General features: G+C 38.6%; 6 protein-coding genes and 2 long non-coding RNA genes across 20 annotated transcripts; 4 read left to right on the top strand and 4 right to left on the bottom strand.

Moving 5' to 3' along the window:
* Window positions 1-10,975: 10,975 nt before the first annotated feature.
* ZSCAN26 (zinc finger and SCAN domain containing 26) lies at window positions 10,976-19,516 on the top strand. The gene is made up of 2 exons (XM_079148010.1): window positions 10,976-13,922; window positions 17,239-19,516. Exons 1-2 carry the CDS (start codon window positions 13,832-13,834, stop codon window positions 18,141-18,143), a joined length of 996 nt encoding a protein of 331 aa, XP_079004136.1. The 5' UTR covers window positions 10,976-13,831; the 3' UTR covers window positions 18,144-19,516.
* Window positions 19,517-19,616: 100 nt separating this feature from the next.
* Window positions 19,617-29,041, bottom strand: LOC306666129. Its single transcript, XR_013765199.1, has 4 exons — window positions 28,902-29,041; window positions 24,422-24,495; window positions 22,392-22,438; window positions 19,617-20,109 (listed from the first exon to the last, which is right to left on the bottom strand). It is a non-coding gene; the product is annotated as an uncharacterized lncRNA (long non-coding RNA).
* Window positions 29,042-29,443: 402 nt separating this feature from the next.
* On the top strand, window positions 29,444-44,149 carry PGBD1 (piggyBac transposable element derived 1). Of its 3 annotated transcripts, none has more exons than XM_079147998.1 (7): window positions 29,444-29,583; window positions 32,356-32,825; window positions 34,087-34,222; window positions 35,190-35,278; window positions 38,140-38,247; window positions 39,251-39,308; window positions 40,639-44,149. In XM_079147998.1, the coding sequence occupies exons 2-7, from the start codon at window positions 32,430-32,432 to the stop codon at window positions 42,192-42,194; spliced, it is 2,343 nt and encodes a 780-aa protein (XP_079004124.1). In that variant the 5' UTR covers window positions 29,444-29,583; window positions 32,356-32,429; the 3' UTR covers window positions 42,195-44,149. The 3 variants fall into 3 exon arrangements, with proteins under 3 accessions (XP_079004124.1, XP_079004125.1, XP_079004123.1); XM_079147999.1 differs by having other exon boundaries at window positions 38,140-38,263; window positions 40,664-44,142; XM_079147997.1 differs by having other exon boundaries at window positions 38,140-38,263; window positions 40,637-44,138.
* Window positions 43,036-64,276, bottom strand: ZSCAN31 (zinc finger and SCAN domain containing 31). Of its 6 annotated transcripts, none has more exons than XR_013765195.1 (7): window positions 64,138-64,264; window positions 62,703-62,895; window positions 59,439-59,914; window positions 58,595-58,745; window positions 56,969-58,076; window positions 49,706-50,169; window positions 43,036-44,364 (listed from the first exon to the last, which is right to left on the bottom strand). XR_013765195.1 is itself a non-coding variant. In XM_079148001.1 (6 exons), the coding sequence occupies exons 3-5, from the start codon at window positions 59,817-59,819 to the stop codon at window positions 57,301-57,303; spliced, it is 1,308 nt and encodes a 435-aa protein (XP_079004127.1). In that variant the 5' UTR covers window positions 59,820-59,914; window positions 62,703-62,895; window positions 64,138-64,276; the 3' UTR covers window positions 43,036-44,364; window positions 57,259-57,300. The 6 variants fall into 6 exon arrangements, 2 of the variants coding, with proteins under 2 accessions (XP_079004127.1, XP_079004126.1); XR_013765196.1 differs by having other exon boundaries at window positions 49,710-50,169; XR_013765197.1 differs by lacking the exon at window positions 43,036-44,364 and adding an exon at window positions 45,993-46,043.
* Window positions 64,277-71,127: 6,851 nt separating this feature from the next.
* ZKSCAN3 (zinc finger with KRAB and SCAN domains 3) lies at window positions 71,128-81,165 on the top strand. Of its 2 annotated transcripts, XM_079146689.1 has the most exons (6): window positions 71,128-71,195; window positions 75,159-75,637; window positions 77,021-77,168; window positions 78,355-78,419; window positions 78,717-78,840; window positions 79,902-81,165. In XM_079146689.1, exons 2-6 carry the CDS (start codon window positions 75,215-75,217, stop codon window positions 80,753-80,755), a joined length of 1,614 nt encoding a protein of 537 aa, XP_079002815.1. In that variant the 5' UTR covers window positions 71,128-71,195; window positions 75,159-75,214; the 3' UTR covers window positions 80,756-81,165. The 2 variants fall into 2 exon arrangements, with proteins under 2 accessions (XP_079002815.1, XP_079002816.1); XM_079146690.1 differs by lacking the exon at window positions 71,128-71,195 and having other exon boundaries at window positions 73,196-75,637.
* A 14,985-nt stretch (window positions 81,166-96,150) lies between these two features.
* On the bottom strand, window positions 96,151-106,720 carry ZSCAN12 (zinc finger and SCAN domain containing 12; the record flags this gene model as incomplete). Its single annotated transcript, XM_079147398.1, has 5 exons — window positions 96,151-98,343; window positions 100,017-100,155; window positions 104,914-105,390; window positions 106,268-106,484; window positions 106,617-106,720. The coding sequence occupies 5 exons, from the start codon at window positions 106,718-106,720 to the stop codon at window positions 97,064-97,066; spliced, it is 2,217 nt and encodes a 738-aa protein (XP_079003524.1). The 3' UTR covers window positions 96,151-97,063.
* Window positions 106,721-111,490: 4,770 nt separating this feature from the next.
* LOC306666726 lies at window positions 111,491-130,834 on the top strand. Of its 4 annotated transcripts, none has more exons than XR_013765377.1 (5): window positions 111,491-111,731; window positions 124,547-124,622; window positions 125,732-125,793; window positions 128,822-128,967; window positions 129,850-130,834. It is a non-coding gene; the product is annotated as an uncharacterized lncRNA (long non-coding RNA). The 4 variants fall into 4 exon arrangements; XR_013765378.1 differs by having other exon boundaries at window positions 125,732-125,875; XR_013765379.1 differs by having other exon boundaries at window positions 125,732-126,073.
* Window positions 116,460-122,051, bottom strand: ZSCAN23 (zinc finger and SCAN domain containing 23). Of its 2 annotated transcripts, none has more exons than XM_079148869.1 (4): window positions 121,947-122,051; window positions 118,584-119,071; window positions 118,181-118,328; window positions 116,460-117,809 (listed from the first exon to the last, which is right to left on the bottom strand). In XM_079148869.1, exons 2-4 carry the CDS (start codon window positions 118,989-118,991, stop codon window positions 117,196-117,198), a joined length of 1,170 nt encoding a protein of 389 aa, XP_079004995.1. In that variant the 5' UTR covers window positions 118,992-119,071; window positions 121,947-122,051; the 3' UTR covers window positions 116,460-117,195. The 2 variants fall into 2 exon arrangements, with proteins under 2 accessions (XP_079004995.1, XP_079004996.1); XM_079148870.1 differs by having other exon boundaries at window positions 118,671-119,071.
* Window positions 130,835-144,179: the final 13,345 nt, after the last annotated feature.

Raw genomic sequence — 144,179 nt, 5'->3', positions numbered from 1 at the left:
TGTTGGGCAGGAAAAATAGACAACCAACAAATGCCTACTACAGTTTTTTATTTAAAAAAATCAAATAGTACATATGCGGAAAGTTCTTGAAGAAAGTCTTGGCTTTGGGTATTAGAAGCCAAGTTCTGATTGAAAAGGGCATAGGGTTTATTCATAAATAAGATATAAGTGAAAAGATGAAGATTGGGAGTGCTCGAATTTTCCAAAGAGTAGATTGGGGTCACCTATGCTATCAAAATAGAGAAAAAAATGAGAAGATACAAAGGAGGAGCAGAGCTCATGAAGAGAAGACCAGATCAGGAAGTACTACATGGACAGGGGAGTTAGCATTGAGAGACTGGTGTACAAATCTATAGGGAAGATTAGAATTAACTCCATTTGCAGTCTGTTATAAGGCCTTTGTTGTCATTTAGTCATTTCTGCCTGATATGGATGTTGACAATTAAGTTCAAAAGTGGCTAAACTATCTCATTTGGATAGCACCCTTTTCAGGGTTCAAGACACTGGTACCACCCCCATAGAGCTGAAGGTTCAAAGGTGGGCTTCTAGAATCTAGCAGGGCAGTGTAATGTGGAAGGTCACCTTCACCCTAATATTTGGTACAGTTGAAACTGGAACTTGCCAGCTCGAGGTTTTCCCCAATAGATTGGGGAACACTGGTGAAAGACATACCATCTCCATTGCTCCAGTTTTTTAGAAATAAATAATTTATTCCACACTAAATGCAGGAATTGACAATTTGCTTTTCTCACTTAATGGTAGATCTTGGAGGTGCTTTGTATCTGTATATATGTCATTATCCTAAATGACTAGAGCATTCCATTGTATGAAGGACTATATTTTACTGAATGTTTAAGGCATTTTTTATATTTTGCTATTACACAGTACTGTACTGAAAAATCTCTGTGGATGTGTGATAATATATCTAGCATATTTATCTAAAATAGAATTATTGGGTCACAAAGAATCCTTTGAAAGTCAGGCACAGTGGTGCACACTTGTAATCCCTGCAGCTCGGGAGGCTGAGGCAGGAAGATTGAGAGTTCAAAGCCAGCCTCAGCAACTTAGTGAGACCTTAAACAACACCATGAGACCCTGTCTCTAAATAAAATACAAAAAAAAAAAAAAAAAAAAAAAGCTGGGGATGTGGCTCAGTAGTTAAGTACCCTGGGTTTAATCCCAGTACCAAAAAAAAAAAAAAAAAAAAAAAAAGAATCCTTTAGTCATACAGAAATGTTCACCTCCACGTGGGATAAACCCAGGATCACGTTAGTCTTGATCACTGCCATCATAGAATTTTACCTTCTACTTAAGAAAATAGACTTAAGAATTAACAGTTACAAAGTGCAGTAGGCTATAGAGCAAATATGGGTCTAGAGATTTCACAGGAGGACCTTTTTGATATGGTTGTCAGGAAAGATCTAAGAATGTCACAGTTAAGCTCTCTGTGCTTTTAACAGATACTGAAACAGTACCTTCTAATAAAATAAGATGCACCAGCTTACAAACCAAAATCAACACCAATATTGTACTTTCAAAAAGCTTTTTATCTCTGCTAATCTGATAGGTGAAAATGGCAGTTCATTTTCTTTTCATTTCTTTAAAAGTGAGGGAGAACATCTTTTAATTATGAGTGTTTTGCAATTTGTATGTGTAAGCACACTATAACTTGTCCATTCTTCTATAGGATTTTTGTTTTATTAATCAAAAAGTTTTGGGGTTGGGGAGATAGCTCAGTTGATAGAGTGCTTGCCTCACATGCAGAAGGCCCTGGTTCAATCCCCAGCACCACAAAAAAAAGGAAAAAAGAAAAAATTTTCAAATAATAAAAATATCTTATCATGAATCTTGAGAATATTTCTCCCTGTTTTTTGCCTTTTGAGTTGTTTTTCTGGGAGACACTTGACCATATTGCCCTTTAATACCTAACAAGATTGTTTAACATTAGCCAAACAAATATCTTTGTCTTTCTCACTTGGGGAAAGGATGCAGTTGAGAAACTATGACGTCTAAGAAAATCAAGGTAAGATCGGTGGAGTTCTGTCCAAAAAGAAAAAATACACACAATGCAACAAATACTACATGTAATACTTATAGAAGAATATTCATAACAGCTTTTTTACTGTAGTTATGTGTAACTTGTCATTTAACATTGCTATTAATGAGGGAACTAGCCAATAAATCTACCTTAAAAAGATTTTGAGAATTATAATTTGATTATGTATCACCTTTGTCTCAGTCGAGTTAATAAAAACAGAACAACTTTTCCTTTGAAGTACTTTTGCCCAGATATGTGGTTACAATTGTAGAAGAGAAGAAAAACAGACAACAAAAATTTTGTGTTATGTTTATTTCAGAAAATTAATAGCATTACTTTATCATTAAACTCTGCTCAGGCTGGAAGTTGAGCAGATCAAATAACTTGTCTTAACCATCAGAATTACAGTTTTATTCAGTGCTGATAAACACAAGAAATCAAACTTGAGTCACTACTGCTGGTTAAGTAATTTAGATTAATTTAATTTGTGACCTTTATGAACACTCATGAATTTTCTTATAGACCTTTATTTTATAACTTCATGAACTTATCTAAAATAGTGTTTCACAAAACATAAAAATCCCCAATTGGTCCATCTCTACAATGGATAGTTCGTGGTAATTTTTTAAGTTCTATAATATCATAGAACTTAAATATAAAGGTATTTCTTAGCTATCAGCAGTTTAGTAAGAAATTGTAGATATGACAAAAGCTCTTTTTATTCTTAACCTGTGTTAGTGGGCTTTTGGTCACTGACAAATACCTGAGGGTCACTGACAAATACCTGAGGTAAACTACTTAAAAGGAGGAAAGGCAGGTGTGGTGGTGCACACCTGTAATCCCAGCAATTTGAAAGGCTGAGGCAGGAGCATAGCAAGTTCAAGGTCAGTCTGGGAAACTCAGGGAGAGCCTATCTCAAATTTACAAAGGGCTGGGGGTGGGACTCAATGGCAGAGGACATCTGAGTTCAAAACAAAAGGAAGAAAGATTTATTTTGGTTCATAGTTTTAGAGATTTCAATTCATTTTTTATTGGCCCTGTTGCTTTAGGCCTGTGGGAGGGTAGAAGGTCATGGTGAACAGCCCATGGCAGAAAGGGTCAATTCAGCTTATAGTAGCCAGGAAGCACAGAGAGCAAGAGTGAGTGAGTAGAGTGAGTGAGTGAGTGAGTAAGTAAAGAAGGAAGAGGAGGAGGAGGAGAAGGGGGAGAAGGAGGAGGACAGGAGGAGGAGGGGGGAGGGGGAGGGGGAGAGGAGGGGCGGAGGGGGGAGGGGGAGGGGGAGAGGAGGGGCAGAGAGGGAGAGGTGAGAGGAGAGAGAGAGGCTGGTGTTCAAATATCCCCTTCAAGGAAATGCTCCCAATGACCTAACTTCCATTAGGTCACATCTGCTAAAACTCTCAACATATCCCAATAGCATCACAGGCTGACAGATTTAATACAAATGCCTTTGGGGGAACATTTTAAGTTTCAAATCATAATATAGTCCAACAAGTTCAGTGGACCTTGTTAAAGTCAGTTTTTTTTGCTGCTATAACTAAAAAAGACCTGACCAGAACAATTTTAGAGGAGGAAAAGTTTATTTGGGGGCTCAAGGTTTCAGAGGTCTCAATCCATAGACAGCAGACTCCATTCCTCAGGGTTCACTCAAGGTGAGTCTGAACAACATGGAGAAGAGTGTGGTGGAAGGAAGCAGCTCACATTATGATCAAGAAGCAGAGATAGAGACTCTACTTGCCAGATACAAAATATGTACTGCAAAGCCGCTACCCCAGTGGCCCACCTTCTCCAGCCATACCCTAAGTACCTTTAGTTACCACTCAGTTAATCCCTATCAGGGGATTAATTCACTTCTTGGTTTAAGGCTCCCAAAACCTAATGGTTTCTGCTCTGAACCTTGCATTGTCTCACACGTGAGCTTTTGGGGTATACTTCACATCCAAACCATTACAGACCTGATGGAAACATAAAGATCATTGTAGTTTACAAAAATGAGGATAATTCTGTAAAATGAAAATCTGAAATTAGAATGATTAGCAATAGCTATTCTTTCCTGGTCAAATGGTACTTTATCTACACTTGCCCCTCCCAAAAAATGCAAACAGATTAATTAAAAAGGTAAATTAATTACACTTAAGTAATTACAAAAAAGTGTAAATTAATTACACTTTGCCAAATTTGGTGACTTGCCCCTGTAGTTCTAGCTACTTGAAAGGCAGAAGCCTCATTTGCATCCAGAAATTCAAGACCAGCCTGGAAAACATAAGATTTGGTCTCAAAAATAAATCAATTAATTAAAATAAATTTGTGTGCTGGGGATGTAGCTCAGGGGTAGAGCCCTTGCCTAGCATGTGCAGGACCCTGGATTCAATCCCTAACACTGAAAAAAAAACTATTGTACACCTTGAATTTTAAAAACTCTGTTTAAGGATTTTGATTTGCATAGGATATTCAACTCAATGTCAATGATCTCAGCATTGAGATCAAGTTATCTGTGGTAGGGTATTTGAGAGGGAAAGTAAGATATACTTATTTCCTTTTGAAATGTAAAATTTTGTTATGTTTATTCCTTAAATAGTTGAGGGGGGATCCCTTCTTTAGAGATAAAAAAATTAAGTCAGTGAATAAGTTTTCCCTTAAAGAAGGAATTCATTTCTAATTGGTAACTAATTACATAAAATAGTTACTGGGTTTGTTAGCCTAACCAAAAAAAAAAAGTAATTTAAATATATTTAACTTTGAAAAGATACTTTCAAGTATCTGGTGCCCAAGGATAAAAACATAACTATCTTCATGATAATGAAACTTTTTTTTCTTGTTATGGAAATATGTCATTATATAATGTTTCCTTTGATTTTTTATGATGTTTCAAAATTTCTATTAAGTGATCAATTAAATAGAAAATTTGTTCAGATTTTTTAAAGGATTAATTTTATTCAGACTATAAAAACACAATCGTATCAAGGTGGGAAAGAGGAACTGTTTCTCTTCTCTGCTATAGAATCTGTTTGGGTAAAATGATACATAAACTTTTTTTCCTCCCTGAAACCTACATTCAAGGGAAAACAAAAATTTTTTATTAGTCTTTCCTAAAGTAATAGACACTTTTTTTTAATCTCCTCGAACCTTTCAATCCAAATATGTTCATTGTTCAGTTTTATTTTCAAACTACTTTGGCGAAGTGTGAGCTTGTCTTATTTATGTAAGTGAACAAAGTGGAAATGTCGGCTATTTGCGCTAACATTCAACTGAGCTGGCCTGTTTGGAAACTAAAATAAGGTTTGGCTTTTAAATGAAAATAGGTACAGCAAGAACAAGAAGATCAACAAAGCTCACATTCCACTCTCGGGTGGGCGGGGATGCCTTCTAGCCGGGAAGACGCAGGGTACCATAGAGTCGAGGTCCTCCGGAGTTCCTAGAGTGGAGACGAAAGCGCGCGGGAGAGAGAGAGCGCTGACCCTGTGAAAAGCCTAATGACGTGTTCCAGAGATTTTGGCTGCCCCTGCGTGTCCTCGGCCTGTGAGTGGTGATTGGGCCCAGGTTAGGGCGGAACTGTGGCCTGGGGATCTTGGGAATGGCCAGTTCTAGATGGGTGCAGAGCTTTCCCTGATCGAGTTGCGGAGAATTGGAAGCGGAGTACGTGGCGGCAGGTATCAGTCCTGGGGCCTATGAGAGGACCTAGTAAAGGGTCATAACCTTCTGCTGCATATTTTTCTTCCATTGAGCGCAGTTTTAGATAAATATTAAAGGTTGGCCTCATTGGGAAGATAATCTTTGAGAAGAAATTTGAGGAAGAGGAAAAGGCCTGTGTGGCTTCGGGGTACGTGAGCCTTCTAGGTAGAAGGAAGAGCAAGCTTAAAGGCCTAAAGCTGGAGCTTGTTTGGCATATTCCGAGAATAACAGGGAGACCAGGATGGTTGGAGAGCAGAATGGTTGGTGAATAAGGATGACGTGTGAGGAATGATAGATTAGGTAGAGGAGGGTGTAGAAAAAGTGGACATCTTAACTGTGTAAAGAATTCGGTTTGTTTGTTTGTTTGTTTGTTTTGATGTTAAGCAGAGGAAAAACATAATCTGACATGTTTTAAAGCTTCTCTAGCTGGGAACTCATGGTGAGAATAGATTGTAGATGGGCACGAGAATAATCAGGAAACAATATTTAGGAGTAATTTGAAAAAAAAATGCAAATAATTCAGGTGGGAGATAAAGATAGGCTTGCACGGATATTGTGGTAGATGTGGTTAATAGTGGTCAGATAATTGGTCTGCTTTGAAAGTGAAGCCAACAATATTTGCTACTGGATCAGATGTAGGGTATAAATATGAGAGAAGGCAAAGATAAATCCAAGGTGGCTGTACTGTAGATGCACCGGAGATTGAAGGAGACATCTGAGGTTCAGCGTTGGGACCTTATGTAAATTCTTCAATTCTTCATGTCTCAGTTTCCTTCTCTGTACAGTGACATTAAAACTGGGCATGGCCACTCAGACCTGTAATCCCAGCAATTCTGAAGGCCGAGGCAGAAGGAATTGAAGTTTGAGATCAACATCAGCAAGACTTAATCTCAAAATAAATAAAATAAAAATGGCTAGGGGTGTAACTTAGTGGTGGGACCATTGGGTTCAATCCCCAATACCAAAAGAAGGTGGGGAGAGGTCAAAAAAGATACTTTTTTTTAATAGGATTTTGTGAGGATTAAGTGAATTAATACATAGAAAGCAGATGCAATAGCTATGCTGGCTTATTGTTAAAGAGTTAAACAAGAATTTAACTCTTTAAAGGATTTCTAGATAGAAGGAGTAGGATATGTAAGGACCCAGAAGCAAGAAAGCTTGCATTGCACACTTGAGGAACTAAGATTCATTAGATCATAATGAAAATTAAAGCACATTGAATATTTTGAACTTGATCTTAATGGTAATGATGAGCCATTATATGTAACAGGCATAGCAGAAACACAATATTTCATTTCCTTCTTAGAAAGATCACTGATGGCAATATGAAAAATAGATTGGCATGGCAGAAAGACTAGTTGTAGACATCTGAGTGAGAAGATGGTGGCAAAGGGGAATGATGAGAAGTAGATGGATTTGAGGAATATCTAAGCAATAGAATCAATAGAACTTAATCAGATACATGAAATATAAAAGGAGAGAACAGCCAGTTTTCTGGCTCAAGTAGCTATGTAGATGGAGCTCTCCCCCAAAACAGGTTGTTAGATTATTGATTATGTATCATGCTGATATATTTAATTAATCATAAAAATGAACCATATCATACACAATATGCCTGTATTAGTCAGGGCTTTCTAGAGAAATAAAACCAATATCCATATTGATCAGTCAATGAATAGATACCTAGAAATAGATTTGTTAGTTGGGTGTGGTGGTGCATGCCTGTAAATCAGCTGCTTGGGAGACTGAGGCAAGAAGATCTCAAGTTCAAGACCATCCTGGGAAACTTACTGAGACCCTGCCTCAAAATAAAAAATAAAAAAGGGGATGAGGATGTAGCTCAATGGTAGAGTACCATTGAGTACCCCAGTACTACCAAAAATAAAAATAAATGAGAGAGATTTATAATAAAGAATTAGTTCACATGATTTTAGAATCTGGCAAGTTCCAAGATCTTCAGGGTGAGTCAGCAACTTGGAAACCCAGGAGAGAAAATGTTTTAGTTCTAGTCCAAGCCAAAAACCTGAGAACCAGAAGAACTGATGGTATAATTCTAGTCTGAAGGCCAGAAGGCTTTAGCCCTAGGAAGAGTTGATGTTTCAGTTCAAGTCTGAAGTCAGAGGGAAAAGATAATATTTCAGTTTGAATGCCATTAGATAGTAAGTATTCTTTCTAACTTGGGAGAGGATCCACTTTTTTGTTCTAGCCAGACCCTGGACTGATTCTATGAGGCCCACCACATTACGAAGGGCAGTTTGTTTTACTCAGTCTGCAGTGTACCGATTTAAGTATTAAACTCATGTCAAAACACTCACAGAAACATTCAGAATGTTTTACCAAATATCTTGGCACCCTGTGACCCAGAGTTGATCCAAAATTAACTATTACAATACCAGACATATTTTCTGGCTAATAATCATCACTTTTAATTATTTTTTCATTTAACCTGAAACCTCTGTGAATTAGGTATCATCTTCATTTTACAAATGAGTAAACTAATTCCCTAGGAAGATAAGGGGACATGGCTTGTAAGTGACAGGGCTGAATTAGAAAACAGGCCTACATCCCCAGCCCTATTTTGTATTTTATTTACATAGAGTTTATTTGACACAGGGTTTCACATAGTTGCTGAAGGTCTTGCTAAGTGCTGAGGCTAGCCTTGAAGTCGACATCCTCCTGTCCCAGCCTCCTGAGTTGCTGGAACTACAGGCATGCCCCACTCTGCCCAGTGGCATAGGTTCCCATTTACAGAAATAGACCTTATTGGCCTACTGGATAGTCTTTCTGTTCACTTCCTTACATATAAATGTTTCCCAGGGTTCCAGCTGCACGTCTGTCTGTAGCCATAACTATTATGCTGAAGGACCAACAACTCTATATGAATTTTCTCTGTCTGAAAACCCTTTCCCTGTTTTCTTGCCTAACTTTCACTCACCTCTATGAAGCATTTTCTGACCTGTTACTGAAAATTAGGTACTTTACCATTGTGCTCTTCTAGCACCCTTTGCATCCTATGCATACCTTTATTATGGCACTTAATGCACTGAACTAAATTGTTTATTTATAGTTAACAATTAATTACGGTTAAGATTTCTTGAACCCAGTGCAGTGGCACATGCCTATAATCCCAGCTTTCAGAGGCTAAGGGAGGAGGATCACAAGTTCAAGGCTATCTATTTAGCAAGGTTCTGTCTCGAAAATTAAAAAGTGCTAGGGATGTAGCTCAGTGGTGGAGTGACCCTAGGTTTAGTCCCCAGTACTGGGAGGGGGGAAAAAAAGTGTATATATATGTATATACATACATATATTGAGAAGTACAGAGCAGGGCTGGGGATATAGTTCAATAGTAGAACACTTGCCTAGCGTGCAAGAGACCCTGGGTTCAATCCTCAGTACAAAAAGAAAAGAAACAGATCAGTAGAGGTTCAAGGAGTTGTCCTTTATCTCTATTCTTAGCACCTAAGACAGTTTGGCACATATAGCCATCAGTAATAGTCTTTAAGTTAATATTCTTTTAGTTAATTCTGACACTGGTTTTAATGAACATATAAGCAGTAATATTTATTTCTTATTATTTGAAAATAAAATTTTTACCAAGCCTATTTTTTAAATTTAATTTAATTTATTTATTTTTTAATTTGGGGTTGGAGGTACCGGGGCACTTGAACTCAGGGGCACTTGACCACTGAGCCACCTCCCAGCCCTATTTTTTATTTTAATTAGAGACAGAGTCTCACTGAGTTGCTTAGCACCTCACTGTTGCTGAAGCTGGCTTTGAACTCTCAATCCTCCTGCCTCAGCCTCCGGAGCCTGGGATTACAGCTGTGCACCACCACACTTGGCACTTTTTATTTTGAGACAGGGTCTTGCTAAGTTGCTGAGAGGATCCTGCCAAATTGCTGAGACTAACCTTGAACTTTTGATCTTTCTGCCTTGGTCTTCCAAGTCATTGGGATTACAGAACCACCACACGTGGCTCTTCCTCAACACTTTAAGAATTTTCAAATCTTTCAGAAATACTGAAAGAGTAATACATTTCACATAATGTCTTCGTGTACCAGCAGTTGTCATTTCCTTTTACATTTGTGTGCTCTTACTCTTACATTTGTGTGCTCTTTGCCCACTCACATTTGATAGTTTCAGCATTCATCTTCTGCTAATAAGACTATTCTTTTCCGTGACCATGAAATGTTATACCAGCTAGGAAAGTTCTGTGTCAGGGGTTAATAACCATTATCTAGCTGGGGATGTAGCTTAGCAGTAGAGCATTTGCCTACCATGTGCTAGGTGCTAAGTTTGATCCCCAGCACAGCAAAAAAATAAAAATAAAAAATGGTTATAACCATTGTCTACAAAGGGTTAGATAGTAAATGTGTTCAGCTTTATAGGTGATGCCCTCTGTAGTAGCTGCTCAACTCTGCCATTGTAGTGAGAAAGCAGTGTAAACAATATCTAAACAAATGAATGTGGCAGTATTATAATAAAGGAATCCAAAATGAGGTAATAAGTTCCAGGCTCTACTTGGTTTTCTGGGCTATAGTTTGCCTACCCCATTGTAATATTTCATTCATATTCAGTTTTCTAAATTCTTCAAAAAATATTTGTAGCTTTTTTTACTACTTCACACATTACATTTAGTAGTCTCCTTAACTTAAAACAATAAGCTCCCAATACCTGCTTTTTATTTTTGAGCCCATGCCTGTTATAGATGAGCTGTAGTCTAGATTACCTCAAAGTTTTTATTATTAAATTCATGATAAACATTTTTAGAAGAAAGGCTATATAAATGATAAAGCACTATAGGTGTTGCTAAGTTTGATCATTTGGTAAATTTGTGACTGCCAGATATGTTCATTTTCCCCTTTGTAACTAATTAGCAATCAGTGTGGGGTTTTTTTAGACTGTCTATTGTCACACTTCTTTCACCCAGTAGTCCTTGATTGAATCATTCATTTTGAGGGCTGCAAAATGGTGATTTTTCAAATCTGTTATTCCTGCTATATTAGAGGCAATCTACAAAACTGAGTTTTCTCATTTTATTTATGTGTTTAGGAATAAATACTTTGGAGAAAAACAAATGAATAGTAGAAATCTTACAAATACAAGAAGAGGTTATTGCTATTGTTATTATTGTTACTACAAATATTACTATTTCTGTGAGTCATCTTGTTATATTCTTAGGAATACTCCTGAGGATACAATTAGAAGAAAGTTTTCCAAAACAAAGCAATCTGAAGTTGGAGGTGGTAACCACATTGGTGAGTGCTCATTCCCTTTCTATTCTGAATCTGAAGAAGGAGGAACTTTGGGTAATGAAGGAAGATCAATATGTTACCAGAGTCCTAGATTCTCTGGGTCCCAGTAGATCAGATTTAGAGACCCAGTGCCTCAGGTATCCAATCAGAAAGAGAAGAGAGGTGATGAAGCAAGGAAGAAACGTATTAATCAATGTGGCCACACTGAGAAGAAATAGGGGGACCAGCATCCTAAGCCCTGTCTTTTGGGTCCTGACAAGGGCGTCAGGATTACGTAGGGGAAAGAAAAAAAATGGTGGCAAGAAGTCTGAGTCAAAGTGTGGCCTGGTTGACCATCATATCAGGTCTGGTTCTGTGAGGTCCTGCTGGCTCCAGGGAAACAGTTTTTGCTTGAGGGGGCAAATTGGTTCCCATCATGGTATAATTGTTCCCATGTAGCAGGGAATCCTTGATTTCTATCATGGGGTAATGGGGTAATCTGCCTGCAAGATTCACTGTTCCTGAAATCTTAGTTACTTACCTTGGTGTCTTTAAACTTGAAAGGGAATGAGAAAGGTTGAGTAAATGTAGAGTTAATGAATATTACATTACCAATTTTTAAAAATGATACTTTTTTTTTTTTTTAAGTTGTTTTTATTAGTTATACATGACAGTAGAATGCATTTTGACACTTCGGTGCCTGGGATTGAACCCAGGGCCTTGTGTTTACAATGCAAGCACTCTACCAACTTATCTATGTCCCCAGCCCCCATTTTGACACATTGTACACAAAGAGAGCACAACTTCTCATTCCTCTGTCTGTACATGGTGCAGAGTCACACTGGTAGTGTAATCATATGTGTATATAGGGTAATAATGTCCGTCTCATTCCACTGTCCTTCCCATCCCCACTTCCCCTCCCCTCACTCCCCTCTGCACAATCCAAAATTCCTTCCTTCTTCCCTACCCCTCCCCCCATTATGGATCAGCGTCCACTTGTCAGAGAAAACATTCAGCCTTTGGTTTTTTGGGTTTGCCTTATTTTGCTTAGCATGATATTCTCCAGCTCCATCCATTTACCTGTAGGTGCCATAATTTCATTCTTTAAGGCTGAGTAATATTACATTGTGCATATGTACTACATTTTTTTAATCCATTTATCTGTTGAAGGGCATTTAGGTTGGTTCCATAGTTTAGCTATTGTGAATTGAGCTGCTGTAAACACTGATGTGGCTGCATCACTATAGTATGCTAATTTTAAGAATGAGGATGGAAACCCTTGCTTGTTTACTCAGTCCATGTGAGTGGCATGTTTTCTTCCAAACTTTCACCTTCAGTCTGTGAATGTGAATGTCTTTTCCTAGGAGGTTAGTCTCTTGAAGACAGCATGTCGTTGGGTCTTTTTGTTTAATCCAATCTGCCAGTCTATTTGTTTTGATTGCTGAGTTTAGGCCATTAGCATTCAGGGTTATTATTGAGATATAATTTGTATTCCTGGTCATTTTGGTTTATTTTTGGTTTTTAACTTGACTTAATTTCTCCTTTGATTGACTTTTTCTTTAGTATAGTTCCTCCCTTTGCTGCTTTTTTTTTTTTTTTTTTTTTTTTCATTTCCTTCTCATGGATTATTTTGCTGAGTGTGTCCTGTAAAACATGCTTTCTAGTTATGAATTCTTTAAACTTTTGGTTATCATGGAAGTTTTTATTTCATCTTCAAATCTAAAGCTTAATTTTGCTGGATATAAAATTCTCTGTTGGCATCCATTTTCTTTTAGAGCTTGATATTTGTTACTCCAGGACTTCCTGGCATTGAGGATCTGGGCTAAGAAATCAACTGAAATCAAAATTGTTTTCCCCGTGTTTGTAATTTGATTTTTTTTCTCTCACAGCCTATCCTTACTCTTTATGTCAGTCATTTCATTATAATGTGCCTTGATGTGGGTCTGCTGTAATTTTGCACATTTGGGGTCCTGTAAGCCTCTTGTAGTTGATTTTCCATTTCATTCTTTAGATTTAGGAAGTTTTCTGATATTATGTCATTGAAAAGATTGTTCATTCCTTTGGTTTGTATCTCCATGCCTTCGTTAAAAAGACACTTCTTATTAACATTTCCATATGCAGACATGAACAGAAATCTGACCCAAAGTTTAAGGTAGCAAAGGAGATAGCTGTAGGACCAACTGAAGAATCAGTACTTTTAGCAAAAGCAGCCTTTAAGTACCTGTTACAACACTGTATTTGAAAACAGGGATTAAAGCTACAAGGAAACAGGAAAGGCCTTCGGCAGAAACCATTGTGCAAATAACCCAGGCAGTTGTGCACTGAAGAAATCACAGAACCTTGAGAGACTTTGTGCCAACTCTGCAAAACCTGCTGACAGTGGCTGAGCCTGAGACCCACACCAAGAACAGATCCTGGAGTTGCTGGTGCTCTAAGAGTTCCCAGCAATCCTGTTCAAGGAATCCCAGACCTGAGTACAGGACCATCACCCAGAGAGTGGAGAGGACCTGGTTGTTGTACTAGATGATTTGTGGCAGGAATATGGAGAAACAGGACAAAAGGAGGTAAAAGTCGGATGTGCTCTTTTGCAAGAAAGCAAGAATTAAGCCTCTCGCCAGACAGCTGGACTTGAGCACAGTTCAGCTTCTTTCCTGTCTGTGTATTCATTTCTATAGGTCTTATCCTCAGCCTTACTTGATCCCCACTGGGAGGAAACTGAATGTGCTCCAGATTCCCCTCCCATTCTCTTTGCCACTTTGGGATTTCTATTTGTTCTCTTTTCTACCTTTGAAGTATATTTTGGAACAAATTTCCTAAACCTACATGTACCTGATTATCTCTACATGTACTTAATTATCTGTAAGACCCAAACCAGGCAAAGAAATGAAAAATGCTTGTGGAAGAAACAGCCCCTCTGAAAAGAGTGCAAGAGCAGCAGGTCCTGCCCAAGTGTGAAGTTCAAAAACCTGAGAAAGAGAAAGGTAAGAACTGAATTGCATCTTTTTGCTTGTGAGATGGGAGAAGCTTTACAGGTCTCTCTGAAGCCCTACCAGCAACTGTGGTGTTTTGTGTTTGTTTTTGAGTTAGGTTTATTGAGGTATAATTTACTTTAGCAAAATTCACTGTGACTCTACCAATCAGTGAGTTTTCACAAACATGAGAGAAGTATGGTCTTATCAGCAACACAATCAAGATCTAAAAAATATTCATCACTCTAGGCAGTTGAATAAAACACCCAAAAAAAAAAAAAAAAAAAAAAGGTGAATCTGGACCTTCATCTTGCTCTTCTTCCCTTTCCTATAGGGATGAATTTTAAAAGTAGTGCAGTTTTCCACTTAAGGCAAAGAATCTCAGCTACATGTTTCATGCAGTATCCCCCACCCCTCTTTCTTTTGCTGGTACTGAGAGTGTTCTACCTCTGACTTCATCCTCAGTTCTTTATATTTTTTACTTTGAGACAAAGTCTCACTAAGTTGCTGAGGATCTTAATTTCTGAGGGTGGCCTCAAATTTGTAATCCTCCTGCCTCAGCCTCCTGAGTTTCTGGGGTTACAGGCTTGCACTACTACACCTGACTCATTTTTTCTTATCTTCTTCAAACTATTGTAAATAGCAACTGCATTTTATTTCTTAATGTCACCTGGATTTTTTTTTTTGTTCTACTCTAGTTTCTTTGTCACTAAAATCCCTCTTTTTAACTTCTGTTTCTTACATTCTTCTTCTTTTTAGTCTGATGTAATTCCTTCTTCCTCTCTCTCTCTCTCTCTCTTTCTCTGTCAGTACTTCTATTGAAGCTACCTTCTGCTCATACTTCATTATTTGAACAGAAATTCATTAATGTTTCTCTTTTCCTAAAAACCTTTGTCTGCATGTGTGTTAGTACTAGCGATTGAACCACGGGTGCTCTACCACTGAGCTATATCCCCAGACCTTTTTATTTTTTATTTTGAGACAGGGTCTTGCTAAGTTACTCAGGCTGGCCTCAAACTAGCAGTCCTCCTACCTCAGCCTCCCAAGTTACTGGGATTACCATTGTGCACCACCATGCCTGGCTTAAAACCTTTTAATAAGCTAAATAATATAATTCTTTCTATAAAATTCCATAATCAAAAGTAAAAAATAAAAATAAGATAAAAACCACCACCTTCAGTGGTAACTCCCAATTTCATTAACAAAGGCCTCACATGGCCTATTCTGGTATGTGCCTACCTATCAGCCTTATGTTCACTAGAATAACCAGTTTGTCCCAGTTTTTTTGAGAATTTTAGCAATGACAGTTACACATCCTGGGAAATCCCTCAGACACAGATTGGGACAATTAGTTGCCTTATGTCCCATCTACTAACATTGAATTTTCCTGTCATGCCTAGCTATGTTCCATTTCCCATTTGCTCCTTGCTGTTTCTCTCCTTTGAACCTTTCTTGCCTTGTTTCTTGTATCTGGAACAACTTTCCCTGCGCTCCCTGACTACTTACTACTCATCCTTCAAGATATATCTTAGATATAACTTCCCCAACTCTGGGTTAGTTTCTCCAGCTATGCTTCCAGAGCAGCATGGTTTCTCATGTCATAGAACTGATGATAGTCTATTATAGTTTCTGGTCTACTTCTCTTTTTTTTTTTTTTTTTTTCTTGCTGAACTAAAAGGGTAGGGACTTTATTTGTGGGATTTTTGTTTCATTTTGTTTTCCCCTAAGTCTCATATAGTCACCAACCTTGAATAGACACTCAATAAATGTCTATTGCTGAATAGCTGATTTTATTTCTAAAACCATCCTTTACCTATTGCCTACTTGGCTGTTCAGTTTGAGTCTGCTTCAGAGATACCCTTCTTCTGGGAGTCTCCTGAGTAATTAGCTGAAAGGAAGGGGCCTACCTTTTTCTGAATAACTTTGCAGAAATGAACTTATGATGTATAAACAATGACAGGTCTATGTTTTGAAATAAAAAGTGAATGTAATGATAATTCTTGAAAATGTTCCTTACCCTCTGGGTCTGTGGAAATGTTATTTTGTATTCAAAGTTCGGGTTATTTTTTTGTTTCAATTCCCCTTCTTCCTTTTAGTTTTCATGTCATGTCATTATTGAAAAAGAATCTCTCCTGTTTCTTTCCCTTAGTCTTTCTCTCCTTCATCCTTTGTAGGTTACTTCATTCTATTGGAAAGAGCTTTGACCCACAGTGTAGTACACTATTTATTTATATTATTTAATCTCTCCACTTATTACATGTGATTACTTTCTCTGATGTCGTCTTACTAATTCCTTTGTGTTTGCTTTTACTTTGGGCTCTCATCTACTCTCTACTTTTTATTGTCTGATACCTTTCTGTTGATCACACCAATTAACCCTCATGTGCTTTTTAGAGCTTGTTAGGGTCTTACTCTTCTATTTTTTCTATTCACCCCCTCCCCCCCTTTACTCTCTCATTCTTACTTTGCATGTCTATTCATATTCCAGGCCTTTAAAAGACTTAAAGCCATCTGCCTATCCTTCTCATCCTTCTGCCTGTGTGTCTGAACATAGGTTTTCCTTCATCTTCATCTAATTTCACCCTTAGGACTCAGATCTTTTATTCAGAAAACATTTTTCTAAAAAAAAAAATACCATTTGTTTAATGTCTCCTATGTACCAGGCACTCTGCTAGTCTCTTGAACTACAGGGGCTGGGGTGAAGGAAACAGTCATATGAACTGTCATGAAATTATTACAGCATTGAGATGTAAAAAGTTCATTGAACCATATAGGAAAGAAGTTACTGCTGTCCAAGAAGATCAGGATTTTCATGAACATATTACCCTCAAGGTTTTATGGTTCATTGTATTTTGATTTATTGATGAGGGTATGGAGCCTAGAGGACTTAAGTTACTTTCTAAGTTGCATAGCTAGTCGGTGATAAAATCACCATCACACCTACATTTCTTCATTTTTAGTTAGTGCCATCCCTTTCTTATTGGCCCAAGGACCCCCAATTGAGCTAGCTTTTTTATTTTTCATATGACAAATCATTTTCAAGAGTGTATAGTTTATTTGCTTGTTTGGTAGCTTCTCTGTGTGGGGTGTGTATCACATGATAAAATTTAAACCATTGAAAAGAAGTCACTCTTCATCACAACCCTCTATCCTTCCCTGGTCACAAATTTCTTGTATATCATTCTATATATATCTTACACAAACCCAAGCAACCACAGCATTTTTACTTTGTACATATGGCTTGATTTAAATTTTTTTCTCCTAGTTCAAATTCCTTTCCCCAAGCACCAAAAAGCAGGTAATTAATGATATATATTTAATGTTTCAGGTGAAGAGACAAGGATTGAGAATGGGAATCTTGTTTTAGTGACAGACTCTTGTGGAAGAGTGGAATCATCTAGGAAAATATCCAAACCTATAGAAGCTCCTTGTGAAGACTCTGATTTGGGAAGGGAGCAGGCCAAGGCCATGGAGAAGACTGACTATAAATGCTCAAAATGTAGGGGGGCATTTATCCAGCATTCAGACCTGATTGAACATGAAAGTGTACACATGGGAGAAAAACTTGGTGAATCCAAAGTGTGTCAGAGTTCTACTCTTTCTGGACATCAGAAAATTCCTTCTAGAGAGAAAGGTCATCAGTGCCATGAATGTGGGAAAGTCTTTCAGAGGAGTTCACATCTTGTCAGACATCAGAAAATCCATCTTGGTGAGAAGCCTTATCAGTGCAAAGAGTGTGGAAAAGTCTTTAGCCAGAATGCAGGCCTTTTGGAACATCTCAGAATCCATACTGGAGAGAAACCTTATCTGTGTATCCATTGTGGAAAGAACTTTAGGCGCAGCTCTCACCTTAATCGACACCAGAGAATTCATAGTCAGGAGGAACCTTGTGAGTGCAAAGAGTGTGGAAAAACATTTAGTCAGGCCTTGCTCCTCACCCACCATCAGAGAATCCACAGTCACTCCAAAAACCATCAGTGTAATGAGTGTGGGAAAGCCTTCAGTTTGACCTCAGACCTTATTCGACATCACAGGATTCACACTGGTGAAAAACCTTTCAAGTGTAACGTATGCCAGAAAGCATTCCGACTTAACTCACACCTCAATCAGCATGTAAGAATCCACAATGAAGAAAAGCCCTATAAGTGTAATGAATGTGGAGAAGCCTTCAGACAGAAGTCAGGTCTCTTTCAGCATCAGAGACATCACCACAAAGGAAAACTGGTTAGATGAGGTGTTGTCCTTGTAGAACATCAGAAAGTATAACATTGACAAGCAAACAGCACTTTAGGAAAAGTTATTCTGGCCAACATCAGAATTCCTAAGGGCTGAGTTGGAAGTGTTTGCCTCCATTCCCTATCCTTTGCTTTCCTTGAAATCCATTTTGGACCCCAATAATTTCACCCTAGACAGCACAATGAGATCAGAGTTAAACAACATCTTCACTACAAGACTTCTGAGCATTTATAAGGTGTTAAATGAATGATCGTGTATCTCCAAGATATACCTCATGTTTCATCACACATCCCATGGGTGAGGAAAAGGGTTCCTGCCAGAGAGATGGACTGGCTATAAATTAATCTTTAAGAAACTTATTTAATAGAAAAAAACACAGGAGACAATTATCTCTCTTGAACCAGGGGCATGACCAATTGAGCCATGCTAAGATCTGGTTCTAACAAAGCCTGGAGCCTCTGCTTTGTTTATTTATAGTGGTACAGATCAAAGGGGGACCAGTAGGAGCTTCTTACGTGAGAAACAGGATGGAGTGGAGTTAAGGAAACCATTTTGCTCTAGCGGGTCATGTGGCACATCTAGGACACAAATTCTGGCAGTGAGCCGCTCTGCACAGAAACCACATACTTCAGGCCATCTGAAACAATCTCTCATGACTGCCAGTCATGAGATTTCCATGTCTGATGGCTAGACCAAGCCTGATTTGCTAGTCATGGATGGCTTCCCACACTCATGACTGAATGAGGTCTTTGAAATTAGCAGCAAATCAAATGTCCACTGATTTATTAGACTTGTGCCAAACAAGGACAGGTTGATATTTTTGCAAATGATATAGCAACAGACTCCTATAAAACTAAGGGTGTTTGGAAGTATACCGCTCTCAAAGTTGTCTGAAGTACAGGTTAATGGCGAATACTTGCCCCCATAGGCTCTACCCCTCCCTCCCACTGGCCTTACCTTTACCCCTCCTCTTTCAACCCCCATGCACAGAGGAAGCATTTTGTAAAGCTAAGATGATCTTCTCCTGGTTAATGATAGAACTTGCCCTCAAAATTATGTTGTGTCATTTTACATTTTCCATCCCCACCACAATACTCATTAATTCAAGTTATAAATCAGAGTTTTGCAGACTGTGGAAGAGATTTCACATTTTGAACTGTGCTGAATTAATCCAAATAGCAACTGTCTTACTTGGTAACTCCGGTGCCAGTACAGTGACTGCTGCATATTCCCTATTCAGTGAACGTCCACTGAAAGATATGGACTTTTTCCTTTTAATATTTATGATGCAGTTTTTAAATGTTGCTTGTTTTGGAATTCTTTGAAAGTCAAACAATAAAGTCATCTTGGAGAACAGATTTTGATCTTTATATCATGAATAATGGAGCTTCATGGTAATGATGAAGAATCTTAAGCTTAGAGTAGTCCATTCCCAAGCATAATAATAACATAATAGGCATCCCTAACTGGTCAATAGGGTACTGCTCTTTAGAGAGAGCCTCTCAGTCCTTCAGTGTAGGAAGATTAGTGAACCCTCACAATGCAATGTTCACTAATATATCTATGGTGGAAAGAACTTTAGGCTCAGCTCTTACTTCAATTAACACCAGAGAATTCAGTCAAGAAGGAACCTTGTGAGTGCAAAGAATATGGAAAAACCTTTAGTCAGGCCCTGCTGCTCACCCACTGTCAGAGAAGCCAGTGATTCCGAAAGCCAGCAATGTAACTATGATTAAAACTAGGTTCAACTAGTAGCTTAGACACACACAAACTAGTAACAGCAGTGACTCATTAAAAATTTTTTTCTTTAATAGAAAAGTCAGTCCAGTATTGTTAAAGTGATTCCATGGTATTACTAGGGTTCTAGTCTTCTGCCTTTTGGCTCTACCATCCTGGTCCATGTCATCAGTTTTTAAGGACCTTGTTTGATCCTCTGTGGCTGCTCAAGCTCCAGCCATTACATCTAAAATGTGAACAAAAGGCAGAAAGAATAAAAAGAGGCTTCTATCAATTCAGCCAGTTTTCTTTAAACAGGCATCCCCAAAATTGCTTAACACATATGTCTTAGCATAAAACTTTGGGAAAGAAAGCTGAAAAGGGTATTCTTTTTTGCAGAGTGCTCACTGAAAGTTAGGCTTCTTTGAGCAAGGATAAAGGAATGAATGTCAGAATAAGCACTTAGCAGTCTTTGGCCCACTTCCTATTCCTTTCCATTCAGTTCTTACTGAGTGCAAACTGACCAGAAGCAACAGTTACTACCATTTTCTGGAGGAAGACGAAGTAGGAGAAGCAGCTATAACTTTTTGGAACACAAAAATTTCATGAAAAGTCAGTTGTATTTCCCCCAATTATAATGTTTTTTCTTTGTGATACTGGAGATTGAATCCAGGGCCTCACATGCTAGGCAAGCCCTCGACCACTGAGTTACATCCCTTGTCCCGTCCCCAATTATTTTTAAGTGCTACGCTGAGGTCAGTAACTAAAAATTTAACTCCCTGTCATAATTTAAATCTATTTGATTCTGTTCAGTTTAAAAAGAAAAGTACATAGAGTATTATGAAAAAGCAATTAAGCCAGGCACAATGGCACACAACTGTAATCCCAGCAACTCCAAAGGCTGAGGCAGGAGGATCCCAAGTTCAAAGCCCACCTCAGCAATTTAGGCCCTTAGCAAGACTGACTCAAAATAAAAAGTGGACGATGTAGCTCAGTGATAAAGCACCCCTGGATTCAGTCCCCAGTACCAAAAAAAAGCAACTGTTACTGGGAAGTTTTGACTTTTCTCCATGAGAGTTGTCCTCTTTAAATCTCCTTCCCTTCCTTTTCCTGATTAAAGCTTTGCTTGTATATTTGTGCTTACTTGACTCAGATTCAATTTTTGCCATCATCAAATCAAAAGTCCTCATCTCCATTATCATTTCCACCATTATAGTTTCACACAGTAGTTTTGTTACTGGAGTCCTAGGCCAAAGGATAGGGGACCTGACTTCAAGGAGTCCCAACAGTCCACAGGGTCTGGCCACTCACACCTCAGATATTGAATGGAAAAAAGACAATGATGGGGCTGGGATTGTGGCTCAGTGGTAGAGCACTCACATAGCATGTGTGAGGCACTGGGTTCAATTCTCAACACTGAATATAAATAAAAATAAAGGTCCATCAATAATAAAAAATATTTTTAAAAAATAGCAATGGTGAGGTAGGGAAGGAATTTAATAATTGGTACAGTTACACCGGAAACACAAGGGGACCAGCGTCTTCAGCCTTATCTTCAGGGAGACTGACATGAGCTTCATGTTGAAATAGTGAAATGTCATCATGTGGAACGTACCACACAGGGGCAAGAGTCTAGGTTTTACCACTCATTACTCCATCAAATACCTAGGAGGCAGGTTGGCAGGAACATGGGGTCTTATTCAAAGCCAGCTTTGAAGGAAGATGGTGTAAACCTGTTTCATATCACTATCTTCAGTAGACCCAAGAGAACAGCTTTTGGCAGTGCACATATTAAAATTGGAGCAATACAGAGCTGAGGCTGTAGCTCAGTGGTAGAGCACTTGCCTTGACTGATGAGAGTCACTGGGTTCAATTCTCAGCACCATATATAAATAAATGAGCAAAATAAAGGTACATCAACAACCAAAAAAAATTTTTTTAAATAAAATAAAATTGGAACAATACAAAGTGCAGCATAGTGGTGCATGTCTGTAATCCCAGCGACTTGGGAGGCTGAGGCAGGAGGCAATTAAGCTCAAGACCAGCTTCAGCAATTTAGCGAGGCCCTAAGCAACTTATGAAACCCTGTCTCAAAATTTAAAAAGGGCTGGGAATGTGGCTTTGTGGTTAAGTGCCCTAGGTTCAATCTCCAGTACCCCTCTCCAAAAATATTGGAACAGTATGGAGAAGATTATCATGGCCCCTGCACAAGGATGACACACAAATTCATGAAGCAGTCCATATTAGAAGTAATAGTAGGAGCAGGAGAAAATGAAAGAAGGCAGGGTGAGACAAAAGACAGGAAATATACATAGTTAAATTTGATGGGCTGTGGTAGAATGCCAGTGGTGCCCACCAGCTAAGATTCTGTTTTAGTAGGGAACAAAAGCAGGGGGATTAGCATGAAATACCCATAACCGAGCAGTCATAGTCAAAATAGTGTGGTAATCATCCCACACTATTCTTAAGGCAAGGCCTTGTCAGCAATAAGAAAGCCACTGCTGCTCAGGGGATTGTTTCAACTCTTACCATAAGTGGTCCTTGATCAGATCTGTTGTTCTTGGCATCCAAGGTGACTGCGAGAGAAAATGATTATGAAAGGATGAGTTAGAAAGGCATGATGGCATTAGTTCCTTCAGGTTTAGGACAGTGAGGACTTCTAGGTCCTGCTCTAAAGGTCTAGAACAGGATGTCATAAATGCTGACCATCTGTTGATGATAATGTCCCTGAAAATCTCGAAAATATCCTAGTTACTCTTATCTTGGTGCCTTCAGCCTTGAAGGGAAAAAATTATCAGTTTTACCAAAGACTAAGTTAGCAAAGAAGAAATACAAAATGAAGGCAGAAGTGCCAAGATTTATGCCTGCTTTTGTCATGGGAGAAGAGAGGTCTCCAGAGAAGGGTTTGAAGAGTTCCCAGATGAAAGTGGGAATTCTACTGAGGACCAGCAGGATTCTTGGCATATGTGACAGAAAAGAATCAGCACAAGCCACACAAAAGCATAGACAGACTGAATTACCAATAATCTTCAAAATGGTTTTCTTGTGGCTTTCTGGAAGGAAAAACATAGGCCTCAGGGTACTCTGAGTTCCTCCCAAACAAGATTGGACTTTTTAAGTCTATCTTCAGTAAAATCTGTGTTCCCATCAGGATCGGACCTTCCAGTCTGTCCCCCAATGTAGCCTCCAAAGTACTTCGAGTCCCCAACAGAATCAAACTTTTAAGTCTGTCACAAATTGTCAGCAAATTATTAGCGATGTGAGGATCCTTGTCCCAGTTATGCACTTTTCAGTGTGCTTGATGGCCCCTATCTAGGCCTCAAGAAAAGAAATCCTTGATGAAAAAAAATATTTTTTTCTAAAAGGAACATTTCTAAGATCTCAAGTAATCTAGATATGCTTAAGAACTTACAAGGGTTTTATTATTATTATTATTTTAAATAACAAAAATAGAAACCTTGTAGAGAGTTTGAGGTATTTTGGGATAGAACAAATTCAGCAAGTTTCTACTTAATGCTTTGAACATAACTGTTCCTGCTCTGCCACTGTGACTTACTTTAAAACTTTTTTTTCCCTTTCTCTTGTCTTCCCACCCCAACAATGGGGGAAGCAAAATTAACTTGTTCCTCATCCCACGCCAAGTTATTTATTCTTTGGCTCAGAGACTATAGGAGCAAAGAAATCTAGACTTCAGGACTGGCGCCTGTAAGTCTAAGAAATGGCTGTTTCTCAAGGTTGTAAATGAATTATGACTCCTGACAGGGCACAGCTGGTATGTGGTCTTTGCATCACCTCTTAAAAGCCCACTGTTTTCCCTAACAGTGAGAATCACAGCCTCTGGGAAAATAGTCCTCGGCTTCCCCTTTGCTAGCAAAGCAATGAAACTTCTTTTTCCTTATTCTCTAAACCTTGTCCTTATTTAATTTGCATTGGGAACAAGGACTGAGCTTTTTGGTATCATTTGTAGCTAATGGTAACTCTATAGGACAGAATGGTTTAGCTAGAGCATGTAACGAGACTGTTCAGAGATAGCTTAGAGAAGGAGGCGAGGGAGAACAGGACACAAGTTCGTCCTCAGAACTAAGGTTTATAGCAAAATATTAGTTGAGAGATTGGCCACTAAGTGTATCAGGTCTGAATGTGGTGTCAACAAAGGAGGTAGCTTCCTTGATTGTCACATCAAAGTCAGGTCCCTCCAACAAAGTGTCATAGGTGAACCCCATGTATGGTAAAACAAGGGGCTGTTCAAGATTCTGGGAGACTAAACCCTCATTTATGTCTTCCCAACTAGCAATTCATGTTCCCTCTGATCCAGGAACAGGGCATAGGGGCTTAAGGGCATCTCCTAGCTTTGATCCTTTTATAAACAAGCACTCGTTTTCTAAGAGACAAAGGGCTTTTGGCCAAGGAAATAAGAAAGAGGAAACAAAATCCCAGTTTAAATCCCACAGAGGCTGAGAAACCTATGTGATCCAGCTACACAGCGTGAGAAGAGAAAGAAAAGGTTTTAAAAAGGACCACTGAGCTCCTTCTCAATATTAGAGTTCAAAGGCTCTTACCACATCCCCAGAATGGCATCAGTTATCATTTTATTTCCACTTGAATCTACACATCTTGGGAATTTCCTGTCCACCTAAGAAAAAGAGCCAGGCAAGTAAGATGGATGGAGGTTATGCTTTCCAGTCTTTGAAATGGAGCTAACAGAATAAGTCATAGTCTCAGTGACTATGGGCATTTTCTTTAAGACTCAGTATATCTCTCTCTTTATCCTAAATCCTTAACTCACTTTTAGTTACTTATCAGGCATCTATCTGCAGGCCCAAGTGAAAAATCAATGCTTTTAGCAAAAGTAAACTGTAAGTCCTTGCTACAGTTTCACTGCCCGAAAAATCCTCTATAAATCACCTATTTATCCCTCCCTGCCCCCTAGCCCTTGGAAAACACGGATTTTCTTCTGTCTTCATGGTTTTGCCTTTTTTAGTAGATCATGTCTTTGGAGTCTTACAGCGTAGTCTTTTTTTGGCTTTTGTTTCACTTAGTAATATGCACTTAAGTTTATTCCATGTATTTTCAAGGCTTGATAGCTCATTTCTCTTAGCACTAAATAATACTTCATTGTCCCAATGTATCACAGTAAAAGACAAGGACTATTATTCAAGGTCTATTGTTCCAAATATAGGATGGGTATGGTGATGCATGCCTGTAATTCCTGCAACTTGGGAAGCTGAGGCAGGAGGATCCCAAATTCAAAGCCAGCCTGGATTATTTAGCTAGAACCTGTCTCAAAATAAAAAGGACTAGAGGTGCAGCTCAGTGGTAGAGCTCCCCTGAGTTCAACCCAGTATCACAAAAAAAAAAAGGCAAAATATAAAAAAGATTTTAAAATAAGCCAGAGACCTAAACATATACCTTACTAAAGAAGATACACAGATGGCAACTAAGCATATGAAAAGGTGATCCATATATACTTAGGGAAATGAAAATTAAAGCAATGAAATAGCACTATGCTCATATTAAAATGTACAATATCCAGAACATTGACCATACTACATACTGGTGTGGATGTGGAGCAACAGCAACTCCCATTCATTGTTGGTAGAAATGCAAAATTATACAACTAATTTGGAAGACAGTTTGGCAGTTTTTTACAAAAGTAAATGTGGTTTTACTGTATGATTGAGGTAGGATAGGAGAAATAGAAGGTATAAAGGAGACCTATAGGAAGAAAAAGGAAATAAAATTTCACTTCAGAAGTTCTGCATGTTTTTCCAGGTCTGTCTCTTCCAAGTCTGTTACTCCCAAATTTCTGGGAAATCTGTAAATCTACCTCTGCACTGTTAATTAACACCCCAATAAATGGATTAAGCAAAATATGATATGATATCATTAGGAATTCATAATTTGGGGAACTTTACAGTGCTATCTACTGAACAGATAAGATCATGTTATATGAGGATTCTATGATTAAGCAGATTACCAGAAACTATCTTGAGATCGCCAGACTGATATTCCTATATAGCTTCCTGAAAAAGATAGATAGTAAAACAGGCAGACACTTATGAAAATGGGCCCCCCAAAAGAGGCTTCTCTAAAAGAGGCTACTGCATGAAATTAACCTGTATAAACATTTCAACCAACTGCTTTGTCCTAGGGGTAGGAGGACAGACTAAAAGCCTGTAGCTTTTTTTTTTTTTTTTTTTTTTTTTTTTTAAGCCTGTAGCTTTTTAACTCAAGAGCTAACCAATCAGAATGTTTCAGGCTGAACCAATAGCTTTGGCACTTTTCCAAAACCTGATTAGCATAGATATTGATCAATGCCTCTACCCTTACAAACTAGTACACTTAATTAGCAACCTGCTCTCAGGTGGCATCTTGCCCAGCAAGAGCTCTGCTTCCTTTCTTCTCATTTAAATAAATCATACTCCTTTCAATCTCATCTTCCATTTCTGATAATAATCCAGAAAAAAGTCACAGGTATCTGGGGTCTCCTGAAACACTGAAGCAGCAGAGGTTGAAAATTCCATTTCATGCTCATGCCTCCCCAAGTTTCCTTTAAAAGAAGAGCTTGGAACTCCCAAAACATCTCTCACTCTTGATATGACCCACATTCTCCCTTGATGTATATTCCTTGCTTAGCACCAAAGGTATCTCTTGAGATTGTCACTATTCTCCCTTGAATATGTATCTGCTTTCCTAAATGAACTTCTATCTATGCTTCTCACTAGCACATGCTGAAATTCTTTTTCATCATGTATTCCAAGAACCCCACTGCTCCTGAGTCAAGTTTCCCTTTTTCTCCTGGAACTCCTCAAACACTTCTTCAGATGTATCTCTTCTGTGACTTCTGTGACATGATCACCCTCCTTGGTGTTTACTCAGAGGAGTAGAAAACTTGTGTTCACACAAAAACCTGCACACAGATGTTTATGGCAGCATATTCACAATTACCAAAACTTAGAAGAAAAGTTAGATGGCTGTTAGTAGGTTAATGGGTAATTAAAGATCCTGTTTTTAAAAGGTGTTTTATGTTTTTACTATTGGATTAAACATCCTTTTACATGTTGATTTGGTACTGGAGTCTTAGTCAGAGGCATGACTCTGGGATCCAATAAATCAGATCTGGCAACATACACCAAAAATTGAACAGGAAAGATAATGTTGAAAAGCATGAAAGGAGCTCTAAGCAGTGTGGTTACAATAGGAAGACAAGGGGATTCGTGTGCTTATTCTTGTATTCAAAGGGCTGACAATGAATTTGAAGTTTTATAGAAAGGGGAATGAAGTCAAGAATTGGGGGATTTGCATAGCTGGAAGTTGTTCACAGTCATCAAAGCAGAGTGTGTTGATCAGGTATGGTCTGTCCATCATTATCTCAGGATTGGTCAGGTTGGGCCTTGTCCCAGACCAAAAGTTGCTGTTCCATGGCAGGGAAGGGGACTTTGACTCATCACAACATGAACAAGACCTTGTTCCTAGAGAGCAAAGCAGATGAATGCAAAATGGAAGCAGAGATGCCAAGTCTTTAATCCTGCTTTTAGCCATCCATGAGTATTTGCAAGCAAAAGTGAAGAGTCTCTCACTGAGCTATATTTCTAGCCCTTTTTAATTTTGATTTTGAGACAGGGTCTCACTAAGTTACCCAAGTAGGCCTCAAACTTACCTCCTGCCTCAGCCTCCTTGCTGGAAATACAGGGATGAGCCATTGCAATCAGCTAGTCTCCTTTTACTCTGAAATCCCTCAAAAATTAAATAGGGAACTACAAAAAAGTATAAATGTATATGCCCTTTGATCAGTTTCAATGTGTAGCATTATCCAATAAATGTACTCATAAAAGAATGTAAAGCTATTGAATGGTATTCCTTATAGCATTGCTTATAAAGAAAAAATTTAACCTACACAGACATCAACAGGGATGTTATGATACATCCATACAACAGAATACAATTTAACCATTAAAAAAAAGTAGATAAGATGACCAAGCTATCTTAGTTGAAAAAAGCTAAAGTGCAAAATTACATTGTTATCATAAGTGTTCTAAAAGATATATACACATTTATTTACCATAAACAAAATGTTTGTTGAGTGCTACTATATAGTAAGTAGTGTCCTGGGATGATATGCCAAAAAAATTGATAGATAAAGATAGATACTATTAACCATGAGTATTGAGACACTTCGTTTTATAGTCTTCATGTAACTTGAGTTTTCATTGTGCACATGCAATCTGTATACTTAAAACTGTTTTAGTTTGTTCCATTTACCAAATTATAATTGTTTATTGCTGAGCATAGTGGCTCAAGCCTATAATTCCAGCAACTTGGGAGGCTGCGGCAGGAGGATCACTAATTTGAGGCCAGCCTGGGCAATTTAGCAAGACCCTGTCTCTAAATAAATAAATGAAGTGCTGGGCATGTGGCTCAGTGGTAGAACTCCCCTGGGTTTAATCCCTAGTATTGAAGGGGAAAAAAAATAAAATAAAAATAATTTATTGATCTCCCCACCAGCCTTGCCTGTGAGGACAAGAATAGATTCAGGACTTTGCTCTTACCATACCATTGGGTTTTTGTTTGGTTTTGTACTGAGGATTGAACCCAGGAGAGCTGAGGTACTGCTGAGGTACGTCCAGAGCCTTTTTAAAGTTATTTTTGAATTTGAGATCCAACTGCTTCGTGAGTAGTTGGGATTGCAGGTGAGGTCACCCTTCCCCTTGTCAGGGGAGTTTGTGTTATTCCTCCCATCCCAACTCCCGCACTCTTTGGTGCCAGGGATAGAACACAGGGGAGCTTTACCACTGAGTTACAGCTCTAGTCCTTTTTGCCAACAGGGTCTCAAATCGCTGAGGCTGGCCTTGAACTTGCAATCCTCTTGCCTTAGCCTTCCGAGTCGCAGGGATTACCATAGCGCCCGGCTATCTTTGGTATGTTTTTTGTTTTTGTTTATTTGTTGCTTTTTTGTACCGGGTATTGAACTCGGGGCCCTCAACCACTGAGCCACCTACCCAGCCCTATTTTGTATTTTATTTAGAGACAAGATCTCACTGAGTTGCTTAGCGCCTCTTTATTGCTGAGGCTGGCTTTGAACTCGAGATCCTCCTGCCTCAGTCTCCCGAGCCTGGGATTACAAGTGTGTGCCACCCCGCCGGTCAGTTGGTTTTTAATTGAAAAGATTTGCGTAAATGCAAATTTTGTACGCGAGGACCATTGGGAAGAGCCCCCAGTCTGGGATCGAATAAAGAAGCCTGTGCAGGGATGTAGCGGGAAACCAGGAGCACCAGAGAGAGGAGGCGACGCTCCTAGAGAGGCACGGAGCCGGCCGGAAGCCGCTCAAAGCGGCGAGAGGAAATCTACCCGGCGGCATCTCTGGCTGCAGGAAGTGCCCCTCAGCCTCCGGCCCGGATAAAGGAAGCACCGCGGAGATTTACCCGCCCAGCTTGACTCCCTGGCAGGGGTCTGTGGAAACCAACCAGCGTTTCCCGACTGTAGGGGCCCGGGCCTTCTTTTTCTCTTGGGAACTCTTCGCGAGGTCGGCCAAGTTTTTGTTGCGCACTTTCCCTGAACTTTTAGAGACACTTATTGAGTGCCTACTATGTGCCAGGTGCTGTGCTAGTTGCTGGCATGCACTCTTAATAGACTGCATTTTGGGTCCATCGGAGAGTCCTGGCTACTGGCATCAGGTACATCCACGTACGTTCATCAAGAGCCCACATTTGTCAAATACCAGGTACGTACTGGGCTCCTAGGGTCTATGCAAAGATAAACCCCTATCCTCAAGGTGCAGGGCTGGTGGTGGGGTGATATGTAATGCAAGATGGAGAAAGAGGGTGGTGGGTGCAGTTGTTTCCATGGCTCCATCGCCACCTGTGTTTCTTAGTGGACAAAACAGTTTTCCCCTCTGTATGTGGGGTTTAAGGATGTACACAGAAAGTTTTATGCATGTACATAAGAGGTGGCATTTGCGCGAGGCCTTGGGAATTTGCCTTAGAAAGATTATGGTACTTGCTATAAAGTACAAACTAGGTGGAAAATTTTTGAATAAATATCATTGCAGTGACATGAGGAATTTGGGAAGACCATAGTTTTCTTGAAGATAGGGATTGTCTTTTATTCCAGATTGAGCTTTATGCCTGGGAAATAATGAGGTGCTCAGGAAATTGAGTGACAAGCAAATGAGTAAACCCTGATAAAGCTCAGGTTCCTGGGAGTTTAAATTTAGTTCAAGGAGGGGTATTTGTACCTTGTTCCCCCTTTTGGAAATGTGTAAGGGCAACAAACTTTTTTTTCCTGCTCTCACACTCCAATAATCAATACAAGTAACTTCTGTGAATTCAAATGATGTTGGAATTTCTCTCCGTCAGCAAGCAAGCAATTAATTCTGTGTAGGACATCAACTAGGTGCCCCCCTCTAATTCAATTCATTGCTGATACTGTCAGATCTCAACTGTTGAGAGCTCAGTCTTCCAATACTGCCCCCTACTCCCAATGTGAATTGTAGTCCCCAGGTTATTTTACCTGGACTTCTGAAATCATCTAGAAGTCAGGGTTCATACAGTCCCTTCTCTTGAGTTCACAGAACTCAGGGAAGTACATGCTTACTGGTATTATAAAGGATTTTACAAAGGATACAGATGAAGAGTTGCATAGGGTTAAGTGTGGGAAAAGGAGCATGAAGCTTCTATACCCTCCCAAAACTTCCACATGTCCAGTTATGTGGAAGCTTCATGAACTCTGTCCTTTTGGGGTTTTATAGAGGCTTCATTGCATGGGCACATTTGATTAAATGAGTATTCATTGGTGATCACCTTAGCTTGCAGCTCCTCTCCCCTCCCTTGACGTTGGGGAAGGAACTGAAAGTCTCAACCTTCTTAATTCTGCCTTGTACTTTTGGGTGACCAGCTTCCATTCTGAAGCCACCTAGGGGCTTCCAGCCATCAGTCATTAATATACAAAAAGAAACTTATTACTTTGAAGATTCCAAGGATATTTAGAAGTTGTATGCCAGGAAATAGGAACAAATACCAAATAAATGTTCCATAGTACCATAAGAGGTGAGTTGAATGTTGTCAAAATTGTGCTTTAGGAAATAGTAATCCAAAGATGGGAGGTCAAGCAGGAATACCACCCCAAAAATGATAGAAATAATGAATGAAAATGATAATAAAGGATAAAGGAAGGAGACATTTTGTATAAAGAATTAACTGGACTCAGATTATTTATAAGGATTATTTATAAGGGATTTTTTTATGCATGTAAAATGGTGACACCAATAGAAAGGAGAAATGCAGAGTGCTGGTTTGAAGGGGTCTCTGGTTTGGGATGTTTAAATTATGGTGCAGGAAAAGCCTATAGCTGGAGGCATCCTGCTAGCCATTTCAAGATGTGGGTCTACAGTGTGAAATGCAGGTTGGAGCCAGACAAAGATTTGAGTGTTCTTGGAACAGAGACATATATTGAAATTGAGATCATAGCTGGAGAAAGCGAGGAGACAGGAAAAAGGAACTTAATGCGTGTCTGCTGTTATCTATTGTACAAAAAATAAACTAAAACCCTAAACTTAATGGCTAAAAACAATTTCTCAGGATTCTGTTGGTAGACTGCCACTTCTGCTAGTTTCACTTGGAGTTACTCATATATTTACATTCAGCTGGTGAACTATCTGGGCAGTAGGCCTAACTAAGCTAACTGGGCTTTAGCTTTGGAGCCTTGGTTCTCATCCATCTTAACCTCTTAATGGGTTAGTTTCAACTCCCTTACAGCATGGCATTATCATGGTAGCATGCCAAGAGCTATAGAGGCACTTCTTACAGTGCCTTATCTGCCATATTCCATTAGTCAAGTCATAGATCAGCACAGATTCAAGACAAAGAAAAAGATTCCACTTCATGAGGAGACGAGTGGAAAAATCTCATTACAGAAGGTATTTGGGGATAGGAGATTTTGGAAACATTCTGTTACTGCACTTTAAGTGACATATTCTGCCAGACAAGGTAATACACACTTGTAATCCTAGCTGCTTCAAGAGGATCACAAGTTCCAGGTCAGCCTTGGCAACTTAAACCCTGTCTCACAATAAAAAAATTAAAAGAGCTGGGGATGTAGCTCAGTGTTTGAGGACCCATGGGTTCAAACCCCGGTACCACAAAGGGAAGAAAATAAGAAAAAGAACAAAATGGAGTACTCAGTACATACATGGAAATGACCTTTGACATTGCATTATATGTCCACAGTGCTAGCCATCTGGCTCCTCCATGGGCAAAATTATCCCTTTTTCCCAGCTGAAATGTAAGCTGCTCCAGTGTTTATTATTCATAACCCTTCTTCCTCATATTCTACATCCCTTACATCTGGGTTCAAGATATACTTCTTATTCATTTCACTTGTAATAGAGGCAAGCAAGCTCAGCTTTTGGAATGACCTACCATGGGAACAAAGTACATTGTATAAGGTTTTGAATCTCATGTAATTTGTATGTTTCTGATCAATTCTTATACTTTAGATGTATATTTGGGAAACAATATTTGAAGCATAGTCCTCAGCCAAAAAGGCCTTTCTCTAGCTACAAATCCCAACATGTACGAAGCTTTACCGGGTTCTGCTCCTGAAAATGAAGACAGCCTTGTGAAAGTAAAGGTGGAAGATCCCACTTGGGAGCAAGTGTACAACACACAGGAGGGCAGCTCCTGCACTCAGGAATTTTGTCGCCTGAGATTCCGGCAGTTCTGTTACCAGGAGGCTCCTGGGCCCCGGGAGGCTCTGACCCAACTTCGAGAACTTTGCCAACAATGGTTGAGGCCAGAGATGCATACCAAAGAGCAAATTTTGGAGGTGCTGGTACTGGAGCAGTTCTTGACCATCCTGCCCAAGGAACTGCAGGCCTGGATGCAGATGTATCCTCTGCAGAGTGGGGAGGAGGCAGTGACAATGCTAGAGAATCTAACCTCTGGACATGGAGACACAGGACAGCAGGTGAGAAGATAATGTGTGTGGTGATGTGGGAAAAGAAGTGATGTATATGGATCTATTAATTTTTTTAACTTTGTTTTTAAATAATTTAAAAGCTACAGAATGATTAGGAGAATAGTACAGAGAACTCCTATATACTCTTCACCCAGGTTCACCAGTTGTTAATACTTATTTCATGATGTACCACATCCTACCTCGTATTCTTGTGCAAGTGAGCCCTCTCTTTGTATGTGTGTATTCATACGAAGACACACTTTTTTCCCTGAACCATTTGAGAATTAATTGTAAACATTATACCCCTGTACCTCTAAACACATCAGTATATATTTCATTCTCTTGTATAACCAGAATACAATGACAAAGGTTAGGGAAATTACATAAAATTGTTATGATACTATCATATAACCCTAGTACTTGTTCAGATTTTGCCACAATATCCCAATAGTGTTCTTTATGGCAAATTTCTCTTCGATTCAGACCATAAGCCAACAAGCATCACATATTACATTTATTTATTTATTAAAATATATTTGCATATTTTAGTTGTGTATGGACACAATGACTTTATTTTTTATGGTGCTAAGGATCGAACCCAGTGCCTCACATGTGCTAGGCAAGTGCTTTATCACCAAGCTGCAACTCCATCCCCCACATACAACATCTAACTACATGGATTCATGTAGTCTCCATGAATCTGCTCAGTCTTTGTCATGACATGGATAATCTTGAAAAGTAAAGGCAGTTTTTTGGGAAGATTTCCCTCAGCTTCTGTTTGTCTTCCATTTTCTCCTGATTAGATCCAGATTGCATTTAGGCTAGAATACCTTCCCCCGGGATAGTGCTTTGTCTGCCATTTCAGGAGGCTGTGATGGTTTATCCCAATACTGATGAGGTTATGGTGGTGCCTAACAGATTTCTTTACTAGAAAGTTACCATCTTCCCCTTCAAAATTACTAAATAATGTGTAGAAGACATTTTGTGACAATGTACATAATCCTAGTTCTTATTAAACATTCACCTAACAAGTCTTTTTTTTTGTTTTGTTTTTCTTGGCAGGAATCCTTTGCTTGTCTTGTCTGCCTTGCTTCTATTCTGTACCCTAGATACTGAATCGGACCTAACTCTAAGCATGCAGTTCTTATTTAACACTTGCTGCTTCTTCAAGAGATTAAACAGGGCTTATTCTCTGCTCTTTTGGAGAAGTCTGTAACTGCTGTTCAGTTTCCACCAAAACACTTTTTTAAGGTCAATCTTTCATTTCCAGGCCTCTTTCTACATTCAGGGACAAGACATGCACCTAGTTATGACACAGTATCAAGAAGCCTCTTTGGAGTGTCAGCCCCTGCCTGGGGTAACCACCCTGACATGTGAACCTTCTCAGCTCCCCCAAGAAGTGAGTGGTGAGTGGTGAGTTTAGTAAAGACTGGAAGCAGGCCACTGACAGGTGCATGGTCTCCTTAGTAGAAACTTGATTATCTGTACCCTCAAGGTTTTGTTTTTTGTTTTTCATGTATATTATTAATTGATTACCACAAACTTCTTAACCTTTGGTGAGTGTGGTGAGAATATTTAAGATCTACTCTCAGGAAATTTCCACTATGCAATATATTATTGTTAACTGTAATCACTGTGCTGTATATTAGGTTTTCAAAATTTGCTCATTTAGCCAGGTACAGTGGTACTCATCTATAATTCCAGCAACTCAGGAGGCTGAGACAAGAGGATCTCAAATTTGAGGCCAAACTGGGCAAGTAAGTAAGGCTTTAAGCAATTTGGCAAGACTCTGTCTCAGAATAAAAAATTTAAAATCAAAAAGACTGTTATGTAATTCATTGGTACAGTGCTCCTGGGTTCAATCCCCAGGACCAAAAAATATATATGTGTGTGTGATTTGCCCAGGGTCAACAGAGGAAGAGCCACTTCTAAAATTTAAGGCTTGTTACCTTTAACCAGTATACCTTCTCTATGAGAACTCTGTATTCTACGTTTCTAAATCTGTACCACCACCACCCCCAAAAGATGAGAAGTTTTCAAGAATAGGTTGTAGTGGATATTGTGCCTCCCACCTGAGCAGTCATCACCAGCTTCTTTCTCCCCTCTATTTTCATACATGATTTTAACTTTCATTTGTGAAAATGCATTACTGTAAACCACCTTATGAATTCATAAATCTCATTCACTTTGGGGGTGGGAGATCCTGAAGTTTTAGAATTTCAGAATTCATTTACAATGTCCTGTCCTAGACAGTAAGGTTTACATCTTAGTTTGGATATTTAATAAAAATACAAGGTTTGGAGGCTAGATCCTAAACAGAGGATACTCTTTCAGACCATTGCATTTCAGGACTTTTATCTCATTTCTTTACAGGGTTTACTCCCCAAGGACCAGCCCTTTTCCAAGAAGAAAGTTCCAGAAATAAGGCAACAGCGCCTGAGTTTAACCCACCCAGGTTCCAGGTGAGCAAGGTGCCTGGGCTTTGGAGCCTCGGTAGTTACCCTCCTTTTCTCTTTGACCTGTTCTTTACCTTTCTCTTGGCCCACACTCCTCCTCAGATGGCATATTTTCTTGAGGTCATTTTATCACAGAATGTCACAGGCCATGTGCTCAATAATCTAAGAAGTTCATGTTGATTACATTCTACTACCTCATTTTATACTGTGTTGAGGAAGTACATCCAAATCTGAAGATTTGAGGGGTTTCAGAAAGCCCCTCTGCTCTTTTAATGCTGATCAACGGATAACTTGTCTTTGGAATCTCTTGCTTTTCTCCTTAGCATGAGAACAAGGACACTTTTTCACATTCCTTTGTAGTCCCAATGCTCAGCTCATATCCAATTAATATTTGGTGATGATAACAGAAATATTGTATATGCAAAATAAAACTCCACATCATCTTCACAAAATGAACTGCTTTTTTTCTTTTTAGTGTCTCAGTGGTTCATTTGTTTTCCTAGTTATTTAGTTTTTAAAAAATTTCATGTTTCCCGTTTAAGTCCTCTTACACGCTGCTGGTACATCAGTTTTCTCAAGATACGATCTTCGTGAAATCCTTTCTTCGCTCAGTCCTTTTCTGTGAGTTCTTATTGTTCTCAGTAAGAACTATTCTTAATAAGTACTTTGTTTTGTCTTCCTGAAAATAAATGTGTGGATAATAAAATAAGTATATAAAAAATAATGAAATAATAAAAATTTTAAGAAAGCATATATACATTTTAAATATCAACCCAGTTGTGACTGGGCATTGTGGCACATGCCTGTAATCCCACCAACTGAGGTGGGTATAAGTTCAAGACCAACCTGGACAACTTGTCGAGACCCTGTCTAAATAAAAGGGGCTTGGGGCTGGGGTTGTGGCTGAGTGATAGAGTGCTTGCCTAGCATGTGTGAGGCACTGGGTTCTATCCTCAGCACCACATATAAATAAACAAGATAAAAGTCCATCCACTACTAAAAAAGAATTTAAAAAAAATAAATTAAAAAGGGGGGCTGGAGGTATAACTCAGTGGTAGACTGACCCTGGGTTCAATCCCCAGTACCACCAAAAAAAAAAAAAAATTTATGGTCGTAAATGTAATATAATGTAGTGATTTTTTTTTTTTTTTGGTAGTCCTAGGATTTGAACCCAGGTTCACTCTACCACTGAACTGCATCCCAGCCCCTTCTATTTTTTATTTTGAGACAAGCTCTTGCTAAGCTACCCAGTCTTGCCTTGAATTTAAAATCCTTCTACGTCAGCCTCCCAAATCTCCAGGATTACAGGCAAGTACCACCACACCCAGTTTTGACAGATTAATTTTAGACTTCTAGTTCCTAGAACTGTAAGAGAAATAATTTCTGTTGTTGTAAGCTATATTAAGTTTGTTACAAAAGCCCAAGAAACCAATATAAGTTTCAAGGCAAAGTAGACTGATAAAGAGATCAAAGAAGAGATGTGCTATTTAAATGAAGTAGGTTTCATATTTTTTACTTTATAATTTTTTTTTTTTTGGTAGTGGAGATTGAACCCAGGACACTCTATCACTGAGCTATAGCCCCAGTCCTTTTTACTCTTTATTTCAAGGTAGGCTCTCACTGAATTAGCTGAGGCTGGTCTCACACTTGTAATCCTCCTGCATCAGCCTCCCAAGTAGCTTGGAGTACCACCACACCCAGCCCATGAGATAGGTCTTTAAGTATTAAAATAATTGTTTGCAGTTTGGGATGGAATAGTGATGAGGTATAGAGAAAATATACCTCTGTCTTGAAACCCACCTGTTTGTCAAAACAGATATTCAGTCTGTGCAAGACTAGAAATGATACCCATTTTCAGGCAAAGAGAAAGTAAGGGTTGATTAGAAAATGAAACAAAATCAAAAGGTTAGTAAAAAGCATATGGTAGACCTTTGGAAGCAGTGTCAGATAAATATAGAAAACCATAGATAACCCCCAAAATAAATAATTACAGTGTATAATTTTTCTAACTTAGCTGTCTTATATTTCTGGCTTTGAAATATTTTTAAACATTCTTCATTAATGAAATTGAATGAGATCTCTGCATTTATATTAAGTTCTACATCAATTAAAAGTCTTTTCCATTATATATTTGTAATCAGTTTATTTGCATTTTCCCTAAGTGCCATTTTATATTGAAATGCCTGTCAACTATAATAGAAAATGCTGTTAAAACAGTGAGTAGAACAATTTGAGTCCTTTTTTTTTTTTTTTTTTTTTTTGGCAGTACTGGGGATTATTGAACCTAGAAGTACTCAACAATTGAGCAACATTCTCATCCCTTTTTGTTTTTTATTTTGAGACAGTGTCTTGGTAAGTTGTATAGGCTGGCCTAGAACTTGTGATCCTTCTGCCTTTGTCTCCACAGTTGCTGCGATTACAGGCATGTGCCACCATGCCCAGCTTAAGTCAACTTACATAACATGCTTTATTCCATGTAAGCTTCCTTCTCTGAAATTTTCTTAAATTACTGTTGGTTTTTTTAAAATCATCTCATAAAAACTTTCCAGAATTCTTACACTTCGATGCAGCCAATTTATATCAATTGTAGGTTTGGTTCAACAGGACACCAAAAAGTTCTACAGGATATGTGAATTTTGTTGTAGTGTGGGACTATACCATGCATTTCAGGATGGGCATATCCTGTAAATAACATTGTCATGAGCTAGTGTTAGGTATCACTGTTAAAACCAAAAAGTTCTCACAAATTTACCGAATGCCCTGAATGGCTGATTCCACTGTTCTGTAGTATGATATTCAACAGCTTTCACAACTGGACCCCTTCTCCTTACCATGGTGAAAACTGAAAGGCCACTTTTGCCTTTTAGATGTCAGCGAAGACTGGGAAGGAAGCAGCCCACGCCTTTGCTCCAGCAGAGTGGCCACATCTGAGTCTGGTTCAGAGGAACCTCTGTGAGAACTCAGCTCAAGAAAAGGTTACAAGCCAGATGAGTAAGAACAGGCTTCTGACTGGTCCCGTCTGTGCTATCCTTCTCCTATCCTTTCTCTGACTTGGCCCTTCAGAGTACGTACTGTAGATCCTTGCCCCGCCTTCCCCTTCTTCTGGCCTCTGCCTACAGGCTTTTCTCAGTCCTTATAATTTGCATTCTTTCCATTCACATTTCTGCTGCTGCTACTTGCCCAGGTTGGTAGTTCTTGTTGTGATTTTCTCTGATTATCTCTCCCTATTCCTTTTATTTACTCAGTAACTCCTTTGCATCTCTTTCTTCCCCATCAAGGATTCTATATCCCTTCATATTTAGAAGGCCCACAGATGCCTCTGCCTGATCCCTCTTTACCTCAGAGGAAGTTCTCTTTACCTGAGACCACTACTATTCGTGTTTTCTTTCTTTCTCTTTTGTTTTATTAACTGATAGATGAATCATTTTAACATTTTATTTTGAAACAATATTTAGGCTACCAACAAGTTGCAAAAGTAGTACTTTCCATGTTTTCTTTAAAGGTACCTTGCCCTGTTATGCCTTCTCCCCAGTTGGTGTTTGGTGCTCAGGTCAACCTTTCTTATTTTCCCACAGCATGCCACATTTTGTAGTATTGCTGAAACTGGGCACCCTGAAACACCTGTTGATTTCTTTTTGTTTTTTGAGGGGCAGTACTGGTGATCAAACCTAGTAGTAGTTTACCATTGAGTTACCTCCCCAGCCTTTTTTATTTTCCTTTTTGAGATAGGGTCTCACTAAGTGAGGCTGGCCTTGAACTTATGATTCTCCTGCCTCAGTCTCCCAAGTAGCTAGTATTAATAAGTATATGCCACAACACTAAATTCCATTGATTTTTTTTTTGTTTCTTTTAATTTGGAACATCTATTCCTAGCCAGAGAGATTGCTTTTTCTAAATTCATAGAATACATTATATTAAATAATTAATGTATTATTTTAGCAAAAGTAATTGTAACTAAAGATGGTTTGTTTAATATAGAACAAGACACTTCTGAAGCAATGGGTCAAGGTAGGAAGACTTCAGGAATACCCAACAGGTGAGTGTCTGTGGTCATAAATGAATCATATTTTTTATTTTCCTTTTTATTTTCCTTTTTGAGATAGGGTCTCACTAAGTGAGAAGAAGAAATTGAAACAGAACTATTGGGTTCAACCTCTCATACCATAAATAGATAGATAGATAGATAGATAGATAGATAGATAGATAGATAGATAGATATTGTTTTACATAATAAAAAGTTTGAAAATAGACTGTAGATTTGGTGCAGTAATCTTACCGTGATCCAACCCCTGTGGTCCCACACCCGCTTCTAGTCCCCATGCCCACCCAGCTTCCTCACCTCACTCTTTCTCCCATTTCGCACTCCCAGACCCTTCTCACCGCATTGGATTTAATGTAATGTATAGTTCTTAAGAGTTTAAATTTCAACAGTAAAAAGTCTGTGTCATGACAGGATTCAAGAAGTATTCCCAAAATTAAGGATGTCAGGGAACTCATAAGATGGATGTATTGAATAGGTCATACATGTAGATATTGAAGATACCCAGGAAGTAAATGCTTTAATAAATAAACATATGTAGTATAATATATATTAAAGTATACTCTTTTAACCTGCATTTTCCCCCTTGTGTCTTCTAAAACTAGACTGGTTTATTAATAGGACACTAATAAAATTTAAATACCCAGAATTTAAAAAGCATTAGTATAAAAATAGTACTTTCATCTTAGAAAAACTTTAGTTTTCTTTCTTGTAAATCCCATAAAAATCCATTTGAGTGCAATGAGTTTTTTCTTTTTTATTTCCACTCAAAGAAATACACCTACCAGATGAATATGTAACAAAGAGAGGCTAAGTCCTTCCATGTTTATAAAATCTTTGTGAGGTGTGAGGAGGTACATAGCAACCTCCTTCCTTTTCCAAATTAAGAACCAGTTGACATGGACACAGTTGAATAAAACAGATGGTTCCAGAACCTTCAACTTATTGACAGGAGCTAGACTGGATAAAGTGGCTCAGAGGCAGAGCTAAATAGGTTCAAACTAGCAGAGGAGAAGTGCAGTGGAGGTCTTGTGTGGGCCTGCCCATTGCAACTAGTGACAAAAAGGAATTTGGAATGTCTGCATCCTACTCCTGAAGAGAATAGAGGGAGGTGCTATGCTAAGGATGCTGAGTTTCTTCTAAATTCAACAGTTATGTCCTGAGAAGTGCATTGGGGAGAGGCCAGAAATGTTAAGTCTAGCCAGTTTTCCCCATGAAAACATGAAAAGTGAGAATTAGCACACTACCGTACTGCGTTAGATTTAACATATTGGAAAGAGTGAGACTTAGGTTTTTTGTAGCATATTTTCTTTTTTCTTTCCCAGAGACTATGCACCCCACATCTCTTGTAGTTCTGCTGTCCCTACTGAAAAGACAGTCTCAAATTTGAACACTCTGAAGGATCATCACCCACCCCGTGACTCTTGGGCCCGGATGCACATTGCATCCTTGCAGTATGCAGCAGGAGACATTACCCGAAAAGGAAGAAAAAAAGACAAAGCTCGAGTGAGTGAACTGCTCCAAGGTCTTGCATTTTCTGATGACTCAGAAGTGGAGGAAGATGAACCTGAAGCTCAGCCTTCTCAGAAGAAGCTGAAGGTGTCAAGTGTCCCAGAAAAAAGTTGGACCAAAAGAGACATTAAGCCCAACTTTCCCAGCTGGTCAGCACTGGATTCTGGACTTTTAAATCTCAAGAGTGAAAAGTTGAACCCAGTAGAGCTCTTTGAATTGTTTTTTGATGATGAAACATTCAACTTAATTGTCAATGAAACCAATAATTATGCTTCTCAGAAAAATGTTAACTTAGAAGTCACAGTTCAGGAAATGAGATGTGTATTTGGTGTCCTACTTTGGAGTGGATTTGTAAGGCGTCCCAGAAGGGGAATGTACTGGGAAATCTCTGATGCTGATCAGAACCTGGTTAGAGATGCAATTAGAAGGGACAGATTCGAATTGATTTTCTCATACCTACATTTTGCAGATAATAGCCACTTAGATCAAAAAGATAAATTTTCAAAATTGAGACCTCTCATAAAGCAAATGAATAAAAATTTCCTCTTGTATGCTCCTCTAGAAGAATACTATTGCTTTGATAAATCAATGTGTGAATGCTTTGATAGTGACCAATTTCTGAATGGAAAGCCTCTTAGAATTGGCTATAAAATTTGGTGTGGTACAACCACACAGGGTTATCTGGTTTGGTTTGAGCCCTATCAAGAAGAATTAACTATGGAGGCAGATAAGGATCTTGACCTTGGGTTAGGTGGAAATTTAGTGATGAACTTTGCTGATGTTCTTTTAGAGAGAGGTCAGTATCCCTATCACCTGTGTTTTGATAGCTTCTTTACAAGTGTCAAATTGGTTTCAGCTTTGAAGAAGAAGGGAGTGAGGGCAACAGGATCAATTCGTGAAAACAGGACTGAAAAATGTCCTCTTATGAATGCAGAACATATGAAAAAAATGAAGAGGGGATATTTTGATTTCCGAGTAGAAGAAAATGATGAAATAATTTTATGTCGTTGGCATGGTGATGGTATTATCAGTCTGTGCTCCAATGCTGTAGGCATAGAACCAGTCAGTGAAATAAGTTGTTTTGCTGATGGTGAAGAGATCCCACAGGTAAATCAACCATGCATAGTGAAATTGTATGAGGAATGCAGGAAAGGTGTAGCTAAAATGGATCAAATTATTTCCAAATATAGAGTGAGGTTAAGAAGCAAGAAATGGTATTCAATTTTGGTGAGCTACATGATTGATGTAGCCATGAACAATGCATGGCAACTACACAGAGTCTGTAACCCTGGTTCCTCTTTAGACCTCTTGGACTTTCGGAGATGTGTTGCACATTATTACTTGGGACACAATGCTAATCTTCCAGACTAAGGCAGATAAACAAAATGCATACAGTAATAAGATGGAAAAATCACAACTACACATTTGGTTGTATCCTACCAAAGCAAATCTGATGTATAAAATGCAATTAATGAGTAACTACTATTTTTTAAAATGAGACATTTATATAAAAGTTTCAAAGATTATTATAACAATGTTAAAAAGTTATCAGAAAATGTTGAACTCCAGTGGTACTTTTCTATGTCCAATTTGTATCAGATGTGAGAAATCATTTGTTGAATTTATTTTATGCATTAAAGAATGAAATTCTTCCCCCTTTTTTATCTTCTCTAGAGAATGTCATTTAAGTTTTTTTCAATTTTCTTCCAGAAATAGTTTAATAAAAAATGACTAAGAGAAACCCCCACTTCATCCCCATCAATAAAAGAGAACCATAACAAAATAGAACATTTTCTGTAGGGCTATGATTTCTTTAAAAAATTTCAGACTCTCAAGTACATCAGCAAAGTCCAATATTAAGTTCACATTTCTTTTTATGGGCTATGAATAAGAATCTGATTAGATACCAAAATAAAACAATATAAATGCTGAACTATTTAAGTCAAAAGACCTCTATAGAATTATCTGTCCTCAAAGGCATTCCAGTTTGAGACTAAATTTTAGAATAAGGCATAACAAATGTTAACAAAAAATATACAACGTGATGAAAAGAGGGACTTGACAATTCCCAACATACTTTGAACCTGATAAAACAAATGTAGATATTTTATTTTTCTTTAAACAACCACCAAGATTAGAATCAAAGATAAATAGAAGGCACACAGTTTTGCTCTGTTTGTTATTTGGATTTTCAGGATTTTTTGTTTTCTGCTTCGTTTTTTACAAATGAAACATGAAAAAACTGTACTTCAAAAGGTCCTTCAGTTCAAGAAAAACCTGTCAACCAGAAGAATACCATTTTAAAAATGCAGGCAATATAATAACCATAGAATGTCACTGAATCCATAGTCCAAAATGGAGTTGTTGCCCATAAGCTAAGAATTATCTAAACAAAACGTGTGTTAATAAGCTTAAGACCAGCATTGGTATAAAGCTGGATCAGATTATGTAGGCAAGATGGGCCAGACAAATGTTGGAGAGTTCAATAGACGAAAAACCAGAGGCAAAACTGTGCCACTGAATATTGACGTGAAAAATGTGACAATTGGCAGCAGAAATCAAAAGAGTTGAAGAAAACAGGAAAATATGAAGCAAATCAGGGTCAAAAAAGGAAATGATAACAAGTTGACATCATACCATTTTGAAATGCCGTAAGGAGTGAATCCAGGAATAAGCAGAAATTCTTGGAAAAAGTATACTGTGATTCATTAGTGTTGAAATGTAGTTTTGGTAGATTAACCAGTAAAGAGAAAATGGATTCCACTGCAGTTGTGTTGTAGACAGAACTTTTCTTTCAACAGGAATTTGTTTTGTGCATAGTTGTGATGGAAATATAAGACATGTCGCAGAGTAACAGATTGACCTATTCCACACAAGATGCTTAAAATATGTTAATTATTTCCTGTAATTTGATTTCTTCATGAAATATATCTGGTTATCTGTAAGCATCTACCCACAACAGTCACCTTGCAGGAGTTCAACACCTTTGTAATTATGAAAGACTATTGCCATAGGAAAGGACTTTTCAAAGTTACTTGCAGAAGAATGATCACTTATATGTACTCTGCCCATTGAGCTGAACACCTGTGCTACTTCTATGATACTTCTCTCCATATCACTTTTATGGTGTTCATCCAATACTACCTTACATGGTTATTTTTATTCAGGGCATGTCCATTACTAGAAAATAAACTTACAGAGAATCTCTTCTGCAACCAAAACAGGACCTAAAGTTATTTACTATACTACTCAGAATACTCCAAATACACTGCAACTTAATGGGAGAATTTAGCAATCCAAACAAATAGCTATCTTTAAAGTATACTTTAGAAGAAAGGTATTAACATTGATGGGGTGACAGATAGTGAAAACAAATGGTGATTTTAAACTATTAGGAGGAGCTAGGGTATAGCTCAGTGGTAGAGTGCTCACATGTGTAAAGTCCTAGGTCCAATCTCCAGCACGGGGGGTGGGGCGGGGGGGGACATTTCAGCAATCTGGCTAGCACCAAGGAGCTGTTCCAACTGAGTCACCATGGTTACTGTAAGGCAGGACAAAATACCATGAGCAAGTTTTCCTGTATCCCCCACATTGAGAAACCTAATTCAGGAATCTACACGGAGGGATCTGAATAGGAATTCTCTCATTATCAATAATTGGGTATAAAATTAGGGTCAGTCTGATTTGCCTTTTTGCTTACATTCTGAAATAAGGCCCACACTCAGACTAAACATTTTCTTCATTTTTAAAATAAAAATTTTGTATAAAGTTCTTTACTGTGGTTTCACTCCCCTGCCATTCAGGGAAAATCACAAGAGAATATAAAACTTCTTGACTACAGTGGGTTTCTGAGGTTGTCAGAGTTCAGAAAGAGAAAAGTGCCAAATATAACAGTGTGGTAAAGTTTCTCTCCAAGATATATTTACCAAAGTTAACAGGCTAACTAAATCAGAATTTAACTTTAAAGATAGGGACTATATCAGTGTCAATGTAGCCTCCGAGTGTGCTTTATTATATGACAGCATCTGTATGATCCATAGCAAGTTTAGTAACAGGTATATGAGTAATGCAAGTAATAAAAATGGGCTCTGAACAAAGACATAATTGGTTTTCACTGTACTAGCTGCACTCCTGGAATTAGCTCTTCATTTCTTCTTTCATTGGTTCATCTATTGATTTAGTTAATGGCGCAGCATGGTGGCACATCCATGTCATCCCAGCTGCTCTGGAGGCTAAGGCAGGAAGATCACATAGCATTTTTTTTAATTGACAATGTTTCCTTATTTATGTATTGGGGCTTGAACCCACAGTGCTTTACTACTGAGACACATCCTCAACCCTTTTTTATTTTTTAATTTTGAGATAGGGTCTTGCTAGGTTCCTGAGAGTCTCACTAAATTGCTGTGACTAGCCTCTGACTTCCAAGTCTCTGAGATTACAGGTGTGCATCACGCCCAGCTTCTTGATTTTGTGTGGGGGTAGAGGGAGACTGAGGGGAGAGTTGTGCTTAGGAAGTGTTAAGCCCACCAAAACTGTTGCTACTCTCCACACTGATAGGGCCTCTCCCCATGTGGAATCTGGTTTGGACACCCTTAACACTCATAAGACCTCTCATCCATGTTTTCTCGCCGGTTCTGGACAAGTTTGTAGCCCTGACGATTCAACTGCCGCAGTCCTCTCATGACTGTTGAATGCTCTTAGTAAGCAACAGTGTAGCAGCAAGAGGTCGCCACTGAGAAGGGCACCGCCCCATGAGTAGAAGCGCTGCCCAGCATTGTTAACTGTACGGGTGTTGGGGGTGTTGGTGCGCGGATGCTGGGAGCCGCTGAGCCGCGGATAGAAGCCCGGCCACCTGCCACTGCCACGTTGGCCCTATGAGGCGTAGCTCGCAGTAGGAAGGGCTGGTGTCGCTGAGCACTCCCAGGCTCCGAGTTCGGTTGGAAGCTGTGCCAGTGATGCCTTCCACCAGTGCACTGATGCGGCTTTTCCCTGATATACTCAAGATGGATTCTGAGGTCCCAGGACTTGATAAAGCTGTTCCTACTCTCAACACACAGTGGACCTTGTTTTTCCCTTGTGGATTTGCCCATCGACTGCTTCTGTCACATTTGGAACTCTTAACTTTTGAGGTCTGCATGGGATTAAGGGTGTTTCCTGCTCTAAGGCCAGTTCTTTTTTTCTTGCTCTTAGTCTTCATATTTTCAACCTTGGATTTTTTATCTGAAATACAAAAGAAATTTGTCAGCCCTTCCCCATATTGGGTGAGGACAGAATTAATTAGAAGAAATAATAGTAAGCTTGAATGTTAACTAAGACTGCAAGGGCCCCTCCCTGCTTTAGACTGAAGCTCCAGAGGGGACAGTAGCAGGAAAGTGGGCCAGGCCTGGTAAGTAGGTTTGGTAAATGTTCAGACAGGAAAAATGGAAGTATCCAAAGGACTGGAGATCAGCTACTCAGAAGACAAGAAGAGGATACCAACATGGCCTTAGGACTTGGAAGCCATTGAAAAACGGACTTTCTGGATAAAATATGGCATTTAGAAAGAAGACTCTTGTGGATGTCAGCAGTGGTGTGATGTGCCAGAAGAGGTGCCAAGCAATCTAGACCCATAGTTGTGGTAGATATAAAAGGATGAAGAACATATAGAGCCTGTTGGGCATGATGAAGGAAGATTGCTAGGAAGTAAAAAATGGGACAAGTCATATGCTGGAGAACATCTGGAGAACTTCAACCAAAGCAGCCAGGGTGAAGAGGTCTACACAACAGCTAGTAGACCTACAAACTCAAGATATTTCAAAAGAATTTACTAAGGTATCTAATAAGCAAGCTGTAGAGAACTACAGGAAATATGGACATTACTGAGACAAAGAGATAATGGAAAACTTTGTGTCCCCTGTCACAGATAAAGCACTGACCTGGAGGGTTCATGGATGTGACCTAGCATACACACTATGTTCTTATAGTTGAATGATTAGTGGGAACTAGAGGCAGGTAGCAAGGAGTTTGTAATAAGACAGGGCAGAAAATGTTCTGCTAAAGCAGAACACTGACTCATGGGGAGCCACTCTGGATCTTGACTTTGTCTTAGGCTGTGGTACAAAGAAAATTGACTTTATTTTTTAATCCCTAAGCACTGACAAGTATGTATAAAATCAAAAATCTAAGTTGTAAAATTTATGAATCATTATTCCCAACTGTCCTTTTAACTACCAACTGGATAGCCATGCTTTTCTTTTTTTCTTTTCTTTTTGTTTTTGTTAGAACTGGGAATTGAATACAGCGGCCCTCTATCACTGTGCTACATTCCCAGTACTTTATTTTTTATATATTTTTTAGTTTTAGATGAACACAATACCTTTACTTTATTTATTTATTTTTATGTGGTGCTGAGGATCAAACCCACCCAGTGCCTCACATGTGCCAGACAAGCGCTTTACCACTGAGCAACAACCCCAGGCCCCTTTCTATTTTATTTTGAGACAGGATCTCACTGAGTTTCCCAGGCTGGCCTCAAACTTGTGATCCTCCTACTTCAGCCTCCTGAGTTGCTGGGATTACAGGTGTGCATCACCACTCCCAGCTATCAAATATCCATGTTTAAATGAGGCACATTAAATAATTCACTTCAGCACAGATGCCAGGACAAATAGTCACTGAACTAAAATCAGACTACAAATGGCCTCAAGCCAAAAAATACTCTTAAGTCTGTGGCAGGAATAAAAAGGAATTTTTAAAAATATGGAGGTGGTTTGCTAATGATTCCTTTTTTAAAATATTTTTTAAGTTGTCAATGAACCTTTATTTTATTTACATGTGGTGCTGAGAATCGAACCGAGTGCCTCACGTTAGGCAAGCACTCCACCACTGAGCCACAACCCCAGCCCTGATGATTCCTTTTTGAGTTTAGCACATGTGAAGCCTTGGGTTTAATCCCTAGTGTGCACATACACACAAGATTACAGCTAGGAAAATGCTAGGAGAGGGTAAATTTCTAGATATATAATGCAGAAGTGGATTTGGGAAGATTAGAGAAGAAAACCCATAAGCAGGAGTGGGCAAGATGAGGTGGTACATGAGCCAAGTACTCATTACAAGGTGATAAAGATGTAGATTTCCAGTCCAAGGTGCTGCAAAAGGCAGTGTTCCAAGTAGAATTGGTTAAAATGTAGAGATAGTCTTATGATCTTAACCTCTGGCAAGCTGCTATGGTGGATGTTGCCATAATTGCACAGAATCCAGGAGTGTTGTTTTAGTCAGATTTTTTTGTCTTGTGACCAAAATAACTAGCAAGAACATCTTTAAGTGGAGGAAAAGTTTATTTTGGGGCTCATAGTTTCAGAGGTTCATTAATAGATGGCCAAATGCATAGGTCTAGGCTGGGGGTGATGCAGACCATCAGGGCAAAAGGGTATTGGCAGAGGAAAGCAGCTCAGGATGTGGCAACCAGGAAGCAGAGAGAGCTTCACTCACCAGATACAAAATAGAAACCCCCAAAATAATACCCCTAGTGACCTATTTCCTCCAACCACATACATCCTACCTGCCTAGAGTTACTGCCCATTTGATATCCACATAGGTAGATTAATCCACTGATTAGGTTAATACTCTCATAACCCAGTCATTTCACCTTTGAAAATTCTTGCATTATCTAATACATGAGCTTTTGGGCAATACCTCATATATAAACCATATCTCGAGTAGTATATTCACCAGAGGCCTTCCTGTATATTCTACCACCTTCCCCTGATAACATGTGAATAAGGCCACCATTGTTTACCACTCTCCTGAGACAGTAATAAAACTAAATAGATATGAAAGGGAAAGGTACAGTTAGCAAAGGAGAATATTCAAACAGTAGGCCCTGGTTATTCTCTCATTCCAAGTTCATGGAAATAAACAGCCATCAAAAAGGGTCTTTTAATGTTCTTTTGTTTTCTTTCGTGCTTGTGTTCTCTACCTTGCTCCTTCCCTTTAAGGGGGTGCCTGTGGAACAGTGAGAGTCTCTGCCAAGAAAGTCCAGAGTTAACATGGGAGCCATGTAACTGTGAAGGAAAGTACACAGAATTCTTAGCATGGCCCTAGAGTCATATTGTATCTAGAATTGTGCATAGCAACCATGTAATGGTAGTTACTGGTCATTCTCAAAAAGGCAGATCCACACTTTTTCATGGTGAGGGATAATTCTCCTTGTCTATCTAAACTGGTTAAACTAAACACACTTAAATGATAGGGGAAAAAAGCCAAACAATACATTGTTTACTAAACGTCCCAGATCTTCATTCATTTCTAAATTATTAAATACTTTATATGTACTAAATGGCCATCAAGGATTGATAGAACAGAATCTTGATGAATGGGGGAAAAGAATGAAAATAAGCCTAGATTACTTTTGTCTCTAGCTGGCAGTACTTCCATGTCAGAAGAGGCACATAGTTTTGGAGGTTTTCTTTTAACCGGGTTTTCCTTTATGGGTTGCACAGCTGGATGATTACAGTGCCTGTAATAGCCTTGGAGGTAATTTTTTTCAGGATTACATCCCTTTTATGGAGATCACTGGACTATTAATCAGTAGGTTTCTTTAGAAATTATGCCACAAATTAGGGCTAAATCCTTAAAGAAGAGATTTATGGGACGAAGGAATCAGTGCTTCATTTAACCATTCAAGGATGCATCAGAAAGTGGAAAAGAAAAATGCCAGGAACTGTTAACTTCAGTTTGACTCCATAAAAACTAAAGTTTCTTTTCTTTTTCTTTCTTTCTTTCTTTTTTTTTTTTTTTTTTTTTCTTTTTTTGAGATTAAAGTTCCTTAAGGGTACTGCTCATGACCCAACAACATGTTGGTGCCCCCCATTTGGCTTTATACCTCCCAGCCTTCTACCTACCCACCTGCTGTCTTCATTCCTCAATCTTTCTTCCATTCTTCCAGCAAGACCACAGAGTCGTCTCTACTTTCTCAATGACATTCTTTGAGTAGGATGGTCAGGAACTGCACCAGCACCAGAAGCTGTAGGAGCTGTTCCCTGGTGTAGTACTCTGGATGTAATCTCTGAGGTCAGATCTCCCAGAAATGGTTCAGAGTTACTCAAGGCCCAGGGGAATCCTGGTAGCAGAGGTGTCTGAAGTGCTATCTGCAGATTTCCTGGTTCATAGGACTCTTTCCTTGGGAGGCTGGATTCCTGATTCCATATGAAGCTGTTTTTTTTTTTTTTTCCATTGTGACTTTCATATCCCTTTTCTATACTTCAGGAGACTGGCATGATTACAATTTTGATCTTGGTTTTCCAGATAGTCTAAGCCTCAATAATTTAGTAGCAGGTTTACATCATTCAGCATCTTGTCTTCAGTCCTAATTTTTTTAAAAAATGAAATATATATGATAAATATGTCTGTGTATACAACAAGAGATTAGGATACAAAATGTAAAGAATTTCTACTCACTGGTAAGATTAAAAAGTCCCAAAGAATATGAATAAAAAATTCACGGAGGAGGAATGCAAATGTCTAATAGGCATATAAAAAGACATGTAATTTCATTATATTTAGGCATTAAAAATAAAAACAAGATACTGTTACACATTAAACAGCTTGGCAAGTATTTAAAAGTTTGATAATATAAATAAGGGCAAGAGAATGGGATAATAACCATACAATGCCACATCCAACATTTGACACAGCTCTGTTGGAGTAGAGGCTCTGTCTTAAGATGCCTAATGATCCCCACATCCTAGTTTTCAAGACCTTATATAATTCTCTCCCTTCAAATAACTTGCTTCTAACCAACAGAATACATCAAGATTGAAAAGTCACTTCTATGATTAGGTTACAAGAAACTGACTTTTGTCTTGCTAGCATATACTTTCCTTTAGAGGTTTTAATGTAGCAAACCTCATGTTAAAGAAGCCTATATGACAGGGCTGGGGATATAGCTCAGTTGGTAGAGTGCTTGCCTGTCAAGCACAAGGCCCTAGGTTTAATCCCCAGCACCGCACAAAAAAAAAAAAAAAAAAAAAAAAAAAAACCTATATGACAAGAAACTGGGGCTTGACTCTTGCCAATAGCTAAGAATTAACTGACAGCCTCAGTCCATAAATTCTTAAGGAACTGATTCTGCCAACAACCACATAAACTTGGAAGCAGATCTCTCTTCACATAAGTCTTCAGATAAGATGCCAGCCTTAACTCCTTGATTTCAGTCTTTTTTAAATTTTTTTGGTGCTGGGGGAATTTGAACCCAGTGCCTCACGCTTGTCAAGTAAGCACTTTACCACTGAGCCACATCCCCAGCCCTCAATTTCAGTCTTCAGTAATTCTGATGCAGAGGTGCAGAGGACCCAGCTGAGCCACACACACCTGGATTCCCAGGTTAGTTGGTGGTACTATGGTTGAATCCCAGGCATTCTACCACTGAGCAATATTCTCAGCCCCCACCCCCTTTTTTTTTTTTTTTTTTTTTTTTTAATTTTAAGACACGGCCCAACTAAGTTGCCTAGGCTGGTCTCCAACTAGCAATCTTCCTGTTTCGGCTTCCTGAGACACTGGAATTACAGGCATGCACCACCATACCCAGAGCATTGTTTTAAACTACTAAGCTCTGAGATAATTTGTTCACAAAAATAGACAAGTACAAGAGAGGACACAAAAGTAAGAGAAAAGTAAAAACACTGTAGTCCTGAATTGGAGGTGGGGAGAAGATACACACACACACACACACACATACCCACACACTTTCTACTGAAAAAGCTTAGAAAAAAATAACCAGCTGAGCAATGAGCTTTCTCTGGCACCCAGTTTGTCATTTTGAAATTTCATTTCTCCAAGAAGAAATCAGGGATCCTGAGAGAAATAGCTGAATCGAGATCTGAAGCAAGAAATATTTGACATTAGCCCGAAAACATTTTGCCATGCCATAAAGCAAGGAAGTACCTAACTACAAAGGTCAGTCTTGTGTCAGGGAAACTCAGAAGCCAACTTGAGGAGCTTCCCATTTGAAGAAGGGAAAACCTGAGCTCCAGTAAAGATAATGACAACAATGGATTTAAACAACATATAAATGAATAGCAAAAATAGTGTATTTTAGTAAATAATGAATGATATAATTAGAATATCATGATTTTGACACCCATTATGAATAAATGGATAGAGAGAGTCTTCAACAACAAAAGCTAACACCAGGAAAAGAAACCAGACCTTATTCAAGGAAGAACACAATACCACAATGCAATGACTTGAATTTTGACCAGGCCTCTAAATTAATCAATTCATTCCTGTGAACTACCAATTCACAGGTAATAAGGACTATGAGCAACTATAGAATAAACACCCCCACCATTGCAACAAATGCAATGCCACATGGGGGAAAAATGGAGCAGAAACCTACAAAGAGACAAGATAAGGCTGGGGGTGCAGCTCAGTGGTAGAGTGCTTGCCTCATGTGTGAGGCCCTGGGTTCAATCCCCAGCAATCACTAAAAAAAAAAAAAAAAAAAAACTAATACAAAAGCAACCAGATATATCAGCCAAGCACTCTCTGTGGACATTATAGGGAATCCTAATTTAAATAAAACATATATATGTGTGGCTTTTTTTTTTAAGGTGTTTATATAAGAACTGGAAATTTAACTCCTTACTGCATATGTAAAGATAAAGGAAATAACAACTTTTTGGTGATAAAAATACTATGACTGTTTTATAAAAAGTTTTTATTTGTTAGTGACACTGAAGTATTTGTAGGTCAAATAATATGTCTAAGATTTGCCTTAAATTTAGGGAAGGAAAGAGTTAGGTGGGGATATATATGAAATTAGACCGGTCATGAGTTGCAAACTATTAAAGGTGGATGGGCACATTTGGGTCATTTTCCTGTTCTTTCAACTTTCATCAGTGTTTCAAATTCTCTGCAATAAAAACTTTAGAAATGTACATATGCTATGGTTCTAACACTTGTGCTCAAGGAGGAAAGTACAAGATCTGCCCCTGCAATGCTGACCCACATAGTGAAAAATAGGACGAGCCTCAATATCTAGTAATAGAATTACTAAATACACTCTTAAGAATTACTAAATAAACTCAGTTCTTAGTAGAGTACCAGTCAAAAAGGAATACAGTGCAGATTGCCAGTATTGGTGTAATACTGGAGACAAATCAATGGTTTTGGCATTATCTGAAATGGAGTCAAGGAACCCAGAGGGCAAGCAACTCTGCTGCCTACAAGGTGTATAACCTTGGGCAATGACAACCTCTTTAAACCTTGGTTTTTCTTCCTTTAAAATGGAGTTGATAATAATCATGTTCAGATCATGTTTGGGGATTAAATGAGTTAATTAAGAATTTTAAGCAATTAGAATAGTGCACACAGTAAGCGCTTCCTGAAATGCTGAAATTCATTCAGCCATGGTTGTCTCAATCATTCCTGGGACTCAGCTTGGAACTGAGTGGGCTGCCCACACTGCACTGGATCCCACTAACCCCCGGGGACTCATCCTGGGCAGTGTCACACTCAGAACAATACTCTTCCACTCTACCACTAACATCACATGACCTTCCAGAATTTTATCAGTTTCTTTTGTATACCAACAGGTGTTCTGCCAACCTGGTTCCCCACCCCAGGGCTTACAGGGTACAAGCTGCCCATTAAAAATAATTACACAATACCTACTTATGTGGCATCACATATGTTATCTAGATGAGGAAGAAAAGAATGATAGCTTCCAGGTTGGAAAATACAGTTTCCATGTATTTAGGAAAGAGCACTAGAAATGGAGTCAATCTTGAGTGAAGACTTTTGCCACCTTGCAGGTATTAACATTAAGCAATCATTTCATTTCATTCTGTTTACACAACTGTAAACATGAATAGTATGCCTTCTTCTTCTAGGAAGGTTGTGAGGATTATTTGATAAACTCAATGGGAAAGCTAATTTTATTCCATATTTTAGGGCCTTTGCACTGGCTGATCTCTTCCTGGAACACCCTTCAGAGAGCACCAAGCTGGCTCCCTCGTCTCCTCTAAATTTTAACTCAAATATCTCCTTGTCAATGATGCCTCCCCTGACCACCCTGCAAATGGAATTTCATTCCTATTTTATGCTGTTTCACATTGTTCTGGTTGTTTTGGTTTTGTTTTCTTTTGGTACTGGGAATTAAACTCAGGGGAGCTTTACCACTGAGATAACATCCCCAGTTCTTTTTATTTTTATTTTTTATTTTTATTTTTTTTGAGACAGGGTCTCAATAAGTTGCTGAGGCTACCTCAAACTTGTGATCCTCCTGCCTCAGCCTCCCAGTCATTGGGATTATAGGCAAGGTTCACCACACCCAATTCTACTTTCTTATGTTTCTAAAGTACTGTCTAATATACTATATAATTTATCGATTATGGGTTTTGTTTATTTTCTCTTCTGCTAGAATAGAAATTCTATGAAGAAGGGGATTTAGTACTTTGTTCACTGATGTGTCAAAGCCTTCCAACCAGGTCTGATGGCCTTCAGCACAGGAGTAGATGCTCAGTGGGTGCTTGCTGACTAAGTGCCCCTACCTATGGGGGCACTTAGGACTTCCAAAATGGGTGAGAAAGAAGTGGAGAAGGGGCTCAGGGAAGAGAAAAGAGCCTGATGGGGCAACCATCAGGCTTCTTTTCTTCCTCTGATCTGTCTGTTGCCATCATTGAGGTTGAGTATGGTGTAGTGGTGGCATACACCACTTTGGACCAGGTCAATGAAAAAGAATTTGGGTATAAACAAACCATAAAACCAAACAAATAAACTATTTCCAACAATTTCCATTCCCAACATCTTCTATAATTTTCTCTTTATCACAGTCTTGCCCCATCAGGCTCTTTTCTCTTCCCTGAGCCCCTTCTCCACTTCTTTCTCACCCATTTTGGAAGTCCTTCCTTTACTTAAAATTTCACCTTTGCCCCTGTGGCCTCTATTTTGTGACTACTTTCTCTTCTGTGAGCTTTTCTTTGCCTTTCTAAGTATGTAAGAGAAGGGGCTATCTGAGTTCTGGGGTCGGAGTCACAGAGGGACCAAGACAGGCTTAAGTGTTGAAGGTACATGTGGAGTAGTACCATGGGTAAGGACATTTCAGCTGGGACCTTGTCCCTGGGGCCTAAGCAGCTCAGAAAGTTCAAGAAAGGACTAGGGAAAAGGATTGTCAGGGTTGTACTTACAGTGTACACTCAAAGTGTACTCATAAACATGCAATAGCTCCTCCTTCACCCTGGGAGCTCATGTGAGGAGAAAGGAAGAGGAACAGAAGTTCTACAGTGATAGTATTTTCCTAAAGCAAAGCAAACATTTATAGGTACCATTTAGATTTCCTGAGTAAAGATTTAGCTGAATTTGTGCCAGAGCAGAGGACACTGCTTTGTTCCCAAAACCCACTCCATTTCACATTCCTACTACACTCACAGGATCCTCACTTTTCTTAGGGTAGAAGAGGCAGCAGGTCAGTGTGAGTGGTACAAGTGTGTAGAGATTGCTCATGGAAAGATAGGAAGGAAGCTATCATTTACTTGGCACCTCTAGTATATCACAAGGACCAAACCAATACTCAGAGCTCTCTGGGGCCTTGATACTCAAAATGTACTTCATAAAGTGGCAGCATCACCTGAGAGCTAATTAGAAATGCAGATTCCTGGGTCCCCTTCTAATCTTTCTAATTAGAATCTGCACTTTAATGAGATCCCAGGTGATTCATAGGCACTCTAAAATTTGATAAGCACTATCAAAATTTGAATTTAACTCGCTGCTAATTATTCTATTTATGAATGAAACAATAAAGGAATTTTAGAGTTTTTTGGTATGGTTCCAAAGTAATCAGAAAAAAAAGTGTATACATATCCATATAATTTGAGGGGATACCACAGGTTGAACCCAGGGGCACTTTACCACTTAGCCACATTCCCAGGCTTTTTTAATTTTAATTTTGAGACAGTCTCACTAGATTTCCCAGGCTGGCCTCAAACTTGTGATCCTCTGCTTCAGCCTCCCAAGTCACTGGGATTTCAGGTGTGTGCCAACACACCCAGCAGGGTAGTATACTTTTAAACTGAATTTTTATTTATTCTTGAAATTCTGATTTAGTATCAGATTGTAAGGAAAAATATAACAATGTCAGCAGAAGCATTTAACATCCTATTTTAGTTTTAACTTGATTACAGTTTCACCTTCCAATACCTAATACCTATTAGGTAGTATTATTTCTTATGTAAATCATAGTTCCCCTTTATTTAAAGCTATGGTTCAAGTGCTTTACAAGTTTGTATTCACTTAATCTTATGTATCTTATGAAAAAAGTCGTGATATCTATTTTCCAAATGGGGAAACTGTAGCATAGGACCTTTTAGGTAGGTCTCATGTTCCTCAATAAATGATTAAGGGTTTTAGATCCCACAGTTCACAAATGGAGAAGTAGGATTTGAATCTGAACAGTTTAGTGTCAGAACCTATATTTAACTCTGACAGTTATGGTGGTCTCTCCAGTTAAGCAGCAGTGCCTGAGATCAGAGGCCCTTTTTCTTTATAAAGTTACTTCAATGCTGCTACTTCCAATGGCAATCAAAATGGCTAACTAATACCCAAAAGGCAATGACAAGGAAATAATAATGCTGACAGAAAAGGTAAATAAAGAGGTGCTTTGTGGAGAACAGAGGTTTTAAAGTATGATCTTATTCATTATTTATAATAAAAATGAAAATCTTAAATATGGTAATGACCTGCCTTGGGAATTTGGAGTCAGGTATGAAATGGGACATAGATTTCCACACCACAGGTTTTACACAGATTTTTAAACTGTTAAGACTATGTGAGTACTGCTTCTTAGTTAATGAGTATACCAACCCACCTCTTCTGATGAAAGTGCTATGGAGGTCACCCTTCATGCTATGGTGTTCTTTTTTTTTTTTTTTTCTTTTTGGATACAGTCTCACTATGTTGCTCAGGCTGACCTTGAATCCTAGGCTCAAGTGATTCTTCTGTCTCTCAGGTAGCTGGGACTACAGGTCTTTCTACCTGTCACATTGTTAAAGAAAACCACAATAATGATTTCCTGTGAGAATGACTCCTATTCCCAGAAACTTCAATTGTGTTTAAAATATAACTCCTACAGAAAAAAAGACTCACCTCCATAGATCCTTTGAACTTACCCAGTCTTTAAAAAAGAATGCATTGATACTATCCTTTTAGAGTTGGCCAATGTTCAGCATTACTCAAAAACAGTCTCTTGATACCAATTTACTTCCAGATAAGGTTTGGTCCATTTAAGGGAAATCATTAAGATGAACCAAGGGACAGGGAATAAGGAGGCTGCCCTGCAATCCTCCCCTATTCACAGACATCCATCCAGGAGACAACAGCCTCTGATTTATAGATAAGGTATTCATTCCAAAGCAAAACAAATTTGATATCAACAGAATAGGCCACTTAAAAATCTTACTTTCAAAAACAGACCCATTTAGGGGTCTGGAAGTCTGTGGAATTAGTCCAGTTCAGCAATGGTATGGATTCTAAAATGCCTAATAAGGTTGCAGTGATGACTGAAGGCTTTCCCACACTCATCACACTCATAAGGTCTCTCTCCAGTGTGGCTTCTCTGATGTTTCATAAGAAGTGTCCGCCTACTAAAGCTTTTATTGCACTGACTGCATTGATAGGGTTTCTCACCAGTGTGGATTCGGAGATGTTGGAAAAGCCCTGCATTCTGACTGAAGGCTTTGCCACACTGGTTACACTGATAGCCCTTCTCTCCAGTGTGTATTCTTTGATGCTGAACAAGGTATGAGCTGAGGCGGAAAGCCTTCCCACATGTTTCACATTCATAGGGTTTTTCTCCTGTGTGGATTCTTCTGTGTCTAATAAGGCCATTGTTGGCACTGAAGGCTTTCCCACACTCCTTACATTGATAAGGTTTCTCTCCAGTGTGGCTCCGCTGATGTTCATTCAGGCCTGATCTCTGGCTGAAGGCCTTCCCACATTCTTCACATTCATATGGCTTCTCCCCAGTGTGGATTCTCTGGTGCTGAATGAGGACTGAGCTCTGAGTGAAGCTTTTCCCACATTCATTGCACCTGTGACGTCTTTCTCCAACAGGATGGCAATACTGCTTTTTCACCCTGCCGTCATATTTACAAATTTCTCTATACTTAGAATCAAGAGAAACATCTCTTTGGAGTTTGCTCTCCCCAAAATGTTCCATTTCTTTTAAGACTTCTTGTTTTGATGCCAACTTCTGGTTTTCAGGGATAGTTTCAACCCCTGGAATAATAAATGGACCAAACAATGTCATTCTGTACCTTTATAAAAAAGCACTACCATAGGATGGAAATAGGAAGATCCAAATCAGATGTATGTATTCTAGGCATGCAAAACTGACAGTGTAGTCAGGAGAGGTTAAGTGGGGATATTAAGATCAAAAGTAATGCTGAAATTACTGAAGGGATTACCCAGAGAAATCAAGATTTCCAGAGAGGATGCACACAAACAGGTAGTACAAACTATTCACTAAAAGACAGGCACTCTTCTAAGTGTTTCGTACATATTAACTTGTTGAATTCTCAATTAACTCTGACTGAGGTATTATGATTATCCCTATTTCATAGATGCATCAACTAAAGGCACAGAGAGGTTCCCTGAACTGCCTGTTGTCAAGAGCTACCTTAGTAGCAGTGCTTAAATTCCAACTTAGGCAATTTGGCCCCAAAGTCCACGGTCTTAACTAATTTTCTAAACAGAGCCACCAGAGACCTCCTGAATGGATCTGTTAAAGTCCTTACCTTGTTCTCGAAATCGGTGGAGACCAAAAGCTTCATATTTAAGCTGTGTCACCATAGACTGAAGCTGGATGACTGCTGATTCCTGCTTGGCCTCAGAATGTACCATGTTCTCTGAGAGCACATTAGAATGTCCATATTCCTGGTCTGGAGCCTAAAGGCAGGTATATTTGGGTTCATAAGAAAAAGACTATGGGAGTTCAAGCTAACAATGAAAGAGATCACATGGAACCATATGAAACATTTTCTAAAGGGCTGGCTCAGTAGAAGGACTAGAGTTTAGTTTCATACTCAAAAGTAGAACAGAAAGATGATTTAAAATAGGTATACTGTACTTGATGGCTCACTTCTATTGAACAGAAAGTGTGGCAGAAGTGATGGTATATAACTTTTATGTCATGAAAGGTATTATGGCTTTTTCCTTACTTTTTCCTCCTGAGAAAGCCAGCAGATATGTCATAAAGATATTCAAGAGGCCCTAGGAAGAGACCAATGTAGTAAAAAACTAAAACCTTCTGTCAACAGTCAGAGAGCAAATGAAGTTTCCAACAACCATACAAGTGAGCCACCTTGGAAGTGGATCCACCAGCCTCAGTCAAGTCAACAGATGACTATAATCTTGGCTGACATCATCACTACCTCCTACCAGAGATTCTCCTAAATAGCTCCCAAATGCCTGACTCATAAAAACTGTTGTTGTTATTGTTAAGCTAGTAACAGTAACGAGGGGCAATTGTTTATACAGTAACAGAGAACTAAGAAATGTAGCTAGAGCCAACTAAACTGTCACCAAACTTCACCCTTCTTTTAGTATTCAATGTCTAGAAGTCCATTTTCCTTCTCTTACCTGGTTCCCAGGCACACTAAGCTCTTGCTCCAGATCTTCCACCACAGCCACTGCCTCCTCCCCACTCTCTGGATGGTGCTCCTGCACCCAGGCCCGTAGCTCCTCAGGTAGAATGATCAGGAACTGCTCTAGCACCAGCAGCTCCAGAATCTGCTCCTTGGTGTGTGTCTCTGGCCTCAACCACTGATGACAGAGTTCCCGTAGCCGGCTCAGAGCTTCTCGAGGACCAGGAGTCTCTTGGTAACAAAACTGCCTAAAAAGTTGGCGTGAGGCCTCCTGGCCAGAAAAGCTGTTCACTGGAAGGTAGGTTTCTTGATCCCAGAGAGGGTCTTCTTCCACCTTCACAATCTTACATTCATCCTGTTCCTCTGCTGAAGCCATTCTGGAATTAATTTAGAAGGCTCACACCAACTTGGGGGTAAAATGAAAACTGTGATCTAAGATTCTTTGATTTAATCTTCTTAAGGAGGATATACCTAATGATAGAACATTATGTATTAACAGAAAATAAAGTAGTAGGAAAATGCAACATATGAAAATGAATAGAATGCTGTCATTTATGTTAATAAATAGTATATTAGGTATTTAGTTTATATGTTTAGAAACTGAAAAAGGGTATGGCAGAATACATCAATGACCTCAATTCTTCACCCTTCTCCATAGTCATATCCTTGGTAGTGCCCTCCTATTGTGACTCTGGGCTCAACTATGTGACTTTGACCAATGTGATATTAGCAAGTGTGATACAAACAGAAGCTTTAAAAGCTTGAAAGGGTTTGCTTACTCTTGCCCTCTGAAATTGCCATGCCCAGGCTAGCTTTCAGGTGATAAAAGACATACAGGACAGTCAAATCCTCCCACTGGAGCAGCTAACAGCCAGATGACATGTGTGTGTGTCTACTCTGAGATCTGTAGAGCTGCTTGTATTGTTTGATTGTTCTACATACTTAATGAAAGAGATCACATAGAACCATACAACCAAGCAAACAACAAAAGTAGAAGTATCAAAGGGTCTAAGAACAGGCAGGGGTGGCTAAACTACAGAATGTGCAGTGTGAGAAAAAAAAAATGTGTGACAAGAGAAAAATATGCATTATACTAGAATTAAAAAAATTCTAGGTTAAAATGCTTATATTTTATTATAAGAAAACTGAGGAAAAGGTGAGATAACATTTAAACTGAGCTTTTAAGTACAAACGGAATGGGTTACATGGAGTAGGGCTGAGGAATGGGAAGAACACTGGAGACTATTCAAAGGCCCTGACACAGGGCATACTGTGGTCAAAGAAACTAAAGGAGGCTGGAATGTCTACAGCCAAGGAAGAGAATAAGAAAGTGGCAAGACATTAGGCTGGTAAGGTATGCAAGAGCCTGATCACATAGAGCACAGGAGTTTGGATTTTATAAATGCAACAAGAAACCACCAAAGGCTTTTTAAAAAAGAAAAGTGACAGGACTGGACTTACATAATGAGAAGTTCTGCTACTGGATGGAGGAGCTGAGGGAATGAGGGTGAAGCCATGAATGGAAGCAGAAAAGGCAAGAGTTGAAAGAAGGTGGGAGTGGAGCCTATTGTATTCAATCTGGAAAGACTTCAATTTAGATATGATATTACTGCATTCAGCAAACTAATACAACTTTGAAAAATACATACAAATGAAAGGAGAAACAGCTTAACTTACGTAAATGCAATTCAGTCATTGTCAGACATTTATGGAGCTATGCTAAGAACTCTGAATACCCAGAGGCTTATAGCTAGTCAGGATAAAAGTACAACACAATGAAATAAAAGTTACATTTAGGAGGTACGTATACAAAAGGCATGCTCCTGGAGGAAGTAGGAGAGTTCTTTCTAAATTCAATATTCAGTTTCTATGCATTAACTGTAATCCACAAATGATTCATTTCACAAATATTTATGCCTATGATGTGCCTATTATTTGTGCCTATTACATCAGGCAGCAAAGAATGAAACAATAGCAGAGTTTGATGTGTCCCCATTTTCCTCCATTAAACTAAGAACAGCAGAAAGCATAAAAGGTCATTTCCTCATTAGCTTCATTATCTTTAGCAACAACAAAGAGATAATGTAAATCATAAACTACCTGCATCATAAAATAAAGCCCAAAGGATAACCAATTGCAATGACAAGGAAATAGAGGAACAACTTAAATACCCTGAAGAAACAAGCAAATCCAGAAATGGAGATACTCTACAGGTATACTGGTACTCTTCACTGCCTTACTTCAGAAAGGCAATGGGATGGAAAAAGAAAGGGCAAGGGCAAGGTTATACTAAATTAAAAGAGATCTTTAAAAGGGGCTCAGTGGTGCTCGCCTGTAATCCCAATGGCTTGGGAGACTGAGGCAGGAGGATTAGGGGTTCAAAACCAGCCTCAGCAATTGAGCAAGGCCTTGTGCAACTCAGTAGGCCCTGTCTCTAAATAAAATACAAAAAAGGGCTGGGAATATGGTTCAGTGGTTAAGTGCCCCTAGGGTTCAATACCTGGCACCAAAACAAACAAACAACATGCAACATGGTCTATGTTTGCATTCTAATTGATACAAATCAACAGCAAAAGACATTTGTGGGACAATTTTGGGAGGGGGGGTTTGCTGGGAATTTGAACATGAACTAGGTGTAAGATCATATTGGGGAATCATACTAGGGAATGTTCCTATTCTAAGTTGTGTGTGATTAGGTAGGAAAATGTCCTTAGATAGGCACTAGGAACTACGTAGAGGTGACAAGTCATTATACTTATAATTTATTTTACAATGTAAAGAACAAAAACATATGTGACAGATATTCCGTAATGTTAACATTTGTTAAATAAAAGCAATGATAGGACGGGGGTGTAGCTCAGAGGTGGAGCGTGTGCTTTGCATGTGCGCGGCCCTGGGCTCCATGCCCAGTACCTAAAAATAAAAAAAAATGAAAGTGAAGATTATATAGTGAGCATGGTCCCCAAGAGGGACCGAGACCGACAGTCGGACGTCTCTCCTTTACTTCCTTCTCCCCTACATGGAGACCTCAGGTTCGGTCACAAAACGCAGCCCCCTCTCGGGTCTTTCCACAACACTGGCGGGTCAGAGCGGAACCTCTTAAAGTCCATCTGGGCTTCAAGCAAGTCAGCAAATCCCGGTGAGGACGCGAGGGCAGCCCGGACCGCGAATGCTCAGACGTCCTCTCCCCGCCGACTCCCGGGCAAGGGTCTTAAACCTCCCGGGAGCCTGGCGGGTCCCTTCAGCGGCCCAGACTCACCTTCACGGTCCAGGGAAGCTTCAGACCCAGAGGCTGGGTCGCAGCGCCCGGCAACCGAGAAGCCACAAAGGCCGGAAATGCGTCAGCGGTCCTGAACCCGACCACTCTTTCCTTTCTAGGAGCTTTCTCTCTAGGAATTGTGGAGGCCGTGGCGCCTTGGTGACCACGTAGTGGCAAAGCTAGAGATCAGAGCCTAGAATCCAAATCAGGGGTTTTGTATGGAGTGGCTGTCGCCCCTCGGGGGTCAGACCGCTAGGGCGGAAAGGGACCAAACAGTTCTTCTAAAAGTACTTCTCATCGGTTCTGAGTCTGTCCTCACCCTAGGGTCTCTGTGACACCACAGGGAAAGGGTGATATTTCAGTGCATACAAAGAATCGGGCAGATCAACGTGGCTGGAAAGTGGGAGGCAGTAGCTCTTAACTTTTTCTGGATCCTTCACCAAGGAATTTGGACAATATGATCAAATTTGCATCTAGAAATGTTATCATAGCAGCTTTGTGGAGGATAGACAAAGCGAAAATTCAGCCAGGATTGGTGGGGCGTGCCAGTAATACCAGCTCCTTAGGAGACTGAGGCAGAAGGATTTCAAGTTCCAGAAACAGCTTTGGCAATCCTGTCTCGAATAATAAAAAGGGCTGGGAGTAAAGATAGTGAGGCCTTAAATCGAGTCAGTAACCATAGAAATGGATAAGGAGATAGATAATAGATGTGAAGAAGCTGAATTAATACTTTAAAAAATTAACTCATTCACTATACAAATTTATTTAATGAGATCTTTGTGCCAAGGGTTTGCTCTGAAGACAAATATAAAGAATAAAGGTCCCTCGAAAAGCTTATGATAGAAAGTGAAATACAGAGAAAGATCTAGCTTACACTATTTGGGAGACCCACTTTGAGAAAAAGAATTCAGAATTACAAAATACAAACATAGATATGAAAATGGAGTTTAGAATGGAAAGACATATTATGTTACAAGTTTTAAAGTCTTCCAAACATCACAAACAAAAATTGGGAAAATAAAAGTTTTCTTATTCAACAAATAAAAGAGCACTGTGGATTTCTTTGTTCTTGCTGATCTTTTGAAATGCATTGTCATGTATTTTACTTCTGTGTATCTTAGAGCTCCTAGCTTAAAATGTTACTATAACATTAAAATGTTATTTTATTATAATGTTATAAAACTAATAATCATTTGTTTTTTGTTTTTGTTGTTTGTTTGTAATAGGATTGAACCCAGGGGCACTCTATGTCTCCAGACCTTTTTATTTCTTATTTTTAGACAGTCTTGTTAAGTTGCTGGAGGTGGCCTTAAACTTACAATCCTCCTGCCCCACCCTCTGGAGTAGTGGAATTACAGGTGGGTGCCACCATGCCCAGCTGGTTATTTGTTCTTTAAGGAAATTAACAAAGAAAAAGTAAGTATTTCATACTTACATACATGTTTATCATTCTGATGCTCTTCATTCCTTCCTCTAGATCTGAGTTTCCATTTATCACTTTCTGAAGAAAAGCCTGAAATTTTCATTTGTGTATGATCTTTTTCTTACAATGAAGGTCTGCAGAAGATGTTTTCTTTCAACTTTTGTTAAGTAGAAAATGTCTATTAGTTTCTTATTTTTGAAGAACTCTGCCACCAAATTCTGAATTGAGTGATGTCAGAATGGCAGAATAGGAAGTCCCAGCCTTAGTTCCTCTACAAAAACATTGATTAACGATGAGATATGAACCACAATACCGTTATAAGAATTCTAGAATCGGGCTGGGGTTGTGGCTCAGTGGTAGAGCATTGGCATAGCATGTGTGAGGCACTGGGTTCGATTCTCAGCACCACATATAAGTAAATAAAAATAAAGGTCCATCAACAACTAAAAAAAAAAAAAGTTCTAGAATCAAGTTAAGTGGTAGTACCATGTAAGCACAAACCCTAAAACTACACTGAAATGAGTAAAAACAATTCATTTTATTCAATAAGTTAGTCTATTCAATCTGCTATAACAAAACACCTTCAACTAGGTAACTTATAAAAAAGAAATTATTGCATACTGTAATAGTTTGCATCTCAAATATCTCCCAAAAGCCTGCATCTTAAAGAATTGATCCCTGGCCTGTAAGACTATTGGGAGGTGGTGGAACCTTAAAGAGATGGGGCCTACATAGGAAGAAGTTAGGTCATTGAGGGCATGGCCTTGAAGATGATACTGAGACCCTGTCCCTTCTTCTTTGCTTCCCAGCTTCCACAAGATGTATAGTCTTCCTCCATGATATGCTGCCTCACCACACGTCCAGAAGCAACAGAGCCAACAAACCATAGACTGAAACCTAACAAACCATGATCCAGAATAAGCCTTTCCTCTTGTTAGTTTGATTCTCTCAGGTGTTTTGTTAAGTAATGGAATTTGACTAACACATCTACACTTCTGGAGTCTGGGAGGTCAAAGAGCAAGATACCAGCAAATTCTATATGTCACAGGTATGGTGACTTATATATGTCACATATGTATATGTTGGTTGTGGAAGGGGCAAACAGGCTTCTTCCAGCCTCTTCTTTGAGTACCTTTTGCATTCATGAGAGCTCCACCCTCATGACCTAAGCATCTTCTTAATACCTTGTAGGTTACCTTGTAATTACCTTGTAGGTTAGGTTTCAACATAAGAATTTTGAGGGGACACAAATATTCAAGCTATACTACCCAAGTCAGCCCCTTCCCCAAGTGGGCACAGCTCAGAGCTAAGAGAAAATGTCCTGGCTTGTGACTTCTCCCTCTGTGCAAAGAGAAGATCTTAGATTTCCCAGGGAAAGGGAGAAATAGCAACACAATAATAGTAAGAGATTTCAATAATCCTCTTTTAATAATGAATTGACATTCAGACAGAAGACTGGCAGATTGATAGTGATTGTTTTAATCTTTCAATATTTAAAGATATCCTCTCACTGCTGAATTCCTTTGTTTCTAAGAGAACTCTGCTGTCAATGATATCATTGTTCATCTACATCTGTGTAATGATCATTTTTGTCTGGTTGCACTCATTTTCTTTTGATCTTTGGTTTGTGCAGCTTGACTATGATAAGCTTAGGTTTATTTTCCTTATTTTTCATTTTGGGGTTCATTGAACATCTTGGATCTAGATGTTGATGTTTTTCATCATCTTTGGAGCAGTTTTGACCCATTTTTTCAAAAAATTTCCTATCTTATTCTCTTTCCCCTTTTTATGAGACTCCAGTTTCATGACTATTAGACCATTTTATATCATTCACAAGTTATTAAAATTCTTTTATTTTTCTTCAATCCATTTTCTCAATGCTCTTTTGATTGAAAGCTTTCTTCTCCATGTCCTACCTATTGTTAAGTCTATCTAGTAAATTTTTTTCATTTCAGATATTTTCCTTTTCGGTACTAGAACTTCATTTGGTTATTCTTTTATAGTTTTGATTCCTCTACCTGTTTTCCCATTTGTTTACTCATTAATACTATATTTTCTTTAATCTTTGAACATATTTAAAATTGCTGCTTTGTATTTATTATCTACTAAATCATATTATAGTATATTTTCATTTATTGTCTACTAAATAATTTAGGTCATCTCTGCATTGTTTCTAATAATCCTTAGAGGGGGACTTGTGGATAGCATTCTTTGCATGTCTAGTAATTTTTATCATATATTGGATATAGCAGATGATATTTTTTAAGACATAGAAATATGATTTCTCCCTGCAATGCATTTTGTTCTGGAAGACAATTTTTTAGGGTTTTGGTTTGTTTGTTTCTGTGTTACTAGAGATCAAACCTAGGACCTTGCAAATGCTAGACAAGCATTCTACCACTGCGTTATATCCCTACCCCTGAAAGGCAATTAGTTTTATGGTAGTTTCCCTTGGTTCTTAGGAAGCTTAATTTTAGGTTTTATTAGTGTGGATATGGAGAAGCTCTTACTCCTTTACTCCCCAGGCATATTTTTATTTGTTCATTTATTGTTTTGTTGTTGTTGTTTCTTTTATGGGATTTTTGCTTTTGTTTTTTGGTAGGGCTGGAAAGGTATGGTTTTTTTTTTTTTTTTCCACATGAATAACATTTTTTGGGTACTAGAGATTGAACCCAGGATCGCTTTACCACTGAGTCACATCACCAGACTTTTTATGTTTTTTATTTTGAGACAGGGTCTCACCTCACCAAGTTGCTTTGAGTCTCACTTAGTCGCTGAGGCTGTTCTAGAATTTATGATCCTCCTGATTCAGCCTCTTGAGCCCCTGGGATTACAGGTATGTGCTGCCGTGCCCAACTGATTAACTTTTTTATTACAAAAATACCAAGAACGCAAAAGAGCAAAAGGCAAAGGCAGTCATTTTAAATGAGAAATATACTGTGTATACTTATATATGTGTATATATATTATTAATATCATTATTAATTGAAGGAGTATAAATTAATATAAAAATGGGAGTTTTCATATACCAAACAGCAATTCAAAAATGTATCAAAAAAATTATTAAGTTTAGTCTTTAAAATATTCAAAACGTTGACTAAAACTGATTATGCTGGCACATGCCTATAATTCCAGCAACTTGGGGGCTGAGGCAGGAGGATCACAAGTTTGAGGCCAGCCTTAGCTACTCAGTGCAGCCCTCAACAACCTAATGAGACCCTGTCTCAAATTTTAAAAAAAAATTCTGATAATTTATCCTAAAGAATATTAATTTTTTTAAAAAAATTAGCAGTCATTTATTAAATATTACACATAATAGCACAGAAATGGAAATAAACTAAATGTGAAGCAATAGAAGAGTGATTAGATAAATAATGGTACAAATTTTCAATGATGGTTAGAAAAAGATTCTGTTAATGCAAAAATGCTTATGTTGGAACTGGATATAGTTCATTGGAAAAGCATGTACTCACAAAAAAAAAAAAAAAAAGAAGAAGAAGTTTATAAGATTAAGTCTAAACTATGCCTGTGAACCCAGCCACTTGAGAGGCTGAGGCAGGAGGATCATAAGCTCAAGTCCAGCCTGAGAACCTAGCCAGATACCCTCTCAAAATAAATTATATATATATATTATATTTAATTATATATATATCAATTATATATTTTTTTTTCAAAGGACTGTGAACATAGCTCAGTGATAGAGCACCCCTGGGTTCAGTTTCCAACAAGGCACAGTCTTTCAATGTTACAATTGAACTCTCCTGATGCTATCAGTCTTTCCACTTTTACCAAACTAGAACTCTTACAGGACTCAAGTATTAATACTGATTTTTGTATGATCTTTGTTCTCCTTTGATCCATCCTGTAGTAGTCAGCCTGTGCCAGGTCTTTTAGAATTTTGTCCTTTATATGGTCAACTCAGCCCTCAGCCAAGGATGCATAGAAAACTTCCACATTAACTTTTCAGTTTCCCCATCTGTAATCTAACCTTCCCAAACTCTAACTCTAAATGCAACCCTGAACTCTCGTGTCTATCTCTCCACACATTAGTGAGGTTGTGATGGTTTACTTGGACTCAGCCTCCCTATTCTGTGGTTGAGAAATCGTTTCCAGGCAGAGAGCCAGGGTAGTGATTCCTGTTCCAGAGCTAGTTCTCAGCACTGATTATGTTTACAGGATGAAAGCCCCTATAACACTAAGCTAGATAGGATATAGAACACTTCCTCAAGCTTACACACAGGAACCACAGTCCAAGACACTTAGTTAGATATACATTCTGGAAAGGAGAATATCCAGATTTTTAGTACCTTACACAAAGATTGAGTTGAGTTGATGTTGATATCTAGATGCCCAAAGTGTCATTGTGGCCCCCTATTAGAATGTGGATATTATGGGGACCAGACAAGAAATAAATTTCTGGTCTAGGTAAGCCTCCTATTGGGTCTATAGACATCCTCACCCCACTACACACACACATTTGTATTAATCATTTCACTCATCTCTGAATATAAAACTGGAATGACAAATTTCAGAATTGGAGTAATCCTACCTTGATCTTTTTGGCCAGGGGGTTAAGAGTTAGTACACTGGAAAAAAACAAATGGAAGTTGTTGCCTTTTCCCAGCCAACAAAGTAACTTAAGAATTTTTTTAAATCCCAGCAGGAGTGTGGAAAATTTAATGCAACCTTAAAAACAAAAGAATGCAGGGGTGCTCATCATCCCCCTCCTTTACCTCATCAACCTGGCCCATGTTAAAAAAAAGAGATTTTTTCAGATCCTAGGGAGTGACAGTTAACCAATGCAAACTCAAGAAAGTAGTAGCCCCAATTGCAGGTACAATGACAGATATGGTATATTTTCTAAACAGATTAATAGGAGCTTCAGTTATATAATATAGTCATTGATCTGATAAATGCATTGATCTGATAAATACATCCTTTTAGAAAGGAGAAACAAATGATTCACATTTGCATAAGATGTATAAAAGTTTACGTTTCTGGTTGTTTCCCAGGGTCCATGTCAGCTATCCTGTCCTCTATTATACTATAGTCAGAAGGGATGTAGACTAGCAGGCATTTCTAATGATGTTTTATTGGCTCACTCTATGGATGATGTTATTCAGACCTCAGGAGCAAAATGTTCTATGTTGGAGGCCTTGGTAAAATATATTTGCTACAGAAGGAAGGAGATATATCCAGTGAAGATTCAAGTGCCAGCCATGCAAGTGAAGATTTTAGATATGTCCAGTTATCTGGGACATGACAGACCTTCTAAAGAAAAGATGAAATTACTGCATTGTGTACTTTTATTTTATTAAAAAGAAAGTGGAGACTTTCATGTCTGTAATTCCAGCAACTCAGGAGGTTGAGATGAGAGGATCACAAGTTCACAAGTTTGAAGCCAGCCTTAGCAATTTAGCCAGACCCTGTCTCAAAATTAAAAAAAAAAAAAAAAAAAAAAAATGAGGACAGGGGCTCGTAATATAGTTCAGTGGTAAAGTACCCCTGGATTAAATCCCTATTACTCCCCCTAGAGTAAAAAAAAAAGAAAGAAAGAAAAAAAGAGATGATCCAAGATTCTTTTTAAAATGTTAAAGTTCTTTTTGACTTTTAAATCTTTAATCTCACTGAAATTGATTTTTGTACAACATGTGAAGTAGAAACCCAGTTTTATTTTATTTTTCCATTTAGATATCCATACCACAGTAGTATTTGTCAAGCAGTTCCTTCTTTCCACAGTGACTCTGAATGCCAGTTCAGTCATCTATTGAGCATCTGTACATACATGTTTGTTTTTCAGTCCCCGATTCTGTTTAATTGATCTAGTTACTGTCGTTGTGCAGATACTACACTGTTTTAACTATTATACATTTACAATAAATCTTTACGTAGTAGGTAGAGAAAGTTTCTGCACCTCCTTCATTTGCTAAAAAAAAAAAAAAAAAAAATCTTGGATCTTCTTCACTTTCTCATTATTCCATAGAAATTAAAATGGGCCAAGTTCCACAGAACACACTATTGGGATTTTGATTGACTTTGCATTGAATTTATGTATTATTTTAGGAAGAAATGACATTGTCATATATTGAGTTCTCATATACATAGATGTGGTATCTTAATTATTTATCCTTAATAAAGCTTTATAATTTTTCTGTTAAAGCATATTTTGTGTTTTTGTTGTTGTGGTTTTTGTTTGTTGGTTGGTTTGGTTTGGTTTGGTTTGGTTTCCTACCAGGGATTGAACCCAGGGTCACTTAACCACTGAACCATATCCCCAGTCTCATATATATATATATATATATATATAATTTAGAAACAGAGTCTAGCTGAATTGCTTAGGGCCTCACTAAATTGCTGAGTCTGGGTTTGAACTCAAGATCCTCCTGCCTCAGTCTCCTAATCTGCTGGGATTACAGGCAGGCGCCACCACGCCCAGCCATCTTTTGTATTTCTTTGCTCCTGTGATTATTGCCTTTTAAAAATTACTTTTCCTAACTTGCGCTTGTGATGGGAATGCAACTGTGAATGTCAGTTTTTTAAAATTCAGCAAATTTGCCAAACCCTGTTATCAATCACCATAATATAAGTGTTAGATTATTTTGGATTTTCTAGGCAAACCATTTGGCATTCTCCTTAAAAGTTATGTATATGTAATATTTTAATTAATGCAATAAAAAACATTTAATAAGGGTATGGTAATACTCTCCCTCTCACCTTTCCCTTTTCACTGTTTCTAGCTATTCACCTCTCACAGGAAACCACTATTATTAATTTTCTTAGGAGTTTTCTCAAGCTTTCTTTGTGACTACACAAGCAAATATAATTTAAATTCTTTTTACTCCCTTCTATCCGCAAATGTAGCAAACTATATACAGAGTTCGGCGCTTGATTTTTTCCCTTTGTAATCCATGGAAAATTTTTTGAAACTTCTCTTTAATAGCAAGAGGGGAGGGGAGGGGCTGCGAAGGCGGAGCCAACGAACGACAGAGTGTCAGGGAGGCGGCTAGAGAGGCCCGGAAGTGGCTTCTGTGCCCCGCCCTGCGGGTGGTCTGCTAGTTTCGGACACTTTTGTGAGTATTGGGTGAAAGGGAGTCTCCCATTTGGCGCCCACTTTCTCGTGTGGGTTTAGTTCTCCTCCCGTGGCTGTCCTGCCAGTCCTGCTGTTCTTTGTTCCCCGGGTAGGGGCGCGTTTGCCTTGGGGGGAGCCCTTCCCTCACAGTGCCCTGCAGCCTCGTCTGCGGGGAGGGAGACCCCTGAGGAGGCCGTGGCGGGGACCGGGAGGGCGCTTCTTGGCCCCACGCAGTGGGAGTCCCTGCGCTGGGTACATTGTGATGTCCTTGTCCAGCGCCGTTTCCCGGTGTTCAGGGTGTTTGGAAATAGGATTCTTGGGTCACATGGACAAGCATTGAAAAATGGGAACCGTTACATTTTTACTCGTCCTGCAGACGAGGTCGGTTCCAAGGTCTTTAAACTATTCTGTGTCGCTGAGCAAGAGCCAGAACTTTGGAGGTGTATTGCCTGGTTGGATCCCTTCCCTGCCACTTATTGGCTGTGTGACTTTGGGCCAGTCCCTTAATCTCTGTGCCTTATTTTACTGTTTAGTAAAGTGGCGATTGATATCACCTAAGTCACTGGGTCGATGTGAGGATTAAGTATCTAATATGGGTAGGAAGCTTTAAAAAGTTCCAGGTACAGAGTAACCACAATGTGAAGATTTGCTGCCATTATTTCTATTGTTATTTCTAATTACAACAGCACATTGTCTTGAGTGAGTAGTGTTAATGACTGGCCTTTTTTTTTTTACTATATTTTTTTTTCTTTTTTGAATTTTAGGGTCATTCGCCAGTTCTCTTTGTAATGGATGATTTCTGTATTTTAGGAGGGAAAAATAAGATATTCTGAAGATCCTAACCCAAAGCAAAAACTCATACTGGTTTGTGTTGTGTTGTGATGTCTTGGGGACAAGCTTTCTTATTATTTTGCAAAGAAGAAAGGAAGTGTCCTGGGAGAAGGCAGTTCATTCTACCTGAGCCGTTGAAAAAGACTCCACAAAGGAGGGGATACTTAAGTTGGACTTCTGGGCTTGAATGCTGTTCACTCTGCAGATACATGGCAGCATGTATATAAATACTGTATTAAGAGCATAGTTATCAGTTTGGTAGGGTAGCTGCTGAACTCTTGGAAATTCAGGGAATCTTTATGCCTTTTTAAAATACAGATTCCTCTGTTGAATGCACATAGTCTGGAAAGCATGAGGGTCTGAGCCCTACCTGAGCTCTTACTGGCCCCTTTGACTGAGTGATCTGAACAATGACAACCTGCATGACTGTAGGAGATAGTCCCTTAGTTCAGTAATGGGGACAGAGGATCACCAGTTGGTGTGAACAGAAACAGGTCCTTATCCAGAATTAAAACCTTAGTAATTTTAGGCAGGAGAAGGCCCTGGTTAGGTATTTTAGAGAGCACTCTCTGGTGGCAGCCTGAAAGATGTGGTAGGAAGCTGAGTGGATTGAAAGTACTTAATTAGGCTAGAGATAAAAATGAGGGCCTGGCCATGCTGATAGCAGAGAGGAGAGAGAAAAGGAACAGATTTGAAAGGCATTCCAAGGGAAGAATAGACTGGAGCAGGTGATTCTTGTAGCAACTAAATGAGAAGAGATAGTCAGATGATTCTGAGGAAGCCTGGTGGCTAGTTGCTGCTATACTAGGGAATGCCATATTGGAGAAAGAATAGGTGAGGTGACAAGAAAACCAGCTTGGGTCAGGGCATACTGAGTTGTATTTGTTTGCAAGATTTTCAGGTTAGAAGTGTCTGGGAGGCAGCTCGTGGTATTGGGGGTTTGAACCTAGGGTGTAGGGTGTATTCTAGTAAAGTGCTCTTATCATTGAGCTAAACCCCCAGCCCATATATATATATATATATATATATATATTTTTTTTTTTTTTTTTTTTTTTTTTTTTGAGACAAGGGCTCACTAAGTTATCAAGACTGCCCTTGGCAATCCTCCTGCCTTGACCTCCTGAGTAGCTGGGATTTCAGGCATGTGTCATCACACCCTGTTTGGATCAAGAATCCTTTACTTAAAAATTAAAAATAAAAAATAAAATCTTTAGCTTAAGAAATATGAGTTAAAATCCTGCAAGTGATTCAACAATGTGAACGAGAAAAAGGTTCAAGAACAGAACACCCAAAGCACATTCAATTAAAAGGAGAAAAGCCAGTGAATTATACCATTAGCAGACATTAATATGGTACTTAATACAAACAAGGCACTATTTTAAGAACCTTATACAAAAACTTGATGTTCACAGCATCCTAATCTGTTATCACTATCTCTTACAAATGAAAGTGAGATACAGAGATGTGTAGTTTACTAAGATCTCCCAACTAGTAGGTGGTCAAGTCAGGATTATGAACTCAGGAAACCTGGCTTGAGGGTATACATCTAACCAGATTATTATAGAATGTTGGAAAGAAACAGGAAAGGTAAAAGCAGGACAGAATAGGGTCCCTGAATCCAGGGACAAGTGAATTTCTGGAAGTAGACACCATCATCAGCTTGGTTGCCTGAGAAGAAGCCATGGAAAATGGGAACAGAAGGAAGCATCTCTGGTTACTTCTGCTGGAGAAATCTTGGTGGCCTGATTTGCTGCCTATAGTGTGTTAAAGACTGAGTGGAAAGTGAGGACCAGAGTCCAAGTCCGAAAGGTTTTCTGTTAAGAAGTTTGACCTTGAAGGGGAGGAAAGAGTGGCAGATTGAAGGAAGGGCAAGGATCAGGGGCAGCCACTGAGTTATCCAGGGCAAAGGCTTGATGATGTGTTCTTTGATATTTCTGAGAGATACAAAAGGTCCTCCAGTGCAAAGTTCAAAGAAGTCTGGGGGAATTTTTGGTTTTGTTTTTGGCACCAGGGATTGAACCCAGGGGCACATTACCACTGAACCACATCCCCAGCCCTATTTTGTATTTTATTTATAGAGAGGGTCTCAGTGAGTTGCTTAGTGCCTCAGCCTCTCGAGCTGCTTGGATTATAGACGTGTGCCACCATGCCCAGCTATCCCAGCCTTCTTTTATATTTTATTTAGAGATAGGGTTTCACTGGGTTGCTTAGGGCCTTGCTAAATTGCTGAAGCTGACTTTGAACTGGTGATCCTCCTGCCTTAGCCTCCTGAGCATCTGGGATTACAGGCATGTGCCACTATGCCCTGAGGTCTGGGGAAATTCAACTTTCAACTTTTTTTTTTTTTTAAATTTAAGTGCTAATTTTCTTCTGGTTGTTTGGGCAAGCCTATGTCAGAGAGAAAAATTAATTCATTTCTTTTGCTACAGGGCCTGCCATCTTTTTTTATCCTCCCCTAAAATGTGGCACCTTGACCACAAGTACTTAATATTTGTTTCCTACTGCTACATAACAATTTGCCAGGCATTTATAACTTAAAACTTATTATTCCCAGTTCTGTTGGTCAGAAGGCCAGGAAGGCTCAGCTGAGTTCTTTTTTTAGGGTCTTCCAAAGTCAAGATATTGGTAGAGCCGAGCCCTTATTTAGAGGCCACTTAAAAGTTCATTGAGGTTGTTGGTAGAATTAAGTTCCTCCTGATTAGTCTGGTATATCTGAGAAGCTGTCTCATCATACTCAAAGTCCTGGGGATTAGGACAGCTTAGGGTCATCTTAAAATTCAGTCAACCACAGACTTGGTTGCTAACGGGATCATTCTGATCTAATCACAGAGAGGGGCTTCCTAGAGTCCAAGAAGTATCTTAGTCTTCACTGAAAGTTGGTTGCTCCAGCATCAGTGTATATCTGGGTTAATGAGGGGCCTGGAGGGTGTCCATATCTACTCCTAGGACATCCTTTGGGGATCTTAATGTGGGGTTCAGATTTGGAGTGGTGCAGAGGATGAAGCTACAGAGGCACTTGAACCTGGGGGAGAAATTTCTGCAACTGCTTCTTAGCAACATCCCCACGCACCTGAGCATGAGAGGAGAGCACTCTTAGCAAACTGAGTAACTAATAATGATTTCCATTTTTCAGGAATCTCCAAAAGTACCACTTGTAGCTACAGTGAGGCTCACACTGCCTTGCTAAAAATGGCTAGAGAATCAAAGGAAAACACAGCCCTGGACACCCACTCTGCAGAAGACCAGATGGGGCTTCTGGTCATAAAGGTGGAGGAGGAAGAGGCCTCTGCCTTTGCAGAAGAGGCCAGTTTGCCCTGCAGCCCTGATCAGGGCAAGGAACGCTGCCGTCAGCGCTTTCGTGCTTTTTGCTACCCAGAGGCCACAGGCCCCAAAGAGGTGCTGAGCCAGCTCCGGGAGCTCTGCCGACAGTGGCTGAGGCCTGAGACACACAGCAAGGAGCAGATTCTGGAGCTGCTGGTGCTGGAGCAGTTCCTGACCATCCTGCCCAGGGACCTGCAAAACTGGGTGCGAGAGCAGCATCCAGAGAGCGGGGAGGAGGTGGTGGTGCTGTTGGAGTATTTGGAAAAGCAGCTGGATGAGCCCACACCGCAGGTAGAAAGAACAGGTTTAGTATCTGAGAGCTGTTGTCTGTGCCTTCCTGAACATCAGAATGAGGGGCATTGCTTTAAGATCAGGAGTTCTGTCACTTTTTGTACTGTGAATTGGACCCCTTCTCAGAATATTTTTAAATACCTAAAGAATTACAAAAGAACTCAAAGTATTGATAAACATTTAGCAAAGTGTTAAATTTGTGATGAAGCTGTATATATGCCTTTTAGAAAAAATGAATGCATTAAACAATAAGACCTACAGTCAGGACTTAAAGATATTTCTGGTTGTATATGTTGGGGGAAAATCTGTAATTTCTCTTGATGACAATCTTGCAACCACTTATACCACATTGGTTTGTTGCTTTCATTCACAATTGAATACTATTTTTCTCATAGATGAGTGAAAAATAAGACTAGTTTTTTTCCTATCAAAATTCATGGACTACTTGGGATGGAATCCATAGACCTTTTGTTTTTAAACCTCTAATATAAAATAGATTCTTACCTTTGTCTTCTGGCCTGTTTTATGAGGCTGTTTCATCTTTGTATTATCCAGTGTGTTTGAGCACATTCTCTCAGAGGACACATGGCCAGAGTCTTCTAACCAGTGCCCAGGAGACCAAAATTCTTGACTTAGATCTATTGCATCGAGCTTTGTAACAGGAAATCATTTCAAGTCTCTTAACTTAATTATTTATAAAAGGGCATGGGAATTTCTGAGCTACACATAAAAAAGTAACTTGGAAACTATAATTAAAAAAAAAAATTTAGTTGTAGATGAACACAATACCTTTTATTGTATTTATGTTTATGCAGTGCTGAGGTCAAACCTAGTGCCTCACACATGCTAGACAAACTCTCTACCACTGAGCCACAACCCCAACCCAGAAACTACAAGTATTAATGTCTAAAAGGAAATCTGCATTTAATGAGGACATGCCAGATCCTATGTTGGTTGATTTCACATACTGTCATCTTATTTCCTGATTCTGACAATTCTGCAAGCTAAAAATTATTATCCTCATTTTTCAGATATTAGTTTTTTGGTTTTTGAGAATTTCTTACCAGTTTCCAAAATGCTTTCATAAATGCACAGATGTATATAATGAGGGAACATAGAGTTGAGAACATGGCTCTGGTGCCATTCTGCCTGAGCTCCCATCTCAGCACTTTTTAATCACTTATTAGCCAAGTGACCATGGGCAAACTGCTTAATCTGTCTCAGTTTCCTCATAAGTAAAATGAGGATAATAATAGTACGTCCCTTGTAAGGTGGTTGTTCATGTTATTTATAATGCTTTTGGAAACAGTGCCAGGCTCATAGAAAGTGCTGTAGAAGTATTTGATGAATAAATGAAAATAAAAACATATGAATGACTTCTAGGTCCCAGGTGGTAACCAGGAGCAAGAATTGCTCTGTTGCAAGGTGGCACTATTGACACCAGCCCTAGGGTCACAAAATAGCCAGTTCCCGCTAGTGAAGACTCTGCTCAAGCATGAATCTTTGCGATACCAGCCCTTACAAGACAGAGGTGAGTATTATCTTCTGGCCTGTATGAATTCTAAATAACTCATCCAGTTTCACTGAAGGTCTACCTAGAAGACCCATTTACATGTTCATCACTGATCAATCCTACTTTGAGGCTGAGACTAAAAAGGGAAATTTCAAACACAGTGATGGAAATCTTTCCAAGTCTCAACATCATAAATAAGATGTTACTAAAATTTGGGTATGGAAAGAATTTGTTCTAAATACATTTAACGTGTAATTACGGAGGCTCCCTATGTCATAACCAGTATTGTTGGCACTGGGATATAGCCATCAGTGAGACAAATCATGCTGCAATGGAGTTTCCATTCTGTTGTAGAGGATGGTAAATAGACACATTAATAAAACAATTTAGATAGTAAGTCTTATGAAGAAAATAAACAGTCTAAATTGCTGGTTAGAATATCCCACAGTTATAGGACTATTACAAATTAAAGGGTATAAATTTTCTAAAACCTGGGTCTGTTATTTAAAAACCCTCAAATTCACTCCATAGGAAATGACTGTATGCTCTTTGGTGTTCTCTCAAGTGCCTTGAACATGTGTGTAGATTCTTGCAACACACAACACCAGCACACACCAGCCAATGTGCAATCTTTATTTCTCAACAGAGGCTCTAGCCTAAACCAACTGTTTTTCCCCCTTTTACTGTTTGTCTCCTATAAGGAACCTAAAGTTCTTTTTCATTTCTGTCTCTTGACTCTGAGTAAGTTTTCTATAAAACCAGACTCCCATTTCTGCTTTTCTGGGTCCAGCCTTATCTGACTCTTAGTTTTTCAAAACCAAAGCAGAATTCACCCTCAGAGCTACTAACCAAAAATTCCATTGTTCTCCACTCCCTAACAAAATTTAAAGAATCCTCCAGTGGAAAGCTTTTGTGTGTGTGTGTGTGTGTTGTGGTGGGGGGGATCGTTGTTTTTGTTCCTTTCATTTTAACACTCCTTACAGGGGTCCTGCATTTTTGCATGCTCTTTTTTATATCATGAGCACACCAGATGTCTTTAGCCCTAGGATTGGAGCTGGTAGGGATCAGGTACTTTGGAAAAGAATATGCTGTGTATAAACTTGTTTGGCAGAAATTTATTAATACAGTTTTTGAACTTGGATTCCACAAGGCAGGGAGTCTGAATACCAAGGTAGATCTCATCCAGAGCTTATTTCCTTCTTAGTTTCCCATGGAGGCAGCTGCAGAGAAGACACAGTGGTAGCTGCCAGGCTCACTCCAGAGTCCCAGGTGAGCTGGAGCCCCTCATCCTCCCCCAGTTCCTTTTACTATTGTACATCTGAGGACATTTCCTCCCACCCTACCCCTCTTTTTCCCTGACCCTACATGCTCCACCCAAATCCTAGAAGGGATATGAACTTTCTTATCCCTTGTTGTAGGATCCCTTGTTGTAGGTGGTTTATCACTAACTTAATGTAGATATACACTTTAGAAGGTTGTCCAGTTTTATTTAGTGACTTGGGAGTTGTCTGTGTTTCCCAGATGTTCCCTACTCCATTTGGTCAACCACTTCTTCTGTTGCTATAGGGGATGCTGAAAGTGGAAGATGTGGACCTGACCCTGACCCCTGAGTGGACACAGCTGGATTCATCTCAGGTGAACCTCTACAGAGATGAAAGGCAGGAAAACTGTGACAGCCTGGTCTCCCTAGGTAAGACTGATGGGCACTAACTTCTCCCAAGGTTCCTTGGCATCTTTTGTATATTAGAACCTGTAACTCTGTTGGGTTGTTAGAAGCTGTTGATCCCATTATGTTTGGATTCAGAACCACCATTTTTGCCTGTTACTGACTCCTAACTCATTAATCCTTCCTAACTTGCCTTCTTTACTGCCCTGCCAGTGGTTTAGTTATGGTGAGTAGGATGAAACACTCTACAATTCTGGCTTATAGGAGATGTTCAACAAATGTTGGCTTCTGCGGCTGGAGGTGTAGCTTAGATGTAGAATGTTTGTCTAGTATTAATGAGGTCATGGGTTTGATCCCCAACAGTGGGGGGAAAAATTGTTGATTTTTTTCCCCTTACCTTCCTGTCCCTAGCCATAACTAAGGAAAAAAAGCAGAGGAGCCTTTTTAGGAAATGGGCTATGAAGTCATAGAGCATGAGAATTAGAAGCTACCTTAGACGTTGACTTCAGATCCTGAAGGGTTACCTGACTTGTCAGAGGTCTGTAGCTCATTGGCAGCACAGAGGGGGCTCCAACTTAGATCACCCAGTGCTGATACCTGTTCTGTTTGGGAATCTTACCTCTACCTAGGCCACAGTCCAAGATAACTGCCCTTGTCTTTAGTCAGTGACAAAGGTACTGCGTCTCCACTTTCAGCACTTCAGAAATCCTTTCATTTGTCCTATTCAATGTCACCTTCCACTCAGCTCTTTTAGTATCTAATTCTAGATGTTTGGCCCTGCCTTACCATGCTTACTGTTTAGAGATCATCCCTACCCCATGTATCCGCACCGTAGCACAGTCCTTGGTTCTCACCACCTTTCCTCCACTCACTCCATTCCCAGTTGTACCCTTCTTCCAATGTCCCCCCATTCTCATTCTCAGGTCTCCCTCCCCAGCACTCTTTATTCCTGTCCTTTTTCCTGCACTTAAGTCCTCTTCCTTGGCATATACAGACCTCTGTAATCCTAGTCTCCCAGTACTCATCTCAGAGCTTTCTTCCCATGGCATAGCACCGTTAACAGTTGCTGGCCTTTGTTGTTTCAGCTGGTGAAATGCAGAGTAAGCTCAGGAATTTGCCTCTAGCTGAGGAACATGCAGAACAAGATCCTGGGCAGATACCATGCCATCAGGGTGAAGACGTTGCCCAAATGCCTACCCATGCAGAAGCTAGTGAACAGGAGCCCAGGTTACAAAGAAAGCAGAAAAATGCCACAGGGAGTAGGCGACACATTTGCCATGAATGTGGAAAAAGTTTTGCTCAGAGTTCAGGCCTGAGTAAGCACAGAAGAATCCACACTGGAGAGAAACCCTATGAGTGTGAGGAGTGCGGCAAAGCCTTCATTGGGAGCTCTGCCCTTGTCATTCATCAGAGAGTTCACACTGGTGAGAAGCCATATGAGTGTGAAGAATGTGGCAAGGCCTTTAGTCACAGCTCAGACCTTATCAAACACCAGAGAACCCACACTGGGGAGAAGCCCTATGAGTGTGATGACTGTGGGAAAACCTTCAGCCAGAGCTGCAGCCTCCTTGAACATCACAGAATTCACACTGGGGAGAAGCCATACCAGTGCAACATGTGTGGCAAAGCCTTTAGGCGGAGTTCCCATCTCCTGAGACATCAGAGGATACATACTGGAGAAAGAAATATTCAGGAACCTGACTGGGAAGGTCAGGGTAGGACGGAAAACCAGTGGGAAAATATTGGAACTCCTATGTCTTATAAGTGTAATGAGTGTGAAAGAAGTTTTACTCAGAATACAGGCCTTATTGAACATCAAAAAATTCATACTGGTGAGAAACCCTATCAGTGTGATGCATGTGGAAAAGGCTTCACCCGAACTTCATACCTTGTTCAACATCAGAGAAGCCACTTAGGGAGAAAAATTCTGTCTCAATGACTGGTGCTGAACATGCCAAAGTTGGAGCTGAACTGAAGCCAGCCTGAAGCCCTTACTGGCTGCAGAAGCTGAGGGCTGGGGTTTTACTTACCAAAACATCATCAAGTGTTAGAATATATAATCTGGCTGAGATGAATTATCTTCTACATTCTAAAAGTTGATTAGAACAAAACTTATTTATAGGCAGCTATGGGAGAATTGTTTGGAATTAAATTGATTTCTAGACTGACAAAATGCTCTCAGCCAGCACTTTATTATGATGTCTATTGGGTGGATGATTGTGATTTGGGGGCTTGCTACCCTGACCATTCTTTTTTACTATAATGAATCCTTGATGCTTGGTCAGATTCATGAGATCTTACATTCTCTGTGCCTTCTACACAGGTGCTAATAAACATTTATTAAATGTACCAGTGAGATTACTTTCATAGCTCTGAAAATCTGATGTCTAGATTTCTGTGGAGCTTCACACCAGGCCATTTGTGCTTGTATCTAAAGAATTGAGGTTCTGGGTTCTGAGTCAATCTAATACATTTTCTGCCAAGTACATAGAATTGGCAAAGCAGGGATAAAGGTGGGGTTACTGTGATAGGATTTACATTTCTTTACCTAACTGGAAATTTTGGTAAGAATGCCTTAAACAACTTATCACTGAATCATTGTGAATATTTACCATCCATGAAATTTCATTCTTTTTTTTTTCAGTGCTGGGGATTGAACCTAGGGCCTTGTGCTTTCGGCACTCTACCAACTGAGCTATACCCCCAGCCCTGAAATTTCATCCTTTAATTTTTCTCTGATGTTAGTTTTCCTACTGTTAAAGAAGCTAACTTTCCTGTTCAGATAGTGTGAAAATCTAGTTATTAATTCAGAATAAAATGATAAATTTTTTAAGGCTCAGCTTCCAAAATCTTGGCTTTTATTTATCTTGGGCCTAAACCAAGAGCCCCTCAATGCTATAGATAGATGCTATACTGCCCTTCCAACACATACTGTATAGTAAACTGCAGAAAACTTATCCCTCCTGAGGCATTTCCCCTAGTGGATTTGCACCGGATAATTAAAACAAGTATCATTCATGGTTTCAGAACTCCAATATCAGTGTACAACAGTCTTGGTCTTTTTATGTATTGATTCCCAACTGCATAGTAATAACTCCTTAATTATTTATGATGAGAACTTTTTAACCATAAGTTATCTACTTAATCAGGCTATCTGCTTTTTCCTTAAACACACATCATGAAACATCCTTTTTTTTTTTTTCTCATGATGGTTAAGGTTTCAGTATTGTGAATTTTAGTGAGAAAACTTATTTTTTAGTCAGCACTATACAAGTAGTATTTATCAGGTATATTTCAAATGGAGTTGTTACTACAAAAATGTTTGCAGATATCTAGAGTCTTGCAAATATTTTTGCTAGTGCATAACTTATTATAGAAATATGCATTCATTATTGTATATATTCACATTTATCACTTGGGTTCTGGCACCAACAATCTCTGTATCAGTCTAAGATTCTGGAATTCTTCAGGTATAGCAAGGTTTTCTAGTCATCTTTTGCAATTAATGGTTTTGGCAGTGTGATACATTCTCTTCTATATGTATTTTGTTCATTAGAAATTGAGTCATCAAAAAAAAAAAAAAAAAAGAAAGAAAGAAAGAAATTGAGTCATCATTCAAAATTCTTTGCAGATCCATCCAGATCCCTGCTTTTATGCTAGTTTCTAAGACTAGGTACTTGAAGGTTTTCAGGGATCCAACAGACACAAATCTAATGAGACCTAATGTAAATGATTTGTATTACAGTAATAAACCATATTAACTTGGTTTGATTGATTTTTTTTGGGGGGGGGAGCAGTGGGGTGGGGGGATAGTGTGGTACCAGAGATTGAATCCAGGACCTTACATATGCTAAGCACACACTCTACCAGTGAGCTATATCCCCAACCCAATGAGTGACTTATTAAATTAGTAAAAATTCATTGTATGAAATGGGTGTAGTGTTGCAAGCCTGTGATCCCAGCAGCTCAGGAGACTGAGGCAGGAGGATCACAAGTTCAAGGCCAGCCTGTGCACTTTAACAAGACTATGTCTCAAAATAAAAAAAAAAAATGAAAAGGGCTAGCGATGTAGTTCAGTGGTAAAGTACCTCTGGGTCTGATTCCCAATATGGGGGGAAAAAAGAAAGAAAAATGTATTTGCATGATTTCCAGACTTCGTAGATACATACTAGGATTCTGCAGAGAAACAGAATCAATAGAATACATGTACATGTGTGTTTGAATGTGTATATTTACTGTAAGGAATTGAAGACCCAGGTGAATGAGCCAGTGGTATAAGTTTCAGTCTGAAAGTTAATGTTTCAGTTTGAGTATGAAGACTGGAAAGAACCATTGTCCTAGGATATAATTCAGTGGTAGAGCTTTTCTTGCATACTCAAAGCCCTGGTTTCAATCCTCAGTGCCTCAAGAAAAATAAAAACAAAACAAAACTTTTCAACATACTCCCCACTTTTGATTTCTAGTTCTTTCATTTGGCAGTCTTGGGAAAGAATGTTTGTAGCCTCAGGACAGAGAAGGCTGATATGAGGCTGAGACAAATGACCGATTCACCATTATCCAGAGTATCCTCAGCATTTAGCAGAATCCTGTTGAATGAATGATCCTAAAAATTGACTGATTCTATTTGTTCTTTTGTATTACCATAAAATTGCCTAGTGCTTACTGCTAAAAACCAAAGTGTTCACACTCTTATTTCCAGAAATAAAGATTTTCCATATTTCTAAACAAGTTATGTGTTTTTCAACCATTCATTCAACAAACCTGATTCCTGCTGAGGAATCAAAGATGAACAAGCTTACACTTCCCTTGAAGAGCATGAGAACTCAACTTTCCTAACCTAAGGTACTTTTCCCATGACTATCTTAATTTTATTGTCAACTTAATGGTCCTTTGTTCAGGGGAATGTCTGCACCATGGCTCTTTGGCAATTTACATGTACCACCATAGACCAGGATTTAACACCAGCGGATATAAACCTTGTAATACCCCAGAACATAAGCACACAGCTGATTTTTGTTTGTCTTTTGCAGTATTGGGAACTGAGCCTACTGACCTGCCTCTCCAGCCCTTTTTATTTTTTATTTTGAGACAGGTTCTTGCTACGTTGCTGGGGCCAGCCTTAAGCTTGCAATCTTATGTCTCAGCCTTCCAAGTTGCCGGGATTACAGTTTGTGTGCCACTGCACCAGGCACATAGTTGGTTTTGTAAAGAACTGCTACAAGACCATTTCTTACTCAGCTCCCTATCATGGAGGCATTAAGGTAACCTTGTGAGTGAGGGAGCATGGGAGGTAAAACAGGGCATGAACAATCCAGTGAATGACAGATGGCTCCCCATGATACACTTCAGTCATAAAATGTTCATTCATAGCTTTTACTCATACTTAACTGCATTGTTTGTTGTTTAGCAGTTGGGATTTGGTGAGTTCTTTTTATAATCTACATACTCTTCTCCTGTCAGATATATGGCTTGCAAATATTTTTCCCTATCTGCAGCTTATTATTTTATTCTCTTAACAGGGTCACTGCAAATATTTTAAACTTTGAAAAACCAAATTATTAGATTTTCCTTTAATGAAATATGTTTTTGATGTCAATTACAAGGATCTTTGCCTAGCCTTAGGTCCAGCAATTTTTTTCCTTCCTAAAGTTCTAGGTTTTCTATTTTAGCTCATGATCCATTTTGAGTTTTGATTTTCCATTTTTGTATGGTAGGGTATTTTATTTGGTTAGTGTTATTTGTTTTTGTTTCTGGCTTATGAATGTCCAGTGCTCTAGCACCATTTTTTGAAAAGGCTATCCTCCATTGAATTCCTCCACTGAATTGCTTGTGCACCTTTGTTAAGGATCAGTTGGGCCTGGCTCATGTGGTACATGCCTACGATCCCAGCAACTCAGGAGGCTGAGGCAAGAGAAGGCAAATTGGGCCGGCTTCAGCAATTTAGCAAGATCCTCAGCAACTTAGCAATACCCCATCTGAAAGTAAAAAATAAAAAGGGCTCAGGATGTAGCCCTAGTCAGTGGTAAAGCATCCCTGAGTTTAATCCCCAGTACTTAAAAAAAAAAAAAAAAAAAAAGATCAGTTGACTTTAGTGTGGAACTATTAGTGTGGAAGTATGGAACCCCCTCTCTTGATCTTTTGATCACCCTAGGTAGGTAGTAAGTCTTAATGTCAGTTGTAATGATTCTTTTCATATTATTAATAATAATTATTATTACTTGCAGTACTTGGGATTGAACCCAGCATACTTTACCTCTGAGTTAATATCCTCAGCCCTTTTTATTTTGAGAGAGGGTCTCACTAAATTGCTCAGGCTGGCCTATAACTTGTGATCCTCTAGTCAATTAGATTACTGCACTTGGCTCTTCTACCATGTCTAAGGACCATTTATATCTAAAATGATGAACAGATTTTTTGTGTGAAAAAACTTAAAACCAGGGGCTGGGGTTGTGGTTTAGTGGCAGAGCACCTACCTAGCACATGTGAGGCACTGGGTTCCATCCTCAGCACCACATAAAAAAAAAATGAAGTTTAAAAAGTGCTTTAAAAATTTTTTTAAGATTAAAGCCAATATGTTTGAGGATATATAGTTGTGTATTACTCAATTAGCATAAGAATTTTAGTAGGAACATAAAAACAGATTATAATGTCTAAAATTAGGCCACATAGCCATTCTGAATCTTCACTGTTACCTTCATTGTAGCAGGAACTCAATAACAAATTCAATTACAAAACAAATTGACAAATAACTCAATGTATTTGATATGCATATTAGATTAAAGGTGAAAGAATAAATGCTCAACTAAGCTTCTAAGAACACATAATTTTGGAGCCCACACTAAAATAAATTTCTGTAATGCAAATACTTGGCAAGGAACCTACTGATTGATAAAAATCACTCCACAGGCTGATACAAAATCTAAGTATAGTAGTTTAGGTCTACAAATCAAATTAATAAAGCAAGCTGTGGTTGGCATAGAGACCAGGCTTGGATGGACCACAGGAGTTGACTTACAATATTATCCAACTTGTAAACAATCACAAATTTGAAAAACAAACAAGGTGCTCCCATAATGGTGAGGTGGCTTTTCCCTTACATGGAAGAAGAAAAGCCTGCAAGGAGTCCCCAATCCCACACATCCTCCCCAAATCTTCCGAAACCACCAATCGTTGGGGACCCTGAAGAGTCTGCCCACAAAATGTATGGGGGCGAAGGTCCTTGGGATAATACCCTTTTGCTACCTCAGTTGCCGCAGTCAGCTCCAGAAAAGTCATAGGACCTCGATCTCCCACAGCTGCACACAGAGGGACCTGGCTCCAAGCTGCGGCCAAGCATGCAGCAGTGATGTGCCCCAGATGGGCAGGTTCTCTGAACTCAGTGATCTCTTTCCGCGAAGCAGTGGGTCAGCATGACTCTGGCTAGGGTGAGTGTATCCACCTTTAATACTGTTTCCTACCCAGTTCAGCTACTTAACTCCACCATCAAAGGGAGGAGCCATGTAGAATGCATCAGAATTTATTTATATAACTGCATTATTTGTCATAGTTCTGAACTAGAAGCTACCTAAATGTCTGTCAACAGCACTAATGGATTTGCTTTATCACTGTCCTTCAAGAATGCCCTAGGGTAGGGGTATAGGGCTATACCCATCCACTTTTGTACATTGTGATATGTCCTGTAAAGTCATCTGTAAATTAGGTCCATGATTTTTTTTTTTCTTCATCCTCATCAATTTGTCCACAGGTTCAGGAAGATAGACAGGAAGTAATATAGTTAAGAGTAGAAGGCCATGGACATTTGGGTCACCTCTTCATGCAACTTATTTTGTGTCTTAAGGGTCTGCTTATGCTTAATTTTTTTCCCCCAGGGAAAAGGGGGTTAATACTGGGGATTGAATCCAGGGACACTCTAGACTAAGCTACATTTCCAACTCTTTTATTTTTAATTTTGAGACAGGGTTTTGCTAAGTTATTGAGGCTGGCCTCAAACTTACACATAGGCCGGAGTGTAGACCATGGAAGAGCACTTGCCTCGCATTTGCAAGGCTCTGGCTTTGATACACAGAACTACAAAATAAATAAATAAATAAATCATAAAGTCATACCAATTACATCACAAATTCTAGGCAAATAAACTTGAAAATCTCAATGCAATGAGTAATTTGCTAGGCAAAGATTAACAAAATAGACTCCCTTCCCAACATATACACTATAAATACAAAGACCCACTAGACCAAATTACCAAGCAACTATCTCACAAAAAGGAACCTGGTCCCATGGGTTTCCCATAAGAATTCATCTTTCAAAGACTAACTAGTTTCAAGCCTTCATAAATTGTCCTAGAGCACTTAAAATGAACAAAAACGTAATTCTTTTTATGATGGAAGTAAAAGAATGAAAGTTAAATATGAAAAGTAAAAAAAAGAAAGTTATGGACCAATTTCACATGAATATTGGAGAAAATGTACTATATATTTGCAAATTAACCCATTAACACATTAAGAATACATCATGACTACATAAGATTTATTCCAGAAATGCATGATTATTTCAATGTTAGTAAATCCTTTTACCTAATAATAAAGTTAAGGGGCAAAATGTGATTTCCATATTAAAGACTAAAAAAACCTTTAACAGAATGTAGGTCATTTTGCACAATAGTGACTAACCAAAGCAAAATAAAAAATTTAGATATATGCAGCAGATACAAACAGGATTCTGAAGCCATTACTGCAAACTTTTAAAATACATGGTTTCTGTATTTAGTGATCTATAAAGCAGGTAAAATTCATACTGCCTAAGTGGAAATTAGGCTAAACTACTAATTGGCTAAAAGACAGCTTCTCAGGACTCTTTTAGTCTATAGGTTTTCGAACTGGAAAAAAAAAAAAAAATAATAAGCACTTTCTGAAGGATGCCTGCTTGGCCTTCTGTTGGAGAACACAGAGGCTGTCCCAAATTTATGAAAGGATCCAGTAATTCAATAATGTGTTTCTTTTACTGAAAGATCATAAATGCGATTTTTTTAATGTTCTTGGATACCTATATAAACCTACTTAGCTTATAAAGAAAATATATATTCACACAATACTACTATTGTCTCTATTTGTTGAATGAATTAAACATAGAGCAGGCATGGGGGAATAACATGTCCTCCAACACACAGATTGCAGGTCCAGGGGTGTACACATAAAGTTTATTTTGTTGTTTACATATATAAATCCCTCTGGGAAAAGGAAAAAAGAACTTCCTACCTAATTTTTTTTTATCTGAAACATAATTTAATGACTTTACTGGCTAAAATGAATAATTTAGACTACCCATTCCCCATATAATGCGCCCATTTACATTAACTTTCCGGTGTTGGGGAAACTGTTGTTGAGGCTTTTTACAATCCTCTCATTTGTAAGAGTCTCTCTAATATGAATTCACTGATGTTTCCCAAGGTCCAAACTCTGTCTGAAGATTCTTCCATACTCAACAATACTGGCAAGGTTTCTTTGTAGTGTAAATTCTCCAATGTTGAATAAAGTGAATGATTCCATAGAAAGCATTTCCATATTCATGTTTATAAAATCTCTTCTCTGTGTAGACTCCTTGGTAAAGTCAGTTCTGACTTTGGGTGGAGTTCTTCTTACATTCTTCACACAAGGTTCTCTAAGGTTTCCTTGCTGAATAAAGGCTGCCTCACAGTTATCACATTGATACATGTGGCTTCTTTGATATCAAATAAAGCCATTATGGCTGAAAGCTTTCCCACATTCCTTATTCTGATAATATTATTTTCCTTGTGTTGGACCTCCTGATAGGAAAGGAGGGACCCACTATAAACAAAAGCCTTTTAAAACTCATTGATCTCAAAGACATTCTCTCCACCGTGGACTCCCTAGTGTTGAGTAATGACTCACCAATAACTAAAGATTTTACTACTTATTGCACTGATACTGTCGTTCTACAGAAACTTGGGGCCAAGTCCTTATTTTCATTCTCAGTTACACCATCTAAAAAAAATACAGACAATTCGAATGTTGGTTGTCTTTTCTGAGATAATGAGACTTACAATCAGGAACAGTGATAAAAATAAAATCCTAAAGTACATTCTAAGAATAGGCTTTAATCCTAAAGCCTATTCTAAGTCTCTGAATTGGCATCTCAATTTTGTGACATGACCAAGAAGTTATAGGATCGGTTTAAGAGAAGACAGGCAGAAAAAGACTAGAAGAAATTTTTCTCGCAAAATATGAAAAAGAATCAGAAAGGTATAATCAAAAAATATAACTGATCACTCTGAATCAAGAGCTAAGAAACGAGGAATATTATGAAACCAAGAGAAAGTTTAATATGCTAAGGATAGCTAAAAGGACTATTTATACCTACTGGTTGACATTACCTAGTCCACTACTATACACCTATGAAATACTCAGAAAATATTTAAATGGATCAATAAACACTGGAATAAAATAAAAGTTAACTTGAAGCCAAAACCAGTTTTGAAATACTACTAATGTGACATGGGGAAATCAAGTATGCCAGAAAATTTACAGGGGGAAAATAATTTTTCCTGATAATATCCAATCCTAAAACACAAGAAAAAATGAACAGTTTAAAACTAAATAAGTTGAATAGGTTAAAAAAAAAAAAAAAAAACCAAACAAAACCTCAATTCCTTAAACTCACAAATATGACTGAATTTCTACTTAAAGATAATAAGAAGTTGAGTGAGATAAGTTTTTTGGGTTGTTGTTTGGTTTTGGTACCAGGAACTGAACCCAGTAGCACTTAACCACTGAGCCACATCCTCAGGCCTTATTTTTTTATTTTGAGACAGGATCTTGTTATGTTGCTTAGGGCCTTCCTAAATTGTTGAGGCTGGCTATATAAATTTGTAATTCTCCTGCCTCAGCCTCTTGAGGTGTGTACCACCATGCCCAGCAAGATAGTTTTAAGGAATAGGATACTACAAGTTTCGAACAGCTTCCCCTGTGAGGCTTCCATTGTCTGGCTTTCTCTCCAGAGATCCTTTCTCATCCATTTCCTATATTAAAAGGCAATAAAGCTGAGAGTTAAACTAACACAGGTTCTTAGTTTGGACATAAAACCTTTGATTCCAAGGTACTTTCTCTGCCAAAACATATATTTTTCTAAAGCCTGGGACTTATTGGCTGAAGCTGGTCTAGGAAAACTTTTTTAAAGTTTTTTTTTGTTTTTCTGAAGCTAACTCTTATGTAAGAACACTAAACAAAAACCCATTAAAAAAAGAAGGCTCCAAAAATTTTTTTTAATTAAAAAAAAAAAGAAAAAGAAGGTTCCATGAATCCAGGGGGAATTAAAACGCATGAGGGGATGCTGGTAAAATCCCAAAGTTCAGGGGTTTTTCTGGTGGTTTTTTTTTTTTTTTTTTTTTTTTGGGAGGGGAATACCAGGGACTGAACTCAGGGGCATTCAACCACTGAGACACATCCCTAGTCCTATTTTGTATTTTATTTAGAGACAGGGTCTCACTGAACTGCTTATTAGCATCTCACTTTTGCTGAGGCTGGCTTTGAACTCACAATCCTCCTGCCTCAGCCTCCTGAGCCGCTTGGATTACAGGCGTATGTCACCGTGCCCGGCCAAAGTTCAGTTTTGTTGTTTTCCGTGCTATTCCCAAAACCTTTCACTAGTAAAGCCATAAATGATCCTCCCAACCCTTCCCACCTGTGGCTTGTCCTTCATTCAAGGTATTTCTTCACTTTTTCCAGCATAACTGATGCTTTCTCTCCATATTCTGGACATTTTATTACCTAGATCTGCAGTTCCCCAGGCAGTGGTCAGAACTTGTTCCAGCACCTGTTCATTGGTATGTACTTTCTCTGCATCTTCTGACTGCCCTGTGAGGTCCAGATATTTATCTTCTGGTATTAGCAACTTAAAGTTTGAAGAAAAATTTGTGACTTATTTGCCAACCTGCTTCTTGGTCCTGAGTAGTCCTTTTCCTCTATCATCAGTCATTATTAGAGATCTTTCCTGCAAGAGGATTGCCATTCTGGAATGAGAGAGCTGAGGAGAAGATTCACTCCAGCTTGAGGTTCACACTGATTTTTCAGAAGTATTTCCTTATAGCTACTCTTCTTCCTGAGACATTAAAAAAAAAAAAAAAAAAAAAGTTAAAAGGCACTCTAGGGCTGGAGTTGTGGCTCAGTGGTAGAGAGCTAGTCTAGCACATATGAGGCACTGATGTTCAATTCTTAGCACCACATTAAAAAAAATAAAGATACCATGGCCATCTACAACTAAAAATATCTTTTAAAAAAAAAAAAAGGTACTCTAAATTTTGTTTAGCTTTTATCCAATAACTCACTCACCTGGTCAATGCACTTTGGATGGAACTTTGAGTCAAAAGTTAAATAAAGAGAGAGTATTTGGGAGTGGCTTTGCAAATTATTAGCTAGACTCCATCAGCTTTTTACAAGTACAAAAATTTCTTGTACTTGTAGACAGACAGAATGCCTTTATTTTATTCATTTTTATATGGTGCTAAGGATCGAACCCTGTGCCTCAACACATGCCAGGCAAGCCCTCGTGCCACTGAGCTACAGCTCCAGCCCCGATCTTTTACTTCTTAGATGTATATGTTAATGAGGCTTGAGACAAAGACCAGGACCCTTCTCCCTGAGTAAGGAGAATCTCATAAAAATGGTAAAGAACATCAGAAAAAAGATTTTAACAGCAAGTTTATTTATTTAAAGTATGCTGTGAGAGCTGGGGATGTAGGACAGTAGTACAGCACTTGCCTATAGCAGACACGAGGCCTTTGGGTTTGCTAGGCCAGCACTGCAAAACAAAGTGTACTACTAATTTAGTCATTTAAGTATTAACAGATGAATAGCACACACCCGGGCAGATTAATTTGCTTGAAGTCCCACAACCATCAACTGGTCTACTGTTGGAAGAGTCATGAATCACATAATTTCCCTCCAATGGCCCCTCCTTTCCTTGTAGGAAACAAGAAGACAGGCATTCCTTTTTCTCAACAGTCCCCATATCCTAAGACCTCAAAACTTGGAAGCCAAACTTAACCCTCCCTAGCAGCTCTCAATCATCAGGTGGTACTTGAAAGGCTGGATAGGACACCGAGTTTGAATACCACATCCACGAACCTAAGAACACCATTGTCCCCAACGGTTCACTAGATGACTGAAGGGGACAGTCGTTCTAGGTCCGGCTGCTGTAGTAAACCGCTTCAGTATTCTGGCTTCTCTAGGATTCTGGAGGTTTTCTCCTCTCTGTGGTTACCCGGCCTTACTCAGCTCTAGCTGAGTAGCGTGGGTTTCGCTGCGCAGTCACATAACCCCAGGGGCCTCTGTAATGCAGCCCCGCCGAGGTTGGGTTTTCCCACTAGAAAATGTAGCAAGAATCCAAAATTGAATGGCGGGAACCACAGGCTACTAGCGATCTCTGATAACTAACCAGGCGGAGATAAAAAACAAATAAGTCTCTGTATTCTGGCTTTGGAGCTATTTTGTTCCCTGCTGTTCTGCTAGCAGTTCACAAGGCAAGAGAGTAAAACCAAAGTGGGTGGCGGCTTTTCTCCCAGGGATAGGAGGATAATGCGAAAGTCTTGGGAAACTTGAAGCATGGTTACACGTCACTTTTGATATGGGCATGGGGCATCTACAGCCAGCACATTCGAAAGAGATCACAGTAATTAAACAGCAAAGTTATAATGGATATAATGTGTTCTTGAGCACCTTCTATTTAACTCATTAAATCTGCACAATTATCCAATTAGGCAGATACTTTTATTATCACCCTTTCATCTCTGAGGTAACTGAGAGGCACAAGAGGTTAAACTGCTTGCCCAAAGCCACTGCTGAAAATCAAATTCTGGCAATATCCCTAGAACTCATGCTCTTGAACTCTGCTTCAGGAACATGTAGGAAAACTGGCTAAAAGAAGGTGTGGAGTCTCTAAACGGCATCACCTCTGCTTCTAAATCAGTCGTTGAAGTAGGCAGAACAAAGGCACTAGATAAAAAAAAAAAAAAAAAAAAAAGTAAGGTATGCATGCCAAGCTTTAAAATAATGAAGATTGAACTTTAATTCAGAAGTTACAAATGTCCTCTACCTAGGAGTCCCCCTTGGGGATACCCAGGGGCAGGCCCTTTGGCCTCAGGAAGATAATTGGCAAGAGCAAACAGACGTTTCCTAGAGATAAGGAACTGCAATGGATGCGTGAAAGTTCTGGGAGCCTTGACTGATGGGCTTCAAAAAGTCTTTTGTAATATGTATGACAAGAGTCAACCAAATCAAAGAAAAACTGCAGGCTCTTAATAACCATCTTACAATGTGAGCTAGGAGATAACCAACTGGGTTTAAAACACTTATCATGGTTTGCTTCATAATAATCAAATTATGTACATAAAATCAAATTATATCTATACAAAGCTATATGATATAATCATACATATACATAAATATAAGACATGCAGAAATACTACATATGTACAAAAAATTACAAGGACTCCTTACCAATTATACCCAGAAACATTTGGAAGGAGAGAGGATCCTACCAAAGATCCTAACAAAAAATCCTAACGAGAAATCCTAACAAAATGACGTTGAAAGGGCTGTGAAAGGGACTTTTTTGTGAGATAGGATGAAAGTTGGGAAGAGATTCAACTAAAGGCTATCAAATGATTTGCCCTAGGATGAACAGGCACTTGTTACTCAAATAAATTATGGTCTTGTGAAGTCAGGAGGGGCACCATTTGAAACTAAGAGAAGCAGATCTTAAGCAAACAAAAGACAATTGTCTTTTATTTCTAAATCCATGAAGTGCTAGAGCTTTCAATATCAAATCATTTTTAAAAACCCTTAAAGATAAACCCACTAACAGATTATTAACACACCTAAATCTTCATGATTTGTCTTAAAGAAGACAACCAAATATCCCTTATTCTGTGAGAAAAATGCAGGAAATGAATTATGGTTCTGAGGAGGCTGATCCAAAACTAAAGTTGATGTTTACAATGCCCAAATTTCATCTAAGATTTGTGTGCAGAGAAAGTCATGACATTATGACCTGAAGTGTTTGTATTCCAGACTTCGGGGTTTCCAAGTATTTTGCAGAATAATGATAGGTGTTGAAAAGTTTCTACAGTCAATTACTCAAGAAACTGAATACCATAGCAGTAGGTGGTCTGTTCAACTGAAAAAAATAGAAGTGCATCATAGAGGTTAAAAGTGTGGGCTCCAGCTGGGTGCAGGCCTGTAATCCCATGATTCAGGAGGCTGAAGCAGGAGGGATCACAAATTCAAGGTCAGCCTCAGCAACTTAGCAAGACCCTGAGCAAATTAGCAAGACCCTGTCTCGAAATTTAATATATAAAGGACTGGGATGTAATTTAGTACTAAAGCACCTCTGTTTTTAATCTCCATTATGGGGGGAGGGATTGTGGGCTCTGGAACAGGGTTGCTTAAATTCAAATCTTGGTCCCATCATTTACTGTATTACCTTGAGCAACTTTAATTCCTTCATATTAATGTTAAAGTAAAGCCATAAGCAGTTCATAGATGTTATGCATTATTGTGAATAAATCCTTTTCTCAATTCCAGAAGATAGCCAATAATGATAGCTTTGTTTTGCCTATAACAACTCTACAAGTCAATAACCTACTGATATTAATAAAAGAGGCAACTTCTAAACTGGGAACAGGAGTGCAGAACTTTCTTGCATCCTAGTATTCTCTACTTGACCTCAACACAGTTGGGACTTCTCTGTTCAGAGTACTGCTCAAACCCATTCTCCTTCATTAGCTTTATCTCATATTTCAAATTCCAGAAACTTCTTCATACAATTATTTTGGGGGGAGCATCTTTCTTCCTTTTTCAATACCACTAATTGCTAGGTCACTGTGTGTCATTCACAGCCCATTTTTAACTTACTTCACTTTTCATTGCTTTGAAAATCTGGCTTTCCTGACATCTCCAGGAGCTTTCCACCTTTAACATCCAATCTTTTGCCTACTTCAAATCAACTGTAAAAGAAAGTCGATTTTATCCTTATTGTAAACCACTGCTTTCATGATTTGTCATTTAAATTTTACACCAGTAATTTCTATCTGGTTGTTGTGGTACATTAACTGCCACTACTTCTACGTTGGACCTGTTTCATTTCACATTCTTTTCTTCTTTCCTGCCTCCTGTTATTGTTGATGATATCATAATCTACATGGATAAGATGCTTCAAAGGTCCTTGATTTCCTTGATCCTGTCATTGTCACATCACATCTATTTTATATCCATAAAGATACATTCTTAGCCAGGCCTGGTGGGGCATACCTGTACTCCCAGTGGCTTGGGAGGCTGAGACAGGAGGATCAAAGCCAGCCTCAGCAAAAGCAAGGTGCTAAGCAACTCAGTGAGACCCTGTCTCTAAATAAAACACAAAATAGGCCTGGGGATATGGCTCAGTGGTCAAGTTCAATCCCCGATAACCACCCACTCCAAAAGTATTCTTGATTATCACAAGGCATTCTCTGCTCACTGCATTACTCAATGTAACACTCCATTTCTACACCTAACATTCCATGTCTTCCATTTGGCTCTCAGAGCCTTCCATGTCTCCATGTTGCCAATTTAGCTCCAAAGAGTAATCAATAATTCCATTATATTATTCCGGATAACTAGTTTGATCCCTTTTGATGCCTATCTGTAAATTCCATGCCCTTTCACCTTTTGGGGGGATAACAATGGTCTAATTCCCTATTCACTCTAAAAAGTTGCTGGCACATGTCCCCTGTAGGAATTTCCTTATGCTAAAAATCGCAGTGACCCTTTAGAGGACTATATTCAGGTTTTCTCACTTCATAGGCAACCATGAAGGTAGTTTTGATTTAAGGCAAAGTTTCCCAAATTTTAGAGTACATCAAGTGACTGTGAAGCTATAAAATGAAGATTTATAACTCCCATTCTAGACCTAGAGAAGTACAATAACTGCAAGCAGGACTCAGATATTTTATTATTTTAAAATATTTTTTAGTTGTAGATGGACACAACACCTTTATTTATTTATTTATTTTTGTGGTGCTGAGGCTCAAACCCAGAGCCTCACACATGCTAGGCAAGTGCTCTACCACTAAGACACAACCCCAGTCACTTATTATTTTTTATAGTATTTATTCTTTTAAGATGAGGTCTTGCTATAATGCCCAGACTGGTGTCCAATTCCTGAGCTTAAGAGATTTTCCTGCCTCAGCCTCCCTAGTACTAGAACTATAAGTATATGTCACCATGCCCACTTAAAACTTAAAAGTCATGAGGTTCCCCCACCTCACCCCCACCCCCAGTTCTAGGGATCAAACCCAGGGCCTAAGTCATGCTAAGCAAGCACTCTACCAGTGACACCCCTAGCCCCAAGCATTTAAAAAAAGCTGCATGAGTGATTCTGATGTTAATCAAAGTTGGGGACTCACTAGCAATAATGGACAGGACTAGCAGTCAGAAAGCTGACTTAAGTTGCTGGTCTTTTGTTTTGTGTGATATTGTAACTATGTCACCATCTCTTTAAGGAAGAGCATCCTCATTTTTAAAGTGGAGAATAACTTGGATTTAAAGAGGTGCTTATGGATTAAATTGAGAAAAGCGCTCTGTGTCAAAGCACAGAGCTAATGGATGAAATTATTGGCATTCCAGCCCTACCATACCAGTCTTTTCCCAAGTTGTTTCCAATTCAATGCCATCAACTTCCCAATTTGAATAAACTCTCTATTAGGTTGGCTAGTCTCATCAATGATGCTTCCAAACCACAGCACACTTACCTCTGCTTTTATCTGTTTTACCTAAATGTTTTCTCCTTTTTGCCTTCCAAATCTGCCCGCTAAGCCCTCATTTTCAATAAAATCTTTCCTGAGTGCCCAAGGCAGAAGTAATCGGTCTTTCAGAATTTAGAGCACTTAATTAATATCTACCAAGTGCCACTCTGACTCTAAACCATGTTGAGCATGAATTCTATGACTCTGCAGTCTTATTTAATTAAATACCTGGGTTTTACATATCCTAAACTGTGTCGTAAACTTTCAGACAAAAGAAATGTTATGCTTCTTGTTCTCCACTGTACCTAATATATAGGGCAGCACACAGTGGGCTCTCATTAACTATCTGAGGTTTTCTTATACCAACAGTGATTTAAGTTTTGCCCCAAATCATTGTACAAAGCTAGTATTTCTCACCAGCCTGCATTTTGTGAGATAGCTTCCCTGCAGTCATCACACAGAAACAGATTTTCCTCCTTTGTGGATAGTCTGATGTTGTGTAAGAGCCGAGTTCTGACTGAATGACTCCCCACACTCTTTACATTTATAGGGACCAGCTCTATTATGGATTCTCTGGTGTTTACTAAGGTCTGACCTCTGTCTGAAGGCTTTGCCACACTCATCACATTGGTAGGGTTTCTCCCCAGTGTGGATTCTCTGATGCTGAATGAGGCTGGTGATTCCTCGGAAGGCATTCCCACACTCATCACACTTGTAGGGCCTCTCTCCAGTGTGAATTCTCTGATGTTCTGTGAGCACTGATCTTTGAGTAAAAGCCTTCCCACACTTATCACATTTATAAGGTCTCTCTCCAGTGTGAATTCGCTGATGCTCTATAAGACTTGTCCTTTGAATGAAGGCTTTTTCACATACATCACACTTGTATGGCTTCTCCCCAGTATGGATTCTCTGATGTTGAATAAGACCACTCTGACTGAAGGATTTTCCACATTCCTTGCACTGATAGCATTTTTCTTTGTGGTGTATCTCCTGATGAGAAACAAGGGATGAGTTATAAACAAAAGCTTTTCCACACTCACTGCACTCATAGGGCTTTGCACCAGTGTGAACTCCTTGATGCTGAATGAGTATGGAACGTCGACTAAAACTTTTATTACACTGAGGACACTGATAAGGTTTGTCTCTCGTGTGACTCTTGAGATGGTGAAAGAGGCCTGCTTTCTGGCTAAAAGCTTTGCCACATTCATTACAGTGGTAGTGCTTTTCTCCAGAGTGAAGTCTCTGATGTTGATTAAGAGCTGACCACCGTCCAAAGGCTCTGCCACACTCATTACACTTGTATGGTTTCTCTCCAGTGTGTATTATTTTGTGTCGAATAAGCACAGTTCTCCCACGGAAAGTTTTTCCACATTCTTCACATTTGTAGGGCCTGTCACCAGTATGAATCCTCTTATGTTCTATGAGGCGTGATTGCTGATTAAAAGTTTTTCCACAGTCATCACATTCATAAGATTTTTCTCCTGGACAGGTTATCTTTTCAGTATGGTCTGAGTTCTCAGTCAGACTCACTCCATTTTCATTACATATAGGTTGTTTATCTTCCCTGGAGCATCCAGAAGGCTCCTCTGGTTCATGAGTTTCTCCACACCAAGCAGAATGGTTTGTATCATTTTCAAATCTGCTAGACACATTCCCACATGGTTCCATTCCTTCAGAAACCTCTTGTTTTGGAGTTAAATTCCTGTACTCATTTTCAGTCTTAACATCTGAAACTATAAAAGGATAATAAATTACATAATTTCCAGTGACAGTAAACAGTAATTTCATTAAACAACATCAAATTATGAATATGAAAAGCAAATGAGAACCTAAAGTTTGTGCATGACTATAAAATGGCATTAGAATACAGAAAGGTGGCTGGGGATATAGATCACTGATGGAGCACACTTGCCTAGCATTCATAAGGCCCTGAGTTCAATTACTAGTACCACACACACACAAAGAACATAGAATGGGCTGAATATACAAAGCACTCCACAAATTGTTATGGAAAAATCAATAATCCATTAGAAAACAAGGCAAAGGAAAAACTGATGGTTTCCAAGAAAGAAAATACAGTGACTCATAAATACAGGAAAAGATGCTCTAGTTCATCATCAAGAAAAAGCAAATTTAATATTGAGATGTAATTTTTCACCTATCAGATTTATCTAATCAGTTTGGTATAATACTGTGCTCACAAAGTGGATAACACATATCCTCAGGAACATAAGTTGATATAAACCTTTCAGGAGGGTAATTTCATAATGTCCATCAAAATTACAATAGTTACAATTTTTTTTTTTTTTTTTGGCGGGAGAGGGGGGTACTAGGGATTGAACTCAGGGGTATTTGACTGCTGAGTCACATATCCCCAGTCCCATTTTGTATTTTATTTAGAGACAGTGTCTCACTGAGTTGCTTAGCACCTTGCTTTTGCTGAGGCTGGCTGAGATCCTCCTGCCTCAGCCTCCCAAGTTGCTGGGATTACAGGTGTGCCAAAGCACTTGGTTACAGTTAAAATTTTTGACATAGTGGTTCCATATAATAGAAATTTATGCTACATATATATACATATTCACTGCAATACTATTTGTTATAGTGAAACACCAGACAAATATATCATCAGTGGGGGACTGGCTAATTTAATTGTGTGTTTTTTCCTTATAATAAAAAAAACTTAAATGCAAGAGTCTACCATCTGAGTAATAAAGAGAGGAAAAATATTTGTTTCAATATGAAAAATATATAATAAAAACTTTCTAGAAGGACACACAAGAAACTAGTAACAGTGACAGCTTATTTCAGAGTTGGGAGAGGAGACTAGATGGCTACGGAAACTGATAGCACTGAATATGTTTTTAAATCTTTGTTTTTAAGCTATGTGAATTTTTACCAACTTAAAAAAATTAAGTGAAAAAGAAAAAATACAGAGAAAGAAGAGATAAAGGTGGTAGAGAATTTTTCATCCATTTACCAACCTTTACCATTTTGTCACATTTGCTTTATTATTCCTTCTTTTAATAAGTACACATTTTTTTCTTGAACCATCTGAGAATTAGTTGTAGACATCATGCAGCAAAGGCATATCTACTAAAGAAGGAAGGATATAGTCCAAGTGGAAGATAGTGGTATTGTTTAGTAGAACAAAGGTTAGAAAGAGCAGAGGAGTCAATATAAAGAAAGAGAACTATCAGAAAGTCTAAGTTAAGTGACTTCAAATAAAATACAGTTAGAATTTAGAAGAGAATTGAATGAGAAACCTGGATGTCTGAGAGTCTATTCATGAGCATCACATACTTGGAGGGATTTTCTGATCAGAAACAATATTAAATACAAAAGAGCCCCAATGTCCTGTTTTAGCCCTGTCTTCTCTTTCCTCTCAAAATGGGTCTTCCTTTATTACCTTGCTCTTCTTGAGCTTCAAGTTCTGGAGAGTCACACTGGGCTTTCATAGACTGGAGGGACATATTGGGTTCTTGTTCTGTTCCTAGAGGTATAACCTCCTGCAAGAATGTTTCTTTATCTTCATGCTGGACTGCAAGCTGAGGAAATGAGATATAGATAGGTGCAGAAAATAAAAGAGCATACTATTCATACTATTCAGTGGCACCTAGTTTACTGAAAACTGAAATAAAATGACCTTCTTCCCAGTTACCAGCCTGCCATAATCATACCCATTCTTCAATGCCAATGTAAATGTCACTTCCTCTTCAGAACCTTCCTTTCCAGGTTAGAAGTAATTTCCCCTATTACTAATTGCTAAAGATTGTTGGTTGTGCCACTTTTACTGCTTTTTCTTGTGCTCAAAGGAGAAGGGAGAAAAAGAAAACAAACAAACAAAGGAGAGAAGAAAGAGGCAGCAGAGAGAAAAAGAACTGAGGAGAAAATGAGACATAAAAGAAAGGGGGAAAAGGGAGTAATGTGGAGAAATGATAAAGAAGAAAGGCAGTGCCATGTACAGCAGTAGGGGCCAGTATTTCCAACTACCTAAAAAGCTGAGGTAGGAAGATCACTTGAGGCCAGACTGGACAACATAGCAAAACCCTTGCAAAAAAAGAAAAAAGAAAAGAAGGAAGGAAAGTGAGAGGAAGAAAAAGGAGGAGAAGAGAAAAGAACGGATAAAAGAAAGAAAAAGGGTAGGAAAGGAAAGAAAATAAAGAAATCTCTTTCATATTAATTATAAAAGCTATTCTCAGTAGTATTTGTCCTTTTGAGATTCCTTTCCTTTTCACTCAAGGAAGATGAACTTATTTTTCATTTATTCAAGATTGCAATTATCTCAAAATCATCTTTCACATCTGTTACACTACTACCACCACTCTAGTGCTGGGGGTTAATCCCCAGGGCCTTGTGCATGCTAGGCAGGCATTCTACCACTGAGTTAAACCCCAGCACTATTCGTTACATGTTTATCTCTACCCTTCATACTTTTCATTCTGTTCTCAGAGAAAAGTATCTTCTGTTTTCAACACTCACATCTCTACTTTTGCCCTTTCTGCTTCCTTCTAACTTCTGTTTCCTCAGCCACTCTGTGGCTCCCATTTCCCTCTTGAATTTAAAAAACAACAACAACAACAACAACAACAACAAAAAGTTTTCCTTAGCATGGTACTGTAAAAAAGCAGGGATTTGGGATCAGTACTCTGTTTCTTAGTTTATTAGCTCTGTGGCCTTGGCCTAGTTACTTACTTTCTCTGAGACTATACACCACCATGTATATAAAGCACTTAGCACAGGATTTTAGCATACCATAGCCCATCAATTTGCTCCCCCATTCCTTTCAGTGCTTAAATTACATGAAAATGAAATCACCTATACTGCTTCTATTTCCCTGTCCCAGTTTCAATTTGTAACTTCTCTTCAGAATAGGAGCAGAATTAGCAGAATGCTATTTCGGATGTACAGAAAAAGATATTTTGATACTTCAAATTTTGAGAAAGGGAAGTGGGGGAAGGCCAATATGGTGAGCTCTGCCTTCTATCCCTGGGTCTCTGGCTAGGTCTTCATAAGCTGCCCCAGGCATGCTTTCAGAGTTTTTTATTTGTTGGCTTGCTTTTTGTAGTACTAAGGATTGAACCCAGAAGTGCTCTACCACTGAGCTACATCCCTATCCCTTTTTCATTTTCTACTTTGAGACAGGGTCTCACTAAGTTGCTGAAGCTGGTTGAACCTATGATCCTACTGTGTCAGTCTTCCAAGTCATTAGGATTACAGTATGCACCAACAGTCCTGGCTCTACCTCATGTCTTTAAAAATCACCCACATTTTGAGAAGTTTCGATTGTATTTCTAGCACAGATCCCCGCACTGAATTTTAACTTGTTATAGTCAATTGCATCCTCAACTTTTCCACTTGAATTTTAATACGAATCTCAAAATTAACATGTCCAAAAACTAACTCCTGATTTGGTTATTTAACTTCAAATCTACTTCTCTTCCCAGCCTTCATGAACTCTGTCCATCTCTGAATCTTCCTTTTCAGATAAACAACAATATCTCTGACATAATCCTTAACTTACTCTTACATTCCAAATGCTATAGTAAAACAAATTCTGTCAAGTTCTATCTTTTAAAATATATCTAGAATCCAATTACATCTTATCACTTCCACTGCTACTATCCTACTCCATATTCACCAATATCTCTTGCCTGGGTTATTGCTGTACCTTTATCCTCCTAAAATGGTTTCTGTAATTCTACCTTTCACCTGTATACCTCCCCAACCCCATCCTCAGTTCCACTGCAGAACTCTCTCAATATAGTAGTCAGTGATTATTTTAAAATTTAAGTCAAATTGTATCTCTCTCTTCTGTTCAAAACCCTCTAATGACATGCCAACTCTGAATAAAATCCAGTCTTTATAATGGTCTACAAGTCACTACATAATATAATTTCCTTGTAACTATTTTTTTCACCTACCCCTTAGCAAGCATATCTCTGCCATGACAAGCATACCTGAAGATTTATCCATGTAGCCAGGTGTGGTGGTGCACGCCTGTTATCCCTGCAACTCAGGAGGCTGAAACAGGAGGATCACAAGTTCAAGGCCAACCTCAGAAACTTAGCAAGACCCTGCCTCAAAATAAAAAAATAAATACTGAGGACTTAGCTCAGTGTTAAAGTATACTGGATCAATCCCCAGTAATCCAAAAAAAAAAAAAAACAACCTATCCATGTACATTCATGTGCTATTTCCTCTGCCTAAATGCTTTAAATATCTGCTGTAAAATGTGCATTTACCTGAAAATCTTTCCTGTGTATTGAAAATAGCACAATCCTCATTTCCCACACTATTCCTTTCCTGTGCTTTATTTTTGTTGTTTTTAAAAGAATTTATCACCACCTAACATTTTGGTTGATTTTTTTGTTTATTATGTTTCCTCTCTGTATACTAGAATTTATGAGAGCAGCAATCTTCTGTGCTTTGTTCACTGCTATATTCCCAATGTCTAAAACAATGCCTACTACAAAAGATATTCAGTAAATACCTGCTAAATGATCCCTTTTAGTCTTTCAACTCTGTTAAGAGTATCTTCATCACATCACTCTTTCAAACTTCAAATTCTTAGTTGCTGAGCTTAAAACAGGCTAAGTAATAAGTTGTCCATTGGTTCTTCCTTCTTTATAAATCTTATATGCCATCATTTTCACTAAATTCTTACATAAGACATGCTTCATCCTTTCTATTCACGCTTTCATGACCTTATTTCAAATTCATCTTTCTGCCACATGTTCCTTTCTTTTCTACTTTGTACTCTAATGCTAAGTTACACTTGTTTTGTTATCTATCTCATACTCTTTAGTTTAAGGTTTCATAACCTTTGCTCTATTGACATGTGGGTCCGATAATTCACTATTGTCTGAGGTTCTCCTGTGTGTTAAGATGCTCCACATCATCCCCTATTGTGTGCCAACCACCTATAAGGCCAGTTACTTTGGAGGCAGAGGCAAGAGGATGGCAAGTTTAAGGACAGCCTCAGGAACTTAGTGGCAAGCTATGACAACCAACAATTTCCCAAAACATTGCCAAATACCCTCCAGAGCATAAAACTACCACTGGTTGAGAACCACAGTCTTATATTACCATTAAAAGAAAACAAAAACCACTCTGAAGGCTGAGGCAGGAGGACTGCAAGTTCAAGGCCAGGCTCAACAACTTAGTGAGCACTTGTCTCAAAATAAAACTTTTAAAAAAGGTCTAGGGGTATAGTAGCTCAGTGGCAGAGCACACCTGGATTAAATCCTCAGCACCACAAAAAATAAAACAAAACAAATAGGTCCTAAATCATCTGATTCTCTTTTACATCTTTTTTTTTTTTTTAATAGTTAATAAAGCTCACTTAGACTCAAGGAGAAAAAGTGCAGAGCCTCTGTCCTACAGAAGAAAATCTTAAATCCAGAGGTTGATTCAAGATCCTTGACTACCTCAACTCTTTTACTCACAATTCTCTTTTCCAACCTAATTGGCCTTTCTACTACCCAAAGAAACATGGATCCCTCACCCTACCCTCTCTCCTAATTTTCCATTCTGCTCCTATATCTCATTTCTCAGGGATGGTGATTTTTATTTCTCTATCTTTTCATCTTATAATAGAGAATCAGGACAGTGACTATATTTATAAAACCATATGACATTTTCTTTATCATTTTATGTTTTGTTTTTTAAATTATTCAATCATATTAACTGTACAAATAAATGGGTTCACTATATTTCCACACATGCATATATTGTGCTTAAACCATACTTCTTATTTATTTTGCACAGAACACCTCTTTCAAGAGGCTGCTTTCTACCTTACTGTCATCGTCTCCTTAACAACTTCTCCCTATACTCTCTAATACTCTCTGTTCTAAAAGTCTTATTTCTAAGTTGAGCAGTATGTTCATCAAACGGAATTTTGTCATTTAATACAGAACACAGAAATACACAAATGCTCTGCAGAAAAGGTATAAATAAGCTAAGACAACATTAACCAATTTTCCATGAAACTCATATTCCTTTCTGATGCATGAAAGTGTCAAGATGCTTTGTAAAACAATGTCAAACTTTACTTTGGCCTAGAGATACACATCTTTTCCTTTTTGTACTGGGAATGAACCCAGAGGTGCATGAGTTACATCCACATGAGTTACATTCCCAGAATTTTTAATTTTTTATTTTGAAACAGTGTCTTGCTAATGCTATCCAGTTTAGCTTGTACTTGCCATCCTCCTGCCTTAGCCTCCCAAGTAGCTGGGCTTACAACCTGAAACCAGCACAATTTATCTTTTCTCAAACAGAAATCACATCTTTTTTCTTACCTGACATCCTGGCTCATCTAGCTCTTTCTCAAAATCTTCCAAAACAGTCACTGCCTCCTCTCCACTCTCTGGATGCTGCTCCTGTACCCAGGCTTGAAGTTCCTCAGGTAGGATGGTCAGGAACTGTTCCAGCACCAGCAACTCTAGGATCTGTTCTTTGGTGTGGGTCTCTGGCCTCAGCCACTGATGGCAAAGCTCTCGGAGTCGGCTTAAAGCTTCCCGCGGTCCAGATGTTTCCTGGTAGCATAACTGCCTGAAGTATTGTCGAAAGACCTCTCTGCTATGAGTGTTGTTCTTTTGAAGGCTCCCATCCTGTTTTGGGGTATATTTATTCTCTTCCTCCTCCTCATCCTCTATCTTTACTTCCAGAAGTTCATCCTGGTCCTTGTGGGCCTGGATATTCCAAGTAGATGACATCATAGCTGTGCAAACACCTATCAGTAAGATCTCTCCTGGAAAGGTTCTTCCTGAGTGGACCTGAAGAATAAGCCATCATTATTCACACAACTTACACCACATGAAAACTGCAAATCCTAAAAATTTAAGAATGATTTATGAAAATCTACTTCTAGGTTAATTTACTTACACTCAGGGAAATAACACGTGATTTGATAGAAAATTCTTAGGAATAAACTAAAATGAAAGACTAAGGGAAATTTGACGAGTTGCTTCAGGACAAGTTGTTTAAGGAAAGGAGTAAGAGGAAACATTTTTGAAAAGGACAATACATGGAATTAAACTAACATTTAGAAAAAGCAGATTTTTTTTTAAACAGGATATCCTTGATTAATTGCTTTATTTATTTATTTAGCTGCTGCAGGGATTGAACCCAGGGTCGCTTTACCACTGAGCTACAAACCGCAGGCCTCCCCCACCACCTTTTCTGAGACAGTGTCTGGTTAAATTACCCAAATAGATCACAGACTTGGGATCCTTCCTCCTGCCTTAGCTTCCAAGTCGCTGGAATTACAGGTATATGCCACCACGCCCGACTTGATTACTTGCTTTTATAGGATTTTTAAGTGTCCGATGTCTGATGGAATCCGTGAAATCATAAAAGCAGCACATTCGCAAGATTTTATTTCTTACCGGACTTACTCTGCACTTCATTCTTCATTTATTAGGTGAAAAGGCTGGAAAGATTTTAAGCTTTCTTAAGAAAGCTCTTTTAAGCTTTCTTCAACCCTCGCTTTCTGTATTCTAAAGAACGGTAAACCCAGAAAAGTGTTCTACACCACGGACCAGCTCTGTGACCCAAGAGTGTCCAGAAATGTCTCTAAGTGCCGAACCCGAGGATATACTGCCCAGGCCTTAATACAAACCCCGAAGGCATGAGATGTACAGCCCGGCTCACCGGAGAGGCCGGGAACAGCTCCTTCACCACCGGCTCAGATCTACGGTCCGAGTGGCAGAGGATGTCAGCCCCGAAGCAGAGGGAGCTTCCCGCGGGGCCGCCTGGGCAGATGAGGTTCGCACCGACCCCCACCAGCTTGGGCCGGGCTTGAGCCGCCCACGCTGCGTAAACGCAATAATCCCCCCGCCCCAAACACACACGCTCGCACACTCCACCCCTCCAGTCACATCGAGGGCACACGTTTGCTCACCCCCGGCCCCAGGAAGCGAGCAGAGGGCTTCTTCCACAGGAGCGAAGAGGTAAGTAGTCCACACGCTCCGAGACCCGGAACCCACCAAGGGCAACCTACAAAAGGCCGCTGCTAGGGACGGCCGGCGGCCCTGCCCGCGCGGGGCGCACTTCCGTGGCAGCTCTAGGAAGGGGCGGGCGGGGCTTTCGACTCAATGGTTTCATCGCATGCGCGCGCGGGAGCTGGGCGGCGGGTTCTCAGGAGCGTGGGGAAAAGTCTTTACCGCACAGTTGTCCCACCTACCCTACCCAGTGCTGATCCTCCCTGCGGAACCGTTCTGATGATGGGCATGTCTTCTCTCATTCTCTCTCAGGTTAACTTGGGTTTCTGCGTACTCAGGCTCCAGGTGCCTCGAGAGATGTTCTGACGTCCTTTTTGACTGAATGCTTCACGGTGGTGAAGGGACTTGTACACAGACTTGGGCCAACTTGCTGGTTTCTGCTGAGTTTTTCAACGTCAGCGAGTCCCTCGAAGTGCCCTTTTATGTGCTGACACATCTGAAAAACAGTTCCATTAAGTAACTATGTCAAAAAAATTACTTGCTATATTAGCACAATATAAAACTAACAATAGCTGGGCGCGGTGGTCACGCCTGTAATCCCCGCGACTCTGAAGACTGAGGCAGGAAGATCTCAAGTTTGAAGTTTGAAGCCTGCCTCAGCAACACGGTGAGACCTGTGTCAAAAAAGGGGTGTGTGGGGGGGATTGTAGCTCATGGTAAAGCATCCCTGGGTACAACCTCCAGTACAAAACAAAAAACAACACAAACCCGGATACATTTATCAGGTACACTAGCAGTGACCTAGAAGTTTGACAACATACTCTGTTTTTAAAGAACGAGGAACTCCCATACATTCCTGATGGAAATGCAAAATGGCACAGACCCTATTCTAGGAAAGTAATACTATATAGCAAATTCACATATATCTACATACCCTTTGTTTCTGCAGTGACACTTCTAGAAATCCATCTCAAAGACACATTTGACCAAAATATGAAGTACGAAAGATTATTTATTGAGGAATTAAAGCTAAAAAAATTGAAACAAACCAATATTCATTATAAGGGGACTAATTGAATAAACTACGATATAGCTACCCAGTAGAATACTAGACAGCTATAAAATAATAAGAAATATCTCAATGTACTGCTATGAAGTGATTGACAATTATTTATAGCATACTACCCGTGCTCAACAAAAAAATCTCCCAAAGATGTCCATATCCTAATCCCCAAAATCTACAGACGTTATTTTGCATGACAAAAAGTGATGTGTTAGCTATCTGTTGCTGTGACAAAATCCTAAAATAATCAAGTTAAAAGGAGGAAAGATTCAATTTAACTCACTATATCAGAGGTTTCATAGTTGCTTGAAACCATTGTTTTGGGGCCTGTGGTAAGGCAGAATATCATGGTGGGAGGTATGTGGTAGAACACAGCCGCTTACCTTATGATGGCCACAAAGCAGAGTGGAGGGGCCAACCCTCAAGGAAAATTGTTGCATTGAGTCCATTCATTAAAAGAATAGAAAGTCATCAAATAAATAACCTAGCATTATTTCTCAAAGCCCGAGAAAAAGAAAAACAAATCAATACCAAAAGTGGTAAAAGACAGTAAATATTTAAAATCAGATTTTAAATAAATTAAATTGAAAGAAAAAAAAATCGAAACAAAAAGTTGGTTCTTTGAAAAATAAAATTGATAAATTCTTAAGCTAACAGAGAAAGAGGCCCTCAAATTACTAAAATCTGTGATGAAAAAGGAAATATCACAATGGACACTACTGAAATACAGACAGTAATTAGAAACTATTTTGAAAATTTATACTCTAATAAAATAGGAAATCTTGAAGACATCAACAAATTTCTAGAGACATATGACCTACCACATTAAATCAGGACGACATGGAAAATTTAAACAGATCAATTTCAAGCAATTGAAATTGCAGATTCTCAGCTGAGTTCTACAAGACCTTCAAAGAAGAACTAACACCAATACTCCTCAAATCATTCCATGAAATAGAAAATACTTCTAAACTCATTCTGTGAGGCTAGTATCACCCTGCTATCAAAACCAGACAAAGACACATCAAGGAAAGAAAACATTGACCAATAGCCCTGATGAACAAATATGCAAAGATTCTTAATAAGATACTGGCAAATTGCATATAAAAATATATTTAAAAGATTGTGCACCACCATCAAGTGGGGTACATCCCAGGAATGCAAGGTTGATTCAACATATTGAAATCAATAAATGTAATTCACCACATCACTAGGCTTAAAGATAAGAATCACATGATTATCTTCAACAGATGCAGAAAAAGCATTTGACAAAACACAGCACCCTTTCATGTTCAAAACACTAGAAAAACTAGGGATAGCAGGAACATATCAAAACATTGTAAAAGCTATATATGGCAAACCCAAGGCCAACATTATTATAAACACAGCAAAATTGAACGCATTTCCTCTAAAAACAATACAGGGATGCCCTCCTTCACCATTTCTATTCAACATTGTCCTTGAAACTAGCCAGAGCAATTAGGCAAAAGAAAGAAATTAAAGGGATAGAAATAGGAAAAGAAGAGCTGAAACTATCCCTAATTGCCCACAACATGATTCTGTATTTAGAAGATCCAAAAACTCCTCCAGAAAACTTCTAGAACTCATAAATAATTCCAGCAAAGTAGCAGGATGTAAAATTAACACCCATAAATCAATTATGTTCCTATACACCAATGATGAATCAACTGAAAGGGAAATTAGGAACACTATCCCATTCACAATAGCCTCAAAAATATTTGGAAATTAATCTGACAAAGGAGGTGAAAGATCTCTACAATGAAACTACAGAACACTAAAGAAAGAAATTGAAGAAGACCTCAGAAGATGGAAAGATCTCCTATGTTCTTGGATAGGCAGATTAACACTGTCAAAGTGGTCATACTACCAAAATCCATACAGATTTAATGCAATTCCTATTAAAATTCCAATGATATTCTCCATAGAAATAGAAAAGGCAGTCATTAAATTCATATGGAAAAATAAGAGGCCTAGAATAGCCAGAGCAATCTTCTGCAAGAAGAGTCTCAATCAGACTTTTATGCTCCTGAGAATCCAAGAAATTGGCAGTTTTGAACTGCAATTAAAAGTGGCCCCTTATTACTTTTAATGAGGCTGGAAGTAAAGGTGAATGGGGAAAAATCACTTCAAAACTGAGTTTTCACCTACAAATGTATATATAAATGAATAATTGCTAAATTATAGACCCTATAACATGTAATGAGAGGCAAACATTTTTAAAGTATCTAACATGTAACATGTGCTTCATTAATGCTTTTTTGGATAAAATCAATTATAACTTTTTCAAATATAACACTGCTTGAGTTAAAAAAAAAAAAATTAAAAACCTGTGGGTCCAGGGTGGTGGCTCAGTGGTAGAGCCTTTGCCTAGCATGTGTGAAGCACTGGATTCAATTCTCAGTACCACATATAGATAAATAAATAAAGGTCCATTAAAAACTAAAAAAAATTTTAAAAGAAATGCTCTTCCATCTTTCCTGGTGAATTTCCTGTGAGACTCCTCTCTGTGGAGGCTCTCACGGTGGGTGATTCCCTTCATTCACAGGACTACATCTGCTACCTGCTGTGTGGCCAAAAGTGTTTAGGAAAAACAAACAAAAGAACCCCCCAAAAATCGAACTGCCACTGGTCTTTATAAGACTAATGAATTCTGTCTTATAAAGTACTTGCCTCTTCCAGAATCTGGGTTACAGAACTAGAAACCAGAACTCTGGCTTCGGATCACCTCGTTTTCATTTGATTTGCAGTTCCATCGCTTGTGTGACAAAAACTTCCCTTCATTTTTTTTTTTTTATCTACAAAATGGAAATGATGATAGGATGTACCTCACAGATTCACTATAAAGTGAAATGCATAGGAAGCACTCAATATGGTAAACTAAACCATGTGATATAAGCGAATCAGAATTCTTAAACAATTTTAATACAAAGAAGCGAAGGAAGAATCATAATCAAGGTTAAATGATATGCTTAGAACAGATTAAAAGTTGAAGCTCAGTGAGCTTGCCTAGCATGTGTGAGGCACTGGGTTCAATCCTCAGTACTACATATAAATAAAATAAAGTTGTGTCCATCTACGATTAAAGAAAAAAAATTAAAGTTGAATGGGAACTGAAAATCAAATGAAATGCATAGATTTTAGCAGTGAGGTTCATTTGGAAAAAATGCAAAATGACACCAGTATTTCCTAACTTTTTCGTAGTGCGATCTCATCATCTTTCTCCTGAACACTACACTCTTTCGGTTGTTTTCCATTAGTTGGTTTTTAAAAGGGCTTAAACGAATGTTTGGCACTCAAGAGGTATACAAGTATTTGTTAAATAAATACGTTTCTAATGACTTTTCCTTAAGTCTACCTCATAGTTCTTCTTCTGCCTGCCAAATATCTGGTTATTCTGAGATCCAAACTTCTTGTCATTCCACACTCATTCTGGGTGATCTTATGCATTCTATTGGATGGGCTGCCTCCTGAGAACTCCTAAATATCTCATCCAAATGATCCTTAGATCCCTGTAATTCAGTGGCATATTGGAATCTTTCATTTGTATGTCCTATGAACATCTAAAATTAACTCATCGTTTCCCCTTGCGTCTCTAAAACGTTCGGAAGCACTGACATGGAATAGGGTAACCAAATCCTAGGAGGTCTCGGTAACGGAGGGGAACCTGAGTCAAAGTTGAAGAAAGGGGCAACTGCTTGAGGTCTGCGGAGGTAACGAACCCCTTGTACCAAGAGAGAATCAAATTCCCACTTTGACCACAACCCACGGCTTAGGCAGGAAGTGCGTCACCGCGCTTCGCCCGGATCTTCACCCGCCCATCTAGGAAACTTGGAGGACCTACCGGTCTCTGTGGTTCGTGTGTGTCTCCTACTTGACTGGGTCTCAGGGACTCGGAAGCTTCCTCTGAACATCCCAGGCAGGTGAGCTTGGTCAGGGCTCGTAACCTCTCCGTCCAGCAAGCACTCAATGTGGGTTGACTTCTCTGTCTTCACTGAAGACAGGTGTTGGCTTTCACCGCGTCCGGCCTGGCCCTGCCAACCCTGATTACGGTCCTCCTTGGTCCCAGACGGCTGGGGCATCATACATCCAGGTTTGTGCCCGTTATCTAGGTATAATTATACTCCCTTTCATTCTCTCATCCAAAATTGGACAATAATTCCTTAACCCTTAGGAGGATTCCTCACTTCGGCCCTGACGAGCACGTTTTGAACTCAACCAGGCACCTCGGATGGGAGATAGTGGGGTCTGGGCTGCTCCTCTCTTGTAGCTCCCACTTCTGCTGCCAGTCCTGGTCATGTCCTTCAGAAAATCAGGGACTTTCAAAGCAAAACCTGGATCTGATGTTATCTGAACAATACCAATTGTCCGGTTACCTTCACTGCTCCAATAATCAACATCCATCGGAGGAAAGTGGCAACAGAGATATGTTGGTTTGTTCTGTGTTGTAAATCTGTTTAAATCAGACCTGATAGTAGCAAGTTTGGGGCTTGTAGACCTCTGAATTATGTACCCTTCCACAATGAACTAGCAGGAAGCTGAGAGTTGCACTGGAGGTACTGGTAGGCCACCTTCACACTCCAGTGAGTGATCTGGAGGCAAATGCTGAAAATGGTTGCAGGGTCAGCTGTAAACAGGTTGAATTTGGTGCCATGCAGTGGTAAGATGGCTCTGGCTCCATAGCTGTTAGGTGGATCAAATATAACTTAATGAAAGTATTTGGCACTATGTTTCATCCCCATTCATTCCTAGCTACTTGCCTAAAATGGCTCACCCTCTGCCTTACAAACTTCAGATCCAGCATCCTATTATTCCATTTTCATCTGCAATATAAGGTGGAACACCTCAGACCACCTCACTAGTATTACACCACTGAAATGCTCCTGTGCTTTCAGGATATTATCCATCTTGTCTGGTGCTCACTAAACGGATTCATCTTAGATAACTAGCTGTGATTATAGTGGGTTTATTTTTTATCTTTTTTCCTTCTCTGGTCACTATTTGTTGGCTTAATCCAGAGTTTTACCATCTAATTTGACCTTCTTTTGATTCTTTTTTGTGTTCTCATTTTTTTCCCTCTCTCTTTCCTCCCATTTTGTTATGTGTTTCAGGGCTCCAAGTATAATGAAACTACATATAATTCACAATGTTCTTTTCTCATAGTTGTTCTTGTTGTAATTTTTTAATATGATTAAAAAAATAGACCACTTCTAATGCTTATGTACTTTGGGCTTTACTTTTCTCATGTAGGTATGAAATGAGTTAAATTCCAAAAATCTATCTTTTAAGCAAATATTCTCATACCAAAGATTAAATTCAACACAAAAATGTCCAAGGACTTCTTGAGTTCTGTCCAGAGAATTCCTGGTTCTTGAGCATATCTTGGATGGGCCTTGCCTCATACCATTCCCTTTCTGCCAAAAACACTTTCTCTACCATCCATACCCTGCAAAGTATCTACTTTTCTCTCAATTATTAGCTCAACATTTAACCAATGACATAAGTATACTGGTACATATTTTATATTTCAAAGTACCTTCACAGAAAACATATTTTATAACTTTTACTTTAGATATACTTTTATTTTAAAATTTCCTTAGAGGTAAGTAATTTTTGTCTTTTGGAAAAGTATAAAGCAATCTTCTAGAAATTATATTTTTAAAGGAAAAATACCCATTATAGAAAACAGGAGTCATTTCCAAATATAAAATATAAGCAGAGTTTGATACTTGCAAAGACCTGACCCTGAAATCACAATTATAGTAAAAGAGAGTCTTCATAGTTCTTGGCTGGTTTTGGTTGCAAGATTTTCAGCCTTTTCCTGATGCACAGTATCCACAGTCCTGAACAATGCTCAAAGGAGTGTAGTACTATCCTCAAGAACCACTGAACTTATTTAGATTTAAATCAATATGTTCTATTCTTGGTTCAGCCATAAAACTTTGACTACTCTCTTTTTTCAGACTGTATAGAAAGGGATGGATACTGAAAGGAGACCAAAGCTAGAGACTTCATGGGTTGGAGGAAAAAAAAAAAAAAAAAAAAGGAGCCAGTATGGAAAAAGGAAAAAAGTAAGGTGAGAGAAATTTAGATATATGAAAGGGAAGCAACTAAGAACTTCTGGCCAGGAAGAACTAGAATAGTCACAGAAGCCAAGGTCTACATAACATTGTTAGGTTAAACATTACTCAACTAATAAGGAATGTATTTCTTATATAAGAGAATTAGCACAATTAATATCAGAAAACAAGGGGAGGTAGTTTGGCAAACTGTCAGTCATTTTAATCATGATAAGAATCATTGCATTCTAAATGGTCTGTCTTTACAGCATATATAACACCTTTTGTTTCTTAACCTTTTGCCAGTTGTTGGAAAAAATGAGAATTTTTGAGAAGCTGTGAAAAAGCAAGCACAGAACAAACCAAACATCCAATATTCAGTTGTAGGTGTAGAAATACATGCTTTAAAAGCCTGATCTGTTCATATCTTAAATTTTTAAAGAGCTGATTAATGGAATTATCCAAACATGTTGCTTCAGTATTCTTTTTTTTTTTTTGGGGTGCTGGGGATTTGAACCTAGGGCCTTGTGCAACATGTTGCTTCAGTATGTGGAGAGACATTTAAGATACTTATCAACTCAGGATTGTTATAGTATAGTTATATCAATTTATGGAATAAATATTTACTTGAGAAGTTGATTTTATTTCATCCTTAAGTCTACTGTATTTTCCTTAACTTCACTTTAAAATCCTTGTCTTTGGGGATGGGGAGATAGCTTAGTTGATAGAGTGCTTGCCTTGTAAGCAGAAGGCCCTGGGTTCGATCCCCAGCACCCCCTCCCCCCAGAAAAAAATCCTTGTCTTTCTCTTTGAAATAATTTAACCTCAAGACACAATCAGATGTTCTCTGGAGGAAATTTAAGATTTTTGATAATGCCCACAATTAGCTATAAGTAGTGACACAAATAGATTGAAATGTAGGCGTGATTAAAACCAAATACATGAAACTGAAGAATGTCATCTATCACTCCTTCATTTCTCTGTTGAAGAACTGTGCAATTCTATAAGTCCAAAATCTGTTTCTTAGCTCATTTAAGTTGCTTGCTTTTGAAAAGAATTGGCCTTAAACTAAATAGGGAAAAGAATGAAACCAAATAGCTTACATGTTAATGTTATGGGCTGATTTGAAAATTAAGCCCAGCTGATATTTTGTTCAGACATATCACCCTATATAAAATCAGGCCCCTTTTCCTCATGGGCCTACTCACATAGAAGCTAACACCTCTATCCTCACCCACTTGCACCCTGACCACAATGTCTTTCAACTGTGGAGCTAATATAAGCTTGCCTTCCTGAATATGTACAAAAGGTGCAATTTCTAAGAATGTTCTTTCCACTTAATGAAATGTAATTTGTGGTTGGTTGGAACTGCCACCCTCCCTCTCCCCCTTTCTTTGTGGTTTTCCACCTTTTAAGTGGCAGTCGAACCCCATGGTGATTTTGAGAGCTGCAAAGCTGTCTGCTTTCTGCTCCCTGGGCCCTGGCCAGAATAAATCCTTTGTCTTTTCCTTCAGAAGAACCTTGAGTTTTTATTTGGGATATTGGACTAGCACCTTAACATTAAAATAGTGATTTTTCGTGTATAAAAGTTTGTTAAGCTGCCAGCAAATGAAATAGTATTCACTTTGTCATAACGTGAAAATCTTTAGAGTACGTTCTTTTATGAAAACATCAAGGTGTAGAAAAGTATAAATAATATGCTATCTTTCTGTAATTGAGGAAATAAAATTTTATATTTGTGTTTTTTTATATTTATATAAGGAAACATGGAAACAAAAATAGTAAAACGACTACCTATAAAAGGAAAGAAAGGAACATTTTATATTGTTTTCATTTTTGAACCAGGTGAAAAATGTGAATCATCTTTTTTAAAAAAGAAGTCCAAGAAAACTTGAAAACATTAAAAGTAAATAAAACACCTCAAATGAGGTTAAGTGGGAGGAATCCTTCCTGGATTCCACTATAAATTAAATAGAGAAACTATGTTTTTATTGAAACGTAGATGGGAAGGTTTATTGAGATATAATGCAAAACCTCAGTCACTTAAAAATGCACATTCTTTTTTTAAAAATATTTTTTAGTTGTTGCTAGACCTTTATTTATTTTTATATGTGGTGCTGAGGATCAGACCCAGTGCCTCACACATGCTAGGCAAGCATTCATCCACTGAGCCACAACCCCAGCCCAAAATTCACATTCATGAAACTTCTATTTGTTGATAAATGCCTCTAGTGGCTTAGCAGAAAAACCCTGCACTAGGAATAAGGAGACAAGTTTAGAGTTCCAGATCTGCTGATCACTGATTGTATGATCTTAGACAATTACTTCCAAGAACGTTCTTTACCTATCTGTCAAATAAGGACATTCAGAAATGCTCTCTATGGTCCTTTTCTGTGATTCTATTATTCTTAAGTTACCTGTTGTGTATTTGGTCTTCTAATCTAGACTACTGTCACCAAAAGTTTTCTGTTTCTTTGTCTCCTGGGCCTAGTTATGGTTAATCAACATTAAGGGAAAGAAATTTTTGTATATATCCCCTTGGTGGTAATCAATAGGCAATACCAAGATATAGGGAAGCTACAAAAAGCAATAAAGAAGGATGGGGATATAGTTCAGGGGTAGAATACCTGTCTATCATGTAATAGGCTGTCTTTGATTTCTAGCAATCCAGAAAAATAAAATAATGTAGAAGACTAGTCACACTCTTCTATTTTTGTAATATGTGAAATTTTCCATATAAATGATTAAATATAGAAAAAATATAAAAACTGACAACATTTATTATATGTCACAGGAAAAATGTAGAGGTCATTATTTTTAAAACAAAGATCTGAAGTGAAAAATCAGAATTTTAACCATGTTTCTTAGTTTCTATACAAATTTAAAATCATGAGCAATAGTAATTATCACTGGCCACTGGGCCAATATAACATATACCTCATATACTTCAGTTCCTTGGTTCCTGAATGAAACCAGTTATTAAAAATGTACAGGGAGAAACTTTTGTACATTTATATCCATGTGCCCCATGTTGTAAATTAAAAGGCAGGTTACAGATTTTACTACTATTATTTTTAAATTAATTTTTAAATATTCAGTAAATTGACTCAAATTAGTTTGTACTCAGGCTGCATATGATTTTTAAGAACTTTTCAAAACTAGGATTAGTAGTTTTCTTAAAGTACACCCAGAAAACTTCTTGCACAAGTACATGATACTAGACCAGAAGTATATATTATGAAGTCAACATAAGCAGCAATATTCAACATTGCAAAGCTGTGTAAGTCACTGTCAACAGAGAACTTGACAGATGTATTTAAGATATTATGCTTCTTTCCGTAGAAAAATGAGGGTATGTTCACTGGCTTTCCATGTAACTTTCTATGTTAGATGATTAAATTATTACTGTTCTCTCAGGGACAAAATAAGAAACAGTACCCTTGCTACCTTGCCTAATGGTCTGACTTCAGGAAATTTTGCCTTCCCTGTTTCAAGAAGCTACCTCAATTCAGTGATGAGGTGGACTTTCTGATGTTGTATGAGGTTGCAATGGTAAATGAAGTTCTTGCCACACTCTTCACATTCATAAGGTCTCTCTCCAGTATGAATTCTCTGATGCTTAATGAGGACAGAACGTCTACTAAAACTCTTGCTGCACTGATTGCACTGATAAGGTTTTTCTCCGGTGTGGATTCTGAGGTGATGGAAAAGCCCTGCATTCTGGCTGAAGGCTTTGCCACAGACACCGCACTGGTAGCGCTTCTCCCCAGTGTGAAGTCTCTGATGCTGGAACAGGCCTGACCGCTGGCTGAAGGCCCTCCCACACTCATCACATTCGTAGGGCTTCTCACCAGTGTGTGTCCTCTGGTGCTCAATAAGGATGGAATTCTGGGTGAAGCTTTTTCCACATTCACCACAGATATAGGGTCTCTCTACTGAAGAGTTTACCCGTTGCCTTTCCAATCTGCCCTCATAGTCACAGGTGTCTCTACATTCTGACACTGTAGTAACATCACCATTCAGTTTTCCAGGTACTTCAATGAGAGATTTCATTTCTTTAGAAATTTCTTTTTTGGGAGCTAACTCCACATTCCAGTTACCGGCCTCACCATCTGAAATAATAAATGAATTATTATTAATCGATGAATGTTATTTTTCCAAGGACAAAAGAAAAAAGTAACCAGGAGAGTCAGTGGAAGGGAACAAGTAATTACTTTTTCTGTTTACTTTCCCACTCTACAACACTTGTTCCTGGACCTCTGGAAGAAGATTCACTGTGTTGTTATTGCTTAATTGTTTAGTTGTCTGCTTCTCACACCAGACTATAAACTTCATGAAAGTGGGGACCATGTCTGCCTTGTTCATCACTGTTTCCTCAGTACCTGGCATCATGCTTGGCATACAGAAGATACTATGTAAACATGTTGACTTGATGGACAGTGAGGGAATAAAGCAGGGTCCCTGAGGAAATGCTAATCCTCACCAATCTCTTGAACTGGGCACACCTCTGGTAAATTACACTGTAGCTGCTCTTCCAAGGTTTGGAACCCGCCACTTGATGAATCCCTGGCTGCTCCTTGAGTTGCCTTCTCCATTACAAACTTTTCCTGTTCATGAGCAGGGCTTGGGACCTGGTAGAAATTAAGGACAGTTGAGTACAGAATATCAGAGAGGAAACTGCAAGGAGGCCTTCTTCTAAGAGCCACTGGGCAGAAAAAGAAGAACCAAGAAACTGGCAAGGAAAACAAACAAACAAAAACAGATTAAGAGCCTACAACAAACCAAGCAGGCATAAAGAAATCTTCCTCCTCCTCACTTCCTCTTGTTGCACTAAAACCCCTTATTTGTTCCTATAGGTACAAATCTCTGTTCTTCCCTCTTCCCACCTGCTCTCCTGGTTCATCCAGCTCTCTCTCCAAATCCTCCAGTACAGCCACTGCCTCATCTCCATTCATAGGGCGGTGCTTTCTCACCCAGGCCTGCAGTTCATCAGGCAGGATCATGAGAAACTGCTCCAGCACCAGCAGCTCCAGGATCTGCTCCTTGCTGTGCATTTCTGGCCGCAGCCACTGATGGCAGAGCTCCTGGAGTCTTTGAAGAGCCTCCCGGGGACCAGTGGTCTCCTGATAGCAGAACTGCCTGAAGCGTCTACGGAAGATCTCTCTGGTATGAAGGTTATTTCTTGACCGGCCAGATTCTTGCCCACAGGCACAGTCCTTCTCTTCCTCCTTTACCTTCACTGCCAGAAGTCCTCCCTGCATCAACTCAGTCTGAAGAGCCAAGGTTGTGGCCATTTTAGGTTTTACTACTCAAAAAGGAAGCTATTCTTGATAATTCCCCTTTAATCTTTTCTTCTGGAAATATTGAGTGAGATCTAAAATATAATTCACAGAGAAAAAATATAAAAATGTAGAAAACCTAATGACAAGCAGGCACTGGGAGTATTTATATTCAAATAAGTCACTTTGGCTTATGAAGAAAGAACACTGAATGCATAAAGGTAAGAACCATGCAAACACTAATGCGGGTGAAAGGGGAAGGAAAACACAACAAAGCTCCCACAGTTTACTGAAGGAAGACACTATTTTGATCATCTTAATGAAATAATTCAAATCAGCCTTAGTACAGTGGGTTTTTATTTGAATCAAGATACAAGATTCATAGTTTTAGTTGAATGGAGGTAGACAAATACTTGGGCCCAAGTGGTCACAGATAACACTTAAGAATCAAGAAGAAAAGGAAAACAAAATGGAGGATGGAAGTTAAAATAAAGAAGATAAAAAGAGGGCTGGGGTAGCTCAGTGGTGGAGTGCTTGCCTAGCATGTTTGAGGCACTCCTTAGCACTATAAAAACAAGAATAAAGAAAGAAGATAAAAAGAATGAGAAGCAAAGAAATGCACTTGGAGAGGCAGTCCTCCAGTCAGATGAAATATGGAGGAAAAATATCTTTCTGCCTAAACTTTTCATATACATACACACTTTCTCACTTAGCAAATATTTATTCAGAAACAATACTATATTCCAAGTAGTGTCCTAGGCATGAGGATACAGCTGTAAGCAAAACAAAGTCCCTAGTCTCATGGAATTTACATTCTAAAAACAATAATAACAGACATTTATAGTGCCTTTAATGTAATAGTCATGTCTTAGATACTTTATATTAGTCCACTTAATCCTCAAAAAAAAAAGAGTAAGGCACCATTATTACCCCATATTGCAGATAAGAAAATTGAGACACAGAATTTAAGTTACTTGTCCAAGTTTCATAGGTAGTAAGTGGTGAAAGCCACAATTCAAACCCAATAAATCAGATTTCAGAATTCTTAGCCTCAGTCACTGTCTCTACACCACTGTCGCTATCAACTGTTATACTATTATCTATATGTGGGGGAAAGGAGGGAACAAGAACAGGAAAGGGGACCACAGGAGACAGATAATAATGAAATGTATATAAACCAGTGATAAATATTTTGAGAAAATGAATGTAAAGGATATAGGGGGAAGAAAGATTGCTATTTTACATGTGGTAATCAAGGAAGGATCTGTGGATAATAGCTGAGCAGAAGTGAGGAGCAAGTCACATGGCTTTCTGGAGAAAGATTGTACCATGCAAAAGAACACTTGAGTACAAATTCTTGGATGTGGGAACATGCCTAGATTTTTCAAGGAACACTAGTATGAACAATGGCTGGAACAGAGAAAGCAAAAGGAAAATGACAGGAGATAAAGCAGGGAGGAAGGCAACGTCCTCTCCCAAGTGTTCATCCATTTCAGCCCACCCTATTCCTCATTCCAGCTTTTATATCATGTACTCTATGAGCTACGTAATTTACTCTCAGTTACAACCTATCTTGTGCTGTTACTTCCCTTCACAATTTTTTTAATCCAAAGAATACAGAGGAATATAAAATTCCTTCAAGTTCTCCCCAGAAATATGTAGTATTTAAAAATTGGAATGAATCAGATATTTCCTGTTCATTTGTTATCTCACATAGTTGATATAAGCCCATATTTTCCCTATTTATCTGAGATAAGCAGAAGGTAATATGTAACAGTGGACACAGGCAGATCTGGTTGTGAATTCTGACTAACCTTGGGCAAGTTAACTTTTTTGAGCCCCAATCTCATGTATGAAATGAAATAATGCATATAAAATGGTTTTGCACAGACCAAGGCACGCAATAAATAAGCAAATTAACCCTTTAATGAGATAATGGACAATTTTGGTACAATGGTGCTTAATCAGTAGTAGTTAACCCTAGGGCCAAGACTAAACTTTTTCATTTGCCCAAAGAAGATGGCAGGACAAGCAGGAAACCCATGTGTACCCACAAACATCCATTTTATGGCTGTTTCATCAGATTTCCACACACTCTTAGACATTCCTGTCTTCAGCTATATTTTCTAATCTTAAATCCTAATTAGAAGCCCAGGACTACCAAGGTTCAAAAGAGTGAGGACTAGATTAAATTCGAGAAGTAAACTCGTGGGTTGTGGCTGTAAAGACATCACAGAAATAGCAAACAGAGTCAGCATAGCAAAGGTTTTAAGAAAGCAGATGCTGAGCCAAACTGCCTAGATATGAATCCTGGATACACAAACCCCTTACCAACTGTATGACCTTGAGCCATTTATTTAACCTCATTTTCTTCATGAATGTTGGGGGGGGGGAAGGGTGGAGGGAATCTACATAATAATGGTGGTTATTACATAGAATTATGAGAATAAATACTTGGGAAGTGCTTACAGCAGTGCTTGACCGGCTCTTAGTAAATGCTATTTAAATACTCGTTTAAAAAAAACAAACAGCCAGCAGACATCAAAAACCTTCATGTGAATCAGATGAACATACTTATGTGAATGGGAGGCTCTGACCTATTTTAAAAACTATCCTAGTTCGTTGTTTAAAATAAGTCGATAATAGAGAATGGCAGACTTCAGAAAATACATTCCTCTATATCCGAATGTATTTGGATCCCAAGCTGCAGCTGGGGACGGTTCGTAGAGGCACCAGTACTAGGACAGAGGTTAAGGGCTCTGGAAGAGCCTAAGCGGGTGGAGGGCAAAGACGTTGACTTCAGCCAACAAGGTCTTACCGGGCTGGAGCAGCCTCTTCTGCCCCTCGCTTGCCCCGTCGATCTCTAGCAAGAAGCCCCCTCCACCTTCTCCCCACACCCGGTCCGGAGTCGCAGCGCACAAACTCGCCCCTTCCGAGGGTGCTCAGCGGTAGTCCCACTCCGAGGCTCACCGAGGCATCCGTGAGAGAAGACGCTACCCAGCCCAGGTCTGACCACCTCGGAAGCCTTGACAACCGCAGCCAAGAGAAAGGTAAACTACAAAGGCCGGAAGTGCGTCACAGCGGCTGGCTTTCGGTGGAACAGCGGTCCTGGCAGAGTTCCTTCTAGGAAGCCCGGAGGTTTCCACACATCTGTGATTGCCTCGCTGAATCCCCGCTCTTCCAAGGGACGGTGTGATGGATAACAGCTAGAATATGCTGCTTTACACATACTAATTCATTTACTCTAAATAACAACCCTGCGAATTAGCCTCATCTAACAGATGAGGAAACCGAAGCACATTCCTTCATTAGTTGGCATTTCCTGCAAACCAAACCATCCCTTTTCCTCCCTCATGTTGTTACAATAAACTGATGTGTTCTCTTATAATGTTATAAATAATTACTCATTATTTAATGTTGAAATTATTTCAAACTTGGTTCCTTTCAGAGCCCTTTCAAATTGATTTTCATGTCCTTTGATACGTCCTCAACAGTTTCTGTGCACTTTATTTTCTCACACAAGAGATTCCAGCCTCATTTTACACTTTCCTGCTCAAGACCAAGAATCCATCATTGCTCCATGAAGGTATGGTTCCTTTAAGTGGAGAACTGTATACAGAAACCCAAGAGACGGGTTTGTAGGCCCTGTTAGTGGATAATAAGAGCTGGGGGAAAGATAACACGGGTTTTTTTTGTTTTTGTTTTTGTTAAGTATAGGTCAGCTTTTTTTTTAAATTCCTCTGTTTTATTTTTATGTGGTGAACCCAGTGCCTCACAGGTATGAATGCTAGGCTAACACTTACCACTGAGTCACAACCCTAGTCCTACATGTATTTTTCTTTGTTTTGGTTTTGGTTTTGTATTTGTCTTGTTTTGGTTTTGGTGGTGCTGTTGATTGAACCCAGGGCCTTGTGCACATGAGGCAAGCACTCTACCAACTGATCTATATCCCCATCCCCTTTCATCAGAATTTTATAGGATACTTTCTATATACAAATCCAGAGAATTATTTTTTTCATTTTAACCATTACACATTTACTTTTCCTTTTACCCACAGTGAAAACATTGCCCCCGATGACCTCAATATATTCACTCAATTTTCTCTACCTTATAAACAAAGTAGTTTCAAAATTAACAATAGCAGTATCAGTAGCAACAATATGTATAGTATGTACAGTCCAAACAGTTTTTGTGTATTTTATTTGTTCTTGAGCTATATTTCTAAGGGACTCTAGTCAGAATATTGTATATACCTTACTTAATTATTTTCTCTGTATGGTTATATTACAAACTTGGTATATAGTTAGGATCATTTGTTTCTGTTTGTATTTAATTTCGGGGTTTGCTTTTCTAAATAGACTAAAATGATGTGTCTATTTATTACCAATCTCTCTAAATAGACAATGTGAAGAAATAAGTAATTCTTAAATTATGAATGGAGGATTGTAGGGGATTTTTTTTTTTTCTCTTTGAAGAAATCCTTCGAAACACACCCAAAGTCCCATCAGTTTGGGAAGTTGAGGCAGGGGGATTGCCAAGGAGGACAGTCTCAGCAATTTAGTGAGATCCTGTGTCAAAAATAAAATAAAATAAATGAATAGGGCCAGGGATGCAATTCAGTGATACAGCACCCCTGGGTTCAATTCCTAGTAAAATATCATTTAAAAATAGAGTTCAACTGTATTTTTTCCAGAGCTTTTAAATCTAATGATTACTATTATTATTGAAAGAAATTAAGAGTTTTCTGACTCAGGATTCCTGGAATTCAACCCAGGACTTTTTCACCTTTGAGCTTCTGAGTTGTTGTAATTACAGAGTATGCTTCAAACGATTTTGTTAAGAGAAAAAAAATTCCCCACAATCCTCCTCAGTTTTCTGAATAACTGGAGTTACAGGTATGTCTCAAAGTCCTGGCAGTTTTATTTTATTTTATTTTTACAGTCTGCATTTTGATTCATTGTACACAAATGGGGTACATTTTTTTCTTGTGCCCCACCTCTTTTCTTTATCCTTGCTTTATCCCCATCCTGGTCTCAATATCCACTAGAACACCTTTGTATCTCCTACTTCTAGTATTGTTACTTGTATCCCTTATTCTTTCATTTATCTGCCCACTGATCTTTCAGCACCCACTTGAGAATTGGCACATGTACTCCAGAGTTTGAAATGTCTTACCTTTGTTTGGCACTATTGAAAAAATTGCCTACCGAATAAGTATTTTCTCCCTTTCATCAAATAACAGACTTTTATCTAGGTATATTGGCACCTGGAATAAAGATTACATTTCTTAGCTATCCTTGCAACCAAGTATAGTCTTGTGACTAAATCCTGCCTAATTAGATACAAGAAGAAATCTGTTCATTCTTAAAAGGTTCCTTGCTGGGAGTGGGGAAACTGGCTTAGCAAGGCACAGTAGCCTATGTCTGTAATCCTAGCTACTTGGGAGACTGAGGCAGGAAAGTCTTTTGAGCCCAAAGTTTGAGGCCAGCCTGGGCAACATAGCAATCCCCTGTCTCAGGAGAAAAAAGCTTACTTAACTAGGATAATCCTTCTTTTCTACTTTTCAACAGACTGAAATACAGAATTGATTGGCCAGAGCTTTAACAGTCACAGGAAAAGAAATTGTATGCAGAGGACAGGAACAAGGTGGGTACTGGATCTATGATTCCATGGAGCAAAAGCAACTCCTCTGTAAATTTTGCTTTTATATCTCTTTTATATGATAGGACTGCATAACTTATAGTTTTCAGGCCTTTGTTATTAATAGCTAATCATAAATTCTGATAGTTATCTATGTTTTGAGTCCCTATTTAAGATTTTCTTTCCCTTATTTTTAAAAAATGTGACCTTCATCTCTGATTAAACCCAGAATCTGTTTCCTTCCCACAAGCACTAATATCTAGGAAATATAAGTTTGGGGGTAAGGGGGCAGAGAATTAGAAATGAATTATGTTTACAATGACAGTATAAATGTTGGTAGTCGGAAAAAAAGGGAAGAGAGAAAAGGAAAAAGAGAGATGAAGAGAATAGAGAAAAAGTACAGAAAAGGAGCAAGAGAAAACTTGGGCAAGATTGATATTACACATGAACTCAAGCAAGATTGATATTGCATTAGGTGGTTCATCAGACATTCAGTAAGTCATAATGTTAAAACACTATATTGAGCCGGGTGTGGTGGCATGCACCTTTAATCCCAGTGGCTTGGGAGGCTAAGACAGGAGGATCACGAATTCAAAGTCAACTAAGCAGCTTGATGAGGCCCTAAGCAACTTACCAAGACCCTGACTCTAAGTAAAATATATTAAAAGGGCTGGGAATGTGGCTCAGTGGTTAAGCACCCCTGGGTTCTATCCCCAGTACCAAACAAACAAACAAAAACCCCACTATATTGTCATCACAGTCTTACTTGTCCATAGCTTGAGTTACCTATCCCATTTGGAGGATTAAGCTCTCACTTAGAAGCCTGAATGAAGTTCAACATCTGAACACTTGTATACTGGCTAATCACATCAAAAGGACAGCTCTATCATTAACATTACAATGTCAGACTCAACAGAAATAACAGTGAGGGTCCTAAGACTTACTTAGTCCCTGAAATATATTCATTTTCATACGAAAGCCATACTGAAGGAGGATATTTCTCTGGTTGGCTTATGGCTTTCCCTGATTTGAGCCCTGCTGCATGTCCTCTAATCCAGTGAGATTCCTAGGTTACTTTTTAAAAATTTTTTATCACATTTCACCTTTTGTTTCAGGAAGATCTTGGAATTCTTGTCCAGCTCCAGCTGATTTTTCTCTTCATGACCATAAAATAAAGGTACCTAGCTGAGCCCAGTGGCTTGCACCTATAGTGTCAATCACTGTGGAGGTTGAGGCATGAGGATCACTTCAGCCCAAGAGTAAGAGACCAGCCTGGGAACAATAACAAGGTTCCATCTCAAAAATAAATAAAAGGAGCACTTCTTAGGATTATCCTACCTGGATGTATATCACACAATGATATCAGCAATTTAGAGAATTCTCTGGAAAGGAGCTCCCTCTGACTCCCCTTACAGTCTATCATATGTCTGGGACAGCATCATAGGCTCCCTCCTCAGGTAGGGTGACCAATGCCTCCTTGAGCATTAGTCTTTTTTCAATATCTCCAGAAAGGGAATTGTTCTTCTCTTCCTCAAGGAATAATATCTAATTTTTAGAAGACAGACCATTGTCACCAGGTTTAATGAAATCACACAAGTAAAGCTTCCCAGGCTCTTAAGGGTAGGTGCCCAATGGTCACCGATCTTTATTCCAAGGCCATTTTTAATGACACATTAGAGTAGCACTACACCACCTCTGGGAAGCTCACCATTCAGAAGGCTTGTTTATTCTAAATGGGGTTACAGTAAGAAATATATAAAATCTAGTTGCTGATACAACAAAGAGGGCATTCAAGATGTGAAGAGGGAAGAACAGAAGATAAAGACATAAGAGCTCATGTGCTGTTAAAGTGGCTAGGGAATGTAAGATCAATATAATAGGACTGGAGAGCACCTGGAAGATAGTAAGGGAAAATAACCAAATAACCCTGGAAATATTGGGATCAATTTGTGAAGCATGCTCTTGAATGTCATACTGATATTAAGTACAGAGATATGACAGCATTTTTTAAATTACTTAATAGTAGAGGTGAAAAGGACTGTAGAGAAATTGCATGTTCTAATTACACAACTCATAAAGAGGAGTCATCTAAGTCTAAGAAAGTGTGAATGACTTGCCTAAGATCACACAGTGGTTTTAGAGAATACTAGAACCTAGTACTTTCCTTACACACTATCATTCCTCTTTTTTTCCCCCCAGTAGTGGGGATCAAACCCAGGGCTTTATACAAGCTCAGAGTGTACTCTACCACTGAGCTACATCCCCAGCTCTATCACCCCTCTTTCTAAAGCAGAATCTCAGATAAATTACTAAGGTGTTAATCACAACATATTTCTAAAACAAAGGGAAAAAGTAAGGAAGAAAAGCAATGCCCAAACCTTTAACTACTCACTTGAGATATGTGATGGCACTTTCAATTCTGGATTGTGGGTGTGTAATTTCCTATAAGTTTAATTGTGACTAGGATGAAATTGGACATTCTGAAGCTTTATATTTTAAACTAGCTATCTCTGAGACCTGGAAATAGAAAACTGGTCTGAGTTAACCTTGAGAGAGAATCTAGTTTGTGGCTACTCTGATGTCAGAGGAGTTTGACATTGAAAGTGCTCAAGCAATTTCTCTGAATTCTGCAAAGAAAAATTTCATTTTTACTACAGTGATTAAAGCAATGTGGTTTTGATTAATTATATGTGTGTGTTTAATGTTGAAAAAGACCTGACTTGTTTGAAGGATTTTCCACACTTATTACATATATAGGATTTTTCTTTGTTGTGGATTCTCTGGTGTTCAGTGTGATGTGAGTTCAGATGGAAGATCTTTCCACACTGATTGCGTTCATAGGGTTTTCCCCTAGTGTGAATTCTTTAATGTCTTGTAAGCTCAGCACTTCCACTGAAGGCTTTTCCACATTTGTCATGATGTAGGACAGATGAGGCTAGACACCCTAGGAATTTTCAGGAAGTAGGTGTATTTTAACTCCAGTGGTCCAGAGGGGCTAATGCCTAAAAATCTCTGTACCCTTGGTCTGGAAATTCTTTTATATTTGTACTCAGTGGGGTGGTTACATGACAGGTACTCTTTGTCCCATATTCTTAGGCTAAACAGGATTTCACAAGAAAATAGAAACAGTTACTTTTTGTACAGCAAACTCTCTTAAGACAGAGTCTACCATACCTTTTGTCTTCAAACCTGGCATTTACAAGAAAAGAAGCTTCAAACCACAATAAGCTTTCTACAGAAATCGTGTTGACACTCTTGGTAAAATATCGTTGACAAGGAGATTGATTATGGTGGGGATCCCTGGAGAAGCTTATATATTACAATTGTGGTGAGGGTCTCTTTGGTGGGGATAACTGGTGGTTGCGTAAGTCACACTCAGGGTTTCTCCTGAATGAATTTGCTGATGTATAGTAAGGTTCTAACTTTCCCTGAAAGTCTTCCCACACTTCTTGAACTGGTAACATTTTATTAAGATATGGTATCTCTGATGTTGGGTAAGTCCTGTGCTTTTACCAAAGAGTTTACCACATTAGTTGCACTCAGAGAGTTTCTCCCCTCTGTGATTTCTCTAATGTTTCATAAGGATGGAGTCTCAGCTAAAACTTATGCCACAGTGATTGTATTGATAAGGTTTTTCACCAGTATGAATAGGGAGGTGTTAATAAAAGGTCAAGTTTTGACTAAAGGCTCTGCCACATTCTTTATACTGTTTAGATTCTCTGATGTTCAATAAGATAGATGCTGCACATGAAGCTTTTCCCACATTGCTCACATCTGTGTTTTCACTCCTTTGAACTTCCTTGAACTTCTCAAATCTGCCTTTGCATTCTGCAAAACAGTTGGTCTGGACAATGTTCCTGCCTCTGCAGAGCCTACTGAATCTCATCCTCTGTGACTCCACTCCTTGGGATGCTTCCTGCTTTGGAGCCCATTTTCCAGGAAATAAATCATGTAATTGTCATTTTCTTTTTAAACTTTTCATTTTAGAAAATCTTAAACATATGTAAAAGTAAACAGAATTAAAATATCACCTTTATGAACTGAGGAAAGAGTAAACTCCTGGGCTGGGGAGATAGCTCAGTTGGTAGGGTGCTTGCCTTGCATGCACATGGCCCTGAGTTCGGTCCCCAGTACCCCCCCCCAAAAAAAGAAAAAAAAAAAACAACAAGAGTAAACTCCTGAGGTATCATTTATTTCTTTTTTAGCTATGCTCTCCCAACAATCAAGACATATCTCTTCAGTTAAGGAAGGAAAGTGCTATAAAGAAAAGATGAAATACATATTCTATGAATAGATGATCTATGTAATGCTTACTAAGATGGGACTGGGAACAATCCTTACCAACAAAAAGGTAAGCAAATCATCAAAGCAAAAGTATGGAAAAAAAAGACTTAAAATTACAAATGTTATAGCAGAAAGGTAAAAGTATATTCATCCTACTGCTTGGAAAGAAAACTCTTTGTCTTAGTCTTCTCCCAAATAGTTCATTGCTTGCAGAGTCAATTCCATAATTGACAAACAAGAGTCAGTATTCTTTTAGGGACACTATAAAAAAATACATTTTAGGGAAATTTGGCCTGACGGAGATAAAGTAAATGTCCCATTAAGCTCATTAAAATGGAGAGCTCACAGGAAATAAGGGAATAGGATTGCTTTCTTGGTCCTCTTAGAGAGACTACTGTTGTTTTCTAGAGAGATTCTGAAAAAGGTTTGGATATAAAAATAGTCATACTTTGTACAAAGATATAGAGAGTGTGGAAAGGAAAGCGGGTACCTAATCTAGACTGTAATGACATGAAAGAGAAGGTACTGACAAGAAAAAAAAAAAAAAATGTAATGTGGAAGGAACAAGAATAAATGAAGTCAAAGTGAAAGGTTTAAAATGTGACTATTACTGATGGGTAGAAAAAAGGGGAAGAAGGCATAGAGGCAAGGAGGATATTTAGGTCTCTGCAAAAGGAAAGGTGGCATAAAAAAGTATCAGAATGGTGTAATAAATTGATGCCTTAATGAAAAGCAAAGATGCACATATGAAAACAAAGAATATAGGAATATTTTGTTTAAGAGGCCTAAAATAAAGTTTGTACTTTATAATGAGTCTGGAAGAGTTCTAGGGGAGAGTTTGGGTTAGAGATACTGATAAAGCTATAAAAAATGACTTGGATTGACAGAGCAAGAGCCCCTACCTCAACCTACTTCCTCAGATAGATTCCTCCTCAACTCTCCCTTGTAGGGAATGGGGTTCAAGTTATGCTTGAGAAGAGTCTCCAAATGCTGGATATGACAACTTGATGACTTCTGTGCAGCTCCTAGAGATACCACCTCCTCCCAGAGCAGTTACAGTCCATCTGCGTGAGATATGCCCTAAACATATTTAGAGATCATTAGGCTTCAGAGAAAACTCCTGTGAGAACACGATGAAACTTCAAACAATTTCCCAGGAGACAGAACAGGGAAAAGTGACCCAATGGGCTAAGAAGAGATGAAGTAGAAAAAGGAAAGTGACAGAACCAACAAAGGCTAATAATGACAAAAACTTGGTAATATTGTCATCACTACTTTCTTACTGACCATTAAATGCTGCATTTTGCCACCACACCTTTCCTTCCTACCTGAAATTCTGGATCATCAAGTTCTCTCTCTTAATCCTCACAAAGACACAGCCTCATCTTCATTCAACAGATGATGTTCCCGTACTGAAGCTCCTCAGGCAGGATGAATTGGAACTGCTCCAGTCCAGTTACCAGGATCTGCTCCTTGATGTGACTTTCTGGTCTTGACCCCTTATAACAAAGTTCCCAGAGTTGGCTTAGAGTCTCCCTGGGTTCAGATGTCTTCTAGTGGCAGAATTGTCTAAAGTGTTGGTGGGAGACTTCCTAGCTAGACTGGTTGTTCTGTTGCAAATTAACTTCTTGTACAAAAAAAAAAAAAAATTATCTTCATCTACCTTTAACTACCATAGGTCCTTCCTGTTTTACTCCATCCTGGATAATATAATCTATATCCATTTTCACTCAGGAGAGGGATCCCTACAGATGGTTTATGCTCCAGGGAGAATACCCTTATACCCTTCAAAAATATAAAAAGTATCATGAAAGAGAAAAACTGTCATCAGTTTAAAAATCTACTTGTAATATTAAAAGTTGTCTATGCCATGCTATTTTAAGAGAAGCATAGCAGAAAGATTTCTGAAGTTTTGCTAACAGTAATGCATTTGATTTGAGGATCTCACATTCTTAGTAATGGAAATTTATATGACTATTAGAATAAAGAGTATTTTTTCCTACTAATGTTTCTGTGCTTATTCTACTTCAATTGAACCCTTTTAGACATATCAAATGCATACCATTTGATGGCCTATCTTTTTGGAATGCTCTTACTCAGATATCTGCATGGGACATTTATTAGGTACGGAAAATGAAAAACCCCCAAAATAATGTGACCTGGGAAAAGGTAGTGAAAAAGAAGACCATACACTGACAGCTTTCATCTCCCAAGACAAAGGGTGTCCAGATGCCGACTGCAGACAGGGAAGAAGTGTTTTATCACCCCTAAAGTGACAGTCCCTAGAGGGAATTAATCCCCTTCAAAGATAGAGCCACAGACTGTTGACCCAGAGGGTCAAAATCCTAAACCCTTAAACTGACACATTCATTGATTCCCCAAACTCCTGAGTGCCCAAGAAAACTGATATGCTCACTAGTCCACCCCTCAAAATCACCTATATAAACCTAGTCCCTTTCTTTGTTCAGTGACTCACTTTCCACCAGGAAAGTGGGTCCACCGGTGCCATTTCATCTCTGCATCTCCTGTTCCTGTGTGAAACTTCATTCCTGAATAAACAGCTGAGCTGATTGGTGAAGTTTGCAGCATTCGGGTCCTTCTGTGCTAACAACATTCCTTCGCTTCATTAAAGTATGCTACAAACTATTTCCTCAAAGGGGTATATCTATCCCACTCTATATAAAAAGCTCTCCCACCACCATCCATCCTCTTCCTCTACTATATTTTTCTTTGTAACACTCACCACCACCTGACATTAAAACATAATATAAAGCAAACAAAATTCGCTTTTCATGTGTTACCTCCACAAAAATATAAGTACAAGAATTTTATGTGTTCTATGCAGTGCAGTATTCCCAGTGCCTACAAGTGTCTGATACATAACATTAATAACAATCTGTTGAAAAGAACCAGAATGATTAATAAAAGCTATTAACTGGTAAGATGGTCACAAAATTTGTTCAGGAATTGTTTCCTTTATGCAGTATGATAAATATGATTTGAGACATAAGACAGTTTATTAAATAGAATAGTTTGAGACATACGACATGTTTATTAAATAGAACAAGTCCACAGTCTTCTTCCCACAAATTTTGTCTCCCAAAGCTCTGAAAACCAAGAATGTTTTCATAAATCATTTGATGGCAAAAACTGAAATGACACACTTATTTTGTAACAAAACTTGGCTTGAAATGACATGCAGTCTTTGAGTATTCACGTTTTATTATATCAGTAGTTTCGAATATGGGGATCCCCAGACTCCTGTGGTGTTACACATTCAAAATATCATATATGCATAGTTTGCTTTTTAAAATCTCTCAAAATCTTATTTTGAAAACGCTTCTGACCCCAAAGACTGGGCATAAGCTTCCCTGCTTCTCTGTGTCAAGGGCCTTCCAGATTCCAAGAATGCCACACTCTAACACCCAGAAATCCTCTGCTTCTCTGAAACTTCTGGAGAAGTGGAGCCTGACTTTCAATCTCCGAGACAGGCCCGGTTGGGACACCGAAGACAGAGTCGAGACCCGGCACGAAGCTCCGTCTCCCTGAGAGGGAGGGGTCCCTCCAGAGAAACCAGCTCACGCAGCCAGGTTAGAAAACGGGAGGGAGGTCAAACCTGGCCCTGGGGCCGCCTGGGTAGACCCCGAGCCGCGGCAGCCGATCCTCCCCTCTGCCTGGTCCCAGAGGTGGGCCAATTCCCTCTCCTCCCCAAGTCCAGAAAGTCCCGGGCGCGAGCGACCTGCCGGTATCCCGGAAGCGTCACCGCCCTCGCTAGGAATAGCCATTTCTTTGGTTTGCTCCCTCTACCGTCCTCCCCCTACTCCTTTCCGCTCTATCCAAGAATTCTGCAGCGAGCCGAGTCCTTTCCAGGACAATTCGCGATTAATACAGGAATGGCCACTTGGTATAGAGATCCCGATCTTCTCTTCCGGCCTCCCCCTTTTTACTTGGCTTTATTCCCCTCTATTCAGCTCCCGCCATTTAAATCATCACCTTCCTATTTTCCCAACCTACCTCAATCCACCGGTTTGCATTCTTCCATATTTTCCTCCCTGCCCGAGCAATCATATACAAATGTGTATACATTTACCTGTAAATGCAGAAAGACGATTTCTTAAATCTTCATCGCTTTCTGCTAATGATCAAGTTAATCTTTGTGCGCTTTATTTTTCTTACTTTTGAAATTAGAGTGACAATACATACATTTGGGAGTTATTGAGCACAATAGACGCCAAAAGAATGTTGGCTAATTATATACCTATATGTGAACTTTTTTTGAGGGAGGGGGAAAATTTTGTTTTGTAAAAATAAAGTAATGTTTTTATATACGTGCATATTTTCTTCCAGGTCATCTGGAATAATTTTTAGACATTATTATTAGTGACCCCATAGTGATTTTAAAGTATCCAACTTACTACCAATAATCATACCACAACATAATTCTATGAAAATCACTGCAATATACATTCTGACATGTGATCTCTTCCGCACAGGTGCTTTTAGGGGTTAGGTTCTCACAGATGGGATTATTCAGTGTAAGAATATATGTATTTTTAAATTATTTTTTATTTTTACAGACTGCATTTTGATTCATTGTACACAACTGGGGTACATCTTTTCGTTTCTATGGTTGTGCATGATGTAGATTCATACCATTCGTGTAATCATACATGTACACAGGGTAATGAATAAATATATGTATTTTTAATAATTGGTGCTATTAGATTGCTTACCAAAAGGCTGTAACTCCTCACATTTCTAAGAACAGCAGGTATTATATGGTGGGGGTTTTTTTAGATTTTTTGTCAGTTTAGTGTCATCTCATTTTAATTTTGTTCACTGATGTGTTCCAAATTCATATCTCCAAATTTTTTTTCTGAATGGTATGATTGTTTATCCTTCTACACTTAGATGTCTCAAAGGCATTTCAAGCAAACCATAGTTGAAGCCAAAATTGTGATCTCTTCCCCAGACATGATCTTCTTCCAATGCCCCTTTTGTCCATTTGTCCAAACCTGGAGTTATGTGAGATGTGAGGTGTTCCCCAAAAGCTCATGTCCAGAAGTGAAATGATCAGGTTAGGAGAACCTTAACCCAATCAGTGAATTAATTCCCCTGATAAGGATTCACTGAGTGGTAACTATAGGCAGGGAGGGTATGGCTGGAGGAGGTGGGTCCCTGGGGTTTATATTTTGTCCTTGTTGAACAGAGCTCTCTTTCTGCTTCCTGGTGCCATATTCCCAGGCACACCCTTCTGTGGCCTCATCTCAGGCCCCAAGGAATGGAATTGGTCGAATGAGACTATTGAAACTGTGAGCTCCAAAATAAACTTTTCCTTCTCTAATTGTCTGTGTCAGGTTTCTTTGGTCTAAAAAACCGAACTAAAATGCCTGGGTACGTGGTACCCCTTTCATACTGCATATTGTACCTGGGGCATCAGGCATGCTAGCCAAGGTTCTCTACCACTGAGCCATATCCCCAGCCTGACTGTCTCTTTAACCTCACATAAAATCTATCAAAGTCCTGTCAAATTTACCTTCAAAGATATTTCTTGAATGCATTCATTTCTCACCATCATCTCTGCCTCCATCCCATAAATTGCCATCATATCTCCCTTGGACTATTGCAATAACCTTTTTTCTTTCCCCCTACCAACTGCTGTTGTCCTGTAATCAATTCTCCACAGCAGTTAGCTTTTAAAAATACCAAGTTTCTTTTGGACTTTTATCCATAGTTATCTCATCCTAGACAAAGGTGCCAAAAACATTCATTAGAGAAAAGAGAGCCTCTTCAAAAATGTTGCTGGGAAAACTGAAAATCCACATGTAACAAAATGAAATTAAACCCTTATCTCTCTCTGCACAAAACTCAACTCAAAGTGCATCGAAGACTTAGGCACTGGAACAGAGACCCTGTGCCTAATAGAAGAAAAAGTAGACCCAAATCTTCACCATGTCAGCTTAGGATCTGACTTCCTTAAGAAGACTCCTCAAGTGCAAGAAGTAAAATCAAGAATCTATAAATGGTATGGATTCAAACTGAAAAGTTTCTTCACAGCAAAGGAAACAATCAATAACATGAAGAGAGAGCCTACAGAATGGGAGAAAATCTTTGCCACATGCACCTCAGATATAGCATTATCTCCAGGATATATAAAGAACTCAAAAAAACTCAACACTAAAAAAAAAAAAAAAATAAATAACCCCATTAATAAATGGGATAAGGGACTGAACAGACACTTCACAGAAGAAATACAATCTATCAACAAATATATGAAAAAATGTTGAACATCTCTAGCAATTAGAGAAATGAAAATCAAAACTACTCTAAGGTTTCATCTCATTCTAGTCAGAATGGCAATTATCAAGAATACAGCAATAGCCAGCAGCTGGAGAGGCTGAGATAGGAGGATCCTGAATTCAAAGTCAGTCTCAGCAGAAGTGAGGCACTAAGCAACTCAGTAAGACCCTGTCTCTAAATAAAATACAGAATGGGTCTGGGGATGTGGCTCAGTGGTTGAGTGCCCCTAAGCTCAATCCCTGCTACCCCACCCCACAAAAAAAGAATACAGCAACAATAAATGTCGGTGAGGATATGGGGGAAAGGTACACTTATACATTGGTGGTCAAATTTGTTCAACCACTCTGGAAAGCAGTATGGAGGCTCCTCAGAAAACTTGGAACGGACCCACCATTTGACCCAGTCATCCTACTCCTAGGTTTATACCCAAAGGACTTAAAATCAGCATACTACACTGACACAGCCATATCAGTGTTTATAGCAGCTCAATTCACAATAGAGATTCACTAGGGAACCAACCTAGATGCCCTTCAACAGATGAATGGATTAAAAAAATGGGGTATATAAACACAATGGAATATTACTCAGCCTTAAAGAAGAATTTAATTATGGCATTGCAGGTAAATGGATGGAGCTGGAGAATACCATCCAGAGTGAAATAAGCCAATCCCAAATAAACAAAGGTTAAATGTGTTCTCTGATATGTGGATGCTAATTCACAATAAGTGGGTGGTGGCCTGAGGAAAAATAGAGGTGCTTTGGACTAGGCAGAGGGGAGTGAAGGGAGGGAAGGGGGTTTGGAGGTAGGAAGTATAGTAGAATCAATTGGACATTATTACCCTATGTACATATATAATTACACGACCGGTGTGATTCTACAACCTGTACAACCAGAAGAATGAGAAGTTATACTCCATCTGTGTATGATATGTCAAAATGCATTCTACGGTCATGTATAACTAATTAGAACAAATTTTAAAAAGAAAAAAAAAAGTCCATGTCTCTTAGGGTTACATCTTGACTTATTAACAGATAAAGTTTATATGATGTCTGTCATCTCCTCTGAAATAACACAGAGAGTGGTATATTGAAGATTGTGGTAAAGGTAGTCTTGAGTTGGTAAATTTTAAATCTGGGTAATAGGCACATGTTTGTTCATTAAACTAACATTTCTACTTTTATATTTGCTTGGAAATGTTAGCAATAATAATTTTTAAAGCACAGATAATAATAAGTACCTCTGTATCCTCTATTCAGTTTGCAAAATAAAACATTCTAGATAATACTGTATTGATAGATCTCTTCTTGACCCCCTTGCTGTCCCTCCACAGAAGTAATAACTATTCAGATTTGGTGGTGGTGGTGGTCATGCTGTGTGCATGTGTGTGTGAGTGTGTGTGTGTGTGTGTGTGTGTGTGTGTGTGTGTAAAATTTAGATCCATAAATCCATAAATCTAGCATGCACGTATAGTACATATACCTTCACTACTTTTTTTACTTAATACTTTGTTAGCTTGTTATTACTGTAACAGAAATACCTGGGATAATCAACTTAAAATGAAAAAAGTTTATTTTGGCTCATGGTTTCAGAGGTTTCAGACTATGACCAATTGGCTCTATCACTTTGGGCCTCTAGCAAAATGGTTAGGAGCCCATCATGGATCAAGCTGCTTATGTATTGTGACTGGGAAGCAAAAAATGCCTAAGTCTTGATCCACTTTGGGTTGAGTTTTATCATGCTGGTGTTCTTTTTTTTATTATTTATTTTTATTGTAAACAAATGGGATACATGTTGTTTCTGTTTGTACATGGAATAACAGCATACCATTCGCGTAATCATACATTTACATAGGGTAACGATGTTTGATTCATTCTGTTATTTTTTCCTCCCCCCACCCCTCCCCCCCCTCTTTTCCCTCTATACAGTCCTTCCTTCCTCCATTCTTGCCCCCCTCCCACCCCCCATTACATGTCATTATCCGCTTATCAGTGAGATCATTCATCTTTTGGATTTTTGAGATTGGCTTATCTCACTTAACATGATATTCTCCAATTTCATTCATTTTGCCTGCAAATGCCATAATTTTATTATTCTTTATAGCCGAGTAATATTCCATTGTATATATATATATACCACAGTTTCTTTATCCATTCATCAATTGAAGGGCATCTAGGTTCGTTCCATAGTCTGGCTGTTGTGAATTGAGCAGCTATGAACATTGATGTGGCTGTATCTCTGTAGTATGCTGATTTTAAGTCCTTTGGGTATAGGCCAAGGAGTGGGATAGCTGGGTCAAATGGTGGGTCCATTCCAAGCTTTCTGAGGAATCTCCACACTGCTTTCCAGAGTGATTGCACTAATTTGCAGCCCCACCAGCAATGTATGTACCTTTTTCCCCACATCCTCTCCAACACCTATTGTTGCTTGTATTCTTGATAAGCGCCATTCTAATTGGGGTGAGATGGAATCTTAGTGTAGTTTTGATTTGCATTTTTCTTATTACTAAAGATGTTGAACATTTTTTCATATGTTTTTTGATTGCTTGTAGATCTTCTTCTGTGAAGTGTCTGTTCATATCCTTAGCCCATTTGTTGATTGGGTTATTTGTATTCTTGGTGTAGAGTTTTTTGAGTTCTTTATATATTTTGGAAATTAGTGCTCTATCTGAAGTGGCAAAGATATTTTCCCACTCTGTAGGCTCTCTCTTCGCATTGCTGATAGTTTCCTTTGCTGAGAGAAAGCTTTTTAGTTTGAATCTATCCCAGTTGTTGATTCTTGCTTTTATTTCTTGTGCTATGGGAGTCCTGTTAAGGAAGTCTGGTCCTAAGCCAACAAGTTGAAGATTTGGACCTACTTTTTCTTCTATAAGATCATGCTGGTGTTTTTAATGATTACATACTTACTGGATATTTGGGAGAAATTGAAATAAAACATGAAGCTTGGGTTTATTTAATGACCTCAGAAGGCAAAGTTGAGAAAAAAAAACTAATAACTAGAGATATCATTTTTGGTATTATAATAAAATAAATTCGAATAAAATAGACCAGTGGACCCCAGCATCATGATCTTCTTCTCATCTCCTTTGCTTTGATCTAATGGTCAGATACTATGGTCTGTGAAATTCTGGGCATAGGAATGAAAATACCACCCCTAGATGGTTATGATCACTTCAATAGATGTAGAAAAATCATATGACAAAATTTAGTATCATCTCAAGAAGGCTACATATGATAAGCCCACAGGGGTAGCACACATAGTAGTGAAAAACTGAAAACTTTCTTTCCAGGACCAGGAAAAAGGCAATGATTCTCACTCTAGGAGCATATATTCAACATAGTACCAGAAGACCTAAACAGAGAAATTAGGCAATGAAAAGAAATAAAAGGCATCCAAACAGGAAAGAAAAAATTGTTTGCAGATGACATTACTTTATATAGAGAGCCCCAAATACTCCACCAACACTATTAGAACTAACAAATGATTTCAATAAAGTTGCAAGATACAAAATCAACATACAAATCAGTTGGGTGAATTATCTGAAAAAGGAATTAATAAAACAATCCCATTTATAATACCATCAAAAAGAATAATATAGTGGCTGCACCAATTTGCAACTTCACCAGCAACGTGTATGAGTGTGCCTTTTCCCCACATCCACACCAACATCTATTATTGCTTGTGTTCTTGATAATAGCCATTCTAATTGGAGGAAGATGAAATCTTACGGTGGTTTTAATTTGCATTTCTCTAATTACTAAGGATGATGAGCACTTTTTCATATATTTGTTGATCATGTGTATATCTTCTTCTGTGAAGTGTCTGCCCAGTTCCTTTGCCCATTTATTGATTGGGTTCTCTGTATTTTGGGTGTAAAATTTTTTAAGTTCTTTATGAACTTTGGAGATTAGTGCTCTGTCTGAGGTGTGTGAGGAAAAGATTTTCTCCCACTCTGTAGGTTCTCTTTTCACATTATTGATTGTTTCCTTTGCTGAGAAAAAGCTTTTTAGTTTGAATCTATCCCATTTATTGATTCTTGCTTTTATTTCTTGCACTATGGGGGTCTTGTTAAGGAAGTCTGGTGCTAAGCCAACGTGATGGAGATTCGGGCCTACTTTTTCTTCAACGTTCATAGCAGCTCAATTCACAATAGCTAGATTGTGGAACCAACAGAGAAACCCTTCGACTGATGAATGGATAAAGAAACTGTTGTATATATACACAATGGAATATTACTCGGCTATAAAGAAGAATAAAATTATGGCATTTGCTGGTAAATGGCTGAAGTTGGAAAATATCATGCTAGTGAAATAGGTCAAGCCCAAAAAACCAAAGACCGAATGTTTTCTCTGACAAGTGGAAGACAATATATAATGACAGGGGCTGGTGGGGGGAAGAGAAGAATGAAGGAACTTTGGATGGTGTAGAGGAAAATGGGGTGGAAGGTGGTGGGGGACGGAAAGATGTAGAATGAAACAGTATCACTCTATGTACTGTATGAATACATGAATGGTGTGAATCTACATTGTGTACAACCATAGAAATGAAAAGTTGTACCCCATTTGTGTACAATGAATCAAAATGCAGTCCGTAAAAATTTTTTAAAGTTAATAAAAAAAAGAATAACATATTTAGGAATAAATTTAACCAGGAAGGTAAAAGATCTGAACACTGAAACATGAAACATTGATGAAAGAAAGTGAAGATGATGATAAATAAATGAAAATATATCCTTTGTTCTTGTATTGGAAGAATTAGTATTCTTAAAATATTCATACAACCAAAAGTGATCTATAGATCCAATGCACTCCCTATCAATATTCCAATGGGCTTTTCACAGACACAGAAAAAAAAAATCTTAAAATCTATATAAATTGCCACTCATACTTCAGATAGAGCACTAATTTCCAGAATATATAAAGAACTCAAAAAACTCTACACGAGGGGGCTGGGGAGATAGCTCAGTTGGTAGAGTGCTTGCCCTGGTAGCACAAGGCCCTGAGTTCGATCCCCAGCACCAAAACAAAAACAAAAAAAAACTCTACACGAAGAATACAAATAACCCAATCAATCAACAAATGGGCTAAGGAAATGAATAGACACTTCACAGAAGAAGATCTTCAAGCAATCAACAGATATATGAAAAAATGTTCAACATCTCTAGTAATAAAAAAAATGCAAATCAAAACTACCCTAAGATTCCATCTCACCCCAATTAGAATGGCGATTATCAAGAACACAAGCAACAATAGGTGTTGGTGAGGATGTGGGGAAAAAGGTACACTCATACATTGCTGGTGGGGTTGCAAATTAGTGCAGCCACTCTGGAAAGCAGTATGGAGATTCCTAAGAAAACTTGAAATGGACCCACCATTTGACCCAGCTATCCCACTCCTTGGCCTATACCCAAAGGACTTAAAATCAGCATACTACAGTGACGCAGCCACATCAATGTTCATAGTAGCCAAACTATGGAACCAACCTAGATGCCCTTCAATTCATGAATGGATAAAGAAACTGTGAGATATATATAATGGAATATTACTCAGCCATAAAGAATAATAAAATTATGGCATTTGTAGGCAAATGGATGAAATTGGAGAATATCATGCTAAGTGAGATAAGCCAGTCTCAAAAACCCAAAAGACAAATGATCTTGCTGATAAGCAGATGATGATACATAATAGGTGTGAGGGAGGCAAGAATGGAGGAAGGAGGTACTTCATAGAGGGAAAAGAGGGGTGGGAGGGGTGGGGGGAAGGAAAACAGAATGAATAAAACACCATTACCCTATGTAAATGTATGATTACACAAATGGTATGCCTCTACTTCATGTACAAACAGAGAAACAAGATGTACCCCATTTGTTTACAATAAAAATAAATTTTAGAAAATCTATATAAAACCCAAAAGACCCAAAGTAGTCAAAACAATCTTCAAAAATAAGAATGAAGCTAAAGGCATCACACACCCTGACCTGATTTCAAAATATATTATAAAGCTATAGTAATCAAAACAGTATGGTACCATCACAAGCACAAACATATAGACCAAAAAAAAAAAAAAAAAAAAAAAAAAAAAAAACCAGAATAGAGAGCTGAGAAATAATTCTGCATTTACAGTCAACAGATCTTTGATAGGGGTGCCAGGAACACTCAATGGGTAAAGGAAAGTTTCTTCAATAACTGGTGCTAGCAAGACTAGATATTCACACATGGAAAAATGAAAATAGACCCCTATCTCACACTATAAATGAAATTCAACTAAAAATTGATTGAAGACTTAAATGAAGATCTGAAACTATAAAATTACTAGAAGAAAACATAGGAGGAAAACTTCATGATATTGGTCTGGGTAATGTTGGGTGTTGGGGTCTTTTGTTTTTGGATATGTTCCTAAAGCACAGGACAAGAACAAAAATAGACAAATGGCATTACATTAAATTAAGAGGCTCTACACAGCAAAGGGACAGCAGAGTGAAGAGACAATGTATGAACTGTGAGAAAATATTTGCAAACCATGCAACTGACTATGAGTTAATATTCAAAATACATAAAGAGTCAGGTATGGTTGCATATGCCTGTAATCCCAATTATTCAGTAGATTGAGGCAGAAAGATCACAAGTTTTTCTTTTTTTTTAATGTGGTGCTGAGTATTGAACCCAGGGCCTCACACATGCCAGGCAAGCACTCAATCACTGAGCCACAACTCCAGCCCCAGGATCACAAGTTTAAGGTCAGCTTGGGAAATTTAGGAAAATTCTGTCTCAAAAAATAAAAATGGCTAGGGAAGAAGCTCAATGTGGAGTGTCCCTGGGTTCAATCCCCAGTCTTGCACCAAAATATAAAAAATACTATGTGCGTGTGTTTATAAGTAGACATGTAAATAAATATCTATAGCTATAGCTATATCAAGAAACCAATAACTGGGGCTGGGGATATAGCACAGTTGGTAACCCAGGTTCAATCCCTTGCACCATGGAAAAAAAAAAAAAAAAAGAAGAAGAAGGAAAAGAAACAAGTAACCTAATTTAAAAATGGTGAAAGAACCTGAATAGACATTTCTTGAAAGAAAACTAATGGCCAATAGGTATATGAAAGTGTGCTCAACATCACTATCAGGGAAATACAAATTTAAAACATCAATAAGATATCACCTTAACACCTGTTAGAATGGCTATTATCAAAAAGACAAAAGATAGCAAGTGTTGATGAGTTATAGACAAAAGGAATCCTTATACACCATTGGTGAGAACATAACTAGTCATAATGGAAAACAGTGTAGATGTTTTTTTCAAAATTAAAATAGAATGTTCCTATAATCCAACATTTTACTTCTGGGTATATATTTAAAAGCAATGCAATCAATACCTTGAAGAAGAGATAACTGTATTCTGGTGTTCTTTTCAACATAATTCAAAATAACCAAGATATAGAATCAACCTGACTGTCCATTAACAGATGAATGGGAAAAGAACATGTGGTTTTATATAATATACATACACGTATACACAAAGACACTACATAATGGAATATCATTCATTCATCCTTAAAGAAGAAAATACTGACATTTGTTATGGCATGAATGAACCTGGAGGACATTATGCTAAGTGAAATAAGCCAGCCATAGAAAGACTAAACACTGCATAATCTCTTTTACATGTGAAATCTAAAAATGTTTAATTCATTGAAGTAGAATAGAATGGTGGTTGCCAGGAGCTGGGGATTCAAGAAATGGGGCAATGTTGATTTTCTGTTTTAAAAAGGTACAACTTTTAAATTAAGCAGGATAAAAAACTCTAGGGATCCAATGTATAGCATGGTGATTATAGTTAATAATACCAGACTGTATACTTGAAATTTTTCAAGAGAGTAGATCTTAAGTGTTCTCACCACACACACACACACACACACACACACACACACACACACACAACCTATGTGAGGTGATGGACATGTTAATTTGCTTGGTTTTGGTATTTCATCATGTGTACATATGTTGAAACATCACTTTTTACACTTTAAATACATACAATTTTTACTTCTCAATTATATCTCAAGAAATCTGGGAGAGAAAAGAATGTACTCTGTGTTGTGTTCTAGAGCCACCTGAAATTAGAGGCTTTTTCTTCCCCATGTTGGTGATGTTACCAACTTGATATATAGTGAGGTTTTTATTTCAGGTTTTTTCTTTTTTTTTTTAGAGACTTCTTTTAAAATATTTTATTTAAATGTTAGTATTGAAATATTTAAGGGCTTGGAATGTAGCTCAGTGGTAGAGGTCTTACCTAGCATGCATGAGGCCGTGGGTTGAATTCCCAGCACCCCCAAAAATAATAAATAAATATTTTAAAACACTATGTAAATTCTAAAGTACAAATTATGTAATAAAATGTATTTAGAGATGTCTAATTCTCATCCCTGTTCCTAACCCTAATCTACATTCTCTTCCTGTACCATAGGTATACATTTTCTTAGATTTGCTTTATGTTTTCAGTTATTTCCCTCAAATACAGGAACATTTATTTTTATATTGTATGTTACCCCTTCCTTATAAGAGGTTATATTATGTACATTAAGCTGTGCCTTGCTTTCATTTCTACTTAACGCTACATATTTGGGTTCACTCTATAGAAGCATTTAGTCATTTTCTTCCTCCCTTTTACAGCTGTATAGGACTCCATTTTACTTGTATTATCCAAACTTGGTTCAGTCAGTCTCCAACTGATAGAAATTGGAGTTATTTGGATATTTTGCTTTTAAAATAATAACATAATAGGCTACTATGTTATTTCTTTTTTGCCAGTAAATTACTGAAATCAAAGGATGAATATATATTATATTTTCCTTGCATTTGCATCAGTGATGATAAAGGGGTAAGGATCCTCTCATGTCATATGGGAGAGAAGTTTTCCAAGATTATGCTCTAGCCTTAGCCCTTGAACCTCTTTGGAGTTTTGTTTAGATCCAGATAACAGGAT

Source organism: Sciurus vulgaris (assembly GCF_902686455.1).
Source record: "Sciurus vulgaris genome assembly, chromosome: 7".
In the NCBI taxonomy this organism is placed as follows: domain Eukaryota; kingdom Metazoa; phylum Chordata; class Mammalia; order Rodentia; family Sciuridae; genus Sciurus; species Sciurus vulgaris.
The sequence above is the reverse complement of the archived record's forward strand: the minus strand, read 5'-3'. Positions and strand labels throughout refer to the sequence as shown.

Coding starts and splice junctions, on each gene's coding strand:
- ZSCAN26 (XM_079148010.1), top strand. CDS start 13,832: ATGCTTGTGGAAGAAACAGCCCCTCTGAAAAGAGTGCAAGAGCAGCAG. Junction 13,923..17,238: donor AAAACCTGAGAAAGAGAAAG/GTAAGAACTGAA, acceptor TTAATGTTTCAG/GTGAAGAGACAAGGATTGAG.
- PGBD1 (XM_079147997.1), top strand. CDS start 32,430: ATGTACGAAGCTTTACCGGGTTCTGCTCCTGAAAATGAAGACAGCCTT. Junction 34,223..35,189: donor GCTCCCCCAAGAAGTGAGTG/GTGAGTGGTGAG, acceptor ATTTCTTTACAG/GGTTTACTCCCCAAGGACCA. Junction 38,264..39,250: donor AAAGGTTACAAGCCAGATGA/GTAAGAACAGGC, acceptor TGTTTAATATAG/AACAAGACACTTCTGAAGCA.
- ZSCAN31 (XM_079148001.1), bottom strand. CDS start 59,819: ATGGCTTCAGCAGAGGAACAGGATGAATGTAAGATTGTGAAGGTGGAA. Junction 58,746..59,438: donor TTAGTGTGCCTGGGAACCAG/GTAAGAGAAGGA, acceptor ACCTGCCTTTAG/GCTCCAGACCAGGAATATGG. Junction 58,077..58,594: donor CCACCGATTTCGAGAACAAG/GTAAGGACTTTA, acceptor TTATTATTCCAG/GGGTTGAAACTATCCCTGAA.
- ZKSCAN3 (XM_079146689.1), top strand. CDS start 75,215: ATGGCTAGAGAATCAAAGGAAAACACAGCCCTGGACACCCACTCTGCA. Junction 77,169..78,354: donor CCAGCCCTTACAAGACAGAG/GTGAGTATTATC, acceptor TTTCCTTCTTAG/TTTCCCATGGAGGCAGCTGC. Junction 78,420..78,716: donor GGCTCACTCCAGAGTCCCAG/GTGAGCTGGAGC, acceptor CTGTTGCTATAG/GGGATGCTGAAAGTGGAAGA.
- ZSCAN23 (XM_079148869.1), bottom strand. CDS start 118,991: ATGGCCACAACCTTGGCTCTTCAGACTGAGTTGATGCAGGGAGGACTT. Junction 118,329..118,583: donor TGGATGAACCAGGAGAGCAG/GTGGGAAGAGGG, acceptor AATTTCTACCAG/GTCCCAAGCCCTGCTCATGA. Junction 117,810..118,180: donor GTGCCCAGTTCAAGAGATTG/GTGAGGATTAGC, acceptor TTATTATTTCAG/ATGGTGAGGCCGGTAACTGG.